Source organism: Clinocottus analis, unplaced genomic scaffold (genome assembly GCF_023055335.1).
Source record: "Clinocottus analis isolate CAN_PGR_092001 unplaced genomic scaffold, fCliAna1.0.p SCAF_17, whole genome shotgun sequence".
NCBI classification, from domain to species: domain Eukaryota; kingdom Metazoa; phylum Chordata; class Actinopteri; order Perciformes; family Cottidae; genus Clinocottus; species Clinocottus analis.
This window is the reverse complement of record NW_027175898.1, coordinates 8,179,641-8,294,437: the sequence shown is the minus strand read 5'-3', so window position 1 is coordinate 8,294,437 and position 114,797 is coordinate 8,179,641. Positions and strand designations below refer to the sequence as shown.

The following is a 114,797-nucleotide window of genomic DNA, read 5'->3' as shown; positions in this document are numbered from 1 at the left end:
TGCGAATTACAGTCTCTGAAGTACTTCACATGCAAAGATCCTATTGGATTTCCATTGAAGCTTCTCTAACTGTTTCAGTGTTAAATCATTTAGTTAGAGATCAAGTTTTTCTACATTTAATTAATAACTTCACATACTGATGAACTAGTAACCAGTATATATCTTGAATTTGGATATTTTTAGATATATAACTTGAGGAGAATATATGATTTTATTTTTACACATTATATATATTCTGATTAATAAAATACATGTTTACCAGAAAACCATATAAATAGGGGTTTTGGTGATTTTAATTCTTTATAAATGTAAACTTTCTGTTTAAGGGCTACAAGTTCTTGTTGGTCAAGAAAATTCCACAAACCTTTGATTTGCAGTATTTCCATCAGACCTTTCTCTTCGGGCGTTTTCATGCTCAACATGGCTCGCAGTACACAGTCTCATAGGAATCAGATGCACTTAAACACAAGTATTGTTTTAATAGTGTCATAGACAGTCTATAACGAATAGCAACTGTGCATCTTAAAATACACCACATCTCTAAGTCCCATCAGGGCCTGATGCAGAAGTAAAACTCACCCAGGGATTGCAGAATCACATTGTGTTGCTGCTGGGCAAAAGCTTTTTTTGTGGAGTTGTTTTACCCATTACAAGTTCTGTCACTGCTTCAATAATAATAAATACTCAAAGAAGCTTATTGGCAATTACCACAACCTGTTTTAATGTTCCTTTTTGAATGCCTAATCTTCTAGTTATGATTTTACTGCAGCTGTAAAATCTCCTCTACATTCGTCCGGTTTCAAATTGAGAAATGTGTTTAGAGGGAGGTCAGTCTATTCCAGAAATAAATGGCTCCCAGACATTTCAAAACAGATTGTGCTTGCACAGGTGGTGTCCATCTTTTTTTTTAAATGAGCAGGATGTTTTGTGGTTTGCCTGATTTAACAAGTTCTCCCTATACACATAACACGTCAGAGCAGCTTGAAGACTGGTGTTGCTTATTCACTCCTGTATTTGGCTGCCTGATAAAGTGCCCTGACCTGATTTATTTTTTAAGGCAAACAGTCTATTGATTCATTGGCTAGATTGTTCCTTAGCATGTGATTGGTCTGTGGAAGACAAAGGCATATCTGCGGGTAATTCTGTTTACATGGCTCCCTCCACCGCTGGTCTGTATGTGGCTCTATTCATTGGAAAATATGCAGAATCAATCACGAGAGAAGAATCTGAAAACTGTCCAACCTAACTTAATTGTAAAACTGGCCAATGTGATTCCAAAGTAAATGATAGACAGGGAAACTAGATATGATCTTTAAATGTCATATGTACTTTTGTCAAAATCTTGTTACCATAAGACAACATATGTATTTAATGTATTTATTTTAATTGATGAACATACATTTTTCCAACAAATTTGGACACCAATAGAAAACATAGTTTGCTTGGACAGTTTAAGAGACAATATTCTGAGTTTTTTAAGCCTCAATGGAAAAAAACAACTATTTTAAGGGCTCTATTGATCTTAATAATTCTCCGCCCTCTCTGAGCAAAGGTATGAGATCATTATTTTCATTATTTGTATTATTTTATTATCATGCAACAATGAGATTAAGATGATGATTGGTGAGATTGATACAATTCTTTTCCAGTGTGAGAATGAGTAAAGTCGTTCCATTTGATCATTATTATGGCGAGCACGTCCTTGTTTGATGTTACATCAGCATCTCTCCTCTTCCATACTAGTCATGGTGAGAGTCAAGGAGATTCAGCTGGGACTGATGGTCAGCGCCAATGTTTCAATAATCAAGCCCAGTTCATGGCAGTCGGGGTTGTACTACACATGACGGAGGGATTCTTTTCTAACAAGTCATTGATTTCCGTCAAGCCATATGCTTCCTCCTTCTACACATCTCCACACTGGGAAAACATTTTATTATTGAGATGAGCTGTGCAGGTTGAGGTGAAGTTGCTGAGAATTTCGGGTGGTAAATTTCCTCAGCCTTCTTAAAAAATACAGTCTCTGCTGTGCCTTTGTAATGTTCTGCAATGCGTTATGAGACCAAGTGAGGGGACTCTGCCAAAGAGAGGTGGGAACATTGATGAAATAATAATTAACAGAAGTATAGTGGATATGTTTATTTGAAAACTCTCCTCCAAAGGATTAAATGATCAGATATGTAATGTCATGCTCCCAGGAGTGCACATGGTTACACAATTTGGAATAACTTATAAAGCTGCAAGGCCAACATTTTCATTCATCGCAAGCAATATCTGTCAACATTTTTGTGAATATGCTCAATTATGTGTTATGATGTCGAGCCTGTTATGTGGGAGATTGTGCACATGTTGCTGTCAATTATTGAGAGACACAGATTCACTCTGTTTTATTCAGCTGCAGGAATCTGGAGGCAATTAAACAAATACCTCTGAGAGTAAGCCTTCAAATCAAGATATTGAAAAAATGGCAAATAAGTGGGTGCTTAGTCTAAATGTCAGCTGGTAGCGGGAAGGTCTCAACATCCTGTGCAAGTGTTCCTAATAAAGGTTTCTTTGAATTCTTCTCAAGCATGTAAATAGCCAATAAATAAACAGCACATTTAGACATTGTTTTTTTAATTAATTTTTTTAACAAATCTGAGATAGTATCAATATCGAAAAACATGCAGAGAGAACTGAACACAGATCCAGGTGGTGCACCACACTGAGGAGCGGTCTGCATACCCCGCATGTGATATTGTGATGATATAGACATAGTTTACACTTTGAGATTGTTTTACTCCTATGAAGAGAGTTTGTGGTGTTGAACATCGGTCTGTGAAGCGATGGCATGCCTCAGTGAACAAGCACCTCTCTGTCTGTGCATGGCCGAGCTCTCGTTCTGCTGCAGCGTCAGCAGAATGTTTTGGTCTGGCATTTGGTCTTTGGTCTTGTGACTGCATGCTCAAGATCTCTTGTGGCAGGTTGAATTTAATATTCGGAACATTAATATAACTGCCAACAATTATTTGCTGTGTCCGTCTCCCTTTGCGTCTGGTGTAAGCAGAGCTTCTCTGAGCTTTGTGCTTAGCTTGTCCGGCTGCTGTGGCCTTTTAGTGCATGTTTGTGCATGTTAGTACGAGAGTGTGTGTGTGTGTGTGTGTGTGTGTGTGTGTGTGTGTGTGTGTGTGTGTGTGTGTGTGTGTGTGTGTGCGCTTGTCCAGCGGCTTGCATAGCTTGTCAGCGTGCTGTTTGCACTGTTTGTGCTGTTGGCTTTGCTAGCTGCTGGCCGCCAGCTCAGCTGCCTCGGTGTGGAGGCAATCTCTCAATCATAAATATATGATATCATAAATATGCTCTGCATTTGGAATTTAGCACTTTAATGTACAAATATGAGGTTAATACGAAATGATTCAATCATCACGATTATAAAAAAGAATATAAAACTGTTTATGAATGAATGTCTTTAATTGCCTCAGTCTGCATGCTGTTCTTTCATCAGGTCCTTTAAGTTGAGTTGTAAAGCATGAAAGAAGTCAAGTCATACATAATTAATACACCAGAGCTGCTCCGAGATGAGTTTGACCATGAACATGCTGATTCAAAAGATAACTGCCCACTCTTTTTTTTGACATATTCATCAAATATTCCACCCAGATCTTAAAGTGTTAGTAGATATGGTTTGAAGTGACTGCAATGCAAAAAGCGTCAGAAGTTAATTACTGTAGAAAGATGGGGGACCACGTCCAGGAAAGTGGCTAACGAGGGCGTTATAATAATAGAAAAACAGACTGTTGAGCCGCAGAAGGTTATAAACAACATACATTCTGACCGAATGACGTACCTATTATTTATTTATGACCACTGCGTTGCTCACTAAACGCCTCAACAAGTAGAATAATATATGTCTGTCTGTGTGTATGCATAACTAACAAGCATGCATTGTATCCTTTTTGCTTTTGATGTTAAAAGAAGAGCGCTTTGAAGATGGCTGATGTGTGTTGCTCACTCTCATCAGTCACAGAATCACATGCAGAGCATCTTCAAAGGTATGAGGTCCATGAACAGTGTGTTTAACATGCTCAGAGCAGCGGTACGTTATCAGCGAAGGCTCAACGCAGCTATGAATCAGAAGCCCAATCAGTCAGACAGGGACTGATTGGGCTTATTTAATTTGAAAGTGATGGGGATGATGTTTGACAAAAGCAGCGGTCTCTTTTTGGCTCCCTTTATTTCGTGGTTCGGAGTTTCAACAAACATTCCTTTTTCTCTGAGGTTTCGATTTGCATTCTGGACAAATAACTTAAATATTTAATATGACAAAATTAAGCTCAACTCACTTAAACTCCTTGAAAGTCCCCTTAAGACAGCTTATCATATTTTAAGATAGCGCCTCAAGTCAAGATAAGAGATCCCCTTTGAAGAAGTTGACAGCTTTGGAGTGAGATTCTTATTTATTGCTCAGACGCCCTTCAGCAGGAAAACATCCTCGCTGTACTTCTCCGGTCTCACCAGGAAGAGATGCTGTTTAGACAGCTGTCACTCTCAATTCCAACTTTCCAAAGTCGGAGACATGTGGGGACTTAAGTGGACTGAATGAGTGTCACCAGGTCCTAATGCCATTAGGCGCTCTTGTAATTCACTGAAGCTGATTATATTAGAGGGGGGACGTGATGCTCTCACGATGTCCCGCTAACAAAGCCGGCCTTCAGGCCACAGCGACTCAGACGGCAGATTGAAAAACAAGAAGAGAGAGAGATGTGACTTTACAAAGCAGCTGGCGTGAAACTTTTTCGAAAGGGATTATGTGTGTCAATGAAAAGCTCAGCATGCATTCAATTGACTGTGCTAATGCGTGGTTATGTGAAGCATGTAAATGAACTGCATTCGTTAGAGTACATCCCACAAAAGATGTATTAATGAGTTTAGATTAGTGCCTCTCACCAACCCTCAGCAATGCTTGAAAAAGGAGAAGAACACACTGAATGTATTAATCCTAATGTTAGGGAGCTAGTTCTTCAGTGGGAGTGTCACAAACTTCAATAAGATGTTCTCCCTTGGTCATTCATTAAAAAGTACAAAACAAAACAGACCGAAAGAAGGCCTTACATTTTCACCAGTATCTGCATTTACACGTATAATGCTTTATTTTCTCAATAAAGCTCAAGTGTGCGCTTACACCCTCGAACCTCTGGTTGCATGTTCAAAACACAGCACTGACTCGCTGCCGCGATGTGTTTATGTCAGGTTTGCTGCTCGCTTCGCTTTCTTTCTTGTCCACCGTCTCATCTTTCTCTGTAGTTGGGGGGATGTTAAATATTTAATGGCCAGCTAACGACGGGCCATGCTTCTCGATCGGGGCCCGAGATGTGTGAAGCTGAAGGAGCTGTGTGTCCCGGCACGAAAGGCAGAGGGTATGGAAGCCAAGAAGGCACATATACGTGTTTGCATTTACACAGCCTGTGAATACTGAAACTTAAAGACACACTCAGTTCACAGCATTGAAATATTTAACCTTTAAATTATTGGATGAGATTTTCCTTCAACTGAAATACAAAATTTTAAAATTGTAATAAAAAAATAAATCACATTAGCATTCAAATTAATTCTCAGTCATCTGATCCAGTGATGAAATAAACATATTGATGATTTTGGCTTTGAATAATATTCTCAGAATTTCAACTCTAGACAATTAACTCAATTATTACCACCAGGAACAGTTTATTTCAGACTGAGTCAAATTCTACAACAACAAACAATTCGTCCTTGTGTAACTTCTGTCAGTTACACCGAACTCAGAAGGATCTTCCACCGAGGCTTTCTCTCTCTGGATGATATATTTCATGTTGGACAGGCTGGATTATGTTTATGGCTTCCTTCTGTTTCACTCGTAACTCTTCATGGTTCACGAGGATGTCGTGACAGAGTTGTCTTTGGATTCAATAGGAAGACTTGAGGCTTCGTGAAGCCTTGAAACGCTGCAGGACGATTCAATTCTCACTGTCATCCATGGATGAGTGCTAATTTGTACATGTGCTCCCAATGATTCATCTACTTTACAGCAGCTATGGCATATCTGCAATATTATTTTTTTAAGATGAATTATGGGGACAAATTACATTCTGTTATTGTCCTTTACTGAGGTTTTTAATATTTTATATTAAATTATATGTTTTACTATACCCTCATGCATCAATTTAGTGGTGTCTCTATGAAAAAAAGGCTTTTGCTTGTAAGAATAAATGTTTTGTTTTAAGTTTTCATCTCAAGTAATTGATGAAATCAGTTGAATATTGAATTGGAGGCCCATGACTGATCATGTTGACGTAACATCAACAGAAAACTAAAAGATCCTTTCAACAAATTCTTGCTTTATTGCATGTGGGTGTGTTTTTTGGTTTTATTACATGATGTTGAAAGTCACAAAACTTTGATGTATTTTTTAAAAAAAAGGAATAAGAAATTGTGATCATAAGATCAAACAACACATACAATAAAAATATTGCCCACAATAAGTTCATGCAGTTTCTCTGAGATGTTTCTATATTGACATTTGTGTAACTTGGAACTGATTTTAACATAATAGCAGCAATACACTTTAGTTTAACAAAACAGTATTCTGCACGAAATAAATAATAGATAATAATACGAACGAGTTTTCAAACATGTGTGAAATATTTTTTGTGTCTTTCCCAAACTTCGGTCGTGACTAGTCTCTATGGACCATGTGCAAACCTCCGCCCTTGGAAGGAAGATCGTTTTATCATCATGTTAACATGCTGAACCTGTAACGATGGCACCACGAATCCCTGTTTACACGAGAGCATTAAAAACACATTGACATCCACGTCAATGGAATGAAGCTTTTCCATTACAGCCATTAACCTGCAATGAGGACAGCAAAGCTGCGACAAAACAGGAGTTCAGAGGGAGACACTCAGTGCCCACTAATTAATTAGAGCACTGTGTGTGTGTGTGTGTGTGTGTGTGTGTGTGTGTGTGTGTGTGTGTGTGTGTGTGTGTGTGTGTGCATATAAACCCATTAAAACCATCAATAGTGAAGTGATCGCTTTAAACAGGAGCTTTGTGTTAATTATTTTCTCAAACACCCTCATTATGTAACACACACACATGCACTTTCAAACACAGAGAGATATTGATTATGTGGGTATAAGTGTGTGTGTGTGTGTGTGCGTGTGTGTGAGAGAGTAGAAAGTGCGGGATGATCATACTTTAGGATGAAGTCGACCCAGTTAATGACCAATCCAAGCCCTAGGGTGTTTGTGTGTGTGCGTGTGTGCGTGTCACAGCATTAGAAAATAACATTTAAAATATCTTTAAGAAATAAACATATACTAGTACATAAGTTTTAACTTTTAATGGAGAGAATAATCACTTCTGAAAACTATTGATAGTGTTTTTTGTGAATTATTCAGTGTGTATTCGTGCGTAACTATAACAAACGTAGTTGTTGCAGTTATTATCTTTAGTTGCTTCCGTGTGTTTCCGGCAGCAGATCACCGAAAACACTAAATCTGTAAAGCAAATTATTTCATTACATACAATCTGCATCCTTCAGACAACATCTACAGTTTGCAGCAAGGGCTTTCGTATTTAATATAACCAAGATTACATTCATATGGATATGTTTTGTATCTTTGTACAGAAGTTGTTTTACAGCTGTTTCACAGGCTGAGAAGTGATCATTGTCAGCTGAATTACACGTGTAAGTAGAGTGCTCCTTTAAAAAGTGTGTGGAGACCTTCTGTTGTCCATTTAAAGGATCAAAGATTCTGTATCTTTTGCTGTTAAATGCTCCATGATGTTCACCAGCTCGTCACTAACTTTGTTGATCTGATGTTTGCACATTTAGAGCTTTTTGCTGTATCGGAAATAGCTGCCTGTTGCGTAACGTCTGAAAGCAACAATATGAGAGATGTGAGAGTGAAGTAAAGTCAAGTGAAGTTTGGGCTGAAAACCGAATCCTACAAAAAGCGATAAAACTCTGTAGTGCTACAGTCTGGTGTTGAATCTCTGTCGGTTCATTCCTAGAAGGGATCCTTTTTACATACAAGTAGAGTCACGTGACCTCCAGTGAACATACAACATTCATTGTTGCCACTATAACTCATTCCCTTGAGTTAAAGGAATATTTTACTCGTGAAATGACCAATGTTTATTACTGACCGCGGGTTACCTAGTATGCCTGAAGAAAACTTTTTCTCCCGTGCCTCTACTGTGACCAGGCAATCCAAAGAAACAGAGTAAATCTTTGATGAATTACAGTAGATGGATACCATGTTTAACAACAGACGATATTCAAATAAAGTACTTCCCAAGCACATGCATTTTCGTTAAAATCTTTTTAAAACACTTCCTCCACGGTTGTTAGAGCGCACACGCACAAGCATGAGTCAATGTTGAAGGAAGTGTTGAGAAGTGTACCATTTTGTAGACGCATGTGCTGCAGAGGTACTGAGCATACGACTGAATAAACTCTGTTCACCTTGAAGGCCTGCAAGAAAAGAAAAGTAAGACTTCAAGGTAACAGGTGGTGATGAATTGACATACAGATGGTCATTTTATGGGTGCGGTATTCCTTGAAATCATTTGTATTTGACCCTTAAACTAGGTTAAAGTCCTAAAACCTCTCCTCACTCGGAGCGGTTTTCTTCATTTGACTTTTTGAGCACATTTGGTTTGTGTATGGGCATATGACATATGACATATGACAAAGAGACACCGTGTTCCTGCTCGCTTGACACACTGTGCACAGCTCTCCAGCTCAGCTGGCGTAAATCATGTAAATCTTTTGGACCAGCAGTCTTTCTCTCCTGCTGCTTTGGCTCTCTGTCCTTCACACGTTCACATCTAGCTGGCAGGTCGAGCCACATTTGTTCTAGTGTAAGAGAGTGTGTGTGTGTGTGTGTGTGTGTGTGTGTGTGTGTGTGTGTGTGTGTGTGTGTGTGTGTGTGTGTGTGTGTGTGTGTGTGTGCGCGCGCTGCTTTATTGTCATTCCACATGTGCAGACATCCGTGGCATTCCTGGCTGTGTAAGGGCCGTATCATTTCCATTCTTCACATAATCTCCACAGGTTTTCTCAATCAGAATAAACTATTTTCGGAACAGATTTACATAAGTGTAATTTGTAGCTGTCTGTTTTTTCTGATCTGTGTATTTGGAAAAAGAGAACGTTAACAGACTGGAGATGCAATCGGATCATCGAGGATATCTGCTGCAGCTCTGTTGCCTCTCACACGTGCATTTGGATTGATAATCTAAGTTCAGTCAGGAATACTATTCTTTGGCTCAGGAAGGCCTGTAGTTTCTCTCTCACACATTCAGCCATTCACCCCTCTCACACTCATGATTTTTTGCTGCTGTTTGTGAATGTGAATCGTAAAATCAGCTGCTCTCATCAGCTGATGAAATGCATAGCATAGTGACACAACAACATTGTTGCTGCGGCCTTTTTAGAATAAGATTCTCTCTCTGCCTTCAGTGCGTTCATGCTGCTCCGCCTTCATCGCCCAGTCTTTGCAGTTTCATCAGCTTCACGAGCTTCATAGTTTCGTTGCACTCTTTGCCAGTTTGGTAACGTTTCAGGCCTTGTGTTACCTGAATTTTATTTGGACGTTTTACCTTATCTTTTATTAGGGCGCTCTGGTACCTTGTTGTTGGCCTTCACAGCACATAAATATTTAATATGAGGGCTATAGAACTAAAGTGGACTTAAAAGCAGATTTAAAAAATACCGGGCCATGGAAGGATACAAGGAGATACTGATTGATGCAAGACCAAAATTATTTGGCTTGAGTTTTCTTCTCAACAGGAATGTATTCGCTGACAAATTTTCCAGAAAAAAAAGATAATAAATTATTGCACTGCAAGAGATCTGCAGTACAGCGGTGGACCTGAAGTACAGCACCGGGCCTATTTATCCTGATACTCATCTGTCATCCTCCAATACACGTTAGACAATGACATGTTGATAAAAGAGAGTTAGATAGTCATTAATAACACCAGCTGTAGTATTGCTGTCTGGCCAACCTACATAATGCGGTCAAAGATATTCTCTTAATGAATCCCTTCAAGTGCCGCCGCATGCGAAAGAGACGGGATGGATTCTTTTGTTGCCTCTTGGATTGAAATCCTCTTTTTCCTCCCCCTGCCGACTGACATGCAGCTGACACAGCGAGGCATGGCTTCTCCATGCTGGATGTTTGTACAGCTTGACCTGTCAGATTAACCGGCAGCAGCAGACGCATACATTTCCAGGGATTTCTTTCCTCTCCTCTGATTGGTGATGCAAATACTGTAACTATGGAGTCCATAAGAGGAGACATCTGCAGGAATGGAGTTCAGTTATTAGAGTGTTCAAGGTATTTCATAAAATCTTCTGCATGTTCACAGAGCACAGAGGAAGCCCTGAGATCTGGTCGCCTCTCGGCTCAAAGACATCCCACAGATGTATAGCTGTGACCTGAAATATGATGCATCACTGAAGAGTGTGTGTGTGTGTGTGTGTGTGTGTGTGTGTGTGTGTGTGTGTGTGTGTGTGTGTGTGTGTGTGTGTGTGTGTGGCCATAAGTAACTGTATTGGCATGAAGTAACAGAAAGGAAGTGATAAAGTAGTAAAGCCCGCCTCTTGGTTGATTTGGTTGGCTGCCTGGGCCGAGTGTGGCAAGGTTGAGCGCTGTGGATCTGCACCGTGAGCTAAAAAGCTCCCGAAATGAGCCATTAGTTGGGTGTTAAACTATGTACATCTTTCTGTACAGTAAGAATCCCTTCAAGATGTTTCATGAATGTTGATGATGAATTAAAAACAGACAAACGTCCACTGTATTTTTTTCTTTTCTCTGACAATATTTGAACTTTTATGTGTATCTAAAAACTGCTAGAAAAACACGAAACAATGGTGTGCTTTTGTAGGGACCATCTCTGACTGATCGGGGCTTCACTGTGTTTCTATTCTTCATTGTAGCTACTTATAAACCAATGGAACTCCTAATTGCTGTAACACGGTATTGCTTTGATATTTTTGGGTCCGCTTGTTCTCTACTATACGGCTCGATATCAGTTTCCTCTGGTCAGACTGGTCTTTATGGCCATGTCTCCTACAACCACTGTTAGGACACTACTGTGGCTAACGTTAAGCTCGCTGTTTATGGTATGGAAATACTACCAAAAACGTAAACTGGCATCTTAAGGAGTGAGGCTAATCAGATGCTTCATTCATTCATTATTAAAATGCATGCAGCATTTCAGTAACTGTAGTCTGACACCCGGCCAGATGAAATACAAAGACATTTCATGTTTGTGTAAAAGGAGGAAGGTGTTTTGGACTCTCGCTGATGTTCCTGTTTCAACTGATGAGGCCCCAGCATGTGGACAGACATCAGATAAGCCTATAGGAAACCAGATATAAATGAGGAAAGGCATATTGGAGAGTGGTTGGAGAGTAGAATATTGAAGCATACTCAGGTGTCATCATGGACGCTGAAGGGCACAAAGTGAAGTGTATGCATCACAATGGCCTAAACAAGTTCCATTGGCCAAATGTCCGGGAAGGCATCTGTTGCTTCCATGACTGGCAGATACGTTTCTAATACCAAAACCACAGGCTCTGAACAAACACTCAAATTGAAGTGTCTGCTTGGAGGAATGTGGAACAGCATTTGCAGAATTGAGCCACGTCTCTGCAGAAAGGGAGAGACTGTTTGGAGACGCGTCTAAGTGGTCGCTCTGTAACATGCAGCTTTTTAAAATCAACTTTAAAACCCTTTTTCTTGCTGTTGTACAGTTACATTTTTTAATCTTACTGTACAGAAAGATGTACATAGTTTAACACCCAACTAATGGCTCATTTCGGGCATCTTTATTTAGTGGCTGCAAACAGGTAGAGGATACAAATCAGCCTGTTCAACGGGTTATGTGCCCTTACATTGGAAAAGGATCTCTGATATTTTTTTTCTTCATAATATCCTTTAGATTTATTGCATTTATGGGACCATTAAATAACATTTCACAGTGTGTCCACCATGTCATGCCCAAGGTCCACCCTTTCATTTGAATGTTTTATGATAAATAACGATAAACAGATTATTAAGTTAGAAAAACCTTTTGTGTGATTCCTTTATAAACAAATGACGGCCAAAGAGTATTGCTTAAAAGTTTGACCAGACATATCGATTTTAGTTTGAAAAGAAAGTGCAACTCTAGCAGATTTTTTTAGATAAACAGATAGTTTGTCATAATTTCTTCATTATCCAAATTATGTTCCCTTTAACTAAGAAATATTGTTGAGACAATAGCTTTCTGAAAATGTACATTTTATAATTTCTATGCAAATACAATGCATTTTCTTTTTCATGACAGGGTGGGCCGTGCAAAATTTATAAATATGACACTTCGGGCTTTGGTTGACAATTGCAACTGTTCTGCTCAACGAGTTGTGTTTTTAAGGTTTATGTTACGTGTGGTTCCCCATATGGGTAATATGTCTGCCAAGAGTCAGTCACACACACACACACACACACACACACACACACACACACACACACACACACACACACACACACACACACACACAGTAGAGTTTGTGTTGACTCAGGAGAATCATCAGCTGCATCTTCGATCACTTAAATCCGATTTTTGCTGCTTCTGCTTCGTTCAAAAGCCAAATCCTGGAGAATAGTGTGAGGTCGGCGAGATGAAGGACAAACGGGTCCCTCTCAGTCTTTATTCAGAGCTGACGTTATCATTCCTATTACCTCATCGCTTCCTTTAATGGATAGAAAACAGACAGTCAGCATTCTTGAAGCTTCCCTGCAGGCTCCGTTGCTGAAAAGTACGCCACATAATTCTGCTTGCTTAGAGTATATACATATATATTTACAAAGTTTGACATGTTGACGGGTATACGCTTTCTTGAGTTGCATGAAACATGAAGATATAACATATGTTTCATAACACCTTGCTTTCAATTTTGGACTAACCTAGGATACTCTATTGCTGAGGGACGTGTCAACCCGAGCAACTCAATGTATCCTCAAACAGGGGTTTATAGGATATTTTACGCAAAGTTGTTATTTTTCATGCGTGTTCACTGAATGTCCAATAACACAAGTGTGCATGCACAAATCCCTGCAGTGATTAGGCAAGACAACAAAATGCTTAGTTAGGTTAGGCTTAGGAAAAGATCGTGGTTGGGGTTAAATGTTTGAAATACTTTGTTAAATCTGCTTGGTTAGTTTGAGGAACACATTGTGTTAAACCTCCTGTTGCACTGCCTTTAGTGGGTCTTTACCAAATCTCCCCTCCAGAGCTGGAGGCATTGAAACCAATTTGCAAATCAGTGGACCTACAACTTCCCAGTCCGAAAAGAGAAACCTTTGGGCCCATATAGACCATGCAGAAAAGAGAAAAAAAGGCTTTTGCTTTTTCCTACATTTTTGAATGTCCAGGTTCAGGAGCGTTAGCCAAATCTGTGGTTGTGTTACTCTTCAACATGTCATCAGCGTTTGGACATTCAATCCAAACACTGATGTTCTTCACAGCGAGACTCTACATGTTTATAAACTCTGTGTTGGTTCTTACATAGCAACCTCATAACTGTTAGCATGTTTTTCTTTAAGCAGTTTATTGTCAGCCGTTAAACCTCATTGAGTTACTACTGTTTTATTACCTTTAATAAATCCTCTGCGTCCCTTTTGAAGAAACATTCTTTTCCTGATGTTTTTATGACGCACTGGTTGGGATATTGATGGTTTGGCCTATATATTTTATCTTGAAAGTGTCCTAGCATTTTGAGTTCACATGACACCAGTGCTGTGAAATAAAGTACAGCTTCTCTCTATTTTAAGTATTTTTATTCATTTTCCCTAAGTTTTTATTTTTGGCCCGCCCATATTCTGTAAAGAGACACAGTCAGACCCTAAATTACACTTTACATGTCTCCCTTTTGTAATTTAGGAAATATTTGTATTACTCTTATAGGTTTCATCGTTACACAAGGAGACTACAACCACGCTGACCACTCTGAACAACAAATGCATCTGACGGAGGTGGGAACAGTTAGAATTACAAAGTAATGTTTTGCACACAAATAAAAAATGTTGACCTGATGATGGTACTACATAAAATGTTATAGAGGATCAACAGATTCACTCAAGTTGTTCCTGGGGGAGACAGCAGTGTATACAATTTCATGGCTATAGTTGTTGAAAAGATTGTGTGGAAATGGTGCAGTTAGCATGTTAACAACAATAATCAGATTAAATTAAAATCCTGGTATTATAACACCATATAAAGTAAAATTAAAAAAGAGATTTGACTTCAATTGCATAGCCATCGCTTTACTGGTCTGGTTAGAAAAACCTTAAATGAAGCAGTGAAGTGTCTGCATTGATGTTTTAATGGAGCTGTTTAGTGCCAATTGCAGAGGCTCTAATAATAGGTCAGTCAGCTTCGTTGACCTGTTTTTAGGCAATTATGTCAAAGGCTGGCTGGGAACAGCAGTGACTTTCCTATTGATGTGACAGTCCGGTAAATAGGAGATAGTTCGAAGTCTGCAAAAAGGCTGAAGCAGGAGTGAAAGATCAAAACAACATGTAAGAAGTGTTTGTTTACCTGGTCCTGTGTTAATTGTTCTATTAAAATGGCATCATTTTTTTATTTTGTATAATAACATTATACATTCAGTCTTACATAAGACGTATATCTTTGAGATATTGCTACTGCATCATACCTGTATATTTCATCTGCCGACTGTGGAAAGAGATTTCCCTCTGGAACAAAGAAATCTAATCTTATGTATTCACGTTTAATAAGATACAATTATTCCAAAACATAAAATCTTCCAATCCAATTACTTAAACCAAGTAAAGCAAGCATTATTTTTTTTGTTTTGATTTGCAGATCAGAAGATATCAAGATGTCAAGGTTAAGATCTGGCTCAGATTGTTTAAACTGAACCTGCGAACTAAAGCTTTTCCACAATTCTCCAGCTGTACACCATCAGCGTAAAGATGGTGCACACTTTGCAGCCCCATTGGACCTGTCTCCACATTCTCACTCATCTATTTATATAGGTGTGGGTTTTAAAAGGCGTGATTAAAAGACGCCACTGGTGAGGGCTTGGTTGGATTAAGTTTAGGAAATGGTCGTGGTCGAAAAAAAGTATGTTTTAAATACTTGGTTAACTTTAGGCAACAAATCTGCCTGGTTAGGATAAACCTCAAGTCGCACTGCAACAGTCTTTTCCCCCCTTAGCCTAGAAATAGCTCTTTAATTGTTCATTGTCAGAATAGCCTATATGGTCTTGCTTGAATTACTATCCACTGGTTTGTACTGAAGAAAAATCACAGACCCTTGGTGAGTATTATCAAAACACACAAGTAACAGAGCACTCGCCTTCCCGTCTGTGTCCCCTCTGTTTCTCTCTCTCATTATTCTTCGGCTCCTTCAGTATCCGCCTGCACTTGATCTGAGGCACACTGAGTTAAGTAGGCCACTTTGAGCTTGAAGTGAAGACTGGTTTTAAAACGGTAAAGCTGCTGGTTTGGATGGTTGCTGCAGTCTATTCGGCCTCTGCCAACTCTGTCTGAGCATTTGGATGTTGACTCTGAGCCGAGTTATTCCTTCCTGCTGCTGGTGAGTGTCTGGAAAGAAAAGTTCACTTTCTGTCTTGTACGACACCTGAAACTGAAGCGTGTGAGGCCTTCATGTCACAATGGCTCCAGTATATCTTGTAGTCAGTGTACCATTAAAAAATCAATGCCATTTATCAAATTAAGCGAGGACACCATGTTCTGGACAGAATGTGCACAATTAGATATTTAAATTAATAATCACTTTATTATAATATTCTTCTGGTTAACATAGCCTCTTTTTATTGCTTCGATTTATTCCACAATCTTGACTGGACATCAAGATAAGGGTTCCACATGTTTCCTTTTTAAGACAATGTGTGAACTGAATAATAGAAGATGCTTATGATAAATTCCTTTTGAAGGAAAACAGATGTGTTTTATTGGTCCTAAAATATCAATTTTGTATGAGAAGGCTTGAAAACAGGATATTTAACTCATTTTCAAACTTCTCCTCACTGATACATTTTTATTTGTGAATGTATTACTTTTCTGCATCTGGGACAAATCCACTATTTAAGAATTATTTTCACGTAAAATCAAGTTTTGTGATTTTTTTGTGACTTTTTACCGGACCGAAAACCTACACAAACCAACGTCTCTTCTTCTGCCTCATGACAGTAGCTACATTGACGACTATGATTCGAAAATGTTAAGGCTGGTTTTGGATCACTTGGCAAGCAGCGCTCGCTTCATTTCTGTAAACAGTTTGCCAAATTTTGTTAAGAAAACGTCACTTCTGGTGTTACACATTCCAAAAGTCCGCATCAGATTTTGCACCATCATTTGTAGAACAGTCCCTTGCACTAAAATGGGCTCTTTATTTCTGTGACACTTGAACCACAGCGGCTGCACGAAACGTATCCATCAGGTGGAACCCTAAATCCAACAGTTTCTACTTGGACAACCGAGGCCATTGGGAATTTAATCGTATTTTATTGCATATTCCTCATGCAAAACCCATCTGGAGAACACAGCAGGCTTTTATGTGATACACATTGTAATAAAACAGAGTCGAGGTTGAGTGGAATTCGTTGTTTGAGTTTAAAATTAGCACACAAACTGTTTTTGTTTTGTTTTGTTTTAGATTTGGCTATTATCAGCTCTTGGCTTTATTTACACATTAATCTTTAATAATAAATTAATCACAGTTATGTGTTCAATCAGTGCTTCTGCTTGGTCTTGTAACTCTGCTCGCTTGACATTGCTTGCCTGCTTGGGCCTTGTTTGGCACATAAGATGCTGCATTCTTTCATAAAGAGAGGACCGGTTTATGGTCTGCCTTATTGTGGGTTTGCTCAGCTGTGATGTCTAATTTATGTTTTTGATTATCCATTTACACTGAAGCTGGTTTGGGCAGGAGAGAAGCGATGGTGACGACGACAAATACGATGTACCTTGATAGACCAAATTTACTGAGTATTGACAAGAGTATGGATCTTCTCTAACTCAGAAAGATTGTAGGTTAGTAGAGTATATTTCACAAATCATCGTCTGAAGCTACAGCCAGAATGTTACCGAGTTGAGCATAAAGACTGAAAACTGTTGATCGACAAAAAGGGTTTTATGTGTTAAAGCTAAGAAGCGTTAGCTTAGGTTGGGATGGAAGGTGAATTATTTGAGCGTTGTACAGAGCCAGGCCAACGTGAACCGTTTCCTCTTCGCAGTCTTTATACTAAGATACACGCTAACCGGCGTGAAGCTTTAGCTTTTAGCCCACAGACATGAAAGTGGTATCCATCTTGTTATCTAACTATCAGCGAGGTCCAAGAAGTAAAACATGACTTCGGTGTACAGCCGTGAAGAAGTCAGAATAGGCTACTATGTAGCGTACTCTTTTCTCTCAAATATCTCGAGACAAGTTTTTTTTTCATTTTCTCTGTACTCTCATATCACCTCTTGATTTACTTTCACCTCACTTGCCACCTGTCAGTTTTATTTTGTTTGGATTTCCCTGTCTGTTCTTCTTTGTCAATTTCATCTCATGTCATTACACTTAGTTTAAATGAACTGGCCTTGAGAAGTGCACAAAATTAACATGGAAATGGAGTTTGTATTGCCTGAGATGGGTTACTGTGCAAACCAGTACAGACAAGGAGCCTGATCTGCTCATATTAAATGTCCTGTCATTCCAACGTTTGGACCAATGAGTCAGCAAGAGAGATAGAGAACAAAGGGAAAAACGAGAAGTAAGAAATAATTCGGCATTTTGTTGCTGAGGTATGGGTAGACTTTTTAATGTCACTGGAACACAATGAATTAAAAAAAAAATCCCGATAAACACTAAAGATGGAGGAAAGACATCGGGACAGTCCCATGCAGCTTTGTATTTCATATTAGTTAAATTAAAACATCAAGCGCAAGTTGTTTTCTACCAATTGTGAATATAAAGTTTGCCGCTGCGTGCCAACATCTGTCATTACTGACAGACCTGTTAGCTAATAAAGTCATAAAATAGGCTTAGCATGTTGTAAACTTTTAAAGGGATTAAATAGGAAACACATGCATAAGTGATATAACTGTAACTTTAAAGGTTATGCTCATTAGTTGGTGCCAGTTTATTTTGCCCTCCATTACTTTTTATCACGTATTTAGTTAAACAGCAAAGCAGAAGTAACTATGCAATGAAATCACATCTATAAATGATCTAAATGGATTCTAAATATGCAAACAGGGCGTGGTTTTGAACATTTAGGCCATAATGAACACATTCATCACCTTTCTAAAGCAACAACATCCAGTTCATGTGATCAGCAGCGCAAACGTTGTTCAGTGGTCAATAACTTCATGAATATTTGATGTTTAAGCAACCGACCAGTATCAGCAGCAACACAATTGAAAAGTAGATTTCTGAATGTCTCAAGTTAATACATGCCTTTCCCTCTGCAGGCATCTACCGTGTGGATGGTACCTGAACTGTCTAAACAAAAGCAGACAATGTGATGAACAAAAAAAGCGTCAAGCAGCGTTCCTTTTGTGTTAAACATGTTCATTTTTTACAAATGCACAAACGCTCCGAATCTTTCCAAAATAATAAGCCTCGTTTCCAGAAGCCTTGTCCAAACAATGCTTAATTAGTTTACAAGGAAAACATGTTTTATCATTGTTTCACAGGCTAACCAGCTAATCTTTAACTTTTGTTCAAGCGAACACACACAAACAAAGTAACAGCAACAATTGTATCAACACGTCAATGAAACACTGTTAACATAAATTAAACACAACATAACAAAAGACATTATTTAAAAAAGAGCCTTTAGATTATGTAAAGTTGTGATGATCATCCTCCTCTAATGGAATGATTAATGAATGAAGATTTTTGGGCTTGATTTCTTAAAATGAAAACCCCCTCTTTTGTACTTTTCTCTCTCTCTCTATCGCCCTCCATCACCCAACACACCAGACTGTTTACGGAAGAAGAAATGCCATATAATGAGACCCGAGACAAAGCTTTACTTCTGCGGGCGATTCAAAGTAATGAGGTTGTTCTAATTGAATTACATAATTAGATTTGAGATCATCCTGAGAGATGGAGAAGCCTATACGTAGTCACACAAAGGTCAAGGCAACGTGGTGAGAGAGAGACGACAGCTCGTACCACAATTCTGGACGACTCCAGCTGGGCGACCCATGGACATCCTGCATGACGTACAAGGAATGACATAAAACGCCCACACTAGAAGCATGAAATAACTAAATCCAGCGACATGAGCGGAAGACCTCAAGATGGGCTTTACAGTTAATAACTGTGTGGCCCTCGGAGGATGATGGAAGTAAAAGACCAGAAAGCGGAAAAAAGTTCCAGAGACTCATTAAGTCTTAGATTGTAAGGCAGCGGAGTATCGGAAACCTTAAAGAAAAAACAGATTTCCCAACGGAAACAAGCTGTAAACACAACATTGCCATATCACCACCTTTTAAGTTGATGTGGTGAACGTGTCAGCAACCAGATGCAAGGTAAATATGTATATAAGCTGCCGTGAACTTATGCTCATATGACGGAGATCATGAAATACAACAAAACTGATGCAGCTGCATGCCACCTTTAACTGACTTAACTTTAAAATTACATCTCTGAGGCAATGTCTCATTAGTTTAGTGGCTGTTGCCTCAACTCCTCTCTCCTTGCTTTAAGGAGAGGAGGCAAGGAAAGGAAAGAGGTTTGCATAATGAAAAGCACCCTGTGATCACCAGCTTTTTGCCAACTTTGCAAAATGCTCCAGGGTGAAGGGGGTTTTCAAAGCTGTTTTGCTGAAAACATCTGTCCTTTGTGGTCAAAATTGAGGAAACGTCACTGATGTGGGCCATAAAACCCAAAACAATGTGCTGAAAGATGCTTTAAAGCTTGGCGTTGGAAATAATTTGTCACCAGTTCAACACTACAGTCCTGTCAGGAATCCATCCCTCACGTCTGGTTTTTAATACTATACCATACCACCTTCCCTATGATAACCCCACCTGACCTGCTACTCCCAGTAGCTCAGCTGCTTCCCATTTCCCTGATTACCTCAGTAGTTAACACTATATTCTAGTCATTTGCCAAATGGTCTCTCGGCAGTACGCTAAGCTTTACAGCATTCCCGAAACCCCGTCTGATCTCTGGGACTCTAATTCCTCACCTGGTTAGGTTTTCTTTCTGCGCTCTGCCTTTTAACACAGTTAAAGGTTTTGGACTTGCTCCTCATTTGTTGTCTCTTTTGAGTTTCATCTGTTCTGTTCTGAGACAGCCACAGATCCATTATTTTGATGAAAAAAATATTGATCATACAGCTGCTTTAGTTGCTTGAGCCCAAGATGAAAATCATGGACTGCTGCTCTCTGACACTTTTTGGTGTATACGTAAGCCTTCTCTGCTTTACTTCTGTTTCAGCTTGAGATCTCCTGTGTCCCTGAAACGTATGAAGCTTATGGTGAAGCTTTGTGGCTGCATTGCCTTCAGGTCTTTTGAGTCATGCAGCACTTGTGATGGGTATCATTTGAAATCCATTTTGTCTTTTTCTCCTCAAAAGGTTTTAATTTACGACAGTATAATTGTAACTTTTGTAAGGTTTACACAGCAGGGTTGCAACTTTGAAAGCAGTTTGTCTTTTCCTTTACAAACACTTATTTAGTTTATTTGTGGATGCAGCTCTCTTCTGGTGTCTTTTCTTGTAGTCTACTTAGAAATCTTGTGGTATATATGTGAAGTGATTACGACAATAAAACACTGACAGGAAGAGATGGCTGTGTGTTTGTTATTTTCGGACAGTTTTCCCATTTTTAAATAAGGTGATCTGGAGACACTGCATGCTGAAAGGAAGCCACACTGCTGTTTTGTAATACGAACTTGAGGAACTCTCCTTCACGACATTAGGGGTAATTTGAGGTGAATGATTGGTCAGATTTGGCTGAGGTTTTGGCAGCCGGTTTAGAGACCTCTGATGAATTTCAGAAAGACTTCACAATCAGTGTTTTGTACTTATGGATCTCTCTCTCTCTCTCTCTCTCTCTCTCTCTCTCTCTCTCTCTATCTATCTCTCTCTCTCTCTCTCTCTCTCTCTCATATATAGATATATATATTAATATTGTAGCTGACCATGCCCATCCTAATAGCTATATCTGACAGGATAACAAGCCATTCTGGAGAGCTTAGATCTTGCTAAACTGGTTTCTTGAACATGTCAATGAGTTCACTGTACTCGCATGGCCTCCAGTCAATTCATTAGAGCAATTTTGGGATGTTTGTTGAACGGGAGATCTGCATCATGGTCGTGCAACCCACAATTCTTCAGCTATCATGTCAAAATATTTAAAAAAAAGACTTTCTGAATCAATGCCACTAAAGATTAAAACAATTCTGAAGGCAAAAGGGGTTGAACTCATATCAAGGTAACTCTTACCAACATGTCCTGTCAGATTGTTTTTTTATAACCCGGTTCATGTCATAAAACTAATCACAATACTTGATATGAAACATAAAAGCATGAAACATTTTCCTTCCACAATAGGGACGTTTGATTAAACCCAATTTGATTTTGTTTTAATCCTCGTATTGCGTATCACCTCTCGGTTCACCTCAGCCTTTCAAAAATAAAAAAGAGTCTCTCCTTCACAATATCACAAAAGAGGATTTGATAAAAGTAATGTCTTCACAGAAAGATCAGGAGAGTTTACTCCAGGCAGCAACAGGAAGCCGGTGACTCAAGTGTACACAAACAAACATTTGCTCCGCTTGTAAATCAGGCAGAGTTACAAGCAGCTCAACTTTTTTTTAATTTGTTTTGCGTGATAAAGTATTGAGCAGCAGCTCGGTTGAAGCACTTACGTCTGTCGTGTCATCGTCTCTCTCTCTGATCACTGAGTGGACACAGGTGTGGCAGAGCCTCCAACCGCCCTTCATCCTCCAATCAAGATTACTCTGCTCCGCCACACCCACCTCGCTAGCCCATGTTCAGTGAGCTTGTGGCCTTTTTCCCGCTGCCAGAACCTGTTTCTTGTCTCCCTGCAGCCCCGTCTGCTCTGCTCTGGTTGTGGTGTATCCTGTTGGCCTTGTCTCCCTGCTCTGGATCCTCACTCAGCTCGCTGTGCGCTCCAGATTCTCATTGGACCTTGGCTCAGTTTCCCCCTATGGAGCTCCAGCTGTGCAAGACAAATCTTGACATAAAAAGTCTTCAAACCCTTTTAATGGGCAGAACACATGGCATGACGTGCATTTGAATTAAACTGCAGCACCTGTTGTCTCTATCAGTATTCTCCATTAACAAATAAAACCTTCCTGTTCCTGCAGTCTTTGAGAGGATGACCCTCCACTATTCAGAATAAGTCCTGGTGCTCTCATAACCACACAGACTTAGACCTTGAAAGAAGGAGTTATGATCCTTCACAGCCTCTCTCTCCTTTGTCGCTATGCAAATATCTTTCCTTAAATCTAAAAATAATTAGGACGGCATGGTATAATGTAGTAAATGCAGTTAATTAGAAACACATGGCAGTACATACATAAAAGAAAACTTGAATATTTGGCATGCAGAGCACCAGCAAAAACTGGTTTTCATTGCTGGATGTGGACAGTTTTGAGCACTATTAAATACTGTGTTGGTGTATGTACATAGAGTGGACAAAATAGCTGAAACACCCTTTGAATAATGCACTACAGTCCAAGACTATCATAAACTACATTCTTCAAAAGTTTCATACAGTTAAAACAACAACTCAACATTTTCAACAAAGTACTTTGACATTCTTGAAGATACACTTTATTACAGAACTGTGGTTTTAGACCGCTTTAGTTTGAACTACGTCTACCTTGTAATTTAACACTGTAGATGGACCCTTGTCGTTTTGTTTTTACGTAAAAGTAAAAGTACAACTTCTGGAAATTTATTTATCTAGAATCTTTCAATGGAATTTATGGAAAAATATTAAAACGACATCTAGTACTAACTATGCTGCTTTACTTGATTGGGCTAAAGAATCTTAATAATTCGTCCACCACAGTTATTGTCTTTGATCTCTGCTCTTTACTATAATGATTTAAACATGATTTTATCCACCTCGTGTCAACACGTGTAGCTGGATCACAGAGATGAAAACTCTCCTTTAAAGCCAAAACAGATGATAGAAGTGAAGGAGAAAATGAATGTCTTTAGGACCAGGAGTATTGGTGGCTGAGAGAGAGAGAGAGGGAGAGAGAGAGAGAGAGAGAGAGAGAGAGAGAGAGAGAGAGAGAGAGAGAGAGAGAGAGAGAGAGAGAGAGAGAGAGAGAGAGAGAGAGAGAGGGGTTTGTCGTCACTGGGAGCTGCAGCAGCATCAGCATCCATCACAATGAGTAACGGTGCGCAACTTGGAGAAACAACTACACTGTCCGGAGGAGCGCGAGTGTGTGTGCGTTTACTGTGTGCTTCACGAGCCTGTTTGTGAACGAATTCATGAGGACGTAAAGGTGCCATAAACTATACGGACTCGGACTCTCGGTGGACCTGCCAAAAACTGGAGCCATGGATTATATTAAAACCTACAGTACTTATCTCTCCATCTTCTTGTTCATAGGTAAGTAGACTGGCCACCGAAATTCACTTTTACCTCAATACACGTTTGTGTTTTTATAAACCAAGACGGAATGTTTAACCACAATATTTCCAGAGTAAGTCCTTTATTAGCAACTGAATTGTTCCTTAATAACTAAATGAACCAATTTCACAAAATGTGCAGCTTTAAAAAAAAATAAAAAAAATTAGGAGCACATTTTCAGAAACGTATGAGCCTTTCCATCAGGTTTCTGTCTACCACTAAAACGCGTACACTAGCAGTTACACGTGCAGATGCGCGAGGTGGCGCTAATTCTTTGAGCGCAATGATACAACTGAAGAAGAAGATGCAACGCGATGTCGGAGGAAGCGCCAGTCAAATCTTGAATGGTGAAATGTTTTGGAATTATGGCATTCATGTTTGATTCATGTTATAATTTGAGGATTTCAGGGTACATCCAAATACTTTTTATTTCTAATTGTTAGACAAAAATTGTAAATGTACAATTTTATAAATAAAAATCAGAGTCAGCTTTATTTATTGGCCATGTGTGCACATACATGGAATTTGACTCTCGTCTTTGCTCTCGTTAAAGACAACAGAGTAGAACACAAACTAAGCATCACCATAAACATTAAACTCGTATGTACTCTATAAATATAGATATAATAATATATATGCGCATATGCAATGACAATGGACTATGAATTTGGGATATTAGTGCAGAAAGGTGGTAATAGTGCAAGTAGTCCAGATTAATTGTTCATTAGAAAGACGGCTAGTGGAAAGAAGCTGTTCCTGTGTCAATAAGAAACAGCAAAAATACATTGAATTATATTTAAACTAACATGCCAATCTTTTAACGGTCACTTCAACCCTGCACATAAACGTACTGCAGCCATTTGTCATCTCTTCAGCGAACCGGAAGTTTAAGTGTACAGTCACAGTCAAATGCTCTTATCGATAATCACTCGGACTTTCCGAACTCAGCCAAGCATTACACTTTTTTTGGAGATTTATTTGCAGTTTCTTCTCACATTTTGTAAGCGCAAGTTGAAAATGCGCTTACAAACATTTTTTTGGTGGATCCAAACGCATGTGGCGAATTAATTGAGCCAGCTGCTGATGTGCATGCTGTGCGCCGTCTCTCTCTCTCTCTCTCTCTCTCTCTCTCTCTCTCTCTCTCTCTCTCTCTCTCTCTCTCTCTCACTCTCTCTGTCTCTCCACACATCCAGAGGTGTTTTCACTTTCACTTTGAAAAGCGACATCAGTCCAGGTGTCATATTTTTTTGAGACACACTTGTGGGGAATTTGATTTACCATCATGTACACTGCAGCACCACTACAATACTTGGCAAGAAACCGGCTCTGCAACAGCTCTCATACCAGTCAGTCTTTGCAGGGATAGAATATTTTATCGTGTTTGCTTTCGTGTTTTATAGGAACAAATTAATAGAAGGAAACAACGACCTTTCTTTTCAAAAGTTCAGGTAGCAGTGAAGCAGGTTAATGTCAGATATCAATTTGTTAACTTTTTCATCATAAAAAAAACAACCTGCATAAACACCATACAAATATATGAAAACCTCTTTTAGCCCAAATGACATTGTTTGCAAAAGAAAATATGCATTTATGCTCCTTGTTTATCAGATCCTACCACGCTGAATGTCATATGAATGAAGACAGTGTTTACGACCAGCAGAAGCATGTCATGTGGGCAAAGAAGTGATTCTGAGTTCACTTGGATTCTCCACAACTGGCTTATTCTTATCACTGTGTCTTCATCTTGCTTTAAATGTTCCCACGGAGGACATAAGTTTATCTCTTACATGTAATGGCCAGTTTTGGATAACCTCTTTATCATTTGCATCCATGGTATCTGCTGAATATGACTTTGTGCCAGAAGCTTTTTCACAATATGAAGTCGCAGTGAACTCCATTCCTTATTTTCCATATCTTCAGCAACACCGCCTTTCATTCTGCAGAAGCCAGAGGAGGAGTGTGTCTCTTGGCTTCTCCTCTCTTTGGCTTCAGCAGCCACAGGCTGCACCAGTTAAGTGGCTCTTACTGCAGTAAATCCCAGTGACACGAGAAAACTTTAGGTTACTTGTGCAACCCCGGTTCTCTGAGTAGCATGAGTGAGTGCCTCACCAGAAGCTCCGATCACATTCTGTCAGCCAGAATTGGCTCAAACAGAGCTCTCCTTTCACTCATAGTCAAGCATGAATACTTCTCTCACTGGCGTGTTTCAGGCTGAGACGCATTACACAAATTGTTCAAGCCTGATGTGCTGTTTCTTCAAGGCGTGTTATACAGCCGGAGTATTGTTACTCTGTGAGTTTAGAGTTTAGCTACAGTGCAGGATTCTGATCCGCGTATGAACGTTTTTGTTTTCAAATATTGTTGTTTGTACTGAAATGACAGATTATTACTCTCTGCAGCTGCAACTTTCCAGTGTCGGGTCCCGTGCAATTGGTACTCTTTTTGCAAGGTGAAGAAAAATACAAAAATGTACGTGTTCCTGATGTTGTACAGTAGAAAGACTGGAGGTAATAATACAGTTGTAGACTTCACTGTTGCCTTCTCTCCTCCTCTGACAGCTTTGCCAAATGCCAAGGGGCATCTTACGGTACAGGGAAAGGTGCAAGCATGTCACTAGTTTCTAAGAGAAAGGGCTTATTTTCACACTGACTGCAATTACATGCAATACCAGGTTTCCTCTGACTCAGTAAATACAACATTTCTTCTATGCTGCCTACATGGCTAATGACAATGAATAATATTATTCCTAATGTTCCTGTTCACATGCAGCCGTGCATGCTCCAGCTAATCTAACTGGTAGTGGACTTCTCTGCCTGGGAGAACGCAGCATCCCGCTTTCATTCCTGCAACCACCTTCTTGAAAACGTTGATACGCAATATTTGCACATATCCAATATATAAAGAAAAAATAAAACACAGAGCAGCTACGGGTTAAGTGTCTTGCTCAGGGAAACTTCCACATGTGAACTATGGAGGGCCTGGGGATCAAAAAGGATACCTTGCAGTTACGGGACGACCACTCATCCCCCTGAGCGAGAGTCACCCCCAATAATGTAAATGCAACATATTCCGGTGAAGGCCGTGTTTTTCATGTTTAAAAGCAGACAAGTTTTTCCTTCCGACCACAAATGTGGGATTTTAAACAGTTGTTTCATATTCACAAAAATAGAGGAACATTAGTGTGCATCATATAAATGTAGTCATTGACTCGTGCCCTTGTTTCTTCCAATTTTTCCAGAAGCCGCTCCTAATTTTCAAAAGAATAAGGATCGCAAATAACGCTTTCAGTCAATCTCTCCATGTGATTTTGTTTGTGTACCCTTTCAGTTTGCTGTCCTGTTGTCTGTCGGTAACAAAAAGCAGAAAAATTACATTTTTAGACTTCAGTTGAGGCTTTTTGACTCACTAGCTTTTAGTGTTATTGAAGATATTGGCGGACTGCAACACAGACTTACTTAAATGGATTTGGGGTTACTTCAGTACTTAAGTACAAATTCATGCTGAAACCAGCAAGGCTCTTATAATTGACTGTGGAGGTATGGCTGCAATGAAAATGTGCACTTCAGAAGTAAATATCACATTGGCTTTGATAATGACTGACAATGTTTTTGGCCCTCAAACAGAACTCAGTATGTGTCTGTGTGCATCGTAAAGAAAACAAATCATCTGTGCTTATTTTTCACCACTCAGTCGCCACAGATAAATGTAAAAAAAAAAAGACAAGTCTGATCTGCAGTGACTCCAGTGACGACCTTTAGAGTTCACTCTGATATATTTCTAGACAAACATAAACTTACCTTCAAAATTAACGCGTGGCTTAATGTCATTTAAGCCAGATTATCCTTGTTGGTTGAATTTAGCTAAATGTGTCCTGACTTTAAGAGGCATGAATGGTACTATGCACAACTTTTTTTTCTCACACAAAACGTTAAAGATCGACCCAGATGCAGCACGGGTAATACATAGACTGATTTTTAGGAATTAGCTATTTATTGATTGGAATATGTCTATCAACAACATCTCTCCTCAGAGGCGCAAACTTTTGCATCTGGATATATTTTTCTTGCTGTTTGTCTCAGAAGTTCTCTGGCAAGTTTGTAGGATGGACTTAATCTTTTGAGCCATTTTTCTTCTTCTTTAAACCCGCTTTGTGTTGTTTGTTTCCACCTTCTCAGGCAGCAACAGCCAGTAAAACAAAAAGTCAGAGACAGTGTTACCGTCTACTAATAAAGTTGCTGGATCAGAGACTCATGCCGGTTGCTCAAGTGTAGTTACGGTGTAATCGTCTGTATCCACATTCTGCAAAAGAAAGAGAGACAGCAGATCAAAGCTGTTCTTCAGGGGCCTCACTGTGCCGCCTGAATAACACACATGAGCCATCAGCTATGCGTCTCTCACGTTCCTGAGCAATGCTTAAGTTGTAAATCAGGAGGCACCAGAACATAGAAACGGCTGATCCGGCCGATCTCGGGAGGAAAAAAGTCACGGAAAGCATTGAAACCACAATGCTGGCGCTCAGACCCTCTGGTCGGATGGTTGATATGCTCTTGTCTTACTCAATTCTCATTGGTTGGACAATCACTGGTGTTAAAGACTGACCCACTCAATACGCAGTGCGTTCATGCAGTCCACCCACTCCGCCACATGGCGCATAAAGTGTTACATTAACAAGCAAGTCCATTCATAAAATGATAATTGACTATACTCATTTCACTGCACAGGACAAACACCCACTAACTGTGGGGCCTGACTGACGGCTGACTGTGTGTGCACTGTTCACACACGTAAAAACTACACAGACAACACATTTTGTTTAAGGAGCGCTGAGAGCATGTTGCAGCCTAACTTCTATGGGAAATAAAAGAATCACAGAACAGATAACATTTGTATTACACAAAATGTATAAGATTTTGATCGTGAGATAGATGGCGTTGAATCCAATCAAATAGGTGCCGGTCCCAATCTGGGAAGTCCCAAAGCCTGTTCTAGCAGGATCCGGTGCAAATTAAGTCCAGTTCAAGGGCAACCGTGGGTAGAGGCAAAGCCAGTCAAATCATTTTTCCCTTAATCTTGTCTTCAAAAACAGCAGAGACAGAAAGAAGAAAGGATAAAAAAAGAGACGCAGACAGTGAGCATCATGTAGAGATACAACATTAAGCTGACGACGGCAAGAGGGAGATGTTAGACTTGGCATGACATGTTGCAGCTGTTTAAAATGAAACTGAAGCCATCAAACAGAAAAGGTGGAATGGTTTCATTGATTATGCCCTGAGTAACGGGCTTCCCTCATCCAATTTATTCTTGTTTTTTTAATTTTTCTTTTGGACAATCTTTTTTAATAGTGTGTGTATGTATATATTATGTTGTGTGATGTGTCGAGCTACTTGGACCTTGAATTTCCCTTGTGGGATCAATAAAGTAATTATCGCTCTATCTATCTATCTATCTATCTATCTATCTATCTATCTATCTATCTATCTATCTATCTATCTATCTATCTCATGATTCAGGGTGTCTAAATGGCATCCAAACTGTATCTATTCTATTTTGTCTGTCATATTTTATGACCTTCAAAAGTAAATACACATATGGTCGGTTAGTTGAATGTTTTTCATTAATTGTAGCTTTAAACCACGGAGATTTGTGAAGACACACTCTTATCTGAGCGGGGCCAAAAGTTATGTTGTCGACTCTCAAAAAAGACATTGTTGTTGAGTTTTTCAAATGAATCTTCCCTTCTAAAGACCCATAGATTTAATAAGCTCCAGACACACAGTGAACCACAATTATGTGGTCAAAGGCCGCAACTGTAACATGATGTCTTCGTAGAATACTCCTCAAGACAGTGACACTGCACACTGAATGGCAAAAAAAAACATTATTTTTGGGACAATTATATTATGCTAAAGCTCAGATTGTGCCAGTGTGCTAAATCAGTTCTTCAAATCTGGGTTTTCAACAGGTTATATTTAACCGTATAGTGACATTTTTTAAGAAAAGTCAAGCAATTTTTCTTCTGATGTGTGTGGAGCAATAACATTTGTCATCACCACTCTTTTTCTATGTTAAACCAGCAGCCTGACTGTGACAAACCTCTTGACAGTTCAGATGACATTGATGAATCCTTTTAAAGGGATGTCGTTTGTGTACAGATTGTAAAGCCCTCCGGGGCACATTTGTATTTGTGATTTTGGGGTCTACAAAATAATCTGAAACTGAACGAATACTAAAGAATTAGACATGAGATTGAATATTCATTAATAATTAATTATTAAATTAATTAATTGATAATTAGCTTTTTTTTTAACAACATTGTTTTGACATTCAGTAATAAACACTAAAAATGGAATCGGCAGATTCAACAATACTGAAAGTAATTGTTGCAGTAGCTGGTAGGGATTTTGCGAGTGAAAGTATTTGTAACAGCCTGTCCCGTTGACCCGGTATGAGAGCCAGACATACGAGTCAATCAAGCACTCAAACCTGACCTGCAAACCTCCAACTTGAGGCATTATAGTGCGTGCAAGTGTGACAGAGAGAGGGAAAGAAGCTGGACTGGAAGTTACTGATAACTTACTTAAATTGCTGCTTCGTAACTTTTTGACCCAAACCTGTGATATTTTCAGCCGAAGCTACCCCGAAACCCCGATGCTGCCTGTTGGCGTGACCCGCACATCCCTTGTAGCTGCAGTCCTAATGGTAATTTATTAGAAATATCAGCAATTGCTAAAGTGGATGCATCTGTTCTTCACTAAATACCTTTCTTTACATTAAACAGACTTGATGAAGTTTGGTTCTAGAAATAGAAACACATCACATTTCAAAGGCCATAAACTCCCATCTGTTAAAAATGAACTTTATAGTGACTTGAAATCGTTGAATTAAACCAGGCAGCTGTCAGAAGAGGCGGGAGGACAAAACCGCACGACAGTGTCAATGTTATGGACTCGAAGTCCCATCTTAATTTATCATGTTTTGCTGTATTGTAGTTCATTTGATTACCGAGTCCCCACTGTCTCACAGCAGCGACTTGTAGCTAAACAATAATTCCAAATAAAATGTTCAGTCTGTGGTGATAATAAATAATCAATAGCCAAAAAACCTGGCTGCTTTAATTAATAATCATGAACACTGACTGTTGTGATGGTCATATAGCACATTTTTGCTCAAACAGGCAAACAGCATTATTTTATTTTTTCCCCAGGAAGCATTTGTGTTTTCATTTGTCACCATATGGCTTGAACCACTACTTTAGCACACGGTCAACAAGAATGGGTCTTACATAAATATCTGCTAGCCAATGATTTAGGTCCATAAGGGCACAGCGAGTGAGTCAAAGGGAGACGGCACTGGCTCTGCTTAGTCACAGTGACGGCCTCATTTATGCCTCAACGCTGAACTAAGACAGATTGTAAGTGTTTGCACACTGTTCATACACACTGCAGCTAGATCTCTGTGAAGGGAGGCCTGACACCAGCGTGTTCAGGCTAAGGGGGAGTTTGACTTTGTGGTTGGAGACGTGAAGGACCGCTTCAGTCTCCTCCGTTTCCCACCTCCTCAGGAAGTGAAGCAGACAGATGTCAGGGCGACCACAGCACAGACCCTGCTAGCTGGTAAAGTTAATGAGGTGGCTCGGGCTGTGAGCACTAATTACTACATTATAAAAGCCTGAAGTGATGCACATGCATGTATTTCGTGTAAGGACTTGTTGTGTCAATTAAATGCTGAAGTAGTTTGCTTTTCATTGAAGGCTATTTTTAACTAAATGCTATAAACGAGTCCACATTTACACAGCGTCTGGAGAATGTGAAGCTTTGGAGAACATAGTTGCTAACTTTACCTGAATGTGATTGGATACTGGTCAGGTAGCTGGTGGCATTTAAAGGGACAGTTCACCCCAAAATAATAAAAAGCCTGTTTTTTTGTTTTTTTTTAGTGAATCTATGTTTTTTTGGAGACATCGGCTGTAGAAGTGTCACTCAAGACTCAAGATAATCTACAGACCTTGTTATTCTGTTGTTTCTATTGCCTTGCTGTTGCTGCTTTGTCTGTTAAAGCACTTTGTAAACTCTGTTTGTAAAGGTGTTGTATGAACAACGTTATTATTATTATTATGAGAAGTTTCATGTAGGAACTAAATAGTAAAACAGTGCCCCGTAGTCCCATTGTAATCAAAAGAAGGCTGACGTCTCTACGCTCAATAACTGATATCCGAGCCAGGCAAGCTGTTTCCAGTCTTTGTGCTACACGTAGTGAGCCAGCTTGGTATGTATCGTAGAGACATGGAAGTGATATTAATCTTCTCATTTAATTATTGGGCAGAAAAAGTGAATTACCGTATTTCTTAAAAATCATAACTTTTCCTTTAATGTTTGGTTTTATCTTCTCCATTGCTGTTTTGAGCTTTCATAAGGTCAAGTTACTTCCACTAATGGTCGGTTCAGACAACATGCAATGTTCTTCTTTGTTTTATAGGTTCCCATGTGGAAAACCTTTTAAGTGGTTGGAACAAATGTTTTTTTCAAGTGAGAACAGTCATTATGTGGCTGTTCCAAGAAGATGATTTAAAAGTTGCTGTGTCAAACCCAGAATCTGTATTTATTGTTGTTTATTGGAGAGATATGACTTAACCACTGTTTTATTACAATATTAGCACACGGGTATTACTCATGTGGACAGCATTGCAAAGCATCAGAAGATAATGTTCACTGGTCCTTGTTTTGAATGAACTGTCTATCTCTATAAAGTGATGCCAGAAACCAGATAGATTTGATTATAACTTGAAGTAGTTTTGTTCATCATTTGCGTTGGATTGTGGGCTGGACAGAGGATCCAGGAGAATGCATATGGACAGTTTCGTATTGAAGCAGTAAAGGTTTCACCCTCCACAGCTTGACATTTATAAAGACACTGTTGTGACTTCATACAAGACTGTACAACACATGACATTGAAAGCTTTTCATCATCAACATTAAGCTTTTCGTCTCATCAAAATCACGTTCTGTTTCTATGTCAGCTACCTGGTCCCAAGTCACCTCGAATTAAAATGCTTAATGTCTTATGTGTATGCTGCATCTCATCTTCATCTTAGCAACTGTTTGTCAGAGAAAACAGACGTTGTGTGTCTGGGTCTCTTTGTTGATGAAGGACCCTCTGAGAAGAAACGGAATACCGGTGCAACATAACAGGTAATTGAAGCCAAGATGCAACCAATTAAAATATAGATTGAGTTATGGCATGTAATTCTTTTGGAAATACCGATGCCTGATTCACTGCACATGAATGGGTCTTAAGAAATGTGTCTGGATGCAGACACAGATGGGTCTCAGTTAAGATGTGCACATTTTGTCATGGACATAAACTAGATTCTTTGTCAATGAGCAAATATCTGATATAATGGAGCTTCTTCTTGAGCAGGAAAAAACACTGTTTATGAAAAGACGGAGCTGAAGCGCTGAGTGGACATGAAGAATCTTTAGTTTCCTTTTGCACAGCCACAAAAGAACGGCAGTCTGCTCAACGGCTCTCGATAACTGAAAGGATAGAGTGGTTTAGTGTGACTAGTGTCGTGTCCAACCATGAAGATACTTCTGTTACTTATTCATTTCAAGTACCTTTGAGCCTTAAGATGCGCTTTTAGACACGCAACGTTGCATCAATGTGAACAACTTTTTTTTCCTTCTAGCTTTCATGTTAACAAAGCCTCTTACTGGAAACCGTTCACAAATTATTACCCTCTGAAAATCTATTTTGAGTCATAAGAGGTTTATGAGAAAACAGTGTTCGGAAATGTCCAGCAAGAAGACATATTTTTTTATTTTCTTTGTAAATACTGTGTTTCTTTAGATGCTCCATTTATCACCAATTTACTGCATCACGTTGAGCTGAGTTAGATCCAGTGAACAGAATATTTCCACTTTCAAAAAATTATGAGAATATGATTAACTAAACATTTTTAACGAAATAACTGTAAATTAAGTAACGTCGGACCTTTGCAACATTAAAGTATTGCTTACTCTGAGTGGGGTTTTGCATAAGGAGTACTTTTACTTTTGATAGTCTAAGCACATTTTGCTGCTGATACTTTTTGAGTAATATGTTGAATGCATGAATTTGATACGTAATTGAGTCAATGTATACTTTTATATTACTACTTTTATTTGACTAGAAGATTTCAATACCTCTTCCACCACTGCAAAGACCTCAAGCGAATGTGAAACTTTGTATGTTGTTGATGGCAGGAAGACAAAGCATGTGACTTGGACAACAATTGTTTCCAGTTGTCTCCTCTCTACTGTCAGTCTTTTTTTGTAATGGTCACATGTAACAGTTTGTAAGGCCATGGAAGAAAGATTACTCAAAGAAAACATTAATGTGTTGTTTTAAAAAGTAATGACCCGTGATATATTATGGAGTTTCTTTAGAGGGGGAGCAAGACAACGTGAAGGAAAATAACATAAAAGTTCAGCTTTTCCATTTCACTCCTTCATTGAGGACCGGTGTATATGGGCTCGCCGTGCCCATCGTAGTGGTTTCCTTACAAGCCTTTCGGTCTGGAGTTCTTTTTGATGTAAAGCAATTTCTTTTTTAATGTTTAGAGAATATGATCTAATTCTCGTCTTTATTTTTTTCATTTAAAAAAGGTATGGGCCTTTGCATAACTGCATAACAGAGTGAGGTAAGGCATATAACGTTGTACACGCTACATCAAAGTTTTAAACACACAGGTGGTCTGAAGGTTTATTAAAAAGCCAGATGATTAAATATTTGAACATAACTCTGAAGTGTTGTATCACATTGCAGTGCCAAAAAAGGCTTTCAGCAATTGTTCCCAAGTTGCCGCGTTTCCAAATATGAGTGTTTGCTTTGTTTGGACGGGCCTCTGAGTGTGGACAAGCGCTCAGGGTGTGTTTGCAGTTTGAGAGATATGATATGAAATATGAGACAATGTGTTTCAAGCAAAGGTTGGAAGTTTCATTAAGACTTGAATGGTTACATATTGCATTTGAAGAAAACAAAATAAAATGAATAAACCCCGTACCGAATGTAATTATGTTTTCACAGACAACGCTCCCTAATATGTTTTGTGTCTTACTAATAATGTATCGAACGACATAATCTTTTTGTTACTGGAAAAAAATGTAATAAACTTTAAAGATTGGATCGAGATATTCCAATCTGGGATATACATTTAGTCAGATACTTACTCATATACTGAAGCATCAGTTATCGCATACTATTATGTTATTAAATAACAATTCAGTACATATATGTGTGTGTGTGTGTGTGTGTGTGTGTGTGTGTGTGTGTGTGTGTGTGTGTGTGTGTGTGTGTGTGTGTTTAGGAGTTAGGAAAAATAGATTTAAATATAGCCTGATTTGTCTTAAACATTAAATAAATAATAAATGAATACATTTTCCTATTTTTGCAAACATATATTGACTTATGACTTTCCTGTCTGGAGGTTGTGTGTATTGTTGGTCTGTTGTGTTTGTTCTTTATTGCCATCTGTTAATTGCCTTCATTGTTTCCTCATATAAACCTTCATCTGTCTTCACACTTGCAAAGTTGTCAAAGGATGTTTTAGATCAGGGGTTCTCAAACTGTTTGTAACTGAAGCCCATGCACTTGTTATGGTAAAAATTACAAATTACTAAAATGTTAAGTCTGTGGTGATAATAAATAATCAATAGCCAAAACTGCAATAAACCTGGCTGCTTTCATTCATAATCATAAACACTGACTGATGGTGGTCATTTAGCACATTTTTGCTCAAACAGGCAAACAGCATTATTTTATTTTTTCTCAGGAAGCATTTGTGTTTTCATTTGTCACCATATGGCTTGAACCACTACTTTAGCACACGGTCAACAAGAATGGGTCTTACATAAATATCTGCTAGCCAATGATTTAGGTCCATAAGGGCACAGCGAGTGAGTCAAAGGGAGACGGCACTGGCTCTGCTTAGTCACAGTGACGGCCTCATTTATGCCTCAACGCTGAACTAAGACAGATTGTAAGTGTTTGCACACTGTTCATACACACTGCAGCTAGATCTCTGTGAAGGGAGGCCGGACACTATTCTTAACTTTTCCTTGAAGGTTTAGTATTTTATATTTTTTCCTGTCTGGAGGTTGTGTGTAATGTTGGTCTGTTGTGTTTGTGTCTTCACACTTAATGCAGCAAAGTTGTCAAAGGATGTTTTGGATCAGGGGTTCTCAAACTGTTAGTAACTCAAGGCCCACTTCTTAATTTTAAAATTATTTGAGGATCACCATCTCAAATAATTAAGAGGAAAAAAAAAAGATCAGTGCTTTAAATACGTGTCATTTATGCCACTGGCTGTAATAACCAAAGTAAAAGTTCTGGGAGAATGGTATTGACTGAATTTTGGTTGCAGTTTCTCAATTTCACAGCGTTACGTAAGATCAGGTCCACGGCGACCGTGAATAGGTTGGTTTTCTACCGGTTAACTGTTCACAGTTTGGACCTCGATACAGCCGTGGTCCTAAAAAACTACAAAGAATGTATTGATGATGACCATGCGCCAGATATCATGAAGGCCCACACTCTGTTCAAATCTGCAAACAGTTGCCAGCGCCCAAACTGTTGCCATTGATAGCACAGTTAGCTGCTAACGGCCGGCTCAGGCGGCTCTATAGTCAGAGCCGTGTGCAGGTAACCTCGGATCCGGGCTGTAGCTGCTGTGCTAAATCACGTCTTGTATTAAATTAAAGAACACTTGTGGTAATTGACTGCTTGCAAAACCATACAAATAAAAGTTTTTTTTCCTAGACCTGGGTTAAAAAAATTATTGATTGCAGGTTTTGTTTTACTGGATAGGTTTGGGTACTATTTGGTACTGGATTACTTCTGACTGCCCTGATACACAGCCCTACTCATCTCTCACTCCCTCTTTATTGAAACTTGGTGAAAATGGAACAAGTCAGAGGAAATAAATGTAAGTTTGAGTTCAAGGGGGATTCCCCAAAAAAACTGTTTGCTATTTCATGTTAATAATAGAATATTTATAATGCTTATCCTCCTCTTTAAAGACTATTACAATTTTCCGGTTTCCGTAGTTAGAAATCTATCCATAGCTGCTTCTATTCCATAATTGCAGATGAATAGCTCGTCTTCCATTTAAATACACAACCCCCCTCACCCTTCCTCATTATGATCACTAACTGCTTTTTATAAACTGTCTTCTTAATATCTCAATTTGTCCTGCTTGACCCGTGTGACCTTGCCTTACAGGCGCCAGAGAACAGTAACGTCACTGTTCAGAGATCATTAAATGGGTTAACTTGCGATGACCCACTTGGACATGATCATCCCCCTCACTGTCTACTGGTCATGCTAGTTCGTATGTCCAATGTCATGTCACGTGTAACGTGCCCTCCAAGTCGTCCTTCAGAACAAGACCATGTCTGTGGGTCAGTTTTTATGAGTGGGTCAGTCTGCCGCGACACTATTTCTGGATAAACTCATAGTTCATACAACTTTTCTCTATTCTCAGCTCGTCATGTTCAGAGGTCATGGGGATTGAAGTTGTTCCCAGCATGCACTGGGCTGAGGCTCAGAACCAAGGGTTTAGGTTTGGTTTTAGTAATGGAGACTAAATGGTTAAGGGAGAAAGCTTGAGTCTTACTTCCAAACATTTGGCTACTCGATGAATGGCGTTGGCGTGATAGTCGGACTAATGATTTTGGAAAGCTATAGAAGTTGAAACAGCTTTCAGATGTTGTTTAACCATCTGACCTTGTTTAAAGCATACTGATGCGTTAAAGAGGAGTTTGGAGCAGATTTTTGCAGCGTTGCTCTGTGAAAACCATCTCGCAAATCAAGTTGTTTTGTGTGTGCACAGGGAAAGCTCCTTTTGCGTCAGTCACGTGTGTCTGCGCCAGTTTGTTTAGTGTGTGTGATGAGAGTTGTGCTACTGACATCGCTGCCTTGCATCTACCAAAAAAGAGCCGTTAAGTCAATGCTGGCCTTGATGAAGTGGTTGAAGAAGGTTATCTAATTCATAAAGTATGCTATAGGAAAGTGCATGCCAAGTGTAACGAATCGTTGATCCCTGGTCCATACACCACACCCGAGCCCTGGATCCAGGTTAAAAATACCAAAGTTACTCTTTTAGTGCAGCCTGTAGCATGAGAGGTGAAATCTTGGAGAAATGTCCACAAAGAGGATCTCATTGAAGTCGCCCAGGTCCGTGATCAGTTGCCTTGAGTTTGGGGGTTTCTGTTATGTTCTTTGTTTCATTCATTCATCTAGTCAGGTTTAGTGTTTCCTGTAATAGTTTGGCTTACCTTTTGTGTCTGGTTTTACGTCCTGTCTTTTGGTGTTTGCCCACCTCAGTGGTTGTCTGACCCACTCTGAGTTGTTCTGTTTCCCTTTTTTAATTTGTATAGTTTTTCACTGTGTTTCTTTGTTTGATTTTGTTATTCAGGCATTAAAAATGTTGCACAGTGGGGCCCATCTCAATGCATTCTGGGCAGGCCGCTGGTCCATAACAGGGCTGATACACATAGACAAACATCTACACTCGCCAACTCAACTAACCTGCGGTGTGTGTTTTTGGACGCGTCTTTTCATTTTCTCATTTGGATAGCCAATTTCTCAATCAACTGCAAGCTGTGTTAATAACTTACTCATTTTGGAACAGAGTTTCTACAGAGCTCTAACGAGGCAATATCTTCTTTCCTCAACAGTTGTGCAATTTTTTTGTAATTTGTGAATTGCATTGTTTAACAGTTTGTTGTACTAAACAAAACAAGTACTGTAACCACTGCCTGTCTGTCTTTCCAGTTAGCAGTACCTGCCATGCTCTTCTGGACAGATTTCTTGAGGAGACCTTCTCAGATCAGATGTTTCCTCTTCATCTGGACTCAGAAGATGACAGCCAAAGTAAGAGTTATGTACTGCTGAGTGACACGCACAACAGAAAACATCACTACTTGCAATGATAACCTGTATCAATGTAATGTAAGTAGACATTCATCTGAGTGAAAACTGACTTGACTGGAAAGCAAAGTTGAGACATTTAAAAACTGTTAAGTGCTTGTACAAAGCCTAAAAACTTGAAATCTCTTTAATAAAGGTCAGGAATGACTGTATTGCCAATTATTCGCCACAGGAAACTTGAGGAAGAGAAAACCACTCATTATGATGTTGAAATGGAACAACTCTGCTCTGTTGGATGGGGAAACTAAAAGCTTACTGGAAAACATGTTTTAGGTCAGAGGAAGCATATATTTAGTTTATTTGTGACCAAAAGAAATGAAAGTGGCTTTCAATGAAATAACGATTTAATAATATCTCCATCTTATATCCCCGGAGGGATTCTATGGCTGTTTGCCATATCAGCTGTCATGGCGGTTTCCTCTCGGACCATCACATGATGTCTTGAATGACCCCCCTCCCCTTCTGAACACAGACAGATGCACAATCACTAAACATTCACAAAGGATCTTTCTGTTTGCCTTTCCAGCTGTGTTTTTATTTTTCAAAGACAATTGGATTTGTTCCATAAGTCCAGGAAGTGATTAGTGGTGAAGGTCATGATCCAGGTGTGACTCCAGGACACCGTCGTTTAGCGTTGTCAAATATAGTTAGTACAGTGTCTACTCCCATGCAAAGCATCTGCTACATCTATCAGTACACATGGAACATTCAGATGGTTCTGTGAAGGGCGTCTTGTTTTTACTTTTTCAAGATTTCATACTCTCAGAATTTTTTTTTATTTTGTATGTTGAGGTCATTAAATACATTTCTCATGAATCCAAGACAACAAACTTAAAACATATGTCCTGCTTATTCTCGCTCTGCACTTCCTATCACAGTTTTTACTAATTTGGAGGGGGAAACAAATGTTTGTTCATTTGCACTTTTTTTTGGTCTGTTAAATAATGCTGTTTTTACAAATGTAATAATGTTTTTGTACACCAAAACAGTTTGCATTTTTGGTCAAAATAATATTTGGAATTTGTCAAAAAATTGTAAAAAGAAATACGCTTTCCCTCACTCCTTGAATAGAAGAACACATCCCACTTTTATTAATCTTAAATCACTAAGATTTTATTCAGATTCATGTTTAGAGTCTAATAAATCACCCACAACTTTGGATATTTGTTTAAGTTACACGCTACTCTCTTATCTTTCTGTCTTTCAGTTTCCTTCTGTGATTTTGAGTCGCGGTGCCGCTGGACTTTATCAAATCACAGCGACCAAAGTGACTGGTTAGTGGCGTCGCCACAGCAACCAGAAAGTACTCAGGCGGAGATGATGCCAGAGACCGATCACTCAGTGGGAAGCTCTGACGGTAAGAGTAAATTAAAGAATACAATTAAAGCAGTGCGTCAGGATACTGCTCATGCCTCTTTCTGCTGTGAAACATGTTTAGCGGATAGAAAATCCAGTAACGGATCTTTGGACTTACACAAGTCTCTTTTGAATCTGTGCATCTCCCTTGACATTTATTAAGATTTTGTACTTGAATTATCCAAATGTCCATTCTGAGATGCTTCCTAATGTTGAAGCATTCGTCAAATGATTTCTGGGAGTGACAGTGTTAGGTGGCTGCTATAAAACTGTCATGCATGAAATGTCTACTCTGCTTTATCCCTCTAGGGCACTTTCTCCTCCTAAGCTCCTCCCCCGCCGACGAGGCCTCGAGGAGATGCAAGTACCACTTAGCCAGCCCAGTCCTGCCAGGGAACAACAGGCACTGCATCTTGCAGGTGGCTCTGTATGAGTCCGGTCCGGCGGTGGGAAACCTCACGCTCCTGATCAAGCCAGTGCACTCGGGCTCAGCTGTTCACTCTGTGGATCTCAACCACAGGAGACCTGATGAACGCAGGTCAGCAAACACACTCGGAGCAAGCCCCGCATGCCTCTACGACGCCATTTGAGCAGAATATATATTTATTATGCTGCACAGCAAGTCCATTTAATTAGTGTCAAGAGGAAAACCCCTGCATCTTTACTGATTGAAGTGCTTGTCAAGTTGAGGTCCAGCCTATGAAATATATACAAGGGAGCTGAGATTCACTGCGATGACAGGTGACACAGGCCTTCAGACCGAGCAAGGGCACAGGGACCTACAGTATTTATTTTACTATTACTTAGAACTAAAGTTAAATAATAAAAAAATCCTCAGCTGTCAAGGGGACAACTGTAAAATTGTGTCTGTGTGGGGACAGCAGTCCCCTGTACATTGTTTGGGAAATGGGGACAGGTATTTCCTATTGATCTAATGCTGAAGTACAGCCATCCCGAGAGCAGCTAAAAGCATTCATGTGTCCAGATGCAGACTCTGAAAATGAATTTATATATAATTTGTTCTGACAGAAGAGAAATGGATGAGCATAGTTGTGCATTAACTTTGTTAGTGTCTGTGCGATAATGGACTGAGCAATTCCATTATTAGGCTCACAGACATGGTTTCATTTATTCAGCCCACTATTCATTACACGCTATCCGGTAGATGTAATTTCTAGAACCATTCTCCATTTAAAACACAGTTCCCATATGAGCAACTTTTACTGTGATGCTGTGTGTACTGACTGATTTAATAATTAAGCAACAGTACGAACCTTTTTGCTGCAAAACAAAAGCATAATTTTCCTCCCTGGAAACACCCTATTCTGATGTTTGTTCCCGACAGTGAAACATCAACCACTCAACTAAGTGTACAATTTGTTTTAACCTTTTGTAAACCGCGCCCTCCAAAACCCCCCAGGGCCATTAACGGATGCGAGAAAGAAAAAAATAAAATATATATCTATATAATATATAGATATATATATATATTTGAATGTTTCCATAATTATCTCCACAACCACATCGTTGTTTAACTTCATTTCACGTTGCTACAACACTGCAACCCTTTTGAGAAGACATCGACTCTGCACAAAATAATTAAAGTAACCGCTGTGAGCTCCGTCAACTTTCCGCGGCGCCCGTAGCGTTTCACAAAATCTCCTGTAAGTATCCTTTACAACGACAGATTTCAATAATAAACACTTCCCTTTAACCGTGTGGGCTTGGCGTCTAACACATTTTGCTTAACTAGTACCTTAAAACTCCCAAAAGAGTCTCTGGGTCTCGTGATCTTCCTGTCCGGCAGAGGCTTATATTAAGCCTCATATTAAGCTATTTTCTTTTTCATTTCCGATTGCAAGGGTTGTTATTAAAGCAGCATATTGAGAGTGTGTGGTTGTTTGTGTGTTTGTGTTTGTGTGTGTATGTGTGTGTGTGTGTGTGTGTGTGTGTGTGTGTGTGTGTGCGCACATGTATGATAATCCAAAAAAAGATTGTAAATTGACTTCAACATCTGACTTCAAAAGAAATGTCTCTCTGATTGATTCATGTAGGGTTGAGTGGGAGGTTCTGGAGACCGTGATTGGTCAGGTGGACGAGCCCTTTCAGGTGATTCTGCTCTACACTTCCTGTTTGAGTGAAGATGGAGGCACAGTGGCTCTGGACTCTCTGGAGCTCATAGGCTGTGAATCAGGTGAGTTCTTCATGTTCTTTAAATCTATGATTTACAGACAACAGTTTGCCTTGTTCAGTCTAACTCAAACCAGTTTGTGTCATATCCAGATAGCATCTAGATTGATTTTAGAAGTCGAGACCGCAAAGAACAACAACACATGAAATGTGCCTGATGATATAACTTTTTGGCATACTGTGTCTTGACAGCGCTATCACTTCAAGGGTGAGCGCTTCCTGGTTAGAAAACTGCATCCTCAGCGTATAGAGCTAGTTAGTGATGCAAATGTTGTTACCATAGCATTCCAGGTAGATGGTTTGGGGTCGCCCGCCGGCAAATCCAATCTGATCACTTGCAAACAAGAGTGTTGACAGTCTGTCTTAAAGATCTTGTTTGAGAAGCAAATTAGATTTGCTTGCTGCCTCAACATATAGCATTAGTTTGAACTGGAAACCTGTTGACAGTTCATAGTGGCACATCTTTAAAAAAAATGTTTTTACGGTAGCTGAAAAGATACACTAGAAAGGTTTTTTGGTGCAGATTAGTTAAATATTATGATTTCAGTGTGTAATATGTTTAATAGCTAAATTGAAACAAATCAAACAAATAAATAAAGTGAAATACTAGCATTTATTAGCAGGATTTGTATTATTTGACTGCAATTCAACTGCATGTTATGGTCGAGACAGAACTGTGCAAAAGCCCCTTTGCATGTCCATTGACACGCGCATGAGGCGTATTACTGCGGGACCGCTGTCAACCGACAAAATAGACAATTGTAAACAAGCACAGCAGTTTCCCCATTTGTTCCCCAAATACGATTAGATTAGATTAGAAAACATTATTAATCCCCGGTGGGGAACAACAAAACAAACATTTACATGGCCTTTAATACAGATTAATAAGGTTGCTCCCTGGACAGACTTTTGAAGCTTTTGATTTCAAGCTTGATCACATTACATTTAATTTAGCTGAACAAAAGTTTCATCCAAAATGACTTACATTTATACACCGTAGACACAGCAACTCAGGGTTAAGTGTCTTACTCAAGGACACATCGACATGGATTAGCGAAGCCGGGGCTCGAACCACCAATTGAAGGACGGACCTGCTAACCACCGCTCGTACTCATATTTGGTTGCTAGCTGTTTCCCTTTGAGTCCAGTCTTTGAGCTAAGCTAAGCTAAATGACTGCTGGCAGTGGCTCATATGTAATATGAAGTGAGGTTCCTCTTAATTTTTTTCATCTAACACTTGTACATGACAGCAAACAAGTCCAACTAATCCTTAAAAGAAACACACATTCACCGCTTCAGGGCTAAATAGGCTTAGTTCTCTATGATGTGTTGTATTGCTGTATAATTGTTGTGTGGTTGCTGGTTTGCAGAACACCCGGTCATTGGACTGGAAGCGGCTTGTGGGGAATCTTTCCACTGTGAAAATTCGAGAGCGTGTATCGACCAGAGCCAAGTGTGCAACTTCCACACCGACTGTCCTTTGGGAGAGGACGAGGGCTTCATCTGTGGTGAGAGTTTGTTAAATCAAAGCATGCATAAGTAGGATGTTGTTTAAAGGGAAATCGTGGTCTTCAATTTCTATTAGCAACACTTGAGAAGGCACTTATGCAGTCGGCTGTAGAAGTTCCCCCTGGTGTGATGACAAATAATCTTTAATTAAATTTGGATCTGCACCATTGGACTGAGAAGAGGATTGTTGTTGTGAAAACAACATTCAAAGCAACATATGTGCCCGTGTGAGTGCTTCAGTTTGTGTGATGGTGAGTGAAGAGTTGAGGAAGGCAAGCATGCAGTACCAGAGATAAAGCAGAATATAGAGCTGTAACCATTTGCATTAGTTACTTTAAAATCATAAAAAAAATCTGTGTTTTAACCTGAGGAACCAGATTATTCAATGTCAAGGGCTTGTTTTATTTTCCATGAGCTGGACATTCTTTTATTGTATTACTAGAAATGAGATATTCTTTGTTTAAGTTATCATCTTGAAATCATGCCATAAAATGAGATAAGATACAAGATATTATTTTTAAATAAAAAATGGATTTATGGGTGTTATGAATCCAAGATATGAAAACTATGCTACGGGAAAAAAGTAAATAAATACCTGGCATTTCCTCCCACTTGATAGCTTTGTGCTTATCTTTGAAAACATCAATCATTCAGCACCAAGAAACACTTTAAGAAGCCTTGTTTTAGTCAGTAATGAAATCAATGGTCGTCGGAGCTATCTGGAGCCCGTCAGCTGTGGAGCAGCGGTAACAGTAACATGCATCAAATGGTACAAACAAACTAAAGTGTGGAGAATAAATGAAACATGGACAATTGCACAGAAAAACACAAATGAAATCAAGGAACCCCTCTATGTTTTAATGCTGATCTGATTTCTCCAAAATAAAATTATACAATCAGGGGAAATATGGATTATTTTAGTAGCTTTGATCTCTGTTTACAATCTCTGTCCTCTCCAGGTGCTCTTCCATTTGGCGCTTACTGTTCCTTTGAACAGGATGCGTGTGGTTGGTCTGTGTCCAGCCATCACTCGGCCTGGAGAAGAGTCGCTGGTGACCAACTTCTGGAGAAAGAAGACATGCAGGGTGTCACTCTGCAGAGAACACCAGGTTAGCTGTGTGTGTGTGTGTGTGTGTGTGTGTGTGTGTGTGTGTGTGTGTGTGTGTGTGTGTGTGTGTGTGTTATCCTGATTTAATTTCTATTTGTCAGGTGAATCTTGTCCTATTCTGATAAATTGATATCAAAAACTACAAATCTCACATTGTTTAGTGCAGAAACTACATTTTGGTATTCTAAAACATGCTTTTCATTTGCTCCTAAAGTGTATATTTATTCATGTTGTTATTTGTTGTTGTTGTTGTTGTTGTTGACTCAGATACAAGTAGGAATGCCTCGTTAAATTACTCCAGATGAAGTTCCACCGCATGAAGAGTTCATATGGATTATTTAAAGATCAGAATACTGGCTTATATTTCATACTATGTTACAGCTGCTCTCAATCAATTCAAACGAGCTTTTTCTTTTATAGGCAGATGGTTTTAATCTTCTAATAGAACATGTTCATTATGCCTGGCTTTAAAGAATAGAACAAAAACATCCTATACTTTCACTGTATCTCTGATGTCTGTTATATTAATATGTTTATTTCATGAGATGGTCAGCGTTCTGCTGTGTCACCTTTATTGTGCACCCCCAGGGCACTTCCTGTTTCTGCAGGTAAGTGAGAGTAATTCCCTCCGAGAGGCATCCATTCAGAGCTTGTCTTTCGCTGCCCCAGTCTCGGCTACTGCATGTCAGGTCAGTTATTTACACAGACACAATTGTTTATAAGTTGTGTTGATATCATTATCATTTGTCAATATGTTAACTCCTTGTGTCTGTTTTTACGTACAGATGCGTTTCTCTCTGTACCTTTATGGAGACTTTAACGGCACATTGCTGGTGGCTATAGAGGAGAATGGGACCACAACTGCTCCCCTGGTCTGGGAGAGAAATCATCAGTGGACAGACGACTGGGAAGATGTTGCCCTGCAGCTGACTGGCCTTCATCATGGGTGCGTAAAGTGAGAAGAAAAAGAAGGGTAGAGTTGCAGATTATTATGTAACACTGTCACGGTGGAGCAAAAGATCATGCATGTTTTCTTGTATATAAAGGTTACCTCTAAGATCCAACCGTACCCAGCACTTTTTTCTCATCATTGAAAACAGATATTTATTCACATCAAGCTTTGTAATGTTTAGGATTCTTTTATTTTCCTTTAAAAAAAAAACATTCTCAAGATGTATTATTCACTACGAACTGTTGTGGATTGAGATTTAATTTCTGTTTCCTTTCGCACAAAGCAACAACTGTAATTCTCTAAATACACCGATGGTATGTGCTTTGCTCCAGGTTCCACGTCAAGGTGACAGCTGTGTGGGAAAAAGGCTCTCATGCTTATGTTGCTCTTGATGACATTGCAATTGGAGCTGCCTGCTTTGACACAGGTAAAGTGCTGCAAACACGCCATTCTGAAATGGCACAACTGTAAAATAAATGGTACACTTATTTGTGGGACAGCATATTTGTGGGAATTATTATGTAAAACCGATACCAATAAAAACAGCTATCATTATTTTTAACGTTCAGTTACTGGTGGTTTCTGCTTCATAAAGTCTGTCTGTAACATGTAAATGAAGCCATATATTTTCTCATGCTGCACATATAGATGAAACACAGATGTTGAAATGTATATTTAGTGCATTGGATGAGAGGGATATGTCTGTTTTGTGTGTGTGAATTAAGAGAACGATGGTTTGAAACCTGCAGGAAGGGACAATGTTAACAGCTGTATTCTGCTTGTTGCTCAGCTCCATCTGGACAAGATTTCCTTTCCATTTCCTAACTGGTATCAGTTCAGGATCGCAGAGAAACTTTAGTAAGCCATAACTTAGCTTAAGTTTTTTCCCTATTTAACTTTTGACAGCTCTCTGGGATCGTGTCGTGCTGGAGAGGCTTATAAGCTTTTATGGTGTTGAAACAAAACCAAGGCGTTGTTGCTGCAGTAGGATCAGAAACACCGCGTTGGCAAGTAAAAGGGTGGGACTCGAGTTTCGCGTTGGACAAATTGCGAAAAGCACTATCCTGTAAAAGCTGTAACTTTTGGTGAAAGATGGGAATGACAAAGATTCACCATCTGGATGCTAACAAGTGGATGAAGTGGGCTGATGAAGAAATGTTTTCATGATGTTTCTCACTCAAGAATCATTCTTAGGAAATGGGTCCATCCAAAATAACCATCTTTAAATTAGTCTCATATCCTTTGATCGGTGTTGTTTTCCGTCTGAATATGGTTTATGCTTCAGTGACATGCACATGTTTGACTGTGACACTGTCTCTCTTCTCGTCACCTTTCTCTTCTTTGGACTCCTGCCGCTCCTTTAGATCTGAACTCACTTCTGCCCATTGATCACTTGGAGGATTTCTTAAGCCCGCTTCCAGAGCCTTCTGCCTCAGGTACTGGGATACCTTGTGGACTTCCAAAGCCTCTCTCATCTACCATATTACTTTTAATGCAACATGCAGAATTGACATACCTGCTGGTTGATTGTACACTTTCAATTCCTTCTGATGCTTGAAGGTTTATCGCCCATATCAGCTGACCAAACGGAGTGCATTATTCAGCGCTCATATACCAGGTGGTCAAAGCAATATCCAGTGACTATATGTGGTGCTGTTGCTTGTTTCTGTTCTCTGTTGTTAAACTGCCTATCTTAGTTTTTCTCATGTTTTTGTTGTTTCTTTCCAAATGAATACACAACTCCTTAATTTCACCGACTCACTCAACAATACTCAGTTCTACAGACCTCCAGCTCATGACAGTGTTTCTTTTCTTTGTCTCCAATTTTCTAGAGGTTTCTTTGATGACATGGTGGTTTAACTCATGTGGTGCCAGTGGTCCCCATGGCCCAACCCAGGCCCAGTGTGACAGTACCTACAGGAACAATAATGTCAATGTGACTGTGGGGAAAGAAGATCCCTTCAAAGGAGTCCAAATGTGGAGGATCCCTGCAACGAACAGATACATGTAAGTGATGGTTTAATGCTCGTCGACCTGACTCTGTCGGTAAATGGACCGTGACTTGTTTAGCGCTTTTCTCGTCTTCTGACCACTCAAAGCCCTTTCGCACTACTTGTCATCATTCACCCTCTCACACATACGCTGATGGGAGGGGCTAAGGTTCTACCTGCCCGTCAGGAGTATCTAACGTTCGCACACAAAGGCATACACCGTAGGCACAGCTATGAGTGCATTTTGTAGTTAAGGGTCTTGTCCGACGACACATCGACATGGAATTGAACCGCCGATGCTCTGATTGAAGGACGACCCTGCTCAACACTGAGCGACAGTCAACCTTAAGAGCTATGACGATATTATTCAGTGTCACTCACAGTTAATTACTAGGAGCTTAGTCATTGAAGAGACAACTGAGGCTCAGTTGTTTAGTTGTGTGTCTGCCTGCGTGCTTGGGATCTAAATTGTTCTGGCCATGCTCAGTGTAACTGATTGTTGTGCTGCCAGATCAAAACTTCAAGCCATCTGATTGTCTTTGCACAGCACGTCATGGGACTTCGTCATCACACGCACAACACAAAATGAGGCAACATAAGTGTCAGGATTCATTTTAGGATTTAAAAGGTGTTGAATTACTTTAGTCAGATTACACACAGGTCGCCTCATTCCAATATCAACACAGTGTGTCTGTTTGGAAGAAGTATTCCTCATAAAACTGACTGTGTCTCCTGATTTGTGTGCTATAACAGACATGTGTATTGCAGTCCATCTATAGTAGGTTGTATACTGTGAAACCTGAGCCAGAAAGCAATTTCTCTCAGTCCATGTATATAATCCCCTGGTGGTGCAATGGTATCCCTTTAGGATCTCTGCTTACGGGGCTGCAGGAGGGAAAGGAGCCAAAAACCACAACAAACGCAACCATGGGGTCTTCATATCTGCAATATTTCCTCTGGAGAAAGGAGACATACTTTACATTTTGGTGGGCCACCAGGGAGAGGATGCGTGCCCTGGGGTAAGTAGGGTGAACTTGAGGTCGCGCTGGAAGGATTTCTTAAAATGTACCTCTGGGATTTGTTTTTGCCTGAAGAATACATACTTTTATGAAGACAGCTTCTTTCTCTGAGACTTAAATCTCCCCTCTCCCGTGGTGTAGAGAAATCCCCACACGCAGAGGATCTGCTTGGGAGAGTCGTCGGTGATTGAAGACAAACTCAGGGGAGAGACTGGTGCAGAGTGGGCCGGCGGAGGAGGCGGAGGAGGGGGAGCCACCTACATCTTTAAGGTGAAAGAAGACGCTTGGGCTGTTTTAGTTTTAGTATTGTGTGTCCGTTCTAAGGGTTTATTTGATCGCGTGCAGATTAAGTGTCCAGTTTATTGATAGGCTTCAAAAATAACTGGGGGCACATTGAAACAACCCAGCACTGTCTCTCACTCATCCACAAGTTTAAATATATGTTGATGGAAAATACACTAATGGTTGAAAAGCTGTTTTATCATCAAATTTGAACAATGAAAAATGTTTACTTCTTCCTTTTATGGTGATCTACCATCTGTAATAAGGGGCTTCTTGCGTCATGTGCAATTTGCTTTACTACTGAAACTGATGCTTTGTCAAAACTCCCTTTTTATTTGCAGATTAATGTTTAGCTGTAACTGTCCTCATGTGCACCACCTCACGTACATAAAGAGATTCATGGTGATGCTGTCTTGTCAGATGGATGGAGATGAGCTGGTTCCCTTGCTGATTGCAGCTGGTGGAGGAGGAAATGCTTACTTGGAGGACCCAGAGACCAGTCTGGACCAAATACTACTGGAGCAGTATGAAAACAGCACCATAGCTCCCAGTACCAGTGGTCAAACTGGTGCTGCAGGTACTATATTATAGACGACCCTACTACCAGTGTGTTCAAACAACTAAACTATGCAGACACTTTCTTTTTCATCTGCTCCCGTTGGGAGTTATCTGACTTTCCGATTCCTCCCTCCACCTTAATATAATGAGACTGAATGGAATTTTATTTTTGGCGCTCACAATGTTGAAATAAATATCTGTCCAGAATAACAGTTCCTGTTATGATGGATAATCCACAGAGTCAACCGCCCCACAAAGAACCTTTTTCTATAATCAAAACCAGTTTCAATGAAAGCTTTTCACAGTCTGTGAATAATTTTGGATTAACAAGAACAATGTTTTGTATTTGTTTGCCCTTTACTAGAAAGCAGAGGCAGATAATTAGTAAACATGTAATGGTTCATGTTTTTTAAATGTCCAATAAAATGCAGAACCATCAACTAAAATACTAAAAGCTGGTAATTAGTTTAACTTTTCAGGAAATGTTACTGAGCTTTGTAATGAAATATGCCTTACAATCAGCAGGAGTTTAACATTTCTGGAGAAAAAAACATAAGAAGGTGATGACTAACTGACAAAATATCGTTTTAAATTGTGAGATCATTGTGACATGATGCCAGGTTGAGAGAGTGCTATATGAGCCTCAAACGAAGGTTAAAACTTGCCCACAAAGACGTGTTGGTTAGAGGCCATAAGAAGATTAGTTTTTTCGGTATTGAATACACACAGACGCAAAGCAGCTCACATTGGCACGCACACGCTCACACAGCAGGATGTGTTTGGCTTGTGGATAATGTGATCTATCTGGATCGTATTTTTAGTTTCCCGACAGGTTGTAGGAAGACATATATGGTAGAGAGGTCTCTCTCTCTGCTCTTGGAAACGTCTGCTGGAACGTTCTCAGTAAATCCTCTCTGACCGACAAAGTCTCAACACAGACTGTCCATCAGCTCATCTTATTGAAATCTCTGTGGGTTTGTTTGGATAAAGATCTGAGTGTCAGGAGAAATATGCAGCTCTTAGTGTGTGGATGTGTTTCTGCATTTGTGTGTGTGTGTGTGTGTGTGTGTGTGTGTGTGGTGGAGCTGTGCGTTGAACTGAGGAAACTGGTCATCCTGCTGTCACACATTATCATGCATTGCATTGCAGAATTTGTTCAGGCTTAGGAACTCCTGCTGAACATGTGACTAGATCTGTGTAGATTAAGGGCCTTAACCAGCTGGTGGTTGAGCCTTTCAGCTCTTTAGATGTTCATTCTTCAAGGGTCTCTGTTTCTGTTCCCAAAGATGATTTTCAACTTTATATATATATATATGAATGTAAAAACGTGTGTGCCTGTCAGTAGCATCAGTTTGGATCAGTGTAAAGTGAGAAAGAAAAGGCGAAACAACTAAAACCTTTGTTTCTTGTGAACCTTAGTGAAGATGTGAAGCCTCTCGTGTCCGCCCACCAGCTCCATGCGAACAGAAAACACACACGCCACAACACAGCAAAAATAATTTGCTGTCTCCTCTGGTTCCTATGCTGTGTATCTCTAACACTTCACTCCCTCATTGTCAAACTTAATCTCGACAAGACTGAGCTCTTTTCTATAGAAAACCAAAATATGTCTGATCTATAAAACGTATGATAAAATACTGTGTGACGTTGCTCCTTTGGTGTTTGTGTCCCTGTAGGTGGAGGTGGAGGCTGGAAAGACAGTCCCAGCACCCACCTGAAGGCGGGAAAGTCTCTAGTGGACGGTGCTGAAGGGGGCTCGTCGTGTTCCCTCGCCCTGTCCAAGCTCAGCTGGTCGACCTTTGGAGGATTTGGCGGTGGAGGTGGGGCTTGCACAGCTGGAGGCGGTGGAGGAGGTTACAGAGGTAACACCATCCTTTCTGCAACCCTGAAAACAGCATTGCTTTTCCATTTCTCTTCTTGAATCCAATCACGTTTATGTCTGTTCTTCTGTCTCGATGCCTCTTGACATTTCATCCCAGGTCAACTGCTAAACCCCTGAAATAATATTGGTAGAACTTTCTCTTTAAGAGACGGTTAATGCGCTCTTCAGTCTAAAGCACAATTCATGCCGGTCTGGTTGCTATCAACATTCAACAGATTGTGTCATTTTACAAACAGAAATTACACAATTTCAATTTGAAAAAGTTTCATGCGCAATTTTGCAGTAATCAGAGTTATATTTTAGTACATTTCCTTTTGTTAATGTCTCTGCTATTGGTCATGAGTTACAGAACAGCGAGATCACTTGAATTGTATCTCACAATCTTTCAGCTTTCTGTCGCAGAAGTAAACATTAACACTCGTATTGTTTTTTTTAGAATAAACTGTCACAATTGGGTCAGAGTGGCTTTGACGTTATTTGTAATACTGACTGACTGGAGAGTAAACAACATACATTTTGTGACAGGAGGTGACGCCGCGCTGACGGATGAGATCACAGTCGACGGTCAGAATGGAATCTCGTTCATTCATCCGATGGGAGAGATTTTCCTTCAGCCTCTTGCAGGTGAGACTGACGTCATATGATCATTTTTTATCGAGACAATTATGTTGATGAATTCAATAATGTCTCAGCCAGATGGGAGTATAGTGAAAATAGAGGGAATAGAGGAGAGAAAAGAGAGTAAATGTCATCTCCTGGTGATCACTCAGTTTCAACTTGAATTGAAAAGAATGTGCGGGTGTAATTGATTTAGTAATTACAATATTAATAATAATAATAATGATGGAGCTTGAAAATGTCCCAGCAACAACTCAAATTTAAGAAAACAGATAAATTAATAGATAAACAGTGAATGAAAATGTATCTAATGCCCCAGGGTGTGTGTGTGTGTGTGTGTGTGTGTGTGTGTGTGTGTGTGTGTGTGTGTGTGTCTGAACACTCTCCTGCACATGCATACATGTCGCGGTGTTTTGTTTGTGAGACGACCATCTGATTCTCATTATTCAGCGGGAGCAAGCGGAAGGCCGTTGGTTAATTCGCAGCCTCATGCAGCTCGTTGCCTCTGGCGCCAACAGACAGTCCTCCATTCTCATGTGAAAGACGCTGTTGTTGTTGCTCAGCGTGCTGTCAGTCGAAGCTTTCAAACCCAGCGGCCACCTCAGCAGTGTTTCAAAGATATTAATGTGTAAATGTTATTAGTGGAACTTTTCTGTAATGTAGTTAGATCATCTTGTCTTGAAGTGATGGATAAGGTTTAATATGGCACACACATTCTCATTGTATTCATAATTTGTTTCAAGACTCAGGATTAAAAGCCATAAATTAGAGTAATTTAATAAGGGAAAATGGTATTACAAGCACATATCATGTGTTACAAAAAATACGTACATTGATACACAACATGTAATGTGTTCAAAGATTAAAGTGCAAGCCACTTTTTCATTCTGTATTTTTTTTAACAATTCTTATTAAAACACCAAAACACCATCTCTTCATAATTTCTAACGCAGTGGTTCTCAACCTTTTTTGAGTGTTGTACCCCCTGTTTTTCAGCCAAGTACCCCCTAACCAGCACACAAACATGTTAGTTGAAAAAAAAAAAAGTAATACACAGCACTGTGCCATTAGGGTCTAATTTAATATAGAATATATGAAAATCAGTTTATAAACTTCCATTGTAGTTTGGAGTGAACATTGGTCATACTGAATAGTGCGTTTGTTTAGAGCCACAGATTTGTTTCTCTTGAGTATTTAATATCTGTAACTGGTGTATGTGGAAATAACTCATAATACATTACGGCGTTCATTTTCATTGTAATGACTGAACATGTGGCCCAGTGGAGCACTGTGGAAAAAGTATGTGTTTTTCATATTGATGGCCCAGAGAATCAGCTGGAAAGCATCACGCTTTAGCTGCACAGACACCACTTCAATTCATTGTCGTGTTTGGAGAATTGCTGACCAAACATATCAACTGACCTTGTTGGATTTTCCAGCAAATGTATATAATGCCTTGCAAAACAATTCAAACACAGCGGGTTTTTCTTTTTTCGTTGTATCATAACATGGAATTACATTTTATTTGTATTTGTTTTTATTCAATGAATCTCCACAACACAGTCAAAATCCCTGCAGTGAAATTACAAAAAGGTTCTGGTCTGACCAATTATCTTCAAAGGTTACTTGATTATTTAAATTAAGTCCACCTGTGTGCAATCTAAATGTCACATGAGCTCACGGCTCACTATTAAGTCTCTGATTACAAAATGGAAAGAATGTCACCACAAGAGACCTGCCAATAGAGGAACAACACTCATGGCCGACAACAAAGAGACCAAAGATTAAAAAAAATAAAATAAGAAAACACGTTTGGTATTCGCCAAAAAGTGTGTGAGAGACTCCTTGTTTTAATTTCAGAAATTACTTCTTTTTTTTTTTCTAGCCATTTGTCCATAAAGATCATCTCTGTGGAGTGTACGGCTGAACGTGTGTTTGTGTGTTCAATGTTTCCTGTAGCCATGGAGAGCCATGGCGAGTGTGAGATTAAGGTGCAGCTGAACTGCAGCCATTGTCAAGCACAGAGCTGCAAACGAGATGAGGACACTCACCTCATCCTGTGTCTCTGCGACGGCGACGATGAAGTCCTGGCCAGTGACAACGTCACATGTGTCAGCACCATAGGTACGTAATGGCCTCTAACGCTATTTGTTGCTCTTGTATGAAAGCCACAATCTGTTAAGAGCACATTTTAAGGTCAAACACTGAATTCCCTCAAAATTGTGTCCAATCCAAACTAAAGCCGTTTGTGAAGTGTTTTCCTCTGGCCTCTTGTCCCTTTTCTCCGAGCAGCTTCTCACGGCCCGGCTCAGCAGGGCCAGATGTCGACGTCTTTGATCTTGGCTGTCGTGGTCTCCATCATTGCGAGCGGCATCGCGCTGATCTGCATTGGTGTTATCCTCAGTAAGAGACTTTCCAAGTTATGTGTACAGTCTGTACCCACCACCTTCCACCGGCTGTGAGCAGCCACTGGAAATACAGATGCTTCCAGATGTTGCATGAAACAGGAATACGTTCGACAAGTGTTGGTTTAAATGCCCTCCTCTGGCTCTGTGCCAGATGATTAAAGCGGCTGTGGGAGAGATAGGGCTCTGATTTTAGATGTTGCTGAGCACTTATGGACACTTTTTTTTACAAGAATTATTTCAGGTGACTCATCTTTTTGCTTTCTTTTTTCGTGCCACACATTGTGAAACAAAAGTATACGGCTGATGAGAAGTGAGATGAGGTTATGAATTTATTGCCTACACTACGATTACTTTCATACTGTAAACCTCTCACTGTATGACGTTGATGTAAAGATACATTATTGGCTATAAAAAGGACAAGCAGAAAGGTTTGACATTAAACAAGGAAGTTTCACAGCTGGGATTTAAACTGATGAGTTAGATAAGACAGCAGAAAATGTCAGGTGTTATGACTCGTGGCTGAAAACCTCCCTGAAGAAACAATGTTTAAGAGGCATAAAGAATACATCTCAAATCAGGGGAAAATAGACAACCGTGATAAAATATAGCATTTTAGTCATATTAAGAAGCATACAATCTATCTAAACCCGTGCGCTTTGGTTCTCTGTGATACGATTATTACGGTATCGCAAAAAGACTTAAGCTGTGATACCAAAAGAGACGAATACACACAGCCCTGTGATAAAGGGGCGTTAGGTTTTCAATGAAGAGATGACTAAATTTGTTTTAATTCTGTTATCTGAGACAATCTAACACTCATAATTGCTGTAAAATGCTTTGCTAGTTGATTCTTATGCGAATAAACTGCTTAAAATAGGAATAATTAGGGAATTAACAATGAACTCAGTAGCAATAACTCTCCAGGAAAGGGAGACAACTGAGGAATTACAAGACAACCACAATTTGATATGTAATATGAATTAGTGATCACTACCTAATGCTACGAATGTTGCATTCATTTTGATCTTGGTCTCAAAAGCTGCTTTGCAGTATAACTGCAATGTTGACTTGTTGAGGAAATCTAGCTTTATTAACCGCAGACACTTTATATCAAAAGCAGTTTTCACAAATGAGGGATTTTAAAGCTAATTACACTTTTTGCACCTTGTCACCTTTTTGACAACCATCTGCTGCAGATAAAAAGGAAGGGAATCCTGATACTTTGATCCACACACTAATCCCTCACTAAGCGCTGTTTGCATACTCTCTCTCGTCCTCTCGTTAACCTCACTGAAAGTGCTGAATACGTCAAGCTCGACAGTGGAGGACTCGCTCATGCGTACTCACCATCAGTCTTGGTGAGTTTAAACATTGTGTGTGGGCCTCTGCAGACGTCTGTACGGCACCGTCTACCTTCACTATCAATCACATGTTTAGCTCTCTGGACTTGTACCTTGTCTGACATGACAATCAGGCTCCAAAGCAAAAGCAGGTTGAGGTTTTGACAAAACTAATACAATGAACCTCCTTAAAAGGAACTGATGAATACAAAGCATATCTGACGGATTACAGAAGTGATGGAGAATTTTTTTTCCCTCGTTCGCAGTGAGACCAGATCATAGTAATGTTTTCCAACTCCCTCTCAATCAAAATATCTTGACAACTTTGGGGAAATGGAAGATGCCAGAAACGTTGTATTGATAGTCCTTCCAGGAAGATTTATAATGATGATGATCTGGTGAACTTAAATCTCACACAACTGTAAGAAACATAGTTTTTCCCTGGACACAGACAAGTTCAGCAAATCAATAAATACGGTAGACATGGAGTACTGAACTCACGTTCATGCTCCGAGAGGATCGCCTTTTCATTTCGAGCACTTCAAGAGTTTTAATCTTGTTCCACGTCTTTGCATAACAGATATATTATGATCATCAGTGTGTTGTTCGCTCTATCGAGTTATATATTGTGGAGGGAAATTAAAAACGCAGCTTCTTTTTTTTTTACCTTTTTGTTTTTGTAAATTAGCTCCATATCCCTTGGCATATGTTCTAGTTGCAGAACCTTATATCATATGTATTGTTATTAGATGCATATGTAAATGTCTGAAATGTACATTATTGTTTGTTTCTACAACAGTAGAAGTAAAGGATGTTGAGAATAAGTGATGCTTCTCCTTCAGGAGATTTGAAGAAATGGGCAACAATGTGTGTATTATTTTTTTAAATGGGAAATACATTAAAGTTAACGTAGGGTTAGGACCACTCAGGCCGAACAAATAATAGTCATTGGATAAATGGTATTTCAGCAGCGATGAAAATGTTGGTATGTGAAACAAAAATTCAAAAAGTTTGAGTTTGGTTGTATGAACAGAGATGCATTCTGGGTTATCAGAGTATTTTAAGACAGATATTAATTGCAGATAAGATGATTGTTTTGCTCATTAAAACCAGTCATGAACAAACAGAAGGAGACAGATGCATGGCTCCTATCATAACCAGACAAAGCGCAAATGAAGCTGACGTCTATGTCCAATGAAAAATGGATGAGCTATTAAGTGTGACTTCCTCACTAACTGCACAGAGTGTGATTGTGTGAATTTGCAAGTCAATAAATCAACACTAAAACAAAACATTTGTGCAAATACATGCATGTTGCTTCCCGTTGCAAAAAAGCACACCTACACACACTTCAGGTTAACAGTGTCTCTTCAACCGAGCTCTCCCCCATGCAGGGAGGTAGTCTGTTCCCCCGGGCGCCCCATCTCCTCCTCCTCCTCCTCTTCCTGCTCTCGCTCCTCCTCCATTCCCTCCTTCTCCTCCTCATCCCACCCCTCATCCCAACCCCCCTGAGTCCCTAGCATCTGCACCGGGCGATGGCTCTACGACACCTCTTACCTGCACGCAACGCCCCCCTCCCTGGCAGACTACCAACCTGCATCGGGGATGTGGGCTGCCTCCATGCGGGTGAGTCCAAACTCACTGGCACAGACAGTCTAGGAGCAGTAACCAAGGAGAGGACATCCCACATGCATCCAGCAAATCATCGGGCCTCATGCAACAGCCGCTGGGACAAACAGATTTGTTCTTAAATAGCTTGTACGAGTGAATCAGGAGAACTTGCTGCATTCTCCACTTTTTCCGTATTTTCCTCTTCACTATGAACCCAATTCATGAGTCCAGACCTGTTGAAGGAGTAGTTATTGTTAAACAGGTTGCATGTTTTCTTTGCCAGCGTGACCAAGTCGGCTGCAGGTTTATTCTTTGAAAAAAATAGCATCCAGGCCCATGGAAGAGAGCATACCTTTAGTCAGTGACCTAATATTGGCAGAGACAGATGGATGGTTCTTCCCATTCATCTTCACATGTGCCGTTAATCACACTAATTTACATTTCTAACGAAGGCGCACTCATCTACGCGAAAAAGGTACCGGTATTTATTCACGCTGGTCATTCACACACTTCTGATCTAATGTGTTTCTAATCTGAAATTTACTGAGTGTTTGCTGATTTTGACACGGTACCCTCGTACGAGTGCACCGTACAAAAAGAAAGCACGAGAACGTTAAGATAGGAATAAGGAAATGTGTTTGTGTGTTGTGGGATTTCTCTTCTTAAAGGTGAATACAAAATTTCCAGATCAAAATGGCTGTCGACCAACCCCCCACTGGCGCCAAGGATGTTGTTGTTGTACATCGATGAGCATCAGTACTGAGATGCGGCTTGACCCCTCCTTGTGTTACTGCTTCTACAGTTAGCAGAGAGTCAGGAAGTTGCTTTTACAAGTATGGGGTCCAGTTTAAAAAAAAAAAAAAAGTTCTTGGATTTTGAAGTAAAAGAAGCTGGTTTTGTTTTGTGTCTGTCTGCAGTGTGGTACCGCAGGAAACACGACCTGCATGCAGTGAGGGGGCATCTGCACAGTCCAGAGTACAAGCTGAGCAAGATCCGCTCCTCCACCATCATGACAGACTACAACCCCAACTACTGCTTTGCAGGGAAGGCCGCCTCACTCAATGAACTGAAGGAAGTACCACGCAAGAACATAACACTTCTCAGGTACAACATACCTGAACACAATGTCAAAATGTCACTTTATAGTTCAGATAACCTAATTCTTATAGTACACACATTTTTGCTGGTCGTTTTACTCCAACACCTTTGTTTTGTCAGGGCTCTCGGCCATGGTGCATTCGGTGAAGTCTATGAAGGACAAGTTCTGGGGATGAGCAGCGATAACAGCCCCCTGCAGGTGGCCATAAAGGTCAGCTTGCACTTTGTGAGACGTGTGAGGATAAATTGCACTGAAGTGTTAGATGATAGCGTCTCAATGGGAGTTGTGTTCATTATGTATACTGTAATCAACTCAACAACATCCCACAGGAGTCCCTCCTACTTTTGGCTCTAAAGGTCACAGATGCATAAAGGGAAATGCTTGTTTAGACAATGGTTGTTTGCTTTACCTACTACGTAATATGAATATGTAGTAAGGTGGCTTGTTGTGTAACAAATTGGTGGAATCCAAAAAGGATTTTTTTTTTTCCTGCAATGTCTGTATGATTGCACAGAATGATTGGATGACCTCAAAAGTAGATGTCAGACAATGCCCTCAAATTACTTGGCCTAATAACCACACAAGGTTAAAAAAAAGGCACAGTTGAGTGAACTTCACATGGGTTTGCCTTTTCAATAGTCCGCTGAACAGCTCTAATGACATCTTGCCTCTTAACAATAGCACAGACCTCAAACTGCTTCTCTGATTCGTTCTGCTCCACAGACTCTTCCAGAAATCTGCTCCGAACAGGATGAAATGGATTTCTTGATGGAGGCCCTGATTATGAGGTGCACCATACTGCAGTTCACACATTGATTCACCCAATACACCCTTCTCACATAACACCTGTGTGCGTGTGAGGCAGCAGTGTTCTCACATCATCAGCCATCAACTGGCTGCTGAGAGAGAGAGAGAGAGAGAGACAGAGAGAGAGAGAGAGAGAGAGAGAGAGAGAGAGAGAGAGAGAGAGAGAGAGAGAGAGAGAGAGAGAGAGAGAGAGAGAGAGAGAGAGAGAGAGAGAGAGAGAGAGAGAGAGAGGCTAGTTGTGGTTGAGAGGCCAATAAGTCCAGGTAAATATCTACTGGATTTAATACAGATAACTTCATTCTGAGCTGTGTACATCCAATGTCTTTCACAAACATTGAAACACATTTTTTATTTGAAGTGTTTTTAAAAGGGGTACGATGTGATTAATTAATTTGTATTTAGCCCCTCTTAATAAAAGATCTGGAAATCTGGAATCACACATATGACACAAAGAAACGTAAGTTAATGAGCAATAAAAGTAAAGTTTATTGTATTGTTCATACAGGTCTTACAAAAAGTAGCAACACAAATATAGTGTGCTTGGGGCTATGGAGCAATACATATTAATAGGGATAAGTAAAAATAAACATATGACGATAACACATGAACAGTAAATGAACAGAAAGTATACAAACTTGAGTGTAGAAACATCAAAGTGTCCTCAGCGGGTCGACTAGACCTTAAAAGGGGTGAGAGAAGTTCTTTGTGAGGCTGCAGACTTTTCTTCAACACCTTTCTGTGTAGAAGTCCTCCATGGTGGTGAAACTGGCCCTCACAACCAGCGGCAGGGCTTTCCTTTCTGCGGCTAAAAAGTTACCATGACAAACACTGATGCAACAGATGCAACATTTTCCACAGTGTTACATCAATCTGTAGGGGAAAGTGTGTGTCGCTCCAAGTAAGAAATCATCTCTTTTGTCTCGTTAACATTCAAAGTTGTGGTGTCATAATACCTGATGGTGTAGTGGGCTCACAACACAGCCTTGTGGGACTCCAGTGTTCAGATTAGCACTGAAAGATGTTGGTGTGGATTCTGAAGTATAAAATCCAGTTGCATATTGATGTTCAAGAGAGCTCAGTTTATTTATCAGTCATGGGAATGATGATATTAAACACTGAGCTCAACGAAACGCAAACGTGTTGTTCTTCACGTGAGACAGGATTAGATGGGTGGCAGAAGCGTTGAAATGCTAAGTGGAGTGGTTGTTGTTGTTGTTTTCTTATTTTCGTGGTGAAGCAGAACATGACGGGTGATACTAGAGAAGACAAAACTTAAAGATGCAAGATCAGTGATTGCGAGCATTTGGATTGCCTCACAACAGGTCTAATATATCAAGTGATGATAGTTAACGGTGCTAAAAAAAGGAATGCGTACAGCTTTTACCTTGAAGACGTGGCTAATCATGTGTCCAACAGCTTTGATCGGAAGAGACGTTGTTTTTTTGTTTATTATTTAAAGGACATCAGGCCAATTGTTGTTTGTAGCTTCATAACTTGTGTAAAAGTATTTTGTGTGTCAGGCAGGAAGCCATTGTCGTCTGTGCTTGCATCAGGACTATTCCTCTTGTTGTTGATTCCTCTCTATTTCGATTATTGTTTGAAGGCCACATGGGAGCTCATCCTGCTGAAAGTGTTCTAGTATTTTAAAAGGGGCGAAAGCTTTTGCTCTTTTAACACCTTTTGGTAGTGAGGCTTTATCTGCTCTCAGCACCGCCTTGGCCCATTTTTGCTGTTTCTAAATCTGGACAGTGTACCGGCACCCTCTCCTTTCTCTCTCTCTCACTCTCATTCAACTTATCATGTGTTTTTTCTTTTTCCTGCCCAGTTGTATCAGCAGCATGACTTTTAAAAATAAGATTAACACACAATTAGAAACCTGCTAACCTGAGTGTTGTTCGCTGTTTGTCTTCGCAGCAAGTTCAGCCATGACAACATTGTGCGCTGCATCGGCGTCAGTCTGAATATCCTGCCTCGTTTTATCCTGCTGGAGCTGATGACCGGAGGAGACATGAAGAGCTTCCTGAGACAGAACAGGCCACGGGCTGTACGTCTGGAAGCCACCTTTCTGTGTATGTCTGAGGTGTGTGTGTTTTTGTTTCACACTAAATTGAGCTGTGCTGTATCCAGGGCCAGACCTCTTCTCTCACCATGCGGGAGCTGCTGCAGATGGCCAGAGACATTGCCTTCGGCTGTCGCTACCTGGAGGAGAACCACTTCATACACAGGTTCAGATTATTGCTACTCACATTAAATAACCCCATCGAAGTGTTTTGGTTTGTAAAAATGCCCCTTGTGTAGCATCACAAACACTAGAATGAGTATTTTAGCATGAGAGCAAATTAAAAACATCAATAAGGCCAAAATGATGATGGGTGAGAAATAGAGGCACACTTATACAATTTCCTCAGATACACACGATTGTTGCATAATCAGCCACAGAGTTGATAGATTGTATCATTTATTCCTCTCTTTTCACAAGAGGACCTTGTTTACTGTAAACCACGATGGTCAACTTTTTGTTGGACCCGGAAACATGTCGACTTGTAGGTGAATGGTTCATACCCATCTTTCTATGGATAATCTTATTAAATCATTTAATCCTGTTGTTTTCAGAGACATTGCTGCTAGAAACTGCCTGCTTACCTGTCCCGGACCAGAACGAGTGGCCAAAATTGGTGATTTTGGCATGGCACGAGACATATACAGGTTTGTATGCCGACTCTGCATCGTTGTGTGCTGCCCTGACACACAGGACGACTGGATGATGTGCGTCATCTGAGCAGGAGTGTGGGCAGCGCTGGGTTGATGTGTAAAATAGGACACTAGTTGAAACACTAACTCAGTATTCAAAGTTTCATTGCCGTGAGGTATTTACCTTCTCTTCTAAACAGATGATGAGTGGACATTAATAACTCAGATTTTTTTTTCTTTTCTCAGAGCCAGCTATTACAGGAAAGGTGGCCGTGCCATGCTGCCAGTGAAATGGATGCCACCGGAGGCTTTCATGGAGGGAATCTTCACCTGCAAGACTGATACATGGTATCAAGCGCCTCGATTACCTTGAACAGCTCTATACAAATAACATTTATAATTATTATTATTATTATTATGGTCCTGAGGCACATAATATGCTGTATTCAGTAGTAAGTATGTATCAACAAAAAGGTTGAGACCTGAATATATTACTTTAAACTGACATATGCAAGTCTTTGAAAAACGCTAAAACCAGATGTTGCAAACTGATATGAGTTTAAGGTTGTTTTTTTCATTCCTACTGATGTCAAATCCAAATTGTTCTGATAAGTAACTAGCGCAGCTCAGGTAAAAAAAAACAAAAAAAACATCCATGCGCTCAGGACAACAGCAGCTGGGGATCTTTACTCCTGAACAAAACCACACATCTGTGTCAAGTGAACAAGACATATTCAAGACACAGAGCCAGCTGCAGAAAGAACACACTGAGGACAAGTATCCAAACCACTTTTTCAATGACAAAATAAGTCGAATATTTGGCATGGGTCAACAATTCACTTTTGAAGACTGGAAGAAATGTGTTTGTTCACGAATCAAGCTCACAAAACGTCTGACCTTAATAGATGCAATCAAAGTCTTTTATGGTGAGATGACAGATTTATACAGCTGAGCTGTCCATCAAACTCAGTCAGACTTCTGGTGGGAATATGAACACGATACTATCTGACCACAGTATAGTTAAACTCTGATGAGGCACATTCCTCCTTCACACTTAAAGCTATTTTGAAAATTAGCTATTTTCCAGCAGAACAATTAAACAAAAGAAGAAAAGAGGCTTGTGTGACTGTCGCTGCAGTTACCACAACCCAACCCAGCTGTGGGAAATGTAAACTGTGTTGACGCATCACAGTTCGTATCGGGCGCTAGAATAATATAGATAAATATTAGAGCAAACAAGTTGGAGACTAAAAACAAGACAAAGTAAAAATGTATATATATATATATATATATATATATATATATATATATATATATATATATATATATATATATATATATATATATATATATATATATATCGTTTAACTAAAAATGAGCTTTTTTTCTATAAATGTTACAAACCGAGGCAGTGCTTTTCAGTTGTTGACCTGTCTCTCCCCCTGCAGGTCATTTGGAGTGCTGCTGTGGGAGATCCTCTCTCTGGGTTTCATGCCGTATCCTTGTAAAACCAACCAAGAGGTGCTGGAGTTCGTCACCAGTGGAGGCAGAATGGATCCTCCCAAGAGCTGCCCGGGCCCTGTGTGAGTACTGACAGGGAATACATCAAATGAGAAGAGCCTGGATGTAAAGTGGAAGCAGGGCTGGGATGATATCAGGGACGACTTTAGAGGAAGATTCTGCTTTGTCTACAACTTTAATGTTCAATTGATGGAACTCCCAGGACGTTTTCTCTGCTCATTTTCTCTCTTTGTTATGATAACACCATTATCTATGATAACACAATAACCATGGCCAAACAGCTTAAACAATATATCTGATTTTTTTCTTTCTTTTACTATGTATGTAGCTATCGGATCATGACCCAGTGTTGGCAGCACTGTCCCGAGCACCGGCCCAACTTCTCTACTATCCTGGAGAGAATTAACTACTGCTCTCAGGTATGTTCTGTAGTACCTGTCTGTACATACATAACATTGCAATAAGTGTTAAATAATTGTAATATTTATTTAAAAAATGTTTTATCACTTTTCCCCTTCACTGCTCTGCTTTAGGACCCGGATGTGATCAACACACCCCTGCCAGTGGAATACACCCCCACCGCAGAGGACAAAGGCAGCACGATAATTCACCCCTCTGACCACACCTCCACCAGCCTCACTCCGCTCCTGGTGTCCCATCCTGTTTCCCAGGCTTTCCCCTCCCAGCTGGGTCTCTCCTCTCTGGGCCTCGGCCCAACACCTATTCCCCCACAGCCGACCAAACCTCGTCTCCTCCTCCAGAGGAACCAACCTGTCCACCACGAAGTGACATCGTGTCGCGAGGCTTTGCAGCCGTGCTGGGCTGAGCCTGTTCCTGCCCCGAGTTTGTCAGCAGGAAGCCCCTGGCTCCACCCTGAGCCTCCTCATCACCGACCCTGCTCCAGAAACAGCTCCTCCTCAGGGAGCCAGAGGCTGAAGAACAAGACAAAGAACCTGTGGAACCCCACGTATGGTTCCTGGGTTTTGGAAAACTTCCGGGGGAAGAAAACACTCGCTCACACTCAGTCCATGCCACTCTCAAGCTCCGCTTCCACCGTCTCCACCACACTGACTCCTCAGACATGCAACCCAACCTTAGAGAGCAACGAGGCACAGTGCACCAGCACCCACCTCAGCCCTTCCATCCTCTGCACTTCCTCATCCTCATCCCCATCCTGCTCGGCTAAAACTGCCCCGAGTACGTCCTCCCACAAGACCCCAACAGGTGGCGCCATAAAAGCTGGTATGGACCTGGCTAAGCTCCAGAGTTTCCCCTGTGGCAACGTCAACTATGCCTACGATGAGCAAAGCTACGAGGCAGAGAGCCTTCCCTTAGTCATGCCCAAAACCCCAGACGTCATGACAGACACCAGCTCTGCCCCCAGTGTCTCCTCAGGGACCAGCTTTGGACTAGCGTTAGGCCTCCATTCCTCCTCGTCTTGTATGCCCAAGCTGCTGCTGAAGCGCCACGCCAGCTACGGACACGAGGACGTCAGCAGACACACCAAAGCTGAGAAACCCACACGTGACCGAGACTCAGGCTTTTCTCTGTCTGAAGACCTCAGCGTTACCCCCATTTAAGAAACGCCGCACTGTAACAGGGATTCTGATCCATGTGAAAATGAAACGTCACAACCTGAGACTAGATTTCTGGAACAAAACGCATGACCACGAGGGCTTTGTTACAGGATGAGAGGCAGAACATCAGCTTATTGGAGGTCCTGGAATGCTGGAAAACACAAACTCTCCTCTGCCCTGTGATGCAGGAAGGCTGGACCCAAAACTCTGTGATTACAGAACTGCTGTAGTTAAACTCCTTTTCCTTTTCCGTTAGTTTTTTTTGTTTTTTCATGAAGGCTTTGAAAGTAGTATATTTTGTTGCATTATAGGAAATATTTTTGTTGGTATTTGTAGTAATTAGTTTACAGTAATAACCACATGAACATATTGAGCCATTGGTGAGAGACTTCCCAAGGACGTGTTTTTATTTCAGACTTTTTTTAATGATTGAAATTCAGTAAAGGCTGTAGAGTGACTCAATCTATTTAATTTATAATTCTACGCATACTTAAGGAACTGAGTTGCTTTCACCCTAAATAATGTGAAAATGCACATTAAACAGCAATAACACGTCTTTGGTCTTTTCACTCAACTCAACTCTACTTACTTGGTGTTTTCGACATCCCGTGGAGTTTTTCTCAGTACTTAATGGAGATTGACCAGTTTTAAGTTTGTAAGGATGGAATTTTAGTGGCGTGAGAACAAGAGATAGTACACGTAAGGAAACCCTAAACGCTGTTTTTATTTGAAGATAGTCTGAGTTGTGAAATGTGAATCTTTCTCCGGCTGCCCACTGACTCCTGGTCAGTGACTTTGACCTCCTCCGAGTTGATGCTGCTGGTTTTGGCCTCGTGTTCACAGACAGCCTCTGACTTCCTGGAAACCTCACCGAGGACAACAAAGACACTGACCCTGGCCAGGAAAGCATTTACACTTTACATTTTGTTTTTGTGCAGACTAAAATATACAACATATAATGTGTTTGTTGGTGAGCTTTAGAGGTGCAAGGAGCAGATATCGTTTCCTCTAGACAGAGCCAGACTAGCCGTTTACAGTATTTGTGCTAAGCTAAGCTAGCCGACTGTAGATTCAAGTTGACTGTGCAAACATAAGAGTAGCATTGATCTTCTCAAACTCTGCAAGAAAACAAATAAGCATATTTCTACCAAAAAAACCTCCCCTTAAAGCGCTGACTCCTTGTGAAAATGACTTCCTGGTCTGTGCTGAGATTAGATTTTTTTTTTTGCCAAACTAGAAAGATCTTTATTTGGCATTGCAAGTCTCCTTCCCCAATATTTACTTGGACTGAAGAAGGTCTCATAAATGTATAAACTTGTAGAATGTGTTGACCATGCAGCTGTGAAAATATTTGCTATTTTTGTATTCTCGTCTGTACACTGGACTAACCCATTGCATTTGTAGCTGTTTTTCCTTTTATTATTATTAATGAAGTATGTTAAAGAAGGATCTGTAGCTGTAGTTGACCACTGCCATTAAATACCACTGCACTGCATCTACTGGTCTTGCTGGTAGTACCGATGTTTACTCAGCAGGGGGAGGTAATGAGCCTTAGAGCTGCCAAATGTGCTGCTGCAGGTATCTCAGTTTATTTAGCTGATCAACGATTCAACTGTTGAAAGCTCTTTTCAGTATTACTGTTTTATTCTTATATAATCAATTTGTTAGTTGTATATCCTATATGTGTTTTTATTTTGAGTCTAAACATGTTGATAGTTTATATTGTAGTATGTTGATTGAATTGTCACACTTATTGTTTTATAGTCTTTCTGTATGTTTTTATGCTGATATCAGTGTGTGTTGTTTTGGTTGCTCAAGAGTTCACTTTCAGAAATGGTGACCGACCATGAGGCTCACATTATTTTCCAAAGACTCCTTTTTAGTGAGAGATTTCTGCCATTTAGAAATATTGATTACTGTGGACTTTATTTTCCAGAGAAGGAAAGAAATCCCCCCATGTCTTGCTCACAGTGAATATTCTTCATGGTCTTGTTTAATTTCACACTCACTGCACTGAAATGTATTTTTTTTCTGTATTCTTTATGTTAATGACTCAATCAACAATAGAAAGACATTCTATGCAATATACCGTCTTTTACCCTTTTCTCTAACCTAACTGTGCCCCAAATAAATCAACATATATTGATCTTATTTGTGTGAGTTTAATTTGTTGCACAGATTACATTTTGCTCTGGCTAACATACATGTAAAGATAGCACAAATGTGTTTTGCTATTGAAAATAAAATTTAACAGTTTTTGCCCATTTTAATTAATTTAGTACATTTTCATATATTTCATTTGCACAACATCTCTGAAAAAGCCCCCAAAAAGTGTTATATAACAAGTTTGATTACAGAAACAAAATCAGTGAAAGAAATGTAAATTGTTTGTCAGAACAGTGACACAGATAAAACACTAAGGATGCAGTACGCAGCACTATATTTACAATATGGTATGTGTTGTAGTTATATGACGTGAGGTTTTTGAGCTTCATACTGCATTGAATTACTCCTTAAATATTACACCTACAGATGTTGTACAGTGTTGTCAGAGCTGAGGCTGAGACCGTAACAGGACTGAGGACTCTCTCCTTGCTTTAAATCACATTTCATGAGCATTCCCTTCACGTGGAACGGCCCGTCTCTGAAATCTGAGTCCTTACACTTTCACTTCTGCTCATTTTATAGGAAGTTGAATTAGTGTCAGTTCATTTGCTCAATCGTTCAGTAACTAGTGACACACTCTCTGCTTCTCTCTTCAGTGTCTATTGTGTCTTTTCTGTCAGTCGCTTTATGACGCTGCTCTTTTTCTACATTTCTGTACATGTTTTGCATTTATCATTGAGCACCCAAAGCACATCAACATTTATTACATTTCCCAAATGCTCTCACTGTGGTGTCCATTACAATTGTTTGACTTTCTTTCACCTCTCTACAAGTCAAAGGTCACTGGCCATGTGTTTTGCTATTTTATTTAGCATCTGAGTAAGAGGTTTCTCCGTCTGTCTCCTCATTGCTGACAGACTCCAGCGTGTGGATGAGGTTTTCCAGCCCCCACAGGTAGCCATCCTCCCGGTTGCCTTCCTGCCAGGGAATGTCATGGCTCAACATCTGGCCCTCTGGTAACGCCGTAGTCTTGCCAAAGTCAATGATCCAGACCTGTGCATTGCTGGTGTGGTCATGGATAAAGAGGAGAGAGCTGCCAATGACCTACGAAGAACAAGAATGGTTTCATATTAGCTTTTGCTTTTTCTACTTCTGCTTCTATTCGTCCATTCATAAATACATGACCAGTTGATAAAAGTAAACAAAGTGTTCTAAACAGTTTAGCTGGAAGTGAAGGAATATAAATAGTTATCGGTCCACGTGTCTCTCCACAACATCCGAAACCATGTTTTGGAGGATTGGTGTTCAGATCGCTCACGTAGAATTTCAGATGAGGTTCCTGCTGTAACACTTTATTAAAGCGCGTTATCTTTGTTTTCAGTCATCACCTCATGTTGCCTGAAGAAGTGCGATGCCTTCAGGGCCTGTTGGATCTCTCTCAGTCTGCTCAGGTAAGACTTCTGTGTTTCAAGAAAAAACATGAACTGGCGGATCATAAACACATTAATTGAAGCCTACGATTCAATTTAACATTTATTTGTTTTGTTACAAATCCATAAAATAGAAGCTACAGTTGTTCAAAGAAAGGCTGTCGACACAGTGGATGTTTGGGAACCTCCCAATAGAAAACTCAAACAACATTATCTGCACTAAATATTCTCTGTGTGCAGTTCAAACACTTTGTATTTACTTTGGAAAGCGGTTGGGGACAGTCTCAGGATGAATGCAAACAGCCTCAGTAATTAATATTTGTCCAAACACTGAACACGGATGTGAGAACTGTTTCTATTCATTGTCTTTCAAGTAATGCCTGCGAGCGACTGCCTTGTGTAGATGTGTCTATTGTGTATGTCCTCACTTGCATAAATACACAACATATATGTTTGCAGAAGCCAACTGACTGTCACGTACTAAGATGTTCACGTTCCCTCCGACAAAGTCCTTGAACACATGGATGACGTCCTGCATCGACCTGGTTTTCTTGAAGTCAGTCCGACACGTACCGTCACATTTCTGAAAGAGAGGAAATATTAGACACAATAAACTGCTTTTGACATGTGATTGTACTGAATTCATGTGCATTCTTTAAACCTTCCATGATTTAATTCAAATAAATATGGAACATACTATTTCTTACTATTTCAAATTAATCATCTGATTAAATTGATAATAATTTAGGATAGGAATATATAAGCGTTTTTTTTTTTTTGCTTAGACCTTTTCAGTCTCTGTTTTTGTATATTATATAGAATAATATTGTATTGTATTGTAATGATTGACTGAATAAAACACACAAACAAACAAACAAAAACAATCTGTAAGCAAAAAAAATTGATTGATTGATTAAGTGAATATGTTTGCAAAAAGTCGCTTATCAACGCATCCAGCAAACACAAAGCCGCCTCAGCATTTATTTGGATTCGGGTCGTGTAAGTCCAATATTCACTCTGAAATGCTTCTACTTCTGTGCTTTTTTTTTTTTTTTTACTGTTTTTATGTGTACAACTTTCTTTAGTGCCTTGCTCAACTGAATGAGTGCAATTGTATCATGAATGGTGTCCCCATCATTCCCTCCACCTTGATTCCTTCTATCCTGAAGCCCAGGGTGTTGGTGGAGCTCATGGTCTCCCTCCACTGCATGTAGCGAGGCTTGGTGACGCCTCTTTGGGAATGCTCCTGGGAAGTTGGGCCTTCGCTGTCCACCTCCATCATTTTGTTGTACAGGTCTTCCCTCGGCTTGGGGCGCTCCCTTGCCCGAACAAGCTCTTCCTCCAAGTACGTCCTGGAACATCAGGAGGAAAAAGGCCTTCAGGTGGAAGAGCTGCACACTTTTCACACGACATGGCCTTAGTGCTATCTGCATGTAAGTACATAGTGATGTTTACTTTCAGGGTTTGCCTGGCGTTCACACCCTTATTTATTAAGATGTAGTAGCTGTAGTTGACTTTCCATAACAGAAGACCAGAAGACTCTTTTGCTGCACAAGAAGCTGGAGAGATCATCTCCTTTTTAATGTTCACTGAAGCAGAAAAGCTGATGAATGCAAAGTAATGCCATTACTGAAACGCTCAGCTGAATGCCACACACTCTAAAAGAATAAAGCTCTGCTGGTAAATAGTACAACCGCACGTGCAGAGTTGTCATATTCATATCAAACCGTTATGTACAAACAGATGTGAATTTCAGTTTCAGTTTGTGAACTTAACTTCCTCTGTGCTGAAGAGGGAAGCTGAGGGTAGACGCCAGCGTGCGGCGTTGAACTGTGAAAGTCTGAGTGTGTGTTAGTGCAACTTAGTGGTTTGAAACTTTGTGGTTGTGAGTGTTTTTCAGTGAAGGGGAGTCTCCAGGGACACCCTGAGTGTGTGTGTGTGTGTGTGTGTGTGTGTAGCCTCAGAAATACAGACACACACACTTTCTAGACAACACAACGATGTGTTTATGTCTCTGTTGTTATGTGTAAGTCTGTAGGTGCGTAAGGTTCAGATATCCTGCTTGCCTTTGCATGCATACATTCATTAGAATATATTCCTGCTCATATATATGTGTGTGTTGTGTGTATATTTGTGCCTGTGCGGATGATACAGCGAGGCACTGTGGCAGGAAGCCGAGCACACAGCCTGCAGTTACAACAGGTGTTCCCTTGTGCGCTTTCAGCGGCACATCCACAAAACATGAGCATTAAATACTGACATAAATTTAAAATACGTAAATAAACAAGGACATTATATGACATTGTAGTTTATTTCTGCTCCAATAATTTTAAATGATTGACATAGTTACGTGTATGAAAATAAAAAGTATTGTTAAAGTCATAAATGAATGCCTAAATATCTATTATAAGTTGTTGATGTATGAGTAGCTTACTTTCTTACCTCACTCCCATCTTGCAGTCCATGACATTGGGAAGGTCAAAGTTCACCAGCAGGTCGGTCATATGAAGGAAAGACTCTCCATCTTTTTCCACGGTGCCGTGGTAACTGGGCACAAATGGGAGCAGCGCATCTTCCCTCAGCTTCTCAAAACACTGCATCTCATTTTCTGAGAACTTCTTCAGGATGTTGCCCTCGTCTGCTGCTTTGAAGTTACCTGACATGGGATGAAGACCGAAGCTTTGGATTTCAGACATTCACAAACGGGAGGGATGAGAAAGAGAAGTAATGTCGGGGTGTTCGTGGGAAAGGAAACCAACACATCTGATCCATAACAGTACAGTATATAAAAGTCAGTTCGGTCATGGGGCTTGACCTACCTTCCCGTTTTCTCCTTCTACAGAGCTGGTAGAAAGGTTCAACAACTCAATGATGATGGGAACAGGTCATACCTTTATGCCCGGCTAGCTGAACCCAGTTCAGTTTCCGCCTCTGCGTAGCACTGAAGGGCCATTGGACGATTGTCTTCAGCTTCCACCACGGCTTGCTCTGGAGAAGAAGTGCGAGAAAACAAACACAAGTTTATCTGTGTTGTTGATCGCATCAGAGATTTGAGAAAAAGAGGAAGTGCTGACCTTAGTCCAGCCTGTGTCTGAATAAAAATATAATTAAAAAAGCAATTCTACCCAATAAATCTGATGCCAGGCTTGTGAAACCTCCGATCTAGGTCAGTTAAATGCCATTTCTGTGGAAACTCATATCTGCACTCAGCATCTCTATTCAGCTCTCCAGCTTAGTGTGGCAATGGGCTTTGATCCACAGAGAAAAATCTACTATCTAACATTGGTTTACAGTCAAAGACATGTTCTGCTTGTATTGCTTTTATATTCAAGTAGGAGTCAGAATATCACACTGACTAAAAAATGCATCTTGCAATATTAAGGAGAAATAAATCTGACGGTTTAACACCAAATAATCAAGGCTGACACTCTGCCCTTGCGGCTGGCATCTCTGACCCCTTGTGAGCAAAGTCAGAATGTGTTGCTGTCATAAGACAGTTTGGAGCTTGTCACTGAACGTGAACAAAAAAAAAGACTGACGGGTGATTATCTTGTCTCGGCAGAGGTGTTCATTTTTCAGTGATTTGTTTCAGGACTCTTCCTATGCCACCCTCACTTTCTCCTTCTTTCTCCATCTCTGTCTCTCAGTATGCAAACACACACACACACACACACACACACACACACACACACACACACACATAAAAACACAGCAACAGCTTGCGTATTTCACAGACGCAGTAGTTCTTCACACTTGTAGAGAACTGTCTGTTTTATTCCCTCCCAGAAAACTGACGCTGTGAGAATTATATTTCTAGAATCTACATAACTACAATCACCTCAAACATAATCATTTGGGGAAAATACACCCAATGGAACAAGTCAGGCATCAGAGAGGAAAGTACATGTTCTCAGCGCATGTCTTTAGGCATCGGAGAGGTCATTGTATTTATTCTGCGGGTTCTGATTGAAACAGGAAATGAAACAGGGACTCGTGTTGGTGAAACACAAAGCTCTGAGCAGCCAGCCAAGTCTCTGTTAAATGTCAGATGATATGCATCACTTACTGCAATGCTGCTTGTTTACTGATAATATCACATGGCGAAGGTGTTAGACTTCCACAAGCAAGCATTTGATTATTTATTACTGCGAGTCTTAAACTCTATTACAGTGAGTTACTTACATTTTGATAGAAAGAAAGAGGAGTCAAATCACGTTTATTTGTCACACAGAAATCATACGCAGTAAGTGTGGTGAAGTTATAACTCCAGACAGCTGTGCATGAAAAGAAAAGATAATACAACAGAGTTATATAATATGTCAACAGTCGTGTGGTATTATGTCTTACGGACATTTCTGGTATCACCCTTAAGTTCAAACTTGAAATGACAGGTTTGTTAAATGAAAGTGCATCAGAAGTATTCAGACACTTAGTAAATCATTGGATAATTTGACCTCTTTGGTCCTTGAACCGCTAACAACTCATCTACACATTGTATTTATAAGCCATAATGGGTGAGAAAACTGGTTTAATCCGGAAAATGTGTTAGCTTATAGTTTTGTATGTAGAATCTTATTTATAATAGTATCTGCTGCTTACAGCCAGCAAATAAATTGTACAATATTTCCAAAAAGCAAAAAGTCAACAGTTTTATTTAAGTATGGAACTTTTCACCATTATTAGTACACATTTGTATTTACTCCCAGGAATTAAAGGGAACCGACTGCTCTTCTGTTCTGTTGGCTTATGGTTTCTTCAACACTCAGTGGCTCTCAAATGGGGGTACTTGCGATTAAAAAAAATACATAAATAAAATTAGCATAAATTTCAAAATTCTTTAAAAATAAGTATTTATTAAATATTCAATAATACAAAGTGTATGGTCTTAAAGTAAATTGTATATATTCTATATTAAATCAGACACTGATGGCACAGCGCTGTGTGTTTGTTTTTTCAACCAAAAAATGTTTTGTGCTGGTTGGGGGTACTTAAAAAAGGTTGAGATCCGATGCTCGCTTTCTGTCACACAGACGCACCTTTTACTCTAGGTCTGTTGTGTGTGTATGACAAACTGACACCGTGTTGATCTGAACCGTCAGAGCAGTCATCAGCAACGCAGAAAGCAAATTTCCAACAATTCATACGCGAGCAGCAAGGAGAACAAATGCTGAGACGATGTGACTCATTGCTGTGAGCCGACCATTATAATTCATGTCTTCCATGTTACACTGTTGTCATCTCAAACTGCTAATGGGATGCAAACCACTGCAGGATGATCAAATGAGTCCTGTCTGTGTGCTCTCCTCTGCTGCATGTCCATTAAAAAGCACTTTGCTGTACACTTTAATCTTTATTAAACATGCATTCAAGTGTGAACTAGCCAAAGTACCCATACACACGTCTTTTTGACTTCCTGAAGTGGTTCTTTTTCAAATGTCAAAGGCCAAAGCTCAAACTGGCTACTAACCACAGAAAAACATAATTACCCAATGACATGCTAGCATTTAGTGTAGTGTGTGTGTGTGTGTGTGTGTGTGTGTGTGTGTGTGTGTGTGTGTGTGTGTGTGTGTGTGTGTGTGTGTGTGTGTGTGTGTGTGTGTGTGTGTGTGCATTGGCTGATGTGTGGGCTGATGTGTGGGCTGAAGGAACAGAACCATAATCAGGGCTATTTTCCGAGGTGTGACGACCAACATGTTTTCACTTGAAGTTATAATAACTTAAATAGACTTTTATTTAGAAAAACCTGCACACTGAGCCTCACTTGAAGGCTTTCTCTCTCTCTCTCTCTCTCTCTCTCTCTCTCTCTCTCTCTCTCTCTCTCTCTCTCTAATGCACACACACACGGAGGCTTAACAGGCAATGTGTATTCAGTCTGTTTAAAATTAAGTGACAGCTAGACCTTGTATGGAGAAGGCAAAGAGAAGCAGTGGCATCATAAAATACACACACACACACACACACACACACGCACGCACGCACGCACACACACACACACACACACACACACACACACACACACACACAATGGTCTGAGCCTGAGCGGTGACAGTGGAGACAAAAAGCAGATCATGTTGTTGAGATGACTGTCACGTAAAAGCTGCTAAATAAGTCTTATTCTGTTCAAATCTAAATCTAGTCCATGTCTAATCTAGTCTATGGAAAAGTTGCTTCTGAAATATATAAAACTGCTCAATTTGCATACACACAAAAGCATGTACAATAAGACTGAGACTTGTTGGCCACAGGTAATCAGCCAAGAATGTCAAACAAGTTTCCACCCTCAACGTCTATAAAGGGCGATCCTTCAACACTGGGCTGTGTGCTGAAGGAGAGCCGCACAGCGGTAAAGGTCAGGAGTACAGTTACAAAACACGAGCTGACATTTAATGCAACAGATACATTTGTATTATTGTTTTTCACATAATTTGTGTAATGAGTTATCCATTTGATAGCCTGTGCAAAAAGTGTATTAAGCCTGTGCAAAAAGTGTATTAAGTGTATTAATATTATCGACATATCAACAATACTACAAAATGACATTAAACTGAAGCTCATTTAAATTGTACCCACATGGCCTTTAAGAGTATTGGCAGTAAACAATGTGATATGACAGCAAGGTTATCAAGATTTCTGCAACTTCTCTTGGTTGGTTTACATTTATGCAGTGCCTGGTAATTAAGGTGATGTAGGCTCTGATAAGACATTAAACATGGAGGAATAATATATTTTCAATGGGAATATTTTCTTTTCCTCTGACAGAAATCTCAAGGATCTTTCTTTTTAAACAATCTTTAGCAACAAGAGGCACGCATTACTCTGACCAATACATGTGACAACTGACATTTTCCAGATCTCAAAACAGCATAAGCAAAAATAACTTATGAAAAGAAGAAGTGACTAATTTCTCACAGAAAAAAAACTTTTGCTCGACAGAACTCCTTATACGACAGGATTATGTTCTAAAAGCATGACTAATACCGAACAAACACTCAGTTATTGGCAGTCAGAGATCCCACTGGTCCTCTTGAAGAGGAAGTGTAGTTTGCTTATTGCTGTTTATTTGTTGCTGTGCTTCACTTTTTCTTGTTTTCAAAACGTCAGCTCAGTTCTGTAACTTTAAATTAACTTTAATTACAGTGGATGCTGATTAAAGAAGATATCACAAGGTCAAAGATGGCAATTTGAAATGAATTTGTCGGTATAAACATCCAGTACTCATCAGGGAACGTATTCTCATTTTACATTCAAATGCATTTATTAATATGTAGTTACTGTACCTGTGGACTACACACACACACACACACACACACACACACACACACACACACACACACACACACACACACAAACACATTTTAGAGAGAATTATGGACTGCTTCACTGTTATTGATGTGCATATAACAAAAAAAGACTTTCTGATGCTCCATCTATAGAAAGACATGTGCCGTAGTTTATTAAATATTAAGCTGATTTATACAACAATAAAAACCCATTGTGTTGACTTCTTTTATACATTGTAACTGGGACATACAGTGACATGAATTGCTGGTAAACCTGCATTGATGCATGGTAACTCAAACTAAGGAGCCCCTTCAACGGCCTTCTTCAATCTTGCTCGTCCTCTCCTATGTACTCACCTCTCCAGCGTCCACCAGATGCTCTAAAGTGATGATGCCTTTGCTTTTGCTCTCGTTGTCGCTGAGTAAATCATCCTCGGACTCCACAGCAGAAGACCCTGTGGAGGAGATGGACGAGTTGGACAGTTTCCTGCGCAGGGTACCGTCCACAGCATCATCCCAGTCCTCTTGTTGCATCTCCCGGGAGGAGCCGCCACTCTCCGGGGTGATAGTGACCGACGGTACCCGGGGCGCATCCATCATAGTCAGCGGGACGGCTTTCTGAACGAGATCATCGCAAGTCTGAGATGCCTTCCCGACAGTTGTTCGCTCTACACGCGATCCCTCATTTACTCTAGTCCCAGAAAGTCCGAAGTCCTTGGAGCTCTTTCTCCTGCACCCTTTGGGCATTGGAAACTCAAATCCGCCGCAAGGACGCACGAGGAGAGTCGCGAAGGTGATTCACTTTAATCTTCAAATGTGGTAAGTTCACTTTCAGAAAGTTTACTTTGAGTTTAGGTATGCAAATAATCCACCGCGGGAGTTCCTTGTTGTTTGTCGTCCGAGCATTCACACATTAAAAAGCCCTACGGCCGGAAAGGGGAACCCCTCTCTGGTGGTGGCCTGGCTCTCGCTTTACGCGCGCCGGCACACCCACACCACTGTGCAAAGCGTATTATCTTCCGCATTGCTTTTTGCTTCCTGGCTGAAACGATAAACCTGCTGACAGGTTCACTTTTGTAGTTATAGATTTTCTTCTGTCTCGTGCTGATTTACGACACCAATCTGGTATTAAACTAAAGGGGAGCTGTAGATTTATGTCAAAATGCAGCTTTACAAGATAACAATTTGGTTTGAGATGTATCATGTTTCTACCGAAAGATACGCACGTCCACAGACACCAATGTTCAAACCTTCCGACTGTAGTTCTCTAAAACACTATTTGTGGCATTTAATGTGGGGGCTTTGTTTCCAGTCTATGTTTATTTGTTCATAAACTCACTGCTGATGTTCAGAATTTGAAAATTAAATACCGTGTTTGGATAATAAAAATTGGGCGGTAATTTTAAATATAAAGAATTTGCTTTGACAGTTACTTTTAACTTAACTGATTATAACTCAATCATAAGTCATGTTGCCCCCTAAATAACCACTAGAGGGCGGGTTCTGACACAAACTCCACATTTAAAATGTAAACATCTGCTGTAGCCTGAGCCTGAGCCTTTGATCGACAGTTTTATCGACAATACACGCCTGCTGTGGGCACCCCGTCTCCTACACGACACTAAACTGAGTGGGGGAAACAAGGGAAGAGATACAGTATACAGTATATGATCTGCTTCCCGTGCGGGGTTCTCTTGCCATTCACTTTGTCGATTCTGTTTTCTCCCTTTTTAGGGTCCCTTTTTAGCTCAGTATGTTTTTTTCTTCTGTTGGACGGTTGAACTTCTTGCTTTCTAGTTTGTTGTTGACGCTGAAGACCCCGCTTCCATTTTATTTGGTTTATTTCTTTTCATTTATCAATACATTTCACTCCCCGGTAAGTCTTGCAGCTGCCTTCTCTTGTAATTTTGTTTAAAATGTATATTACTTTCTGTGTATGCGTAGACACATGAAATGAGTCATTACAAACCTGCTCTGCATGGTAGTTTTTCAATGGGTTTCTATAATACTTTCTGGTGTGCCAATTTTAACAAATTAATTTAGATTAAAAAAACGAAACAACCAAGACCTTAAAAAATGTAAGAAATTTATAAAACGAGCTCAACCCTGTTAACAAAACTAATCCTAAATACACTGGGGCTTGAGGCCTCCAGAGCAGCATTGACTATTGTTGCTGTGAACATTTGGCTTAATGTTATAAATGGGATTTATCCATTATGAATTGACATTACTTATTATTGTTACCTTATCAATTGCAATGCATATCTGCTTTTACAGGCTGGCATATGTCAGTGTTTGTATCCGTCTACCTTCACTATGACTGCCTTGTCAATAGGAATGGGTTGTTTTATGTTCTAATTATTATTTTTATTATTATCAGCAAACGCTAAGCAGCTTAACCTAATTGCTTATTTGCTTTATTTAGGTAATATATATATATATATATATATATATATATATATATATATATATATATATATATATATATATATATATATATATATATATATATATATATATATATATATTAATATTACACCCCCGTCCATTAGGTGGCGATAATGCGTCAATAAACTGGTTTGCAAGCGCAAAAAAAAAGCAGAAAGAAAAAGTGCCCTGTGAGTGGTACATATACAAAGTGACAGAGTCAGATTTCTTACTCTGAGGGCCACCTTTGGGTTTATTTCTCTCCTTTAAAAACAAGGAGCACAATGTTCGCCGTCAGAAACGCGCTCCGCCTCGGCTGCAGGTTGTCGGCGGTGTCGAGGAGAGGCTGCGCCGGCGCGTCCATCCCGGTGGACGACGTGGTGAACGGACTCACCGAGGACCAGATGCAGGTCAGACAACGAGCAGCACAAAGTGCGTTTCTCTGCACAGGCAGTGCAAAAAGCCAACAAACAAACAAACAAACACACAATTATAGTGTGATTTAAGTACGTTGTGGTTTCATAATGTTTGACGGACAAAAGGTTATTTCGCTGTGCACATGACGTGTTGACGTAACAGATAAGGAGACCTTGGTATTAGCCGACCCGGCTAAGCTAACCACCCAGCAAACGGATGTTTGGCACTACCGTAACGTCACGTTGGCACATATTCATTTAGTTTTCTCTTCTTTAAAAACTAAAGAAAGTAGCACGTAAACTCTATCAGACTGCGACTTGTTAAGCCTTACAAGTTAGATTTACCACAGTTAGCTCTGCCAGCTGAGACGCCCCCACCAAGTCGCCTTCATGAAAAGTTATTGGAAAACCATTGAAACCGGTTTACCTGTCCACGTTTGCCAACTCAACTTAATATTCCACTGGACCAGGATCTACTTTGTATCCGAGATGGCTTGAAGGATGGGTGAAGTCCGTGTCAATTTGATTGGTTGAACGAGGGTGTTCTCCAATCCTGCATGTTATGAAGTTGATAGAACAGTAATTTAACAAATGTCTGCAAGAGTCTGAAACATCTTTGCACGTTTACCTGTAACTCAAACGAGACACTTGCGGAATCTGTAGTTAACATCTTAAATCTCATGTTCCTCCTTCAGGGGTCTCGGGTCTGCATGTTTATCTCTACGCACTTAGAGAATAAAATGACCTGTATACGAACGGGTTATTTTAAAGTCTATTGTTCGTGTTGTGTCTTTTGCACAGCTCAGGCAGACGGTTCGTAAATTCTGTGAAGAAAAGCTTGGGCCTTGTGCTGATGAGATTGACAAGACCAATGAATTTCCAGGAATGCGAGTGAGTTGTTGCGCCCTATTGAACACCACACACATCTGTAGTTTCCTGATTTTGAAGTGAATAGTTAAGAAAGTGGTCGTATTTGTGATGTGTATGACCGACACACCTGCTGTTCTGTAAGATTCCTGCCTTGGTAACTTCTTGCGTCGTCTCTCCAACAGGATTTTTGGAAAGACATGGGTGAGATGGGATTCCTCGGGATCACTGCTCCAGGTAAGAAAGCTGGAGGGAAAATCCTGCCATCATGTTTAGAAGTACTTGCCTCCCAACTACCGACGGGAGACGTTTTATCTTTTGCTTTGTAGTGTTTTAAAATGACATGCACTCATCTCTATTTAGAGGAGTATGGGGGCACAGGACTGGGCTACCTCGATCATGTCATTGTGATGGAGGAAATGTCACGAGTGTCGGCAGCCATTGCTCTGAGTTACGGCGCCCACTCTAACCTCTGTGTCAACCAGATGGTACGCCACGGCAACGAGAAGCAGAAGGAGAAGTACATGCCAAAGGTCAGGACCAATACAGTTCAAGTTTCACACTATAAAACACGTAAAACTAAGATGGATTCACTTATTTATTCTCATCGCGGTCTCCTCCGTTGCCAGTTAATGACAGGAGAGCACGTAGGAGCCCTGGCCATGAGTGAGCCCAACGCCGGCTCTGATGTAGTCTCCATGAAGCTCAAAGCCAAGAAGCAAGGTAGGACATACTCTGCAATAGTGTTACTCTATATTATTCTATATTTCTCTTGAATTGTCTTTATTTCGATTCATATTTGTACTTGATATACTTATACTTTCTGTCCTTCTGCAACACCTGACACCGAGCCTATCTCTTAGTTCATATATTTATACCCATGCATGTACACAATATAGGCCTCCCATCTTAAATGTGTCACCATCAACTATAGCTAGATATGATGTAGTTGCTCTGCTGCTCAGATCAATAATTATATATTTCTTGGGGATTATACCAAGCCTCCGGGAAGAGGGCTGGGCTTTGACTTTACCCAGTGGCCAAACAGTTGAATTACAACCTTTGTCTTTGTCAATTGGGTCCAAAAAGACATTTCTGCATCAACTTACTTTGGGAAAGAGTCTTGTGTAAATCAGTGGATAATTTTTCATTTATTGTTCAATCAGTTAAACCAGTAGCCCTCATTTAAATGATTAGGTCCTATAAGTAGTAAAAAAGCACTAATAGCCAAATCCAGAGTAATTCCCTCCCTTCGTTAATGTTAATGAGTCCAGAACGAGGCTGGACTGAGGGCAGGCAGACGGGGTTGAAGCAACTGCTAGAAGATCCGGATAATTTCCTTTTGAATGTTATACTCTGAAGTCAAATTTCTTATTTGCTTCCTGCACCACAGTGGCAACTTCCAATAGCAATAAATGGGCCTGCGCCTTCAGCGCTGTATCCAGATCTTTGTTTACACATCCATGGATTATACTCACTCAGGGTTTGAGAAACCCACTGTTGACATTTAGTCCTTTTCACATTGAATATTCCCTCCAAATTATTTATTCCTGTCGGGCCAAAGACTCCGACAGTGTGTCTTGTGTATTTATTTAAAGACGTGTCACTTCTCTGACTATGTAGTCCTGGGAAAGCACTACTGTATAGAGGCTGTTGTGTTTGTAGCCCAATAGAGGATCCAGAGACAGAAAAAAAAACTTTCATCGTGCATAGTTATCTCTTGCATAGTATGTTCATTATAACTTGATGTCATATATTTACTGTAACATTTTATACAAACCGATTAGCCTATTCTTTGGTGCAGCAGACACACCTCAGGTGTAATAAATCCAGCCAGTTAGAGGCTCCTAAATTAACAACAAAGATCCTCAAAAGATGGAGAACGCGCTCTCACGCAAGACATAGCCACACTAAACCCATTGCGTGAGTGTGCCGCATACGTGTGTGCAGCGTATGTGTGTGTGTACGCGTGCGCGTGTGCACGCGTGCATGCGTGCATGCGTGCATGCGTTTAAAAAACATTCAAAAAATAAAATCTTAATTCTGCAGTGGAAATCTGTTTTAGTTTGACTTAATTTAACGTTTTAATTTTTTTTCTCTAGGCGACTACTATGTTCTGAATGGCAACAAGTTCTGGATCACAAATGGACCGGATGCCGATGTCCTTATTGTTTATGCAAAGACAGATCCAGAGGCCCATCAAAAAGGCATCACGGCTTTCATTGTTGAAAAGGTAAATCTAGTCAAGTGAAGACGTATTCTTCTGTCTTTGGATTTACTTGTGGTTAAGGGGACATGGTGGGTCTGTTCTGGGGATCAGCGTCGCGTTCTGTCGGATATGATACAAGATTATACAAACGGACATGAATCCCTGTAATGAGAACAAGTTTGTTCACATCTGTATTTTGTAGGGAATGCCTGGATTCTCTACAGCACAGAAGCTTGATAAACTCGGTATGAGGGGCTCAAACACCTGCGAGCTGGTGTTTGAAGACTGCAAAATCCCAGGTGTGTGTGTGTGTGTGTGTGTGTGTGTGTGTGTGTGTGTGTGTGTGTGTGTGTGTGTGTGTGTGTGTGTGTGTGTGTGTGTGTGTGTGTGTGTGTGTGTGTGTGTGTGTGTGTGTGAGAGAGAGAGAAACAAGAGAATTATTTTTTTTAAATATGGCTAATGTCTTTGCGTGTTATCCTTCAAACATTCATTTTTTACATTTTTCATGGATACTTTTCATTAATTTTGTTGGGTTTTGCTTGTTTGTTGTAGAGGCGAACATCCTTGGTCCGTTAAATAAAGGTGTTTATGTGATGATGAGCGGCTTAGATCTGGAGAGGCTGGTGCTTTCTGCAGGACCTATAGGGTAAGTTTTGCCAACATGTAACGGGTTACAGATACAAAGTTTGCTGCTAAATCTTCTACAAAATGTAAACATTTAAGGTTAACTTTTTTATTATTTAGCTGATGCTTTTATCCAACGTGACTTACAATAAGTGCATTCAACCATGAGTACAAACTCAGAACAAGAAGAATCAAGAAAGTACAATTTCGTCAAAAAAGTTATATTCTATAATGTTCAGCATTCTTTAATAATATCATCGCTTTTCAGCATCATGCAGGCCGTTTTGGACAACGCCATTCCATACCTGCACGTCAGAGAAGCTTTTGGACAGAGGATCGGACACTTTCAGGTTTGACCTTCAGTTTTCACTTTGTTTGAAAAGTCACTGTAAATGTTGTTTTGTTAAATTCAACACCTCAGGTCTGAAGCTTGCAGCTATAGAATTTACCTTTGCAATTATTATTCTGAATCTGTTTGCAGCTCATGCAAGGCAAGATGGCTGACATGTACACCAGGCTGAGCTCCTGTCGGCAGTACGTGTACAATGTTGCCCGCGCTTGTGACAAAGGACACTTCAGTGCAATGGTAGGAGGATTTCATTATCTACTCCCATAGCACCCTGTTAAACGACACTTCAACTAAAAAGGAATATTTAGTGTCTCTATTAATACATGTTTGTTAACTTGGCTTCTTTTACAACTTCCTTAAATGTGTTGTTTTTTTAATAATAGCATCACTCATTTTTTTTTGAAGTTATCAAAATAGATCTCTGAACAGTCATAATTACAGTTGACTATACTGAATATCTTGACATGCCATGTTTAATGGCAACATATAACAAATCAATTCTTCAAAGCTCACTTTTTTTGTTTAAACTTTAAAAGCTAGACTGTAATGTCAGAAGCATTTTGGTGACCAGGGACATGTTATGTCACAGTGTCATATGGAGTCCTTCATTAGTCCCACAGTGGGGAAATGTGCTAAGTTGCATAAAACGCCTCACACTTGGTGTGATGGAACCCTGTCACAAATGAAAGAGCTGCTTGCATGAGACTGTCGGCGTCTTGCGTTACTTGTTCCTGAATTGTACGATAAAGTACATTTCCCAACACGACTTGCGCTGTCGTTGCAGGACTGCGCTGGAGTGATCCTCTATTGTGCGGAGAACGCCACCCAGGTTGCTTTGGATGGCATTCAGTGTTTGGGTAAGTAAGAGACTAAGAAAGAAAACTGAATGGTAAATTAAAATCTATCCAGTACTTTCCAATGGGAATTATTCATTTCAGTGATGAGAATCTATTTTATGAAAAATAACATGCAGCTGATACAACATGGAGATTAGATTCTGACAAAGAATTCATGTTCATTGATTATAATTTATATGATTATTTAGTTCACTCTGGTTCTGGATGGAGCCTTGTTGTTGGTGTGAAGGAGGTTTGATGTTAACGTCATTGAGGAGCTGCACAGGTGCAGCTCATTTGGTTAATAAATGGCATGCCGACGAGTGAATAGTGGTAAGAGAGCAGAGGGAGTTACCTTCAGTAGACGTTTGATAAAGGATGATTCGTTAAATGTACTTCAGGTATAAACCAAACTGTTTTATGTGTAGCAACTGACAAAGATGTTACAAGCCCAGGGACTCACTTTGTGCATTTAATGTCTGCAGTGTGTGCGCTCTGAAGCGAGCCGCTCCCGTACTGCACGCTAACTTAAAATGATGTGCTACTCGTAAACAGGTGGGAACGGCTACATCAACGACTACCCCATGGGGCGGTTCTTGCGGGATGCAAAGCTGTATGAAATCGGCGCCGGCACAAGTGAAGTCCGCCGGCTCATTATTGGACGGTCCTTTAACGCCATGTATAAATAACCAGAGCTGAGAAATGGTGATTGCTAAAGAGACTGAATGGGCGGTTTGCCGTGGATCAACAGTTACTCACACCCAGCGCCTTATATGATGACGTGTTGCTGCTGTTGGGATGTTGTTGGATTGTCACATGTTTTCGGGATCATTGTCACAAAAGATTTTACTTAATATGCAGAGATATATCAATATCTCATTTATGAAATCATACAGATGACTGTGATTTGACAAGCTCCCAGCAAATTGAATGTTTTCGTATGTTTTGTTTTTCATATTTGGTTAATTTTAATGTGTTGCATTGACTTTATAACCAACAAAATGACAATAAAGCAATATTATTGAGAATTGAACCTTATGAATAGGTTGTCTGTTCATTGTATTAAAGCCTCTGGAAACTGCTGTGGCTTTTTATCCTTCAACAGACAATGTTGGTGTTTCAATAATTGATTTAATTAGGAATACTGTACAATCATGAGTTTCATTCTCTTGGATATCAAAGGTTGATTTAAAACTTTTTTTTTTTTTAAAGTCTCATGATCTTTATAACTTACCCTTCATGATTTCACTGCAAACTGTTTTTGAGTGGGGAAAATATATCGATGGTATTCTGTTGTATAGAATTAGAAAAGTTTGTCCATTTTTAAGAGCAAACGGTAATCCCTGTTGTATACTAGCTCTACTGGAGAAACAGTCCTAATGATTTGTTTATCTTCTTTTCTCCAAAGGACTAAATAAAGATAGTGTGAAAATATTTGAACACATGTAGTGTTGTCTATTATGAAGAGAATAAAAGTTGTATTTCTGGACTTGAGTTTGTGTCTGTCTCCTGAAGGGTCTCATTTTCAAAAACGGAGTTAAACATTGTTAAGAAAACGTGCATGTTTCTGTGTCGTCTACACAGAAGCCCTTGTTTCTAGGAAAGCCAAATGGAAGACAATGATTGAACTATCCCTCTGCGTTTGAATAATACATGTCTCAGGCTGGGTTTTCCCTTCACGGGGAACAAGTCATCTCAAACACACAGAACCAAACCGAGATGTTGGGTAAAATAATAGATCAAAATATTGTTTCTGTAAAAATAAATCTGCTTTAATAATCTTTAACAAAAGACACATTTGAATTAATGTTTTATCATAAAAGCACAATATTTCACTGAAATGGTTCTAATCTGCTGAATTAAAGCAATCTGAACAATCAGCAAATTAGTACAGAGTTAAAAGCTCTTAAACTGGCAAAAATGATGCATCCAAAAGTGCAGAATACAATCTCATCGTTGATGAAGGGGCTGTTCAAGCAAAGGCAGCACAGCTCTAAACAATAACCTGAAATGTTAAAAATGATTTTCAAACAAGTTTCTTCTCTCCTTTTTACACCGACCTCAAACAAAATACCAAATGTATCCGTTTACACTTCTGAAGACCTCCGATGTTCTCAAAGACGATCAATCAACCTGTTTTACTGGTTTCCTGTATTGGAATGGCAGGTGGCCCATTCTCCTTTCAAAAGCTCAATAGCAAGATGAAGGATGATGGTTTACCTCAGAGATGATGTTACATCTGTGGTAGTCAGTTTATAGATTATATTGTCAGACCACTATTTACCCAGTAGATACATCATTGTTGTATATAGCTTTACTGGTATTTTACTAATTTCTAAAATATACCTTGGGCCCAGCTTATCAGCTTTGGTCACACTTTAGAGTAATATAAGAAGATGTCTCTAGGATACTTTATAAAAGATGAATCAATCATTGTTGGCTTTGCAGATCAGTAATAAGTACAAGGTAAACTGCTGGGTTTTCTTGCTGGTTGTCCAGATCTTTGTGAAGGAAGCTTTCTGTCAGAGGAGTGGGCTTGACTTTGTCTTTTTGAGCTGAATGTCTCTTTGAGGCAGGAGAACTCCTTCAGGGGAAAAGTGCACACTAAATGCCTAATTGCCATCATATACATTTGTATATTGTTTAATGCATCTCTACTATAGCTTTGTAGATTAGAGCTATACACTAATAAGACTTTTGGTTGCTCAATTCCAATTAATCCATTTATTAACAATTATTTTCATCACTTGTAAATGCAAACCCTATGGCTTGTTATGAAATGAGAGAACATTTATGAATTGATTAGAAACATTGATTGAGTAAACATAGAAAGAGTAAACAGGAAAAGAACATTTCCCACAACCTGGCAACCCCAAACGTGTTCCTCTATTAATGGATCATAACTCTAACGTAATACCAAATTATTCATTAACAACAATACATAATGAGTTTAAACTTTTAAAAATGTGAATGATCAGAGAGCGGCACCAGGATAATGAATATATGTTTAAAGCAGCTGCATAAGCAGCCAGCAGGAAGGTACTTTGAACCTGCAGTAGTTTGCAGACTAAATGTTATTGTATGCACACATGTGTAATATCAGCACCTGTCTGTGATTACCGAGTTTTATATGTGTCCATCTACTTATGTTGCAATAAATGCATATTTGCTATTTTATTTTGTGATATCATTTTCATTTAAATACGCTGCAGTCAAATGAAGTGAAATCAGGACAACCAAAAGGTTTGAACCAATATCTTTCTTCAAACTATCGTACAGTATAAGCCCGTGATGCCGCGCTGCCAAGACACAACACGGCGTAAACAGACAGAAAGTCACATAAAACACATCAAACTCCTCCACACGAGTGCTCCTGGAGGCTCCATGCGGTCACATGTCAGAGCAGGTTTTGGTCCAGAGCCAGAGCTGACAAACCTCGGATCCTTCATCGAGAGCCCCCCCTCTCTCAGTCACCGCTGCCAGGGTTAACTCAAGTGTCCAAAGAACAGGGCTTAAAGACATTAACTAGGTGAAAGCCATCTGTCAGCCACAGCGGGGCCTCTGCTGCTGCCGCCGCTGCTGCTGCTGCTGCTGCCGGGGACGGTGACATGTGGACGGCGCGTCCGTGGCCCTTTAAGAAACTCCATGTTTTCGCTACATGATGCGTCAACATAAAAAAAGCGGATGATGCTGTTATGTAAAAACACGCTGAAGTGAGCCGTAGTTTGCAGGGAGCTTGCCGAAAAGCTTAGCACGCTTCGCATCGTCTTCTAAACCAGGATTGTGCTTTAAAGTGTCGACACTGGGGATTTTCACGCGGAGCGCTGCAGCTCAGAGAGAAGGAGAGGAAGAAGAAGAAGAAGAAGAAGAAAAAAAAGCCTTCAGCCGATCAACTCAACATGAGTCGCCCTCCACTCTGTTTTCCTCCTTCACTTGCGGGAAGCGTACACCTGACGCATCTCTCTCTCGCCCTGTGGAAGTGATATTCCTTCTTGAAACCGGGGTTAGGACACAGCAACCCTCAACTCTTATCGCTTCTCGTGCAAAACTGAAAGTGTGAGGCAGGACGGGATCGCGCTTCGGAGTAAAAATGTGTCCGCGACGTACGGATTAACAGAGCCTTCCTTTCTGGTGGCGATCTGTGGACCCGAAAGGAAACTTTTAAAGGACCTCCGTCGCTCCTTCCTTCACTCCTGTCGTCTTGTGTCGCCTCCACGGTGAGTACACACTCGGCTTTGACTCCTGCAGCTCGTGATCGCAGAAAATGCCACTCGAGCAGCTTCTGTTTGAGTTTAGTTTGAGGCTTCGCTCGGGTGTCTGCGGGGTTTCGCTCACATCGGACGTTGTTTACTGGAGATGAACGGGTTCAAGCCTGCTCCTGCCACGGGGAAACCTCTTGGAGACGTTCACAGGTCCTGCTGGTATTGTACTGGTTGACTCTATGGGATCTCGAGCTGAGTGATGAGCGGATTAATCAATTAGTCAACTGAATCCTATCCCAAAAACTCACTTTCCAGGTTCTCAAATGTGGCTTTTTTTTCTGCTTTTCTATTATAATGAACTGAAGATCGTTGGCTGTTAGTCTGTAAGCCTAACTGGGCTACATATACACAAGTACTTCACTTAAGTACACCTTTGATGTATTCCTCTGGAGTGTATCCATTACATGTATTGTACAGTACACTTAACTACCCAAAATTATATCACATAGAGGTCCTTGTTCATCAGATACAACATTAAAATGTTCTTTAATATTAGAACATATCATACTATGTACCTGTCACGGCCCATTATGCTTCCATACGAAGTACTTTCAATACTTTAAAGTACATTTTACAGATAATCCTTGTGTTCTTCCAAGGGGGGAGAAGACTGGAGAACACTGATTGATTTACATCTGTTAATAGTGCCAACAGGACGAATGTAAACACAAGAACAGGTAAATAGTTATCATTTGATTAATTGGTTGGATACTGGATCCAAGTGCCACAGCCCACACACTAAACAACCAAACACGGATATATCTGAACGTACAAACTACTGCATCCATCAAGTGTAGTGAATGAAATTCATACGTGTGCTCCTGCAGTTTATGAAGCATTTAATAGTGCAGTTTATTTTACCAGTGGATGTGAAGATGTGATAGTAATTTCCCTTGAGATGAATAAAGTTCCATCTCATCTAAAGTATTTGGCGGCTGATGATGAGTTAGATGCACAGTGGTCACAGTGGAAACAGTCAAGACTGTGTTTGGTGGTCCAGTCTGTACCTTATTGTGAGAATGGGATCAAATGGATATTATTTAGAGATGGATGGCATTTGAGGACATCCTCTTGTTTAAGTTTATTTAGGAGAAAGTTGTCCGTCAGGTGGAGAGCTCCTGTTTTCCTGACAGAGTCCCATAGAAGCGATAGATGACGGTAACTCAGCTGCTTTTGACTTCTCAAGAACTGGTCCATTGGAATAAATGGATTTTATAAGTTGTTACTACTTTTACAAGTGTGTGTGTGTGTCTTCTCAAGAGTTTAGATTTTAATCTGCTATTGTTTCTTTTGCAAAGTGGTAAATCTTGAAAGTTATGATGTGAAATACAGTTATTTAGTAGCAGATTTGATATAGTTCAAACAATCAGTCAGTTCTGCTATATTATGTTGATCATATATAGTATATATACATATATATTATTTATTTATTATGTCTTTGTCCTTTTGAACTCTGATGAAGTCACAGAACTGTTGAAGTGTTGGTCTGTAAGTCAATCGGTTTGCTCCAGCCCCCTTTTTCTTCCTTTACCTCGATCTAAGAAGCACAGATTCAGCTGAACACAGCTGGAAGTTGGTTTTTTGTTTTTACATTTATTTTACCAGAAATTGAAATTGAAAATCTATTTTTAGAAAGAGTCCTGGCCATGACAGCAGCGTACACAGTTTCACATTAAACACAAACATCAGACTTAAAAACAAAACTGTAAGAAGTTCAAATCCACATACACAATTCCTCTTAAAAGAACAGACTCAAAACAAATAGCAAACTATGCCAAATAATGAATTGGCAGTGTTGTACAGGACGTGCACCATTGTCCAATTGTCTTCGACCAAACGTTTCAAAGTGCTTTCACCAAAAAGGTACATAAGTTAGGCGTAATTTAGGCGTCAGTAGAGAACATAGTTAAGTAGGTTAACAAAAATAATCCTGTTCCAGTAATACTTCTGTACCTTTACTTGTAATGGATTAGTTTCACACTGTAGTTTAGTATCTTAGTATTTCCACCACTGTTAGATGGACAAAACAATCAATTTGAGGTCTTGTTCTTGGGCTCTGGTACCGTACCCCCCACCCACACACACACACACCTTTCAGATATGGTAGAGTTTAAAGATTGAGTGTTTAATCAGGGAAATTAGCATCTCTGTTTGAATTAAAGACCATCATATTTGTGGAGAGCTGATCACCTCCTGCTGTAACAGACTGTTAAAGAGTACATGCTCTGACATGACATCAGAGTTCTAATGCATGACACACAAGTTGCGTTGTGCATTCTTCACTATAATGGTGTTTGTAAAGCCTCTTGTGGACAGGAAAGCTCAACAATAGAGCTTCAGTTCTGGAGGTCGTGATAGATCTGTGTCTAGTCCGTTCTCTGCAGCCTACTTTGACGGGCCTGTCATAGCAGCATGTTGAAGAGGTGCAGCGCCCACACGTGAGCCATGAAGCTGGATATCAATCCTGGACATAATCCCATTATATCTGAAGAAGTGTGCTGGCTGGAGGGGGAGGGGGGAAGAGAGGGAGAGACTCCTGTCACCCAAATACAGTGACGTCCCTGCTGTCACAAGGGAGACAAATACTTCCTGCTTAGATAAAGGCCTCGTGTTCAGAAGAAAAGATAGCAGAGAAGTGTATTTAACAGAATGGGTCTTGGCGTGTCTTCAACATGTAAACATATTATGTATTGTTCTTGTGTGGTTCATCTTTCAAATCAAAAGTAAAACATATTTTAGGAAGTGAATGGCTTTGTTGTTCATAAAGTTGCATGGGAAAGTACACTAACAAGTCCTTTTTTTCCAAAGCGCACGTCATAGTCACTGTTGTGCCACGGTTAAATATTATCTAACAGAACTCAGCTCATTGGGCCTGATGAGATGCCTTTTGGATGCCATTCAGACAAGATACCGTGTGTGTTGGTTTTTGTCGACAAAATAACTTTTGAACCTATTTCTGATGGTTTACTTTCTCTTTTTTCAGCTGCAAGTCTGCATACTTTACTTCATTTCAGCAAGATTTGCATGGCCATGTGGCTGCTGGGCTTTGAAAACGCTGGTTGATGACGACGTGGGTCTTGTTTTACTAACTATGACCATCGTTTCTGTTTGTAGGAGTGACATGGCACTCACCAAGTTATTTGCTGAGATCACACCCTGATTAACCTGCTAGGAGGCTAAGAGGCCAAAATATGGGCCCCTCATTTATTTAAGGATATGTAACAGTACAACACTGTAATAATGCCTCTCAGGCTACTGACAGGTTTTTGAAAGGGGGACTCAGGCACTGTTTTTTAACTCCTTAAATGTACTTAATTCATTATTTATTTTTTTACTTTATACTGTTGGTTTCACTTTTGAAACAAAACTTAGGGATGCCAAACTAAACCGTTGAAAAGGACCCGTTCAATGACGTACAAACTGAAACACAAGCTTGTTGAAGAGTTGCATCACTATTAGATACAAATCTTCTAATTATTTAATGAAGTTCCAGAGACAGAAGAGGCAATTATTTCACCACGGTGCTTCCTGACCATGAAGTAGCCTGCCGTTTTTCATGTTGGAAGTCAGTGTTGTGCCTTCAATATATTATTAATTACTATCTATCTGTCTATTTATGTACTTTGGAGTTCAAACACATTGGTAATGGTGATGTTATTTTTTTTCGTTGCGCCTCGCTAAATGTTCAAAACAAACTAAACCGAAACCGTAACCCACAAAACGACAATACAAGCCAAGTCGTAACCTACGCCCTTTTTTAAAACTAAATGACGCAATTCAGGTGATGGAGCGGGACCCATTTAAAAAAAATACATAACTTTGTACTTTTGTACTTATATATTTTATAATGAGTTTCACAATTTAATCTCAATCTGGTTTAGTTGTTTGAGTTTTTGTTTGGTTTGAACCTCGAGTGTCTCAGGATCACAAAGCTGTGCTGTAGCTTGTGCTCCTCTAAAAGCCATTAGCCAGTCTCTCTCTCTCTCTCTCTCTCTCTCTCTCTCTCTCTCTCTCTCTCTCTCTCTCTCTCCCTCTCCCTCTCCCTCTCTCTCCCTCTTTCTCTGTCTCCCAGTCTCTCTTTCTCTGACTCGTCCTGGCACAATGCCAGGGACACAGCTGTGAAAATTACAGGTCTGCTTCATGGAAACACAGAAGAAGAGGAGGCAGGGTTGGTGGGGGGGGGGGGAGCAGAGACCCACAGCCCGGCGTCAGCTGTTGGTCGGCTCACAGCTGCAGTGGATGTGGAGCTTTCAGAGCCAGGGTCTCACTCACTTCTCACACACACTGGGATTGTTTACATGGGGTAGGGTGTGTGTGCGTAGATGAGGGGGGTGTATTATACCCTGTTTGGCTTCGGCCGGACAGAACAGAAGCCCTCACTGTGACTGACAAACGTCGGACTCCTTCAGTAAAAAGCACATGGCACCAAGCGTCCTTCAGTTTGGCAGATGCTAAAAGCATGACTGAGTCCCTGGCAGGTGGGAAGGCGGGCGGGCGGCTGCCTCCTCCTCGCTCCTTCCTCCGCTGGTTGAAAATCCAGCGACAGGCCCGCTCTATCAGAGAGTCATTGTTCATGATGATGATGACAATCTCTCTCTGTCTCCATTCCCTGTGCTATCTCAATCCATCACTCTCTTCTCTTGTGCCTCCCCTCCCTCCCCGTCCCCTCGCTGTCTCTCACACATTCTCTTAATTTTTCTTCTCTCTTGTTCTCGCCTGCTCTCTCAGAAACTCCATGTCAAACTATGTATCCCTGAGGAGCTGTCAGGCAAAGAAAAGCAGGCTGAATGTGAAAAATTGCCCCTTTTGATTTCTACTAAGTTTGACTTTTCTCCTGCTCGATGAAATGTGAGGTGTGAGATTCCCTCTCCACTTTCCTCACTCCTCTCTGGCACTTTGCTTCAAATTTTGTGAATTCAGTCTTCATCACTATCTCTCTGCCTCTTTCTCTCTGGCTCTTTTTCCCCTACTCTTCCTCTTTGCCAGTCAGACTGTCTGGCATCTTGCCCTGTCTCTTTGAAGAGGAGTAATAGAAGCAGATAATTACACTTCCTGTCCTGTATCTGCTCTGTAGTGCTGAACTGTCATCTCTACATCTGTAGGCTTACATGCTGAAGCAGAGAAATAACCGCTCACTACCTGTCCTGTTTTACAGCAAACACATTGTTTTTTAACAATTACACATACACAGTTGCAAGCTAAATTTACAAAATTCAGCGATCATATTCAGAATATAAACTGTCCTACTTTTGTGCCATGTATCAGCTGTTTCAAAGCATTAAACATACGTTGTATCATTTCCAAGTTTGGTTTACGATCAATTCAACTGTTTGGTTTCAGTGGTAAATTCTGAGATTAAATGTTCTTGCGTTGTCTTATTTCCACCAGAAAGAATCAGTTTTATGTTTTAATATTCTGCCTTCAAAAAGTATCTAAATATATACATATATATCTTGTACAAGTATGTTGTTATCACACACAAAAAAACACTGAGTACCCTGATGTTGTTGATTTCAGCCATGCATGCATGACACAAATGCCTCTTGTTCACACACACACACACACGCACACACACACACACACACACACACACACACACACACACACACACACACATTCTTTCGAAAACCTTGGTCAACATGGCCTTCAACCGTCGTATAACAATGACAGGTTGTTGCGGTGGTTAACATGCATGAAGCCTCCTGAATGACTTCACTTTTTTATCACTTTGAAAACATGTTTTGCTTTATAGTCAAGGTGAAATTAACGCTTTTAGATTATAGTATCATCTTTTGTTCATCTAAAACCAAATATTATGTGTGCTTAACTTATTTAGTAACAACTAATTTAAACTAATAATGTGTGTGTGGGTGTATGTGTGTGCGTGTGTGTGTGTGTGTGTGTGTGTGTGTGTGTGTGTGTGTGCACGCTGCCACAGTCCTCTGGAGCTCCGTATTGAGCTACATTTTATTGAGTGGTCCAATCAAAATGCGAGGGATTTGATTTAAATCTCTCCTGTAACTCATATTTTGCTTCACTGGGGAATAGAGAAGTGAAGTCCCGCCCCTTTCAGTGAACAGCCACGGGACGGTACTGTAGTAAACAGTGAGAGTCAAATCATGTTTCCTGTTTGATTTGCGCCACCATGACGTCCACAGCTGATGTCTGTCACAATTTGCGACTTTATTGATTTGCAAAATTATCTTTTGGACACATGACACACAACATTGACTCATCATCACCATTAAACTTGATGGCAAACAGTTGCTTACATATGCAACAATTACAGAGCGACATTAACATTAATTTGGAGTCCAATATTTCAATATTGAAGCTCTTTGAATCCTATTTGATACGTTAGAATATAGATTATAGTGTCTAGTTTAGGCTTGCTAACATTAGCCACTATATGCTACTGTCATACCAGTCCAGGTAGCGATATTTTCCATGTATGGGGAACCCATGACCGCCATACGCCGCCTCTGATTGGCTTAGCCTAGTAGTCTTACCCATACCCGAATCAGTTTCACTCCTCATGCCTAAACCGAATCAATCCTCCCAACGAAAGCAACAAGTACGCTCCACTCAGAGGCGGAGGAGGTCGGGACTTTCCTTTGCCATAGCAGGATTTGTTCAGTTATGGCGGCTTGCTCTTGCCTTAAAGAAAAGACATCCTATTGTGGCATTGCTATAATATTTGTACATGTGAAAAGAGCCTTTGTGCAAGAACACACTGTTTATTTTTTTGTAAACTTTTTGTTGACGCTGTGACAACTGGAAAACGGCTGCTCTTTGGCAGAATCTGAGCTCTGACTTTTCAGGAAATGCAAGCGGAGAAAGAGATCAATTAAGTATTACAGTGTTATTTCACTCTCTCCGATCTTATCCCTCCACATTTTAGAATGGAAAATTCATCATCCTCCGTAAATATCTACTTAGATGAGTTTCTGGGACAAGATCTTGTTGAATAGGGGTTCACACGGCCACATCAGCTGGGAGATATCTGAGGTGAAAACCATGCAAATGTTACTGTTGAGTTTAAAATAGTATGACATGTTGTGCGCCAGGATGGAAAAGGGTTTGCTTTCCTGACATGACGAATTCAAACACTCTTCATTAATCTCTGTCAAGGGAAAAACTGGTCCTTTTGACCTCATTTTAAGAGCCCGTCTTTGCTTTTATTCAAATATGTACCTGTGATCTGTTTTGACAACATATTTTCATCAAGTACTACACATTTTGCCTAGATTAATGTAGATGTTTCATGTTTTTGATCATGTTTTACACTTCTCTTTTCTGGTAATGGCTAGATTGAAATTGAAATCCTCTTTCCAAGGGAGCCCAGAAAACAGACAAATATACAGTTTGACTTGATTCATACTTGTTGGCACGTTAAAATTGAAATTTCCAGGCTAAATATTCACACTGAACTCCTGGATATACATGCTCTCAGACACAACCCCCTGAATATGTGCGCTCTTTGGACTCTTAAAACATCTTTCAGCTTCTTGTCATGTTTTTTTTGCCCCCAATTTATGTTCACTACTATGTGCTTTTGAGCAATCATTTAGTTGTCCACTCTATATCTGTATCATCATTACCACCACCACCAGTGGTGAGTGAGTGAGTGCTTCCTGCGTGCAGGAAGCATCTAATGGTCCCGGTCGGGGTCGTGCATCTTTCTGCAGCGTGTTGCAGTTTATTGAAGTACAGGTCAGCTCTCAGCAGTCTATACTCCCTCAGCTTCCCCCGGTGCTCATGCCTCATTAACTCAACGCACCCAGCTTGTTTACAGCTGTTAATTACACACTGGAAAGCTGATATTGATGAGGACAATCAGCATTTATCCCAATTACGCTCGATTCTGACTAGATGCTAACTTGATAGGCTTTCCAATCAGTTTGTTGTTAAGAGACTGAACCTGCTGTTTGGTGCATTTTCCCTGTAATTGAACATCCAGTGAGTGAGAACAGCATCTGAGTTATCATCATCACCAGCGTGTGTATCGTGTAATAGGCCGATGTTATCTGTGTCTCCTCAAGAAGTAGGGTAATAAATGATTAGCAGCGACCCATCACTCCTCATTATTAGATGCCGCGTATCATTAAGAGCAGAGGATACAGTAAATGAGACTAATTAAGAGGGATGTATGCTTCTATTCTGTGCTGTCAGTAATCTGACAATGCAAATCACTGAAATACTCCTTCAGGGATATATATTATGGATGTAATACTCCGAGTTGATCTTAATGGTGTTTATGTTGATGAACAGGAACATAATATGGTATATAAACAATAGTTTTACTTTGACCTTTTGATACGTAATGATTATATTTTATTGAGTTTTTTAGGGTTCCAGCTAATGATTATTTGCATTATTGATTGATACACTATTAAAATAGTCCATTCCAACATCTTATACTATTCAGATGTCTTATGTTGTCAAACTAACAGAACAAAACAATAATCAGTTTGGTATCAAAAAAGACAAGAAAAGAAACAATATTGATCATCAATTAGTATTTTTAGACAAAGAAGCTTCTTTGTCTAAAATTACTAATTGATGATCAATATTGCTGCTGATACATTTCTACACATAGACTTATCGTTTCAGCTGGTTTATTGTGGCAGTAACTGCACATTAAGTGTGATATATATATATATATATATATATATATATATATATATATATATATATATATATATATATATATATATATATATATATATTCATAGTGATCTTATAGTTGTACCTTACTATAATATTCCCATTTTATCTAAGGTTTTCTAAAGTGTTTCATATGATTTCTGTAATATTTCAATATGCAGTTTAAAGGACGTTGTAGTTTTACCTTAATATATGATTTAAGGACCTGTAGTTTGTAGTTGTGTGACAACATATTATTAGTATACATTAGTATTGTATAGATACTTGCCTATTCTTATGAAATAGGATGTTAATGAGCCTTATTAAGACAAAAATAGTTGCCTGTCATTTCCATAATGTGTATGTTGTTGGAGCTTTGATGTTTTTAACATAATGATAACTTACAGTATTGGTACCATTAGTATATTGACTTTTTAAACACTAGTCCTAATTGGCACTATTTAACGGCCCTTTAGGATCTATTTTCTTATAGTTTTTAAGCACTTGTCTCTGAATAGTGTTTTAGATACAAATACGTACTTATTTCCCTCATGTTTTAAACTCCTGCTGTGTCAAACTTAACTATTTCTGAGAGCAACCACCTCCCGTTGGCTGTCAGAAGAGACGTTACATTTGGTGGAAGTTTGGTTAGGTTACATGTCCAGTGCGATGTTTTCGCTCATGAAAATCCAAATACAGCTGTAAAATAATAAGACATATTGCAGAAGGGAGGTAAGGGGGGGGGGGGGGGGGGGCACACGCGCATATTTCTCGTATAAGCAATGTTAAAAAATAAATTTAAAAAAAAAACGCCGTGAAGTGGAGAAGAAAACCCCCGAAACCGACCACAGCTATGATTGCGGACACAGTTCAATCCCTGCAGGGATATCACAGCAACACGAGCGTTAGAGAGGGATGTCCCGGTGCAACGGCGAATGTGAATGCAGGCAGCGCATGAATATTATCTCCAGCATGCCACTTCGGAAGTAGGTCACCGCTCACCGATTTGTTCACCATGTCTCCAGCTACTGTGGGCTGTTTGGTCCGCGGATCGCTCCCCAGGTCGACAGCCCGAAACTGACCACCAGAAACAGGACGGACGGGATCTTTTTGAGAAAAAAAAACAACCAAAACAGATATTTTCCCGACGGGACACGCAAGGTAATGATCAATCGCTGCCGTAATTCCCGTCACAGTTGGAGATGATAGGATCGGCGGGTAGCCTGCTTCTAACAACTCGGCTGTAACACGAGCTCCTGATGACATTGGTTTTAACTAGCGGCGCCTCGAACCCCGGATTGATCGAGGATGTCCGGGTGTTTTAGGCTCGTTTCCCCGCCGAGGAGCTTTTTTTTTTGCACTCCTGCTACGGCATGCTGTCAGATTAACACCGTCCACCACCATGGCCAACTACGAGCTCCAGTAGGCGAGTCTGCTTCTCTCTCTCTCTTCTTTCTTTCTTTCTTTTTTAAGCCTGATTACAATACGTGCAATAGCGCAGCTCTTAATTGCATTTGTACGTTTATTAGAATCCATGTTCCATGAGTGGATGTGGGTGTGTTTGTAACTGCTGGTGCCTGAACATGCATGGTGGTGGTGGAGGTGGTGGAGGACGGTTGGTGGTTGGTGTTGGTGGAGGATTGTTGAACTGCTGATTTTGCTCCAGGAAAGTGGACTTGTGGTGATATGCACTATCTGAAGCAGCACACACAGCTTAGATTCCTGAGAGCTCCTGCCTGCCTCAGGGCTTTTCCTCTCATGATGACAGCTCTACACCATGTCCGTCCTCTGGATGAGTCTGTGTGACAGCCAGGCAGCTCGGCCACCTCCTCCTCTATCTTCACATATTACTGTACAGTCCGTTTGCACGCAGAGGGAGGGACACAATTATCATTATGTGGGTTCTAAGTGTCCATTATGCTCCATTCATTTTAAATTGCATAATGTTTGAAGATGTTTTTTTGTTTTTTTTTGTATCAGTAATTTTCAGAAGTTGGATGTCTGTCAATTTGATCTTCTAAATCAGTGCTTCAAAAGGGTCCCTAGATAAGGGTTTGAAGTATATTATCAAAAGGGAAAAGAGAGAACATGCATGTTACCCAAAATAATTTCAGATGTGTGCTTGTTTCTCTTTGAAAATACTGGAAATGGTGAACCTGACAAGTCATAAGATGATGATCAAACGCATATTTAATCTTCAAAACAATTATATTTAGTTTCCCTTTTCTTGGGAATAATACTTTAATATTTTAAGGCCTATAAAATTCTTTAAATAAAAAAAAAAACTCACTCTTTTGTTAACCTGCTCACAACTCATGTCCACACAAGCCACACATGTTTAGGAAGCAATGTGTGGCTAAATGACTGGTTTCCAACCTTTTTCACATGTGTGGCCTGAAAAAGTGAAACTGTCCAGTATTTCACAAGAAAAGGGGGACTATTTGGGAATATACTGAAAAATATACATACAAGTATGAAAGTATTTAATCAACTCCTGGCTCCTCAAAATGTTGAGGTTTTCAAGAACCTATGCGTGTGCATATATTAGTTGTTGATTTTCCTAATGGAGACAATGTTAAAACACAAGCAAATTGCAGACCACAATAATACTTTTAACCTATTGTTTTATTTGTTGTGGTTATTGTGGTGAAGGTTTAGCCGGAAATAATACAAATGCTCTTCCACAAGCTTCTATTGTGCATGCTTGTCTCATTTAAATGAAGCAACTTGATTTGATATCTGCAGACAGAAACTCAATGTGAGGCTCCTTCTGTCCTCTTGTTATCTTGAAATTAAATTTCTCTCTCATGGATTGCATTTCACGGTTCACCGAGTCATCCGGCAATAAGAGCAGACAAAGCTATGAGATGGTTTTGAAAATGTCCAGCCCGAGAGTTGTGTCCACTCCCGAGTCAAAGTGGGTTTGGCTTTGTGGTACACGTCTCAACTCGGTATGTTCTCATGTTAAGATGAAGCAACAGATGACTTTTAACGGACACAAGGTATACATTTAGATTTTAGTGTGAAGAAGATGAGCAAACCTCACAAATGTCCTTGTAATTAGAGCACTTAACAACAACCACTCATGGTTTTTGGTTTTCCCAACCCTTCATTAGGTGTGACATCATAGCTAGTTGTAAAATAATAGCCGATTTTTTTTTTTTTTGCACGCTTGGTGATAAGTTGAAGTTGTGTCAAATACGCTACTGGGGAAAAGAATGCGTGATTATTATGTTGCGCAAAAACTGTTTTTACCAGACTGAATGCATTTTCGAGTCATACGCAGTCACTACTCTCTTTTTGACGCATGTTACTCGACTGCAAATGGTTGAAGAATACATTTTTAATGACTGTTACCAATATCACACTGTAGGGAAAGAACAGGAAATGGCATAAGGGCATATGGTGTGTGAAAAAAACCAGCAGCAGAATATATCTGTGTTGTATACTATTGTTCACAGAAAACATCAGTGAGCACACAAACGTCATTTACAAATGCATATCAGGGTCTCACATTCCAACTGACTCCAGACACTCATTGTCAATACTAGAGATGTATGATTTGGAGCCTTTTTTTCACATAAAGTTGGGATTTTATTTGTGAGCGGATGCATTTTTATTAATAATAGAATGAATGGCGGTTGGTGATGAGGTTCCTCTCTTCCAAGAACGGTTGCACCTCTACACCGTTGGGTCTGAGCAAATCCAAACTTTAGTTATTTATTTCTAAAGCATTAATTTTCTAGTTCCAATTTAGTATTTGTGGATTTTCTCAGTTTTAACAAAATATCTTTGGGGACAACTTGATTTTTTCAAAACTAATTTATTAGTCGATGTCCTATGAGCTTGACAGCCAATCCCATGTCAGACAACAAATAACAAATGTTCCCTCTTCACTAGCAACTTTTTTGGAACCCTGTTTGATCTTATTTGTGTCCGGTATCAACGGAAGCTGAGATTCAGACTTTTCAGTCATTTTTGAAGGAGTAAGTGTTCATAAAAGCTGAATGGTTTTCTGGCTGAAGAGTCCCTTAATAAAAAAAGAAATATAAAAAAGTCCCATGCTGACTTAGTTCTTGGATGTCAAGTGGCATAATTGTGTTTCAGGGCTGACAGATTATCCATCTCTTCATGCTGCACACGGGAGCGTCGAAACATAAAGGTCACGGGTGGTTGAATCTTAGGAGCTTTCAAGTTTTTCTCCTAAGTGAGGGTTTTTTTTGTGTTGAGGGAGCCGAAGGACTTGTGTGAATTGCAGAGGATCGTAAAGCTTCTGCGTCTTCTACTACGAAGTTGCTGGAGGTGCTGTGATGTACTCTGGAGCAGCCTGTTGACATGGAAACTAAAGAGGCTATTGTTTGATGCGCGTTTCCGCCGCCAGTGCTGGTTTAATAAGGATCAATTCATGAGTCATTTGATGATACCGTTTGTGTTTGTGTCTTTAAATTTTGGAGAATGACTCCTTAATGTCATACCTCACGGTGATTTTAAAAGATTTTGCTGACCCCTTTACCTTGTAGAAAGATACACTCCCTCAATGTCATACAGTCTTTTCATGTTGAATCTATTCCCTGCTATTTGGTAAGCCGTAGTGCCATGCACAGATCAGCTCCAGGCTGTGGCTATGGTTTAAAGTAAATCAGTGTGGCGTAGTGCATTACAGATCTAAATTGCTTCTAAAAGTATCCGTCATACCAAATATTAAATACATCACCTAAACCGATTCTGGGCCCTGTTTCTGTCTTTCATCACTGAGTGAGTAAAATCTTGTAATATTGAGCTCCTTGTGGATTGTGTAAGTCATTAATGTGCTTCAACATGAGCTCATGGAGCTTAAAATTATCTTTATTGACAAAGCAAAAAGGCAATAGTTTTCATTTTTTATTTAGCTGCAATACTGACTCAAACCATGCGTCACATAAAGCATGCTTATTTCATATACTATGAGATAAGTGGAAAAAGAGCACAGCTTAAAGTAAGACCGAGCAGACAAATGGAAAAGAGGTCGGAGAACATATGGCCTCAGGCATAACCGATCATGTGCTCTTTATCTCAGTTCATCTTCCTTCAGTCTTGTGTGTGCAGTGTATTTGCATGTCAAGGAGAAATGCTGTCTAAGTGGTCCTGTTCTCTGGGGACCTGGACGGCAAACTAAATAAAACCAATTGTTGAATAATGCAAATCAAAAGATCCTGTCGGTGACATAAAGTCACTCTCAGATTTTCTGTCTTTGTGTGGCTTCAGCTTTACAGTTAAATGTCCAATCTGTGTCTCCCCAGAGAGTGTATGGACCCTGGTGATGACCCATGATGATGCTCGCTGAAGGGTCGTTCTGATCTCAAACCCGCCATCGTAGCACCTCGTGGATGAAGAGGCGGTGGCTCTGCCCCCGGACGCTGTGACAATGGTGAAAGCTCAGCGGAGCCAGCCTGTGAAATGTGGGAAACCCCGGAAGGAGAAGGGAAGCAAGGAGAAAGGAGGTGGTGTGAAAAAAGGGAAAGAAAGAAAAAATGAGTTGAGAGGAAGGAAAAAGAAGGATAAAAAAGAGTCCTATCGACAGAGAAAGAAGACACTGGCAGGGGGTGATGGAGAAGCGCTGGACTGCTGCGTCCTGCTCACCCGTCTGGAGGAGAAACGAGTTGAGGGTAAAGTAAAGGACGCACCAAAACCTGGCAAAAAAAAGAGGGTTAAAGTCAAGAAGAAGCTGCACTCCAGCTCCAGTCAAAGAAGGACCAAATCTGGATTTAAGAAAACGCCCACAGCCAATCAACAAGCACTGGAACCAAAAATCAAACAATCTGACGCCTTACTCATGTCTCCCGCACCTGTCTTTGAGCCTCGCCAGCGGAGAATGGCCTCTCTTAACGCTGAGGCTGTCAACAGCTTGCTGCTCTACAGATATGATTCTCTGGCGTCAAATCTCGCAAAGAAACGGCAGCCTTCTAAGGAAGATTTAGCTAAAGATAGTCTCACTAAAACTGAACATAGAGGTCATAAAACCAAAAAGCTTTCTCCACGAGGGAAAGCAGACCCAAAGGAAAGACTTAAAAAACAGAGGCGGTCAGCAGCAGCGGAGGCTCAGAACATCGACTGGTTGGCTTTGTTTGCACCGACGCCTCGGCGTCAAGCAGGCCTTACTGCTGCAACGCTGCTCAGACTCACTAGTGCCCAGTATGGAACCAAACGGCAAAAAAAGACGGAGCCCAAGCCGGCGAGTGGGAGTGAAGCAGCAGCTCCGACTCAGGGTGAGATTAGCAGTAAACCAGTACGTGGAGAAACGACGCCGACCAAAAGAACAACACATCCCAAACATGCAGACCAACTAAAGCACATCAAACAGGGTACACAGGATCCGGCTCGTTCCCAGCTGGACTCGACCATGCAGGGTTGCTGTAGTTTGTGTAAAAGCGAGACTTTGGATCCAGAGTTGAAGGGCACCGCCGGAAGGCAGGAGTGTCCCAAACATGAGCTCCATCGTGGCTCTTCGCTGGGGTTCTCCTTGAAAACAATCAAAAAAGAGCAGGTGGAGACTGACGTGTCCACCTGCTACTGCTGCTCCCAGGAGAGGTGTGTGGAGTACTGTCACAGACTGGCCCTCTTCCTTGGGGACAAGACCTTCAAGGAGCCAGGGGATGGCACCATGTTCCACCACCATCATCACCACCACCATCACCACCACCACCATCTTCAGCCCCCTCACTCTGTAACCCACCCAGCAGCCATAACCATCAGCCCGCACACCTACACCTGTTTCCCCGGCTACTACGTTCACTTCAGCCACCCGGACACCCCGCCCTCTCCCATACCGCCCCTTGCTTTGTGCCCAAAGAGCGGCAAGAGAGCCAAGCTGCTCCCCAGTACCAGTCCACAGCCCTCAGGGATTACCCATCCAGTGTACTGCTGCACCTCCGTGGAGGCGTGCTACGGAGAGCCCTGCAGGATCAATGGCTACTCGTCCTACACCAGTGTGATTCCAGCCATCTCCAGAGGAGGGTGCTCCTTCAGCCCCACGGACTGCACCACATGTAACCACGGCATCAAAAGAGGTGAGCAGACAGAGGATTGATTTTTACTAGATTTGCTCTTTTGATAACCTCCAGCAGTGTGTCTGAATTGAGTCAACAAGATGAGTTAATGCACTGGTCCCTGTCTTGATGGTTCTTATGTAACAACACTCATCAAGTGCCTCAGATGTAAGGAATAAGGGAAGTAGAGTGTCCATTATCGTTTTCATTTCTGAAACCTGATAGGATCTGTATATCTATGTCTGCTGCAGAGTAAACTGTGGCAGTGATGCACTGCGGATGAACCTTAAAGGGGCCACCGTTAAGACCCCAGGCCTGGTTTTATTTATATATATATATATATATATATATATATATATATATATATATATATATATATATATATATATATATATATATATACTTTAACCACTGAGTCATGGCCTCAATCATGTCACCCCCTTCATCAATAGATTGTGACTAACATACTTAATATTTGTAAATCAAAATCTCAGTGACACTTTAACAACATTTTACAGCCCAGTCAATCAATGAAGAACTGGTGACAAAGCAAAACAAATCTGGGAACATACAGTAGTTTGCCTCAGTCAAATGGGCCACACCGATAAAATAAGAAAGAAAGGAAAGAGAAAAAGGGCACACACCATGTAAATACGCCTTCGCCCGATATCAGCTGAGATTTTGGCTTCCACCCTTCGTCAGACACCCGCTACTTTGTGAGGTCGAGGTAGATTGAGTTGCCAGGTAGGAACTCTGACTTTGAGGGATGTTTCCGTGTGTGCTTTCTATTGTAGCATAAGACTTGAGCTTCCTACAGAGCCACAAAATAAATAAAAATCATTTCTTTTCACAGACTGAGCTCCCAATGACAAGGAAACTTAACTTTATGTGTAAAATCACTGATCCCTTTAAGTAAGACAGAAGGATTTCCCTACTAGGTTTTAGTATTAAACGTTCATGAGCTCAGCTCTCTATAGTTCTTTGGTTATTTTGTATGCAGTCTCGTCTCACCCCCCCTAATCCGGCCGCCACAGCAGTACAATGTGCTGAGAATAGCTATTATGTTAGGCATTTTTAATCTCCCATTTTGGAATGTCACTCGAGTGGGAGGTAGCAAAAAAAAAAATCAGATAAAGGGCAAGACCTCTTTTGTCTTCGCTTGAATACAAGCAGCCGGACAGTGAATACAAGGCCTTTGCAGCTGAAACCTAATGAGCTCAAATGTCAGCAGTTACTTACAGAGTTTGAGTCAGAGACGTGAACCAGAACAGGAAAACTCTTTATGATGTCTGCGGCGCAACACATAAACACCATGTGTCTGCCGGAATATATGTGAGTGTATGGTTAGAAACACCTGAATGTGACCTCAAAGAATACTAATTACATGTGAACACACACTGCCGCTCTCTCTGCGTGGTCTCCAGCAACCAAAACCGGGTCAGGCTGTGAGGACTGAGCCCCTTGTTGGCAAGAGCACTGAAACCTGCAGGTTTTTACTATTGGATTTCTGAGAAGACATTTTGACATTTGTCACAGTAGGACAAGCACAGGTGTAAATAACAGAATTAATGATGGCTGAATTCCATTTAGCTGCTTTTCCTGGTATTGTGCACGCTGGCTTGCTGTCACGATGTCATGGCTTACTGTGACACATGAATAGAACAGAGCCACGGTTAATATTATTCGCAACACCTGTGGTTTTCCTGTCATGACGAGTCAAAATGTCTCCTGTGAAACGGCCCTGTCCACCCACACAGGTGTTTTTTTTCCCCCTTTCCTGCCTGATTAGACCTCTTCTCGGCACTGAATGGGCATGTATAATTCAGGTTTGATTGACATCTCCCTCGCCCGCCTGTGAATTTTGCTGCACCTGTTCGGGCGAAACAACGTACACCCCTTGGTCAGCCTGCTCTCCTGAATTCAATTCAATACTTCAACACCATGTCAATACAGTTGATAGGAATTTGCCTCAGTTCAGCTTTTAAAAACAGATTTTAAAAAAACACACAAATAAGTAAATAAAATATAGCAAAACTTCTTACAGCATTTATACATTCAAACATTATTACATACAAATACACACTTTCCGAGCGGAAGCACAAGGCTTATTATTATTATTATTATTATTATTATTATTATTATTATTATTATTATGCACAATAATGTAATTGAACCTTCTGATTTTTTTTTACTGACAAAAGTGTGACCCACCTCTCTGCCTCTTATTACTCCTTATTGTCTGAGTTGCTTGATTTGGTTTAGGTATGAGGAGTGTGACTGGTTGGGTTAGGGTTAGCTCATCACGCTAAAGAAATTGCAACTGGGAAGGTTCAATGACATTTTGTGCAATAATTAGTCACGTACAAAGAGTTTGTATTTTCAAAACAATAAACGTCCGGAAACAATGGCCGTTTGTTTTCTGGATTACAGGATGTCAGCCAATGGGACATTTAGTTTACAGAACAAAGACTGGATTCACAAGCAATAAAATGCACCTGTGCTTTGCTGTTACAGCCTCAATTGGTCATGTATGACAGTACACTTTTACATCAGTAAAAGTACACAAGTATTAGCAGCAAAATGTCCTGAAAGCATTAGGAGTTAAACTAACCAGTAACTACTCACTACTGTGGAAGCAGCATTTTGATGTTGAGGTTGAGCCACATTATAGTCCACAATACATCAGACTTTATGAGGTCGGTAAAGGTTTCGTACATAAAATCTTAATTTGCAGTTACTATAAACCAGCTGTCAAATAAATGTAGTGGAGTACAAAATACAATGTTCCCTCTAAAATGTAGTTTGTGTAAAGCGGCATGGAAGTACAAGTAACACAAAATGTTTTTGATACTTGTATGTATGTATGTATGTATGTATGGGAAACATTGAAATGCAATTACCATTAGTGTGTGTGCGTGCGTGTGCGTGTGTGTGTGGCTGCTATGTTAAAGACTATAATTGACCTTAAATGAGGCTCTGTGTGTTATTTCTGCTGCTTCAGCGGAACTAATAACAACGTGTGTCGTTCATGTCTCTATTATGTAACCTTGTTAAAGGTTGTGGATCCCTGCAGCTGACGGTCCGTCACTCTACTTTATTATGTTGCCTCTTTTGTTTCTTCGACAGACGATTACCCATCAACCCTCAATGGCCATCACAGTTCTTCCTCCATCCCCGTCTCGCTCAGCCCCAGAACCCTCACTGGCTGCCCCTTTCCCACTGTGCCTCCAGCCGGCCAATCGGTGCCCCACATTCAAACTCCACTGTCCGACCCCAGCCAACCGCAGCCTCCGCTGCAGGTGGCGAAGGAGTGTCCACAGAGTGCCAAGTCGCCCAGCGGGTCGAGGTCTGGCGCACGCGGCACCGGCAGCATCAGCGCGGCTGTCTGCCCGCTCAACAGGAACAAGAAGCAGAAGCTCGGCGCAGCCAGCGTCGGAGGGCGAACGGTTGCCAAGCAGCCAAGGAACGGACGCCAAAAATCCACCAATGGCTGGCAGCCAGTTGGCCTGCCCTTTCAGAAGGAGGTTTTCTCTGTGGTACGTAGAGAAAGTCACGCTGGGGCTTTTTGATGCGGCCATGACGGTGCTGCTTGTAGTGTAACATGCGGTGCCATTTGCCCTGTCCTCAGAGAGTTTGGTATGATTCATCACACCTGCATCATAGTCACGTTAGCGCTGCTTCAACGTATTTTGAGTTTCGTCCAAACACCTGACTGTCCACATTTCTGTCGAGATACAGAAGTCATTCAATACAAATCACATCCTCGAGCTTTTTTGTCCGCAGCCTCTCACATCTCGTCAGCGTCAGGCTGCTGGAGAACTCAGTGTTTCAGTGTTTCAGTGTTTCCTGCTGCCTGTGTTCACAGGGAGAGGAGGCTCTGGTGCTGAGGAAGTGTTTCGAGGGAGTGCAGAGGGACGGGGACCTGATTCGGGTCAGAGACACTGTTCTGCTGAAATCTGGACCGAGAAAGAAGTCTCTGCCTTACGTGGCGAAGATCTCAGCGCTGTGGGAGGAGCCAGAGTCAGGTGGGACGCCTGCTGTACACGGTGTTTACTGCCAGCACAAGCTGAATGAATGCGGTAATAACTGATGAGCACTGGAGTGAACTGTGTGTGTTTTTGTTTGTTTATCTTCAGGAGAGCTGATGATGAGTTTGTTTTGGTACTACCGTCCAGAACACACACAGGGGGGATGCAATCCCAGCATGCATTGTGAGGTGAGGTTTTACACCTTTTACAACGGTTTCTGATTGGTCTGAAAGTGGCAGGTGTGAAATTAAACATAGCTCCAGTTAACAATGTGCAAATAGTTTGAAAATCAGCATGCAAGGTTTATTAAACTGAATGTAAGCATAGCAAGAATATTTATGCTTCCTGCCAAGTCTCTTAAGTGGAAAAATGGAAATAACATAAACTGATTTATAAAACATAACCCCTTTTTTTAAATTAAACTTTTATATGTATGATTCATTTTTAAAGCTCAACGTCTTGAGTAGAAACAAACGGGTTTCAGGGTGAGAACCACAGACGGAGGGGAAGATGGAAACTTTTTATAAGATTTGTAAAATATACAGTGACAACATTATTTAAATACAGTGTCCTAATTCCTTTTTCTAATAAAGTGTTGTTTCTGAGGGATATGAGGATTATTTTGCAACACAACATAACACACATGTTTTTCGCAATTATTCTTGAGCTTCTTTTCATAAATTTCTTTCTATTTCTCCATCATGAGTTTGCTTGAAATAAAAAAAAAAAACTACCATTAAAACAAAAAAAAGAGGTGTTGAAAGAGAGAGACACACGCTGGCAGACACACATGTTAAAGCTTCTGTTGTGCCTGCTTCACATTGTCAGTAATCTCCCAAAGGACCAAGTTGCACTTTATTTAATCTCTAGAAACAATAAACCACATGAAGATTGTCATTTTTCGGCTGCATTTACAAACAACAAACACATCAGAGCAGCAGTGTGAGAACAGCAGCAAGGCTTCGCCTCAGAGGAAGAAACATCTTGCTGCTGTGACTCTGTCTTGCTCTTTATATGTCTGAACATGAAGGTGATGCACAAGTGCTGACGTACAATGAAGTAAACAGAAAGTATCTTTTAAAGTCCCTGTGAAGGCCAGAAGAAACTGTGTGTGGCATTAAGAGGGACTGTGATGTTAATAATGAGGTTTTCTTTAATATGAAATCACCTGAAAATGAGACTGAACAGTTTATATTTACACAGCCATGTTTCTACAGTAGCCCAGAATGGACAAACCAAACACCGGCTCTAGATGGGGCCGTTTTACATTTTGTGTCGACCGACAAGCTAAAACGTTTCTGTGGATTGAATCTGGAACCAAATGCTACACACACACACACACAGAGAACATTTAAGGGGTCCGTTGTTTCATTTTGAGTCTTGATTGATTGAGTTTTTTGACAAATTCTCTCTCTCCAGAATGAGATCTTCGCGTCTCGTCACCAGGATGTTAACAGTGTGGCCTGTATTGAAGACAAATGCTACGTCCTAACATTGGCACAGTATTGTCGGTAAGAGAAAACATTTTGTGGCGGCTTTTTACGAAGTATATTTCTTGCATTTAACATGTTTCCTTTTTCTAAATTGCTTTTTTGACGACGATTGAATTTGATGTCCTGCATTTGCGCTTTGTCCAGATTTTGTGCCTTGGTGAAACGCCATAGGGAGGGCGTGCGCGACTGTGCCGCCGCCTTTGTGGTGCCACCCATTGTCGTCAACGCCATGCCCACCCACCACTGTGTGCCCGATGACGTCGACCCAGAGCTGGTGTTTTTCTGTCGACACGTCTATGACTTTCGCTACGGACGCCTCCTCAAGAACCTGCAGTAGCATCTGACGCGGCATGACACGCAATGCCATTGGAAGTGAGATAATGTTAGACATGCTCCACAACTTTGATTGGCTACATACCTACCCGCTGCTTGTGGGACATGAACTGGAAGTTTAGGTTGAAGGATTAGCAGATGAGCTTAATTTTTTTTTTTAAATATGTTGCTTGTACACCTTTTATTTAGTAAGAGTAATACCCTGACATATAGTATACAGGTTAATATGGCAGTGTAGCGGTCTTCATCTTACATGGCTCTGTGGTGTCGTAGCAGCTGTTTGGAGAATGTGGAACTTATTCTGCTGTAGAAAATGCTACTGTAGCTCTTAGAAATGTGACATTTGATCGGTATGAAGAGAGGTTGATGTTACATGTGAATTATGTTACTGTCTGCCTGACGGACATCAGACACTCCGTGTATCTCAATGATACACCATAGCTGAAGAAAATCTTGGGTATTTTGTAGGTGTGTTAGGCAAGGACCAGCATTGGTCCTTCAGAAAAGAGATTTCTGAGTGGCTGAAGATTTAATCACATTTGATATTCGATATATTCTGCATACAAATGTTTGCAGATGCAAATGAAGCTCTCGTGCACATCTGTGTTCAAGGTGTTTTACGGAATAGTTTTGGGGATATTTTTCGCTGTCTTGACAAAAGGTAGATGAGATAATAATGCCACTGTTGTGTCGGTATGGTTAAATAGAAACCCAGTGCCAGCTAAGCATAGAGACTCGAAGCGGGGCCGATTAGCTCGCATGTTTTCAGTCTCTTTACTGAGCTAAGCTAACTAGCTGCTGGCCACAGCTACATATTTACCAGACAAAAGTCCTCATCAACATCTTGTCAAGAAAGCAAATGTCCCAGTTTTCAAAGGGTTGTATGATTTAATATTTACCTTATCATGTACCTGTGATTGACCTGTAGGTCTTTGTCGTAAACTCTGACCACAGCTGTGAGGCGAGTTCTTGATCAGAAGGTTTGTTTAAATACTTTAACAATGATTAAGTACAGGCACAGCAAATGAAACGTGGATGTTTTTTTAGCTCCACCTCTCTGGTTTTTCTGAGAGAAGTTTGGGTTTTGTGTAACTCTTCTACTCACCTGAATGGTGATTTCCTAATGTAGTACCGACTCTACAAAGAAAGCACAGTTCAGTTCGTTAGATTTTTGCAGTGTGACGACCTCCAATGAGCCGAGCATTGACGAGGTTTTTTTGTTATGCCAACGCTGAGGAATATTTTACGTTCTCAAAGCTGGCTGTCAGAGGTGTAATATGACTTTGGTCTCAGCTGACTGTATATTTGCATTTATATATCTGGATGCGTGTCTGTTCTGTTTGTGGCAGATGGCAGTTAGTCACCTATATTCTTGTTTCTTCACCGATGAAATGGTGAGTAATGTATTCAGTGTAGCATTTAGATCTGTGATGATGATGATCCATTCCTATGTTTGAGAGAAGATATGTATTTATTTCTGTACTGAAAAAAATATAATTTATTTTCAAAAGATAATTTTAAAGAATAGAGTTTTAGATGAGTGGCTTCTATTCCTGATTATAAAGGAGGTCTCTCCTTCTTAGCTGCACTGTCTAAGATAAAGTCATTCGCAATAGTATTTCTGTGACTGATTGAGCTTGCTTGCTCAATACAAGCCTATTAAATGTTGTGTTGAAAATGTTAAAGTCCTCCGGGCAGATTCAAGGACACATTTCGAAGGATCTCAGATAAAGTTTGAAGGACACCTGCTAACATGTGACCAGAGATGCTTAACCTGCAGGACCAAAATGTACCTTGGCCTCTTCCAGCTTCCTGCCATTCTCCTGTCACTTCTCCTAAGATGATAAAGCTTTGCCTCGTCACCTTTAAATGCCGAATGCTACAATGATTTAAACCTACCTTGCCATTAGCCTGTGCCCTTGATCTTGCTGCCTTATAGAACATTCCCAGCCTTTCATTTAGAGATGTGTGCTGATATCAGCCTCGGGTAGTGAGGCTTCTTAGTGTGCCGATCTTGATTCCTAGATGCTTGAAAGGCATCTCCGGTCCATCGCATTCGTGTGATCTTTTGTGCGATCCGAAATGTAAAACTGATCCTTGATGAACACTTTTATTTTGGCTAAGTTTCGATTCAAATGTAAAATGATTTGTTACGGCTTTAGTTCAACATTTGGGGAAATGCACTTATTTGCTTTCTTGTGTAGAATTAACTGAGGAGATGGATAGCAGGCGACGCTCCATCCAGCACCCGATCAGCCTCGCTGAGCATCAAGACTACAGAGGAAACAGATCTGTCAGAAAAGGCAAAATGATCCATCTACCTGCACCTATAAACTTCACTAAATAGCATGGTGTCTGTGATAATCTCATTTTTATTCTCAGCTGGGCTACCTGTCCACTGGATGTAGGTTCATATTTAGCGTACAGACACAAGTGTGGTATTGATTTTCTCATCTGACTCTCAACAACAAAAGTGTATTTCCCAAAATATTGAGTTAGTAGTTTTGTGTTTCTTGAAGAACGGCGGCTGCAGTCAGCTTAAATTCCATCAGTTGGGATGAACTTCGGTCCTTACAAAGTTTTCATGGTGGATAAAAAATATCAAAATGTCCACAGAGACTTTTCTAATCCACTTCTTCATCATAATCTACCCCTCAGCTGTCTGTCTGTATGGGCATTATGTTCCAAACAAAAGACATAATTTCCTGGCAGAGCTTCAAGCAGTGAGGAAATGGATTATGCTGCAGGAGTGTTTGAGAGGTTTTAAGCCGTTATTCTGCTTTGAAATTTGTCACTATTTCAATCCTTTGCATCCGACATATTTTAAGGTTCCCAGCGCTCTTCTACATGAACCGCAAACTACTTACAGCCACCTTGAACCCTCAGGGGGTAGTTGATTGTGAAAAGATAGATTTTGGGTAGAGTACCATCTGAAAAATGTCCACATCCTGCCTACTTTTGCTTTACGTTGTGTACAGAGGGCAGATTACTTTCTGACTCTTGTTCATTCATTAGGATTAAATGGAAAGAAAAGGCCGTGCCATTTTTATCAAACCAAAGGTTATCCGTCTGTTTCAAAACTAAAGCAAACTTTCTCCACCCGCTGGAACCTTCAATTGAACGTTGATGGATGGTGGATGTACAGTATTGAACCCAACACGGTACAATCCAACAAAGCAGAATTAGGTTTATTTAGTTTGATTTGGATCTTTAATTTTAAATCCGGCTGGAGGTTCTGGATCAGAGTTGAAAACCACACACAGTACATGTTATGGCCTTAGGAATCACTCTGCAAACTAATTATGTCTAATCAAGATGTGTGATACTTATGTCTTAATTGGTCCTCTGTGCCTGTTCCCATTAACCCCTATTTACTCCGAACGTTTTCCACGAAGATAAAGACGAGCTGTTGGTTTCACACACACCTTCCAAATGCCTTTAATTGTTGCCAGATGACACTGGTCCGATCTTGAATCACCACAAAGAGGTGTTTGCACCAAAAAGAGAAACAGGGGAAGGTATGACACATGAATTTTTATTTCATTCCCAGGTGTACAAAAAAAAACCTATACTTTGGTTCCTCTGAGGTGAATTTATGTTCATATTCTTTGCATGGCGTTTTTGGAAATATCTTGGAAATATTAACCACAGCACAGATTATTTGTATGGTTTCAAATGGACCTCTGTAATATAAGAAAAATATTTAATTGTAATAAATAATATATGAGTTTGAACATGTGTTTGGAAGTTTTTTTTATGACATTTATCTAGTTTAATTGACAACTACTCGAGCCAGGATGAGAGCTGCAGTACTCGTTGTTGCCCACATGGGGGCTCACTCAGCCAATATGTTTTAGCTGTGATGGTTTCATCACAGCGAAAAACACAGATTTAAAAGAAGTTTTCGAAAAACTGTTTGTGTCAAATATCGCAGAAGAAAAGTTTTCTTCAAAGGTTCGTAGAGGACTAAACAGACATATTTGAGATTGAACAATATCTAAATTACAAACTTAATGAGGGTCATAAAACTCCCGTTATCGCAAAATGAAATATTCTCACAACATCTAGCTCTCAACTCTCCTCCCTTCAGCTTGTTTTTTTATAGACAATTTAATTAGAAAACTATACCTCTATCTGAGAAAGTTTTACAATTTCAGCTACATAAAAACTACATGTCAATCATCTTTATTTAAATGTAAACATAAAGTAAACAACATTAATATTTGATCTAAATCACAGTTATCTTTTTAATCATTCAAGCCTTTTCCCCTTGTTTCTACTTTTCTAATTAACTTATCTCCTTCCACCTGGAAAGAGAAGGATCCCATTCATTTATTACACTGCGTAGATCATGACAGGAAAAACAAGACTGTGAGCGTCTTGGAATCAGACACGCAGAGACATAAATCATCTCACTTCAATAATCAGGCCTCCAATGAATATGTATGAGGCCTCGAGCACTACTCAATCAGGTTGTGAGGTTTTCGATGGCAGGTAAATCATTTGCATCTGTAACGGCAAACGTGTGTGAGGAACGAGTCAGAAAGAAGAGCCAGCTGCTCCAATTCACCTACGATTAAGCAGTCACGCTTTCTCAATGAGTTGTGCAGTGACTGTGTGTTTGTGACATTGCTGCTGTCGCTTCTTGACGTCCTGTTTTCTGCAGTGACAGCCAGAGCGGAATTGACATGTCTTTTTAATCGATTATTCCCAACCTTGGATCTACTTGTTGCCCAAGAGGCCACCTCTGAAATGATGTGTAAAGAAATAATAATCACCAATCATATGGGGTTACAAATGTGTGCGATGCTGCAACAACAAGTTGGGTCTCGGTAAACAGACTGAGCTTCAATAAGCTGATGACACTAAGAATAGTAATTGAAATTGTTGGCTGATAGTATTGGAGGAATAATATTTCCCAGGGTCCTATGTGTTTCCAAGCTCGACGTCCTCCGAGTATGACACATAATGAAGATATTTTGAAAAATGCTTGGTCAAATGATCAATGTATGTTTCCCCGGGCTACTTGTGTTGGCTGATGACCTCACAGTGGGCAATGAATCCACCGTCAGCTCATGTTTTCAACCCCTAAAAGTAATTAACAGTTTAATTTGTTGATGAGCAGGGACCGAAGGCAAAGATTTGTTAAAACAGATTAGTTTCTCCTGCTGCTTTTTTGTCCTTTAGACCGAAGAAAAACATTCAAGATTTTCATCCTCCACCAAACCCTCATTAATGCTTCTCTAGGAGCTTCTGCCTACAGTGCACCTTATGAGTCCAGAGAAAAACAAAGTACTACAATCTC

The 114,797-nt window shown here is 40.3% G+C and overlaps 4 protein-coding genes across 5 annotated transcripts; 3 read left to right on the top strand and 1 right to left on the bottom strand.

Moving 5' to 3' along the window:
* The first annotated feature begins 23,582 nt into the window (after nucleotides 1–23,582).
* ltk (leukocyte receptor tyrosine kinase) lies at nucleotides 23,583–65,253 on the top strand. Its single transcript, XM_068580402.1, has 29 exons — nucleotides 23,583–23,654; nucleotides 38,487–38,585; nucleotides 39,850–39,999; nucleotides 40,308–40,536; nucleotides 42,053–42,192; nucleotides 43,559–43,696; nucleotides 44,657–44,806; nucleotides 45,394–45,494; nucleotides 45,591–45,751; nucleotides 46,090–46,184; nucleotides 47,122–47,193; nucleotides 47,590–47,764; nucleotides 48,617–48,767; nucleotides 48,909–49,037; nucleotides 49,470–49,626; nucleotides 51,284–51,469; nucleotides 52,015–52,113; nucleotides 54,067–54,231; nucleotides 54,400–54,510; nucleotides 58,384–58,570; nucleotides 58,685–58,775; nucleotides 59,289–59,353; nucleotides 61,287–61,416; nucleotides 61,500–61,597; nucleotides 61,986–62,078; nucleotides 62,310–62,411; nucleotides 63,512–63,646; nucleotides 63,913–64,003; nucleotides 64,118–65,253. The coding sequence occupies exons 1-29, from the start codon at nucleotides 23,603–23,605 to the stop codon at nucleotides 65,162–65,164; spliced, it is 4,599 nt and encodes a 1,532-aa protein (XP_068436503.1). The 5' UTR covers nucleotides 23,583–23,602; the 3' UTR covers nucleotides 65,165–65,253.
* Nucleotides 65,254–67,325: 2,072 nt separating this feature from the next.
* itpka (inositol-trisphosphate 3-kinase A) lies at nucleotides 67,326–76,895 on the bottom strand. Its single transcript, XM_068580745.1, has 7 exons — nucleotides 76,335–76,895; nucleotides 71,589–71,685; nucleotides 71,140–71,353; nucleotides 69,845–70,049; nucleotides 69,179–69,280; nucleotides 68,656–68,727; nucleotides 67,326–68,371 (listed from the first exon to the last, which is right to left on the bottom strand). Exons 1-7 carry the CDS (start codon nucleotides 76,722–76,724, stop codon nucleotides 68,132–68,134), a joined length of 1,320 nt encoding a protein of 439 aa, XP_068436846.1. The 5' UTR covers nucleotides 76,725–76,895; the 3' UTR covers nucleotides 67,326–68,131.
* A 1,712-nt stretch (nucleotides 76,896–78,607) lies between these two features.
* Nucleotides 78,608–85,194, top strand: ivd (isovaleryl-CoA dehydrogenase). The gene is made up of 12 exons (XM_068580348.1): nucleotides 78,608–78,814; nucleotides 79,622–79,711; nucleotides 79,873–79,924; nucleotides 80,051–80,220; nucleotides 80,317–80,410; nucleotides 81,790–81,920; nucleotides 82,099–82,195; nucleotides 82,449–82,542; nucleotides 82,789–82,870; nucleotides 83,002–83,106; nucleotides 83,654–83,726; nucleotides 84,261–85,194. The coding sequence occupies exons 1-12, from the start codon at nucleotides 78,689–78,691 to the stop codon at nucleotides 84,392–84,394; spliced, it is 1,248 nt and encodes a 415-aa protein (XP_068436449.1). The 5' UTR covers nucleotides 78,608–78,688; the 3' UTR covers nucleotides 84,395–85,194.
* A 2,130-nt stretch (nucleotides 85,195–87,324) lies between these two features.
* On the top strand, nucleotides 87,325–110,320 carry bahd1 (bromo adjacent homology domain containing 1). Of its 2 annotated transcripts, none has more exons than XM_068580784.1 (7): nucleotides 87,325–87,922; nucleotides 101,893–103,659; nucleotides 106,765–107,174; nucleotides 107,504–107,663; nucleotides 107,775–107,854; nucleotides 109,086–109,177; nucleotides 109,304–110,320. In XM_068580784.1, the coding sequence occupies exons 2-7, from the start codon at nucleotides 102,018–102,020 to the stop codon at nucleotides 109,494–109,496; spliced, it is 2,577 nt and encodes an 858-aa protein (XP_068436885.1). In that variant the 5' UTR covers nucleotides 87,325–87,922; nucleotides 101,893–102,017; the 3' UTR covers nucleotides 109,497–110,320. The 2 variants fall into 2 exon arrangements, with proteins under 2 accessions (XP_068436885.1, XP_068436886.1); XM_068580785.1 differs by lacking the exon at nucleotides 87,325–87,922 and adding an exon at nucleotides 97,624–97,774.
* Nucleotides 110,321–114,797: the final 4,477 nt, after the last annotated feature.

Bases quoted from the DNA above. Each gene is read 5' to 3' on its own strand.
- ivd (XM_068580348.1), top strand. From the start codon at position 78,689: ATGTTCGCCGTCAGAAACGCGCTCCGCCTCGGCTGCAGGTTGTCGGCG. The intron at 78,815-79,621 runs GTCAGACAACGA...TCTTTTGCACAG, and splicing joins TCACCGAGGACCAGATGCAG to CTCAGGCAGACGGTTCGTAA. The intron at 79,712-79,872 runs GTGAGTTGTTGC...TCTCTCCAACAG, and splicing joins ATGAATTTCCAGGAATGCGA to GATTTTTGGAAAGACATGGG.
- ltk (XM_068580402.1), top strand. From the start codon at position 23,603: ATGGATTATATTAAAACCTACAGTACTTATCTCTCCATCTTCTTGTTC. The intron at 23,655-38,486 runs GTAAGTAGACTG...CTGTCTTTCCAG, and splicing joins CTCCATCTTCTTGTTCATAG to TTAGCAGTACCTGCCATGCT. The intron at 42,193-43,558 runs GTGAGTTCTTCA...GCTGGTTTGCAG, and splicing joins GCTCATAGGCTGTGAATCAG to AACACCCGGTCATTGGACTG.
- bahd1 (XM_068580784.1), top strand. From the start codon at position 102,018: ATGGTGAAAGCTCAGCGGAGCCAGCCTGTGAAATGTGGGAAACCCCGG. The intron at 103,660-106,764 runs GTGAGCAGACAG...TTTCTTCGACAG, and splicing joins TAACCACGGCATCAAAAGAG to ACGATTACCCATCAACCCTC. The intron at 107,175-107,503 runs GTACGTAGAGAA...CTGTGTTCACAG, and splicing joins AGAAGGAGGTTTTCTCTGTG to GGAGAGGAGGCTCTGGTGCT.
- itpka (XM_068580745.1), bottom strand. From the start codon at position 76,724: ATGCCCAAAGGGTGCAGGAGAAAGAGCTCCAAGGACTTCGGACTTTCT. The intron at 71,686-76,334 runs GTGAGTACATAG...CTTCTTCTCCAG, and splicing joins ATCTGGTGGACGCTGGAGAG to AGCAAGCCGTGGTGGAAGCT. The intron at 71,354-71,588 runs GTATGACCTGTT...ATCCCATGTCAG, and splicing joins TCAGCTAGCCGGGCATAAAG to GTAACTTCAAAGCAGCAGAC.